Source organism: Haematobia irritans, chromosome 5 (genome assembly GCF_050003625.1).
Source record: "Haematobia irritans isolate KBUSLIRL chromosome 5, ASM5000362v1, whole genome shotgun sequence".
NCBI classification, from domain to species: Eukaryota; Metazoa; Arthropoda; class Insecta; order Diptera; family Muscidae; genus Haematobia; species Haematobia irritans.
In genome coordinates this window covers 161,272,563-161,416,741 of record NC_134401.1, presented here as the reverse complement: position 1 = coordinate 161,416,741, position 144,179 = coordinate 161,272,563, and the positions used below count along the sequence as shown (strand labels likewise).

General features: G+C 31.2%; 1 protein-coding gene across 1 annotated transcript; it reads right to left on the bottom strand.

Moving 5' to 3' along the window:
- Nucleotides 1-35,777: 35,777 nt before the first annotated feature.
- Nucleotides 35,778-117,908, bottom strand: LOC142238970 (uncharacterized). The gene is made up of 2 exons (XM_075310733.1): nt 116,893-117,908; nt 35,778-36,139 (listed from the first exon to the last, which is right to left on the bottom strand). Exon 1 carries the CDS (start codon nt 117,651-117,653, stop codon nt 117,162-117,164), a length of 492 nt encoding a protein of 163 aa, XP_075166848.1. The 5' UTR covers nt 117,654-117,908; the 3' UTR covers nt 35,778-36,139; nt 116,893-117,161.
- Nucleotides 117,909-144,179: the final 26,271 nt, after the last annotated feature.

Sequence of the window (144,179 nt, the reverse complement as noted above, 5' to 3'; positions counted from 1 at the left end):
GCATTCGTATTTTAAGGACATGAAATCTTTGTCCTAACGACATTATTTTTTAGTGTATAGAAACAAAATTAAAAAAATGCTATAGAAATAAAATTTTCTATAAAAGTCAAATGTTGACAAAATTCCTATCCAACTAAGAGGTACTTTAATTTTCTATAGAAACAAAATTAAAAAAAATCTATAGAAATAAAATTTTGAAAAAATTTTCTATAGAAATAAAATTTTGACAAGATTTCCTATAGAAATAAAATTTTGAAAAAATTTTCTATAGAAATAAAATTTTGAAAAAATTTTCTATAGAAATAAAATTTTGAAAAAATTTTCTATAGAAATAAAATTTTGAAAAAATTTTCTATAGATATAAAATTTTGAAAAAAATTTCTATAGAAATAAAATATTGACCAAATTTTCTATAGAAATAAAATTTTGACAAAATTTTCTATAGAAATAAAATTTTGAAATTTTTAAAAATTTTTGAATAAAATTTTGTCAAAATTGTCTATAGAAATATAATTTTTAACAAAAAATTCATTAGAAATAAAATTTTGACAAAATTTTCTATAGAAATAAAATTTTGTCAAAATTGTCTATAGAAATACAATTTTTTACAAAAATTTCATTAGAAATAAAATTTTGACAAAATTTCCTATAGAAATAAAATTTTGACAAAATTTTCTATAGAAATAAAATGTTGACAAAATTTTGTGTAGAAATAAAATTTTGACAAAAATGTCTATAGAAATAAAATTTTTACAAAAATGTCTATAGAAATAAAATTTTTACAATATTTTCTATAGAAATAAAATTTTTACAAAATTTTCTATAGAAATAAAATTTTGACAAAAATTTCTATAGAAATAAAATTTTTACAAAATTTTCTAGAAAAATAAAATTTTGACAAAATTTTCTATAGAAATAAAATTTTGACAAAATTTTCTATAGAAATAAAATTTTGACAAAATTTTCTATAGAAATAAAAATTTGAGAAAAATTTCAATAGAAATAAAGTTGAGACAAAATTTTCTATAGGAATAAAATTTTGACAAAATTTTCTATAGGAGATATGGCCAATTTAAGTTGTTCATATAAAAAATTTGATTTTTTTTAGGATTTTCATCAAAATTTTGATTTTTGAGGGGTGGTCACGAATTAACCTCCTTTTGGCTCTAGAACGCATATTTAAGGAGATATGGCCAATTTAAGTTTTTCATATAAAAAATTTGATTTTTTGAGGTTTTTCATCAAAATTTTGATTTTTGGGGGGTGGTCACGAATTAACCTCCTTTTGGCTCTAGGACGCATATTTAAGGAGATATGGCCAATTTAAGTTTTTCATATAAAAAATTTGATTTTTTTAGGATTTTCATCAAAATTTTGATTTTTGTGGAGTGGTCACGAATTAACCTCCTTTTGGCTCTAGGACGCATATTTATCATCAAAATGTTGATTTTTTTGGGGGGGGGGTCACGAATTAACCTCCTTTTGGCTCTAGGACGCATATTTAAGGAGATATGGCCAATTTAAGTTTTTCATATAAAAAATTTGATTTTTTTTAAGATTTTCATCAAAATTTTGATTTTTGGGGAGTGGTCTCGAATTAACCTCCTTTTGGCTCTAGGACGCATATTTAAGGAGATATGGCCAATTTAAGTTTTTCATATAAAAAATTTGATTTTTTTAGGTTTTTCATCAAAATTTTGATTTTTGGGGGAGTGGTCACGAATTCACCTCGGTTTGGCTCTAGGACGCATATTTAAGGAGATATGGCCAATTTAAGTTTTTCATATAAAAAATTTGATTTTTTTAGGATTTTCATCAAAATTTTGATTATTTGGGGGTGGTCATGAATTAACCTCCTTTTGGCATATTTAAGGAGATATGGCCAATTTAAGTTTTTCATATAAAAAATTTGATTTTTTGAGGATTTTCATCAAAATTTTGATTTTTGAGGGGTGGTCATGAATGAAGGTCCTTTTGGCTCTAGGACGCATATTTAAGGAGATATGGCCAATTTAAGTTTTTCATATAAAAAATTTGATTTTTTGAGGTATTTCATCAAAATTTTGACAAAATTATCTATAGAAATAAAATTTTGACAAAATTATGTATAGAAATAAAATTTTGACAAAAATTTCTATAGAAATAGAATTTTGGTTGTTAGAGACCATATACTAACACCATGTACCAAATTTCAGCCGGATCGGATGAAATATGCTTTTCTTAGAGGCTCAGCAAGCCAAATCTGAGGGTCCGTTTATATGGGGGCTATACGTAAAAGTTTGCTATATTATCCGACCTACATCAATAGCAACTACGTGTGCCAAGTTTCAAGTCGATAGCTTGTTTCGTTCGGAAGTTAGCGTGATTTCAACAGATGGACGGACGGACATGCTTAGATCGACTCAGAATTTCACCACGACCCAGAATAATGTTATACCCAGAATGTTATATATACTTTATGGGGTCTTAAAGCAATATTTCGATGTGTTACAAACGGAATGACAAAGTTCCTATAGTGGAGGGTATAAAAAAGTATGAGAATGAAAGATGCCCGATTCTATGTTTAGTTCACTGACAAGGGACCTCCTTGACAAACCTCCAAAAGATAGACTTGGAACTGAGATTATCTGAGACTATTAATTTGTGTTAGCAGTGCAATTACCCAGCAAAAAAATTTGGTAGTTCTTCCAAAGGCACAACTTTAAAAGCACTTCCAGAAGATGCACTTCCAATGATGTTCTTTATTTTAACTACCCAGGAAGATCTTTTAATTAAATTTTTTATAACTTGATTTTTTCATACTTTTAATGGATAATTTTAACTTTTTTGTTTCAGATAGGTTAAAAACAGAGTAAGAATTCATAAAATGGTAAAAATCATTTAAATTTTGTCGACAAAAATGCTAAATCCAATCTGAAAAAATTGTGAATTTTTGAAAATATTTGAAGTCAAACGTTTCCGACAAGCGTTAGAATCCTTTATAAATTATAAAAAATTTATAAAAATTATTTATTTGATAAAATATCACAGAATTTTTTAATTTACATCCAAAACATTGCATTCGGATCACATCTAAAGAAGTGATGCAAATTCAGTGCAACGGCTGTTGAAATGGAGGACTTCCGTCCTATGACAAGCCCATGTTAAATTCATCGCTTCTGCGTCAATTTTGCACCACTTCCGGATCCAAAAAGAACATTTTCATTACTTTTTTGGCGACGCTTTTTTTGCTGGGTAATTGTGGAGGACGTTCGTCTACGATTGATATTTCTGATTGACGTATTTTCGTCGTCCAAATGGCTGGCAAAAATTATTCGTGGTTTGGCTTTGGCAAGCGACACGAAATGTAAAATTTTAGAGGAAACAGCAGGAACAGAAAAAATAATTACGTATGCAAAAAAAAAAAACGACAGAAAATGATTTTAAACATTAAATTAATGCGCTTATCTATGGCTGCCAGTTATCATGGATGAGCAGCTATAGAGTTTGGGAAAATTTTTGCCATTTTTGTTGGCTAGATTCTTTGAGAAATATTTGCACTGTTAAGCATTTGAATTACAAACATACCAACTGGAAATGAGAAAAAAACGAAAACTCAACCCTCTCCACCCTTCAAAATCACCATAAGGTTGTAACAGTTTGAGTAGGAACTCCGGTACAACATGAATTTTAAAGCATTCATTATATTCATTTTGGAGAACTCTCAAAGGATAGTTGATTTTTCAGGCTTGAAATGAGACTGTCTGGCTGGCTATACGCGTGTGGATGACAGTAATGAAGCCAATGTTACTGATGCTAGGAGAGCAATTAAAACGCAATTAATGATATTAAATTGTTCGCAAAGAAGAAGAAGATATTCACAAGGACCAATGGAAAGGTACTCAAAGTGAAGGAGTCAGAATGCTGATGGTTGCTTCAAATTTAAACACCAAACTGTCAACACTTGGTTTGTCGTAATTCTCGTTGTTTTTTGTCTTGCTTTTTTTTCAACTAACCCCAAAGGAGTGTAAATTAAATTAAGCCTCAAAATGAAAAAGTCATAAGTTGTTATTAAATCCTCCGGAATAGGATGGGTGGTATACTAAATTTATCATTCCGTGCGGAGCACATCGAAATAGTGGTCTCAGACGCCATTTTTTAGGCGCCCTACCACAGGTGGAGTTTTTAAAGTAAATTTAAAGTAAATCGGAAAAGTTTAGGTTTTTCGTTAAACTTAAAACAAAGACGGGCGGGAGGTCCTTCTCCCCCACCATATATCGAAAAATTAAAAGGATCTTTTTCAAGAGGCTCCATTTGACCTTATCAGGAAATATCAAAGAATTTGGAGAACTTATGTCCACACGGACGAAAAGACTGTCTTTCATATGTTTGGGTGTGGGTTAGGTTAGGTGGCAGCCCGATGTATCAGTCTCACTTAGACTATTCAGTCCATTGTGATACCACATTGGTGAACTTGGGTGTAAAAATTGTATGTTTGGAGTTCAAATTTTTTAACACAATATTTTTAAGTGCAAGCATATAATCTTCATAAACTAGCCTAACATGTTTGGGACATATATGCTAATATGTTAGAACATATTATGTTTGGGACATAAAATAAATTGTAAATATAATATGCTTGGTTGCAAACATATATTAATTTAGAAATAGCCTATAAACATATATGTGTTTAGAAAGAGAGATCTAGAGAGTATGCTACAAGTAAAATAATGGAACTAACCAATTGGCGACTTAAAAATATATATACACAAACAAAATTTCATTAAATTTTTTTTCTACCAGTGTAGGTCTGAGGTGAAACATAATATGTTTTAACAATACAAATAATATTTTGTTTGGACCAATCCCGAAAATATTTATGCTTGAAGCAAAATGTGTTTGGGGCATATGTTACAGAAGCGATTTTTTTGAGGGTGTAGAAGATGCATTTCTCTGATATATTTTATACCCTCCACCATAGGATGGGGGGTATATTAAATTTGTCATTCCGTTTGTAACACATCGAAATATTGCTCTAAGACCCCATAAAGTATATATATTCTGGGTCGTGGTGAAATTCTGATCGACTAAGCATGTCCGTCCGTCCGTCCGTCTGTTGAAATCACGCTAACTTTCGAACGGAACAAGCTATCGACTTGAAACTTGGCTCAAGTAGTTGTTATTGATGTAGGTCGGATGGTATTGCAAATGGTCCATATCGGTACACTTTATTACGTATAGTCCCCATATAAACGGACCCTCAGATTTGGCTTGCGGAGCCTTAAAGAGAAGCAAATTTCATCCGATCTTGCTGAAATTTGGTACATGGTGTTGGTATATGGTATCTAACAACCACGCAAAAATTGGTCCACATCGGTCCATAATTATATATAGCCCCCATATAAACCGATCCCAAGATTTGGATTGCGGAGCCTCAAAGAGAAGTAAATTCCATCCGTTCCGTCAGAAATTTGGTACATGGTTTTGGTATATGGTCTCTAACAACCATACAAAAATTGGTCCATATCGGTATATAATTATATATAGCCCCCATATAAACCGATCTCCAGATTTGGTTTTCGGAGCCTCAAAGAGAAACAATTTTCATCCGATCCGGCTGAAATTTGGTACATGGTGTTAGTATATGGTCTCTAATAACCATGCAAAAATTGGTCCATATCGGTCCATAATTATATATAGGCCCCATATAAACCGTTCCCCCGATTTGGCTTGCGGAGCCTCTAAGAGAAGCAAATTTCATCCGTTCCGTCAGAAATTTGGCACATGGTTTTGGTATATGGTCTCTAACAACCACGCAAAAATTGGTCCACATCGGTCCATAATTATTTATAGCCCCCATATAAACCGATCCCCAGATTTGGCTTGCGGAGCCTCAAAGAGAAGCACATTTCATCCAATCTGGCTGAAATTTGGTACATGGTGTTAGTATATGATCTCTAACAACCATTCAAAAATTGGTCCACATCGGGCCATAATTATATATAGCCCCCATATAGGTTAGGTTAGGTGGCAGCACGATGTACCAGGCTCACTTAGACTATTCAGTCCATTGTGATACCACATTGGTGAACTTCTCTCTTATCACTGAGTGCTGCCCGATTCTATGTTAAGCTCAATGACAAGGGACCTTCTTTTTTATAGCCGAGTCCGAACGCCGTTCCACGTTGCAGTGAAACCACTTAGAGAAGCTTTGAACCCCTCAGAAATGTAACCAGCATTACTGAGGTGGGATAATCCACCGCTGAAAAACTTTTTGTTGTTCGTGCGAAGCAGGAATCGAACCCACGGCCTTGTGTATGCAAGGCGGGCATGCTAACCATTGCACCACGGTGGCTCCCTAGCCCCCATATAAACCGATGCCCAGATTTGACCTCCGGAGCCTCTTGGAGGAGCAAAATTCATCCGGTTCAAATTTGGAACGTGGTGTTAGTATATGGCCGCTAACAACCACACCAAAATTGGTTAAAAAAATTTTGTTAAAATTTTATTTCTATAGAAAATTTTGTCAAAATTTTATTTCTATAGAAAACTTTGTCAAACTGAATTATATACGTATTTAATAGGTATTTTTATACCCTCCACCATAGGATGGGGGGTATATTAACTTTGTCATTCCGTTTGTAACACCCCATAAAGTATATATATTCTGGGTCGTGGTGAAATTCTGAGTCGATCGGAGCATGTCCGTCCGTCCGTCCGTCCGTCTGTTGAAATCACGCTAACTTCCGAACGAAACAAGCTATCGACTTGAAACTTGGCACAAGTAGTTGTTATTGATGTAGGTCGGATGGTATTGGAAATGGGGCATATCGGTCCACTTTTACGTATAGCCCCCATATAAACGGACCCCCAAATTTGGCTTGCGAGGCCTCTAAGAGAAGCAAATTTCATCCGATCCGGCTGAAATTTGGTACATGGTGTTAGTATATGGTCTCTAACAACCATGCAAAAATTGGTCCACATCGGTCCATAATTATATATAGCCCCCATATAAACCGATCACCAGATTTGACCTTCGGAGCCTCTTGGAAGACCAAAACTCATCTGAATCAGTTGAAATTTGGTACGTGATGTTAATATATGGCCTCAAACACCCATGCAAAAATTGGTCGATATCGGTCCATAATTATATATAGGCCCCATATAAACCGATCCCCAGATTTGACCTCCGGAGCACCTTGGAAGAGCAAAATTCTTCCCATTCGGTTGAAATTTGGTACGTGATCTTAGTATAGGGTATCCAACAACCATGCAGGAATTGGTTCCTATCATTCCACAATAATATATAGCTCCCATATAAACCGACCCCCAGATTTGACCTCCGGTGCCTTTTGGAGAAGCAAAATTCATCCGATCTATTTGAAATTTGGTACGTGGTTTATTTAACAACCATGTTAGTTGAAATTTGTGGATGACAGTCTTTCGTAGAAGTTTCTACGCAATCCATGGTGGAGGGTTCATAAGATTCGGCCTGGCCGAACTTACGACCGTATATACTTGTTTGATTTAATATATACTACGTATGGACTTACTTACAATTTAGAAAACGGTGTTAGGAGGTTTTAAAAAACCTTGCCATCGGCAAGCGTTACCGCAATTCAAGTAATTCGATTGTGGATGGCAGTGTTTAGAAGAAATTTCTATGCAATCCATGGTGGAGGGTACATAAGCTTCGGCCTGGCCAAACTTGCGGCCGTCTATACTTGTTTTATTTATTTTGAATATGTCTAATTTAATTGAATTTAATTCTGTTTCAAAAATATCGCCTAAGTCTGTATCCAAACTATTTTCGCATTTGCAAATACTGTCATTCAACTCCACAGATACTTTTGAAACACACAGCATACATATAACCTCTTGGGGCAGTTGCGCGGGTCTTCTCTGCTTCATTCGACTATCTAAGCATATTGACGAAATAACTGGATCAGATATGTTCATAGCCCTGTTAAAAAATGTTAAAACCAAAGCAAATCGAAGTAATTCGAATGTGGATGCCAGTCTTTAGTAGAACTTCGTACGCAATCCATGGTGGAGGGGAACAAAAGATTCGACCTGACCAAACTCTTGGCCATATAAACTTGCTTAGGATCCTTTTCTTCCAGCATTTAATTTTCAAAAAATGTTTGTTTCAGATTTTTCCTTACTTCCAGTAGCAGATGTTTAAATACCTTTCGCTCCTCTAGTTAGTTCAAGTCTATGTGTGTGCGTGTGTCTATGTAAGTTGATCTTGGTTCGTGTCTTTTGCTGGTCCCCATCATCATTCTTTGGGTTATACTACTAATTAAAATTTTATTAACGTCAAAAGGCTAATTGCTTGAAATAGCATCAACGTCATTGTCAACGTTGGCATTGGCATTGGGCGAATAACACCGCGACACCACCGCCCTGTTTGTCATTACATTTTTACGGGTTACTTAATTAATTGTTGGTGTTGTTAAACTCTTCCAAGTGACAGAAGATGACTGAAGAAGAAAAAAAAAAACAACAACAACAAACGAAAGTATCATCTTAAGCATTCTTTGCTTCATAGGATTTTTCTTAAGATTACAACTTTCGGGGAGAATGTCCAAATAGGACAGATTTTACTTATTATACGTATTTTTAGTCATCTTAATATAAACCTTAGCAGACTTTTGATGAAGATGACATAAAATAGGTAACAAAACAAAAGATGTACAATTGACGGATTCCAAAGAAGAACTGGCTAAGTTATTTTTTTTTTCGACAAAAGCATTTGAGCTATATATCGAGCAATATCATATGCTTGGAAATAATTATATACATTCCGACACAAAAAACTCCAATTATGTCTTTGGAATTCGATGTTTGAACATATTATATTTAAGTGCAAGTATGTAATGTTTATAAACTGGAGCAAAACTGCATGCTTGAGAATCGGAATCAATTCCTATTGAATTTGGCAGAAATCGATTCAGATTTGGATGTAACTAGCATGTGTGTATAACTTTTGACCTATATCATAGGATTTACTTTAAATTCTACACAAGAAGTAGAATTAGGGTTAAGCCTATCAATTTTTGATATCTTTATTATGTCGAATTTGGGTCAAATCGGTAAATATAGCTCTCATATATATAATTCCTAAGCAGTGTTGCATTGCGTTCATACAGTGGACAAATAAACGGTAACAACACAAAATTTGATTCAAAAAGTAAACGTCAGATTCGATCGAAATCTATGCCGCAAAACTTACTTGTAAGCTGACATATCACGATGCAGCACGTATTAAAAAATTAGTTTGGACTAAAGCCATTTAAGTTCCAAAAAGTGCAGGAGCTCAAGAAAGTCAATCTGGAAAGATTCCAGGAGTTGCTTCACTTGCGCGAATGTGGCGTTTTCTTCGATCAGAAGCCATTCCGAATTGAGCAGTTTGTGGAAAAACAAAGTGATTTGGTTTAAAGACGTCATCTGAAAATGTGCATATATATTCGAATGGCCACTAGACTTGCCAGCCAAATCTGGGGATCGGTTTATATGGAGACTATATATATAATTACCGACCAATGTGGAATAATTTTTGGCTTGGTTGTTAGAGAACATATACTACCATCGCGTACCAAATTTCAACAACATCGGATGAAATTTGCTCCTCCATGGGGATCCTCAAGCCAAATCTTGGGGTCAATTTATATGGCTATATTTGAAATTAGTCCGATATGATCCATTTGCAATACAATCCGGCCTATACCAATAGCGACCCCCAGACTATGGAGAAGTGTATAAATAATGATAGAATTCTACAAAAAAAAAAAAAAATAAATTTTTTTACTGTTTGGTAGATTTCTAGATTTTTGGTAGATTTTGCCAAACATATCTCTCCAATGCTCTATAGAAATAAAATTTAAAAAAAAAAATTCTATAGAAATAAAGGGTGATTCTTTTGAGGTTAGGATTTTCATGCATTAGTATTTGACAGATCACGTGGGATTTCAGACATGGTGTCAAAGAGAAAGATGCTCAGTATGCTTTGACATTTCATCATGAATAGACTTACTAACGAGCCACAACGTCGAATTTTCAGTGAATGGGCCCTAGAAAAGTTGGCAGAAAATCCGCTTTTTTATCGACAAATTTTGTTCAGCGATGAGGCTCATTTCTGGTTGAATGGCTACGTAAATAAGCAAAATTGCCGCATTTGGAGTGAAGAGCAACCAGAAGCCGTTCAAGAACTGCCCATGCATCCCGAAAAATGCACTGTTTGGTGTGGTTTGTACGCTGGTGGAATCATTGGACCGTATTTTTTCAAAGATGCTGTTGGACGCAACGTTACGGTGAATGGCGATCGCTATCGTTCGATGCTAACAAACTTTTTGTTGCCAAAAATGGAAGAACTAAACTTGGTTGACATGTGGTTTCAACAAGATGGCGCTACATGCCACACAGCTCGCGATTCTATGGCCATTTTGAGGGAAAACTTCGGAGAACAATTCATCTCAAGAAATGGACCGGTAAGTTGGCCACCAAGATCATGCGATTTGACGCCTTTAGACTATTTTTTGTGGGGCTACGTCAAGTCTAAAGTCTACAGAAATAAGCCAGCAACTATTCCAGCTTTGGAAGACAACATTTCCGAAGAAATTCGGGCTATTCCGGCCGAAATGCTCGAAAAAGTTGCCCAAAATTGGACTTACCGAATGGACCACCTAAGACGCAGCCGCGGTCAACATTTAAATGAAATTATCTTCAAAAAGTAAATGTCATGGACCAATCTAACGTTTCAAATAAAGAACCGATGAGATTTTGCAAATTTTATGCGTTTTTTTTAAAAAAAAAAGTTATCAAGCTCTTAACAAATCACCCTTTACAATTTTGACAAAATTTTCTATAGAAATAAAATGTTAACAAAAATTCCTATAGAAATAAAATTTTGACAAAAATTTCTATAGAAATATAATATTTAGCAAATTTTTTTATAGAAATACAATTGAAAAAAATCTATAGAAATAAAATTTTACGAAATTTCCTACAGAAATAAAATGTTGACAAAATTTTCTATAGAAGTAAAATGTTGACAAAATTTTCTATAGAAATAAAATTTTGATACAATTTTCTATAGAAAGATTTTGCTAAAATTTTCTATAAAGGTAAATTTTTGAAAAAATTCTATAGAAATAAAATTTTGACAAAAATTTCTAAAGAAATGAAATTTTGACATAATTTTCTATAGAAATAAAATTTTGACAACATTTTCTATAGAAATAAAATGTTAACAAAATTTTCTATAAAAATAAAATTTTGACATAATTTTCTATAGAAATAAAATTTTGACAAAATTTTCTATAGAAATAAAATTTTGACAAAATTTTCTATAGAAATAAAATTTTAGCAAAATTTTCTATAGAAATAAAATTTTGACATAATTTTCTATAGAAATAAAATTTTGACAAAGTTTCATATAGAAATAATATTTTGACAACATTTTCTATAGAAATAAAATTTTGTTAAAATAAAATAAATAAATAAAATTTTGAAAATTTTTTCTATAGAAATAAAATTTTCTATAGATATACAATTTTAACAACATTTTATTTCTATCGAAAATTTTGTTAAAATTTTATTTCTATAGAAATAAAATTTTGACAAAATTTTCTATAGAAATAAAATGTTTACAAAGTTTCCTATAGAAATAAAATTTTGACAAAATTTTCTATAAAAAAAATTTCGACAAAATTGTCTATACAAATACAATTTTGACAAATGTTTCTATAGAAATAAAATTTTGACAAAAATTTCTATAGAAATAACATTTTGAAAACATTTTCTATAGAAATAAAATTTTGACAAAATTTTCTATAGAAATAAAATGTTTACAAAGTTTCCTATAGAAATAAAATTTTGACAAAATTTTCTATAGAAATAAAATTTTGACAAAATTCTCTATAAAAATAAAATTTTGACAAAATTTTCGATAGAAATAACATTTTGACAAAATTGTCTAAATATATAAAATTTTGACAATATTTTCTATAGAAATAAAATTTTGACAACACTTTCTTTGTGTTGGTTAAGCTTAAAACAATGCGTTGACTGAACTACAAGAGTAGCTTAGCCAATAGAGGAATATTTATTTGGGTTTTTTGAATTTGGTAGATTTGTGGTAAAATTTTCTTAAAATTTTCGTCGATTATTTTTGACACGAGTGGTAACTGTGTTCACTACATCCAAGTATTTTTTGTTTAGTTATCAGTTCAATTTTTAATGAGTTTTGGATTAAAAGAACAAAATTGATCTACAATGTGGTGCAGGGTAGAATATGGTCGACGACACCCGAATTTAGACTTTCCTCTTTTGATTTCAGTTGAGTTCTTACCAAGCGAGTTGATATTCATTGTAGGAATTTTATATTCATGTTAAGGAGAAATTTAAAAACTGCGTTATGTGCTATTATGGATTCCTTGTATACTACTGCCTTCACCTCCGCGGACAATAAAATCACGTGATGAAATACTGCAATCAATTTTTAAGGAATATTAAAGTATCCGTACGAGTATGCGGATTATTGAATTGCAGCTTATTAATGATCAATTTCACTTCAGTAAAGTAAAAATACACAAGCAGCAGGAGAGGAATACAAAAAAAAAAATGGAATATATATATATAGTTTGGAGAAAAAGAAAACCATATAGTTATACACTAAAAACAAATGTGGGCTTACAGAACTTTTCAGCAATTACAAGAAGTCTCAGAAAAATGCAGGTTCATGAATTCACAAAATAAACACCACGTTTGGAAGATTAATATAAATAATATTAACCTGCTCTTTGCATACGTAAAAATTATTCATACGCTTGTCATCATTATTTTCATTTTTTTATTTACGGTATGGTTACACTTGGCAAATATTTCACAGAAATCAAAAAGAAGTCGTCGCCACAGTCACACCACCAAACATTTTGAGGTCATATTAGCTGCATTGCATCCTCGGTTGCCACTCGAGCTCAAAAAAAGTCTACCAAACTTTGGAGTACATTTTTATCAGAAAACTACCAAACAAAAAAAAATATATATATATTTTTTGTCAAAATTTTATTTCTATAGAAAATTTTGTAAAAATTTTATATTTTTCTAACTCACTTATTTGCAATTTACTACTTGTCAAAATCTTATTTCTATAGAAAATTTTGTCAAAATTTTATTTCTATGGAAAATTTTGTCAAAATTTTATATCCATGGAAAATTTTGTCAAAATTTTATTTCCATGGAAAATTTTGTCAAAATTTTATTTCTATGGAAAATTTTGTCAAAAATTTAATTTCTATGAAAAATTTTGTCAAAATTTTATTCATATAGAAAAATGTGTCAAAACTTTATATTTATAGAACATTTTGTCAAAATTTTATATTTATAGAACATTTTGTCAAAATTTTATTTCTATAGAAAATTTTATTAAAATTTTATTTTTATAGAAAATTTTGTTAAAATTTTATTTCTATAGAAAATTTTGTCAAAATTTCATTTCTATAGCAAATTTAACCAAAATTTTATTTCTATAGAAAATTTTGTCAAAATGTTATTTATATAGAAAAATTTGTCAAAACTTTATATTTATAGAACATTTTGTCAAAATATTATTTCTATAGAAAATTTTATTAAAATTTTATTTTTATAGAAAATTTTGTTGAAATTTTTTGTCAAAATTTTATTTCTAAAAAAATTATTAAAATTTTATTTCTATAGAAAATTTTATTTCTATAGAAAATTTTATTTAAATTTTATTTCTATAGAAAATTTTGTCAAAATTTCATTTTTATAGAAAATGTTGTCAACAATTTATTTCTGTATAAAATTTTGTCAAAATTTTAGTTCTATAGAACATTTTGTCAATACTTTATTTCTGTAGAAAATTTGTCATAATTTTATTTTTATAGAAAATTCTGTCAAAATGTTATTTCTATAGAACATTTTGTCAACAATTTATTTCTATAAAAAAATTTTGTCAACATTTTATTTCTATAGAAAATTTTGTCAACATTTTATTTCTATAGAAATTTTCTCAAAATTTTATTTCTGTAGAAAATTTGGTCAAAATTTTATTTCTATAGAAAATTTTTTCAAAATTTTATTTCTGTGTATAATTTTGTCAATATTTTATTTCTATAGAAAACTTTGTAAAACTTTAATTTCTATAGAAAATTTTGTCAACAATTTATTTCTGTAGAAAATTTTGTCAAAACTTTAGTTCTATAGAAAATTTTGTCAAAACTTTATTTCTATGGGAAATTTTGTCAAAATTTTATTTTTATAGAAAATTCTGTCAAAAATGTATTCCTATAGAAAATTTTATTCCTATAGAAAATTTTGTCAGCATTTTATTTCTGTAGAAAATTTGGTAAAAATTTTAGCTCTATAGAAAATGTTGTCAACATTTTATTTCTGTAGAAAATTTGGTCAAAATTTTAGTTCCATAGAAAATTTTGTCAAAATTTTATTTCTATAGAAAATTTTCTCAAAAATTTATTTCTATAGAAAATTTTGTCAACATTTGATTTCTATTGAAAATTTTCTCAAAATTTTATTTCTATAGAAAATTTTATCAATATTTTATTTTTATAGCAAATTTTCACAAAATTTTATTTCTATAGAAAATTTTGTCAAAATTATATTTCTATAGAAAATTTTGTCAAAATTATATTTCTATAGAAAATTTTGTCAAAATTATATTTCTATAGAACATTTTGTCAAAATTATATTTCTATAGAACATTTTGTCAAAATTTTATTTCTATAGAAAAATTTGTTAAAATGTTTTTTCTATGGAAACTTTTGTCAAATTTCATTTCTATTGAAAATTTTGTAAAAATTGTATTTCTATAGAAAACTTTGTCAAAAGCTCATTTCTAAAGAAATTTTTGTCAAACGTTTATTTCTATATTGCATCACGACAAGAGTATTGTCCAAAAACTGTATCCACACCGAAAAAAAGTAAACTGTTTTATAGGAAGAATGAACTACCATTAGCGTAGCTAGACAATTTTCCTAGGGGGGGCTATAGCCCCCCTAGCTAAAAATTTATAGACTGAACTTATAGGTTCAATTATTGTTTTATTTCATAAAAAAGAATACAAAAATAGACATCAAAATAATATATAATAAAGCAACTAAAAGTAGTTCCATACTTTTCCCAGCAAAAAAATTGGGATTTGTTTTAAAGGCACAACTTTAGAAGCACTTCCAAAAATGTCCCCACAAAGAAGTTAATTATATTAACTACACAGGAAGTTTTTTACTTCAGTTTTTTTTTTCATATTTTATTTTTTTGTTTTCTTTTTTTAAATAGTTTTTAAAAAAAGAGTAAAAATAAATAAAATGGTACAAATTATTCAAATTTTGCCACAAAAATGCTAAATCCATTATAGAAAAATCGATAATTTTTGAAAATATTCAAACAAGCGTTAGAATGCATTAAAAATCATAAAAAATATAAAAATTTTTATAAATTAATGTTTCTTGAAGCTCGAGGTCTTTATAAATATTTATATAATTCTAACAAAAGTTCGACCAAAAATCAAAAAAAAAACGAATAAATAAAAATTATTTATTTGGGAAAATATCACACAACGATATGGATCACACCGCAAAAAGTGATGCAAATTTATTGCAACGGCTGTTGAAACGGCGGACATTCGTTCTATGACGAGTTCCTATTACATCGCTTTTCCGCCAATTTTGCACCACTTCCGGACCCAAAAAGAACATTTTCACTTCTTTTTTGGCGACGCTTTTTTGCAGCATTATTAAGATATTACTTTATGAAAGAAAGCTTTACAGCCTGTTTATGTATGTGGAATGAGCTCTGTGGATCGACTAAAATGGAAACAAACAGCTGAATTTATAACCTATGCATTTCAGTCGATCGATTGAACTCGTTCGACATACAGAAACAGGCTGTTAGTTATACAACTAAACCATAAGTTCAATCACAGCTCTATTTCATAAATATCAGACTTCAAACATTTCCATCGCCAACTGCTACCACAACCCAAGTAATTCGATTGTGCATGAAAGTCTTTAGCGGAACTTTGTGCGGTTGTATATACTTCTTTAATTTTTATAAAAATGTAAAATCGTAAATAGGTTTTCAAATTCTGGGGGGGGGGGCTAAATTTTTTCTGGGGGGGTCTAAGCCCCCTCCCCAGAGGCCTTCCTACGCTTATGTGAACTACCTCGCACGAAAATTGAACTAAATTTTACTCCACATTTTGAGATTTCCACAAAGCGTTATTAAAATCCGGAAAATTTAATGCCTTTTTGTACTTGTTAACTGCAGTTCACGAAATTACATCCTCTCATAGAAGAAAAAAATTACTAAAAGTAAAGAAGAAAATCATTGGCGCCAAATCATGACCATACAGTAGTTCATTCTTACTAATTTTGGGAATCGTACGAAAATCTTATTTTGCTTTAGTTCATATTCAAGTTATGTGTACGGTCATTGAACTTTATACCCGCGTTTAGATCATATAATTTTTGAGACATTCTTAAAAAAAGGAAAATTTCATTAAGTTGTGTAAAATTTCAATAAAAGTAATAAAATTTTATTTCTAGCAAATAATTTTTTTCCAATAAGAATAAGTTAAATTTAGCGTTAGTTTAATTACGGAAATTTTTCTCTGTGCAGGTATTTCGAAAGTGCTCCTGGGAAAAAGTTTGACACTCAGTTTAGGCAAATATTTGCCTAATGTGATCATACCCTTAGACGCATGATATCGGTTCAGATTTATTTTTCCATTATTGTCTAAGATATTTAAAAAGTATTTATAAATTTTGTTAATAAATAAAGTCCATTGCTCTTTTTTTCCCAGTGTATATACATTAAGTGGTGTAATGGTGAAATTAATGTTAAGCAAATAACTCTCGAATGCCTACAATGATTGCTTCTGTTGCCTTACAAATCAGTATTTTCAAGAATCTCGGTAATGAATATTTATACGAAATTAATAATTCTTGGGAAAAGTCATTTATAAAATAATGGAATACATATAGCATATATCTCTGGAATGATTTCCATTGGATGATTTTCATTTCATACAAAGGAAAAATGGAATTCCATAGCAAATTCAATATTAAAGAGAATTATTGTTAATGAAAAATAGTTTTGATGAATTTATTATTGGAATAGAATTTAAAATTGAAATTTAAAGAAGGTCTGGTAAATAATGGGTGGAATAAATAAAATATGGCGGAGTAGACTTAAGTACAATATCCACCTTTGTTTGTTTCCATATGTTAGGCTTGAATTGAATAGGACCAAGGTAGGACAGGTTTAGCAGAATAATTAATTGGTACATATCACGAAAGATGCATTGCTGTTTTCAATAATGTTAACCATAATAAATAAATGTTAATATTGATTCCGAGTCCTTCACAATTAAGATACCCTATGGAGGTATCGGGAATTGAAATCTAAAAGATAACTGACCTTTTTACACTGCAATAGAGAGAAGTTCACCAATGTGGCATCACAATGGACTGAATAGTCTAAGTGAGCCTGATACATCGGGCTGCTACCTAAACCTAACCTAACCTAGTACTCGCTAATCTGGTGAACTGTATTAGGTGACAACCCACCTTTTTAGGGTCAGATCCTCTCTTCATAGCACTCATCATCAAGCGACTTTCCCATCTTATAATCTCGAAATTCCTTACACACAAAAAAATTTTTTTCTGATTCAATCACGAAATTAATTGATCCAATTAATTTTTTAATTGAAATGTCTTCAATCACAGAAATGATAGTATCAATTAAAAAATTAATTGACAGTCAATTAAAAAATTAATTGATCCAATTAAATATTTAATTGATACTATTAATTTGTGTGATTGATTTTTATTTCAATTAAAAAATTTGTTGAATCAATTAAATTTTTAATTGAATATTTTTTAAAACTCAACTAAGATTTTAATTGGAAAAATTTTAGTGAATTTTTTTTCTGTGTAGGTGCTACTTCATAGGCTACTTCATAGGCCTACTTCATAGGCATATACTAATAAATAAGCCATAATTTCTTTACATGTACTAAGATACTTTAAATGTAGTGCATACTTCGAAACGACAAGACTGAAAAGCAACAAAACGATATAAATTATTCTGAATATCCTTAAAAGTAACACAAAAATGTCTTGCTTGCATCCGGTGACAGTTGCTATTCATGCACGACGTAATAATTAATGTATGCACAAATAACTTCAGTCATTAACACAATTGTATGTAACAAATAATTCAAGGAGATTCATATATAAATATATAATCTTCTTCCGTTAGATAATTTCCGTTTCCTTTTTGAAAGTTTTGTGCTTTACAGAGTAACTTTGCCGTAGACTGTAACATAAGTTGTGTGAACTTTAAGATGATTTGCACAAATAAAAGGCTTGCTAATGAACTACATAATAACAAGTATATACGGCCGTAAGTTAGGCTAGGCCGAAGCTTATGTACCCTCCACCATAGGTTAGGTTAGGTTATGTGGCAGCCCGATGTATCAGGCTCACTTAGACTATTCAGTCCATTGTGATACCACAGTGGTGAACTTCTCTCTTATCACTGAGTGCTGCCCGATTCCATGTTAAGCTCAATGACAAGGGACCTCCTTTTTATAGCCGAGTCCGAACGGCGTTCCACATTCCAGTGAAACCACTTAGAGAAGCTTTGAAACCCTCAGAAATGTCACCAGCATTACTGAGGTGGGATAATCCACCGCTGAAAAACTTTTTGGTGTTCGGTCGTAGCAGGAATCGAACCCACGACCTTGTGTATGCAAGGCGGGCATGCTAACCATTGCACCACGGTGGCTCCCACCCACCATGGATTGCGTAGAAACTTCTACTGAAGTGTGTTATCCACAATCTAATTACTTGGGTTGCGGTAACACTTGCTGATGGCAAGGTATCTTAAAACTTCCTAACACCATAATATATACCACATAGTCCGTGCGTGGTATATATTAAACAAAAAAGGCCGATTAAATACGTATATAATTAAGTTTAAAGTTTCTATAGAAATAAAATTTTGACAAAATAAAATTGTGACAACATTTTCTATAGAAGTAAAATTTGGAAAAAATTTTCTATAGAAATAAAATTTGGAAAAAATTGTATATAGAAATAAAATTGGAAAAAATTTTCTATAGAAATAAAATTTGGAAACAATTTTTTATAGAAATAAAATTTTGACAAAATTTTCTATAGAAATAACATTTTGACAAAATTTTCTAAAGAAATAGCATTTTGACAATGTTTTCTATAAAAATAAAATTTTGGTAGATTATTTTTGGCTCGAGTGGCAACCATGATTATGAACTGATATGGACCAATTTTTGTGTGATTGGAGATCGGCTATATATAACTATAGACCGATATGGACCACTTTTGGCATGGTTATTAGCGGCCTTATACTAACACCACGTTGCAAATTTCAACCGGATCGGATGAATTTTGCTCCTTCAAGAGGCTCCGGAGATCAAATCTGGGTATCGGTTTATATGGGGGCTATATATAATTATGGGCCGATGTGGACCAATTTTTGCATGATCATTAGAGAACATATACCAACACCATGTACCAAATTTCAGCCGGATCAGATGAAATTCTCTTAGAGGCTCCGCAAGCCAAATCGGGGGATCGGTTTATATGGGGGCTATATATAATTATGGACCGATGTGGAACAATTTTTGCACGGTTGTTAGATACCATATACCAACACCATGTACCAAATTTCAGCCGGATCGGATGAAATTTGGTTTCTTAGAGGCTCCGCAAGCCAAATCGGAGGATCGGTTTATATGGGGGCTATATGTAATTATGGACCGATATGGACCAATTTCTGCATGGTTGTTAGAGACCATATACTAACACCATGTACCAAATTTCAGCCGGATCGGATGAAATTTGCTTCTCTTAGAGCAATCGCAAGCCAAATTTTGGGGTCCGTTTATATGGGGGCTATACGTAAAAGTGGACCGATATGGCCCATTTGCAATACCATCCGACCTACATCAATAACAACTACTTGTGCCAAGTTTCAAGTCGATAGCTTGTTTCGTTCGGAAGTTAGCGTGATTTCAACAGACGGACGGACGGACGGACGGACATGCTCAGATCGACTCAGAATTTCACCACGACCCAGAATATATATACTTTATGGGGTCTTAGAGCAATATTTCGATGTGTTACAAACGCAATGACAAAGTTAATATACCCCCATCCTATGGTGGAGGGTATAAAAATAAATAAGAAAATAAGTTACTTTCGAACAAATTCATCATTATTGTATGAATAATTTTTAATTAATCTTAAAGTCTATAAAAAGAAAAATTTCTATATATTGTTAAAATTTTCGTACGAGCTTATTGGACATGAAGATTAGGGAATTGATATTACGAAGTTATTGAAAAAATTCCAGATAGCAATCTACATAACCCTGTCTGTGCATATATTTCATTGCTGAATTTCCATAGCCTTTTGTATAGATCTGGCATGGAGAAGTTGATTCATTCTGGGCCTTATATCCCGACTTCTTATAGAAATTACATACTCGAATTATTCTTCCAAAATTGAACCATTTTTCATCATCATCTGAATTATTCTTTCTATATAAATACATCATCTTAATCTTAGTTTTTTACTTCGGTTTGTTACTACACTAATCCCACAACTAAAACTCGAAATATAATTCACCTTATTCGCAAAAAAGAGAAAAAAATAATATAGAAAAAAATTTAATATAAGAATATAACATAATATACACCCAGAAAAAAGTGCCTTCGAAACTAAAGGAAAAAATGCTTATCATTTTAGTTTAGCCATTTTTCAACTCAATTCAATTCAATTCAATTCAATTCAATATTTATTCATAATTTTTTTATTTCCATTAGGTCAAATTTTTGTGTAAAATGATAAGATTTACTTGTTTCAGTAAAAAAATCCTAAATTGAAAGCAGTTAGGAATAGTTCATTAACTAGAATAAGGCATGGAATTTTACTAATACTGTTTTCTTCGCTGGGTATAAGAATTTACTACTGAACAAGAAAATTTTATTCACTGATAACAAAGCATTCGTAAAAATAAACAAAAACCGAACTACAACCAAGTTTCATCAAATTTAGTAAAATTTCTTATAAAATGATAATTCTGACTTCCTTTATTATAGAAAGCTTATCATACATACGAATAACACTTAGCATAGAAAAATATTTTAGTTCATTCGAACAAAGAAGTATTCAATCCATTAAAAACTTAAGGAACCACACTTGTTGAAATATAGGAACATTTTCCTATATTTCTTTTATCGATACCTGTCATCGATGTAATCGATATGTTTGCGCGTGGGTTGTTTTTATACCCTCCACCATAGGATGGGGGGTATATTAACTTTGTCATTCCGTTTGTAACACATCGAAATATTGTTTTAAGACCCCATAAAGTATATATATTCTGGGTCGTGGTGAAATTCTGAGTCGATCTGAGCATGTCCGTCCGTCCGTCTGTTGAAATCACGCTAACTTCCGAACGAAACAAGCTATCGGCTTGAAACTTGCCACAAGTAGTTGCTATTGATGTAGGTCGGATGGTATTGCAAATGGGCCATATCGGTCTACTTTTACGTATAGCCCCCATATAAACGGACCCCCAAATTTGGCTTGCGAGGCCTATAAGAGAAGCAAATTTCATCCGATTCGGCTGAAATTTGGTACATGGTGTTAGTATATGGTCTCTAACAACCATGCAAAAATTGGTTCACATCGGTCCATAATTATATATAGCCCCCATATAAACCGATCCCCGATTTGGCTTGCGGAGCCTCTAAAAGAAGCAAATTTCATCCGATCCGGCTGAAATTTGGTACATGATGTTAGTATATGGTCTCGAATAACCATGCAAAAATTGGTCCACATCGGTCCATAATTATATATAGCCCCCATATAAACCGATCCCCCGATTTTGCTTGCAGAGCCTCTACGAGAAACAATTTTCATCCGATCCGGCTTAAATTTGGTACATGGTGTTAGTATATGGTCTCTAACAACCATGCAAAAATTGGTCCATATCGGTCCAGAATTATATATAGCCCCCATATAAACCGATCCACCGATTTGGCTTGCGGAGCCTCTAAGAGAAGAAAATTTCATTCGATCCGGCTGAAATTTGGTACATGGTGTTAGTATATGGTCTCTAACAACCATGCAAAAATTGGTTCACATCGGTCCATAATTATATATAGCTCCCATATAAACCGATCCACCGATTTGGCTTGCGGAGCCTCTAAGAGAAGAAAATTTCATTCGATCCGGCTGAAATTTGGTACATGGTGTTAGTATATGGTCTCTAACAACCATGCAAAAATTGGTTCACATCGGTCCATAATTATATATAGCTCCCATATAAACCGATCCCCCGATTTGGCTTGCGGAGCCTCTAAGAGAAGCAAAAATCATCCGATCCAGTTGAAATTTGGTACATGGTGTTAGTATATGGTCTCTAACAACCATGCAAAAATTGGTCCATATCGGTCCATAATTATATATAGCCCCCATATAAACCGATTACCAGATTTGACCTCCGGAGCCTCTTGGAAGACCAAAATTTATCTGATTCAGTTGAAATTTGGTACGTGATGTTAATATATGGCCTCAAACACCCGTGCAAAAATTGGTCGATATCGCCCTATAATTATATATAGGTCCCATATAAACCGATCCCCAGATTTGACCTCCGGAGCACCTTGGAAGAGCAAAATTCTTCCCATTCGGTTGAAATTTGGTACGTGATGTTAGTATAGGGTATCCAACAACCATGCAGGAATTGGTTCCTATCAGTCCGTAATTATATATAGCTCCCATATAAACCGATCCCCAGATTTGACCTCCGGTGCCTTTTGGAGAAGCAAAATTCATCCGATCTGGTTGAAATTTGGTACGTGGTGGTAGTATATGATATTTAACAACCATGTGAGTTGAAATTTGTGGATGACAGTCTTTTGTAGAAGTTTCTACGCAATCCATGGTGGAGGGTACATAAGATTCGGCCTGGCCGAACTTACGGCCGTATATACTTGTTTTAGTTGGAATCGCGTTGTTATGGTATAAGGAGAGATTGTTAAAAAATTATATAGTAAAATACATCAAATAAAATATATAAAATATTTGTAATTTTAAATTAGTGAGAAAATTGTTCGTTTTTTCAAAATTATTGAACATAAATAACAAACAATAAGTCTATCAATGTTCGTGATGGTGTATAAAGAAAGAAAACAGCAACAGAATAACAACCCCTTCATTCGTCTTCATTTTGGAATCTTCAATTATCAGGTAACATTCATAAAGTGACGCAAATCTTTTGTGAAAAAATTGGTTTATGATTGTTTATATTTGTAGGTATTGAAATTGTAAAAGGAGGACAAAATCGTTACGCAGAATCTTATTAAAAGTGAAAGGAACAAGAAGAAGAAACCCATTACGTTTTACAGTTGGTAACATTACATGGAAATTGGAAATAGTGGAATAATAAACTAATATTTCAAGGACAGTCGATGCTGTTGATTCTTAATAAATATATTTAATATATTAATAAAACATGTCTTTTATTGAAAAAAAAACTGCCTATATAAATAAAAAAAAAAACTGTATTTAAAAACAAAGGTAAGCTGTTCTAATTTTGAAGTAAAAGGTTAACCACAAATATGTAAGATTTGCCAAATGAATGAAAAAGTTCAATAAAATCTTTCCATATATGAATTCAATTCAGTTAATTTTTTTCATTCTGTAGTATAGTGGTACATAAATATGGGAAAATGTTAACTAATATATGGAATGCATTCTAACTAATTTCTACGTAAATCACTTCGTTCAAACAAATAAAAATGTCTTTGGCGCTATACGAAGTTCAACTTTCTTCACAATGAGTTCAATTTAACTCAAAGAAGCGGTCACTTTTTTCTGGGTGTAGCTATTAATTTAAAATGGCATTATTGAATTTTAATGTTAATGAAGAAAATTCAATACCTTTTTACGGTGCGTTGTTATTGTACTTATTGATAAAAATCATTTTGCATAATTGTTTGGGACAGAGAAAAATGTAAAGTTGCCTACTTTTTAATTTAAATTTTCATATCAAGCTTCATTTTCATCTCTATGTTTGTATTTACATAGAAAGGGGTGCTGATATGAAATGCAACAAAGTAAAGAGCTATATTTTTATACCCTCCACCATAGGATGGGGGTATATTAACTTTGTCATTCCGTTTGTAACACATCGAAATATTGCTCTAAGACCCCATAAAGTATATATATTCTGGGTCGTGGTGAAATTCTGAGTCGATCTGAGCATGTCCGTCCGTCCGTCCTTCTGTTGAAATCACGCTAACTTCCGAACGAAACAAGCTATCGACTTGAAACTTGGCACAAATAGTTGTTATCGATGTAGGTCGGATGGTATTGCAAATGGGCCATATCGATCCACTTTTACGTATAGCCCCCACATAAACGGACCCACAAATTTGGCTTGCGGAGCCTCTAAGAGAAGCAAATTTCATCCGATCCGGCTGAAATTTGGTACATGTGTCTCTAACAACCATGCAAAAATTGGTCCACATCGGTCCATAATTATATATAGCCCCCATATAAACCGATCCCCGATTTGGCTTGCAGAGCATCTAAGAGAAGCAAATTTCATCCGATCCGGCTGATATTTGGTACATGGTGTCAGCATATGATCTCTAAAAATCGTGCAAAAATTGGTCGACATCGGAAAATAATTATATATAGCCCCCATATAAACCGATCCCCCGATTTGGCTTGCGGAACCTTTAAGAGAAGCCAATTTCATTCGATCCGACTGAAATTTGGTACATGGTGTTAGTATATGGTCTCTAATGACCATGCACAAATTGGTCCACATCGGTCCATAATTATATATAGCCTCCATATAAACCGATCACCAGATTTGACCTCCGGAGCCTCTTGGAAGACCAAAATTTATCTGATTCAGTTGAAATTTGGTACGTGGTGTTAATAAATAGCCTCAAACACCCATGCGAAAATTGGTCGAAATCGGTCCATAATTATATATAGCCCCCATAAAAACCTATCCCCACATGTGACCTCCGGAGCCCCTTGAAAGAGCAACATTTATCCGATTCGGTTGAAATTTGGTACGTGATGTTAATATATGGTATCCAACAACCATGCCAAAAGTGGTCCATATCAGTCCATAATCATATATAGCCCCCATAAAAACCGATCCCTAGATTTGGTTTTGGAGCCTCTTGGAAGAGCAAATTTCATCCGAGTCAGTTGAAATTTCGTACATTGTGCTAGTAGATGGCCGTTAATAACCAAGCCTAACTAGGTCCATATCGGTCTATAGTTATATATATCCCTCAGATAAATCGATCCTCAATCACACAAAAATTGGTCCATATCAAGTTCATAATTGTATATAACCCCAATATAAGCGACCCCCATATTTCAATTCTGGGTCTCTACATACCGTGCAAAAGTCCATATCGATTCGTAATTATTTAACTCACAATATAGAAAACGATGTTTAGATGTTTTAAGATACCACAACCCAAGTAGTTCGATTGTGGATGAAGTCTTTGGTAGAAGTTTCTACGCAATCCATGGTGGAGGGTACATAAGCTTCGGCCTGGCCGAACTTAGGGCCGTATATACTTGTTTCATTCTTATACCTTCCACCATATGATTATTATATTATATTAACTTTGCCATTCCGTTTGTTACTCATCGAAATATTGGTCTCAGACCCCATATATTCTGGATCGTGGTTAAAGTCTGAGTCGATCTAACGATCTCCGTCCGTTCGTCTGTCTGTTGAAATTACGCAAACTTCTGAACGAAACAAGCTATACACTAGGCACTAGTAGTTGTTATTTACATAGGTCGTATGGTTTACAAAAGGCGAATATCGGACCACTTTTGCGTGGATTGGTAGAATTCGTGATGTTGTGATAGATTTTTGCAAAATATTCCTCTTGAACTAAGAGGCACTTTTCAAATTTTTCTATAAAAATAAAATTTTGGAAAAATTTTCTACAGTAATAAAATAGAAATATAATTTTGACAAATTTTTCTATACAAATAAAATTTTGACAAAATTTTCTAGGGAAATAACATTTTGACAACATTTTTTATAAAAATAAAATATTTAAAAAATTTTCTATAGAAATAAAATTTTGACAAAATTTTCCATAGAAATAAAATTTTGACAAAATTTTCTATAGAAATAAACTTTTGACAAAATTTTCCATAGAAATAAAATTTTGACAAAATTTTCTATAGAAATAAACTTTTGACAAAAGTTTCTATACAAATAAAATTTTGACAAAAATTTCCATAGAAATAAAATTTTGACAAAATTTTCAATCGAAATAAAATTTTAACAAAATTTTCTATAGAAATAAAATTTTAACAAAATTTCCTATAGAAATAAAATTTTAAGAAAATTTTCTATAGAAATAAAATGTTGACAAAAATTTCTATAGAAATAAAATTTTGACACAATTTTCTAAAGAAATAAAATTTTGACAAAATTTTGTATAGGAATGAAATTTTGGCAACCGTGATCATATCCAGCGTTGTTGCCGTTTTCTTCGTCCGCACTGCCAACATTACGGTAACGAGCTATAGTGCGAGAAATAAAAGATTTACTCACATTTAAATTATGGAGGGCTCTAACGATTGTCACTTGAGTTTTTCGATAAGCAAGCAATTACACTATCACGCGTGAATTCCATCACGAATAACTTTGAAAGCATTAGATCAAAATGCTTTTGTAAGCTTGTAAAAAATAGAATGAAATGTCGAGAAATGATAACGACCTGAAGTTGGTTGCAATACATGTCAGCTACCCTGTATAAAATTTAAATGATGTCTTTAACAATAATCTCAAGGGAACATTTTCATTTTGCTTGCTTTGCGATGGTAAGAAAAACAGAATGGAAGACAATATTTACACACATGTGGCATCCTTTGTAACACTCTTCCGGAAAAAACTCCTCTACACTCCGAGCAATAAAAATTGATTATTTTTTATTATTTATTACAGAAATTCCCATATAAGCTCTTCTTCATTTTACACTAAAAAAAAAGCAAAAAAAAAAACATCCATACCATTTACAATTGAAATTTAATTTGTTTTATTGCATTTGCATTCATAACCGGCAAAATGATGTGCAAATTGAATTCAATATTTTTAATAACAATAAAATATAACACAAAATGTACAAAATATTTCCGCCCTACCCATCCTCTCTAGTACCCAGAATTATTTGCCACTTGAGGCTCTTTTTGCCAGAGATATGAGTACGAATGAGGATGGTAATAAAGGAAATTGAAATATGTTCAATTAATTTTTATGGCTCTAGGGGTGTTTCGTTTGTGTAACAAACATTTGTCCTTTTTGATGAAGGACTTTGATTTAAATTACATTTGCATTTATTTGTTTTTATGGCAAAAAATGTAAATAAAGAAATATATCTTATATATGTATGGAATACAATTTCTTTCTATGACTAAATAATAAAAAAACTGTTGTGGTTTTTATATAGACTTTAATTAGAGACATGTCTTCCTTGTCTCTAGAGGGATATGAATTTGTCTTTATATCTAAATGTTATAAAGTGAAAAAAATTGTGGTTTATATCTTGATTTTTTATTGAAAGTGATTTCATGGAGAAATTGGAACTAGAGAAATGGAGAATGGTCTTAAATGTGATATAAAAACCTACACTAGACATTTGGGTAGTTCCACGAATTGCATTATTATGTTTGGATCACCATCACACAGTGGGATGAAATAGAAAAAAAATGTTAAAAAGGTCTGCCATTTATGGTTCGATTTTGGAATTTTGAAACGTTTATTTTACTCATTCTCGAATTAATTTTTCTCTTATCAGTCTCGCGATGTCTTTTCAATGTGCGTCACCGATGACAAATAGTTTACCTCATTTGAAACGTTTAAAATCAGCATGTATTTTAGTATACGGAGCACGTAGATTTTACAAATTATTACTATTCAACTAAGAGGTGCTTCAAATTTCTATAGAAATAAAATTTTGATAAAATTTTCTATTGAAATAAAATTTTGACAATATTTTCTATAGTAATAAAATTTGGACTAAAGTTGCTATAGAAAGAAAGTTTTAAAAAAATTTCTTATAGAAATAAAATTTTGACAAAAATTTTCTATATAACTACAATTTTGACAAAAAAAGTTGCTATAGAAAATAAAGTGACAAAATTTTCTAGAGAAATAATATTTTGACAAAATTTTGCTACAGAAATAAAATTTGGAAAACATTTTGAAAAAAATTCGAAAGAAGTAGCAATGTTCACAAAATTTTCTGTAGAAATAAAATTTTGACAAAATTTTAGTTAGAAATAAAATTTTGACAAAATTTTAGCTAGAAATAAAATTTTGACAAAATTTTATGTAGAAATAAAATTTTGACAAAATTTTATGTAGAAATAAAATTTTGACAAAATTTTCTACAGAAATAAATTTTTGACAAAATTTTGTTAGAGAAATAAAATTTTGACAAAAATTTCGAAAGAAATACAATTTTTACAAAATTCTCTAAGAATTCAAATTTTGACAAAATTTTCAATAGCAAAATAATTTTGACAACATTTTCTGTAGAAATAAAATTTAGACAAAATTTTCTGTAGAAAAAAAAAAATATAAAATTTTCCATAGAAATAAAATGTTGACAAAATTTTCTACAGAAGTAAAATTTTGACAAAACTTTCTATAGAAATAAAATTATTACAAAATTTTTTCTAGAAATAAAATTTCGACAAAATTGACATAATTTTCGATAGAACTAAAATTTTTACAAAATTTTCAACAGAAATTAAATTTTGACAAAATTTTCTATTGAATTAAAATTTTGACAAAATATTGTGTAGCAAGAAATAAAGTTTTAACAAAATTTTAAGAGAAATAAAATGTTGACAACATTTTCTTTAGAAATAAAATTTTGCCAAAATTTCTATAAAAACAAATTTTAACAAATGTTCTATACAAATAAAATATTGACAACATTTTCTGTAGATATAAAATTTGCCTAAATTTTCTATAAAAATCAATGTTTTTCCAAAATTTACTAAAGAAACTAAATTTTGACAAAATTTTCTATAGAAATAAAAGTTTGACAAAATTTTCAATAGAAATAAAATTTTCTATAAAAATAAAATTTTGAAAAAATTTTCTGTAGAAATAAAATTTTGACAAAATTTTCTGTAGAAATAAAATTTTGACAAAATTTTATTTTGAAATAAAATTTTGACAAAATTTTATATATTATATTATTTTCCATAGAAATAAAATTTGCCTAAATTTTCTATATAAATCAATTTTTTTTTCCGAAATTTACTAAAGAAACTAGATTTTGACAAATTTTTCTATAGAAATAAAATTTTCTATAGAAATAAAATTTTCTATAAAAATAAAATTTTGAAAAAATTTTCTGTATGAATAAAATTTTGACAAAATGTTATGTAGAAATAAAATTTTGACAAAATTTTCTATAGAAATACAATTTTGACAAAATTTTCTATAGCAAAAAAATTTTGACAACATTTTCTGTAGAAATAAAATTTTGACAAAATTTTCTGTAGAAAAAAAATTTACAAAATTTTCCATAGAAATAAATTTTTGACAAAATTTTCTTTAGAAGTAAAATTTTGACAAAACTTTCTATAGAAATAAAAGTATTACAAAATTTTTTCTAGAACTAAAATTTCGACATAATTTTCTTTAGAAAAAAGAAAATTGACATAATTTTCGATAGAACTAAATTTTTGACAAAATTTTCTACAGAAATTAAATTTTAAACAAAACTTTCTATTGAATTAAAATTTTGACAAAATATTGTGTAGCAAGAAATAAAATTTTAACAAAATTTTAAGAGAAATAAAATGTTGATAACATTTTCTTTAGAAATAAAATTTTGCCAAAATTTTCTATAAAAAACAAATTTTAACAAATGTTCTATACAAATAAAATGTTGACAACATTTTCTATAGAAATAAAATTTGCCTAAATTTTCTACAGTAATCAATTTTTTTTTTCCAAAATTTACTAAATTTTTCTATAGAAATTAAATTTTGACAAAATTTTCTATAGAAAAACAATTTTGACAAAATTTTCTATAGAAATAAAAGTTTGACAAAATTTTCTACAGAAATAACATTTTCTATAAAAATAAAATTTTGAAAAAATTTTCTGTATGCATAAAATTTTCTGTAGAAATAAAATTTTGACAAAATTTTCTGTAGAAATAAAATGTTGACAACATTTTATTTTGAAATAAAATTTTGACAAAATTTTATATAGAAATAAAATTTTGACAAAATTTTATGTAGAAATAAAATTTTGACAAAATTTTCTATAGAACTAAACTTTCCTACAGAAACTACATTTTGACAAAACTTTCTATTGAATTAAAATTTTGACAAAATATTGTGTAGCAAGAAATAAAATTTTAACAAAATTTTAAGAGAAATAAAATGTTGACAACATTTTAAGAGAAATAAAATGTTGACAACATTTAAAATTTTGCCAAAATTTTCTATAAAAACAAATTTTAATAATTGTTCTATACAAATAAAATGTTGACAACATTTTCTATAGAAATAAAATTTGCCTAAATTTTTTATATGAATCAAATTTTTTTTTACAAAATTTAGTAAAACTAAACTAAATTTTTCTACAGATATTAAATTTTGACAAAATTTTCTATAGAAATACAATTTTGACATAATTTTCTATAGAAATAAAAGCCTAAATTTTCTATAGTAATCAATTTTTTTTCCAAAATTTACGAAATTTTTCTATAGAAATTAAATTTTGACAAAATTTTCTATAGAAAAACAATTTTGACAAAATTTTCTATAGAAATAAAAGTTTGACAAAATTTTCTACAGAAATAACATTTTCTATAAAAATAAAATTTTGAAAAAATTTTCTGTATGCATAAAATTTTCTGTAGAAATAAAATTTTGACAAAATTTTCTGTAGAAATAAAATGTTGACAACATTTTATTTTGAAATAAAATTTTGACAAAATTTTATATAGAAATAAAATTTTGACAAAATTTTATGTAGAAATAAAATTTTGACAAAATTTTCTATAGAACTAAACTTTCCTACAGAAACTACATTTTGACAAAACTTTCTATTGAATTAAAATTTTGACAAAATATTGTGTAGCAAGAAATAAAATTTTAACAAAATTTTAAGAGAAATAAAATGTTGACAACATTTTAAGAGAAATAAAATGTTGACAACATTTAAAATTTTGCCAAAATTTTCTATAAAAACAAATTTTAATAATTGTTCTATACAAATAAAATGTTGACAACATTTTCTATAGAAATAAAATTTGCCTAAATTTTTTATATGAATCAAATTTTTTTTTACAAAATTTAGTAAAACTAAACTAAATTTTTCTACAGATATTAAATTTTGACAAAATTTTCTATAGAAATACAATTTTGACATAATTTTCTATAGAAATAAAAGCCTAAATTTTCTATAGTAATCAATTTTTTTTCCAAAATTTACTAAATTTTTCTATAGAAATTAAATTTTGACAAAATTTTCTATAGAAAAACAATTTTGACAAAATTTTCTATAGAAATAAAAGTTTGACAAAATTTTCTACAGAAATAACATTTTCTATAAAAATAAAATTTTGAAAAAATTTTCTGTATGCATAAAATTTTCTGTAGAAATAAAATTTTGACAAAATTTTCTGTAGAAATAAAATGTTGACAACATTTTATTTTGAAATAAAATTTTGACAAAATTTTATATAGAAATAAAATTTTGACAAAATTTTATGTAGAAATAAAATTTTGACAAAATTTTCTATAGAACTAAACTTTCCTACAGAAACTACATTTTGACAAAACTTTCTATTGAATTAAAATTTTGACAAAATATTGTGTAGCAAGAAATAAAATTTTAACAAAATTTTAAGAGAAATAAAATGTTGACAGCATTTTAAGAGAAATAAAATGTTGACAACATTTAAAATTTTGCCAAAATTTTCTATAAAAACAAATTTTAATAATTGTTCTATACAAATAAAATGTTGACAACATTTTCTATAGAAATAAAATTTGCCTAAATTTTTTATATGAATCAAATTTTTTTTACAAAATTTAGTAAAACTAAACTAAATTTTTCTACAGATATTAAATTTTGACAAAATTTTCTATAGAAATACAATTTTGACATAATTTTCTATAGAAATAAAAGTTTGACAAAATTTTTTATAGAAATAAAATTTTGAAAAAAATTTCTGTATGAATAAAATTTTCTGTAGAAATAAAATTTTGACAAAATTTTCTGTAGAAATAAAATTTTGACAAAATTTTATATAGAAATACAATTTTGACAAAATTTTCTATAGAAACAAAATATTGACAAAATTTTCAATAGAAATAAAATTTTGACAAAATTTTCTATAAAAATAAAATTTGGACAAAATTTTCTATAGAAATAAAAGTTTTACAAAATTTTGCATAGAAATAAAACTTTTACAAAAGTTTCTATTGAAATAAACTAAATTGTCTATAGCAATAAAATATTGACAAAAATTTCCATAGAAATAACATTTCGACAAAATTTTCTATACAAATAAAATTTTGACAAACTTTTCTATAGAAATAAAAATTTGACAAAATTTTCTATAGAAATACAATTTTGACAAACTTTTCAATAGAAATAAAATTTTGACAAAATTTTATTTCTATAGAAATAAATTGCCAACACACCACCGCCCTGACGGTGTAGTTCAGACAACATAGCATGTAGACACAGCCCTGTTTTCAGACTATTTCCCGATCATGGTAATAATTGATAGATTTATAAATTCCTGAGCAAATAACTCAAACTGGGTCTGTAAACATGCCAACAGAGAATGTGTGCGTGTTCGAGCAACCCATTGCCAACGTGGCGGGAGATAACGGGGCGAGATTTTCCAAAAAATGCATTCCAGCACCTTTGGGGTATATAATCTAGGTGGTAAAGGATGTGTCTCAACCGTAATAACCCAGTTTCCTTCGGAGATAGTGAAGCACAAAGGGAAAAAACGAATAATATTTTCTTTTTTCCGGATAATATTTTTAATATTTGGTTAGAAATTTCGAATGTTTGATTATATAGAATATATAATAAATTGTCCAGGAAATGTAGATTGTTAAACCATTTCCGGTGGTAAAAAATATTACTTCAGACCTAGTCACAATGACTGAATGTCAACACAGTTTTGAATAGGACAGGAAGACTACATATCTTAAATTTAATGTCGAATATCAAATGGAAGCGGAATGGTACAACTCGGTCTTGTCAAGTAAAGGCGAGTTGTACCACTCTCTAATTAGGTATTTTGGATACTTACCCCCAATTATCTTAAGAAATGAAATTACTACCATTACTACTACATTCTCCAAAATATTTTGGAATCCATGGACAAGTTTTCTCGGACAACCTAAGTCAACAGTCAATTTACACTGAGGCTTTGCACGAAGCAAAGTCCTGTCTACATTCCTCAATTCTGCCATTTAATTGAAGGATTTTTCTCGCATCAAAAATGATTGTGTTTTCACTTCAAATTGCTTGGAGTGGCAAGCGAATTTTTTTTTATTCTGTAATTAATGTGCTAACAATCTTCTCATGCGTCATTAAGAACAGAATGGTCGTGATTAAAACGACAACAGATATGGCCACATTAATTCCTAGAAAAAAAAAACAATATTTACCAGCAAATATGTGAGAAAGCTTTATTCCCTCTTCATTACTCCCACTCGCTTCAAGCATTCTTCACTTTAAGAGTGAATGGGTTTGCAGAGTCATTAAACAATAGAGACTCCTTTTGATGTTGCCTGGCAACTGATTTCTCCAATATCTCCCTACCTATCGATTATTTTATCTTTTCAAAAGGTTTGCTAAGAGAGAGAGGAGAGTGTGTTCTATATGGTTTGAGTATGGTTCTGTATCACAATCAGTGTTGCCAATTTGGTGCTTTTAGCACCAAATTTAGTGCTTTTTGATTTCTAAAAAGCACCAAATTGCCTTTTTGGTGCCAACTTGGTGCTTTCTGGCACCAACTTGGTGCTTTCTGGCATTTTCTGGCATTTTCTGGCATGAAGTTGGTATTGATTATTTTTTAATTAATATTGTTATTTAGGGTATTCTGTAGAAAAGTCGAGCGATGAGTGTCGAATTTTTGAATCTGGTAGAGATGTCATTAAAAACGTTTGTATTAAATTCACAAAAGCACGCACAACTGAAATAAGCAACAGACTCCTTCCATATATTAATATTTTGAAAGTTGAAAAACATCACTGATCAAAATGTTCGAGTTTTGCCGCTAAAGTGAAAACTATATCAGTAAAAAAGGCATAAAATTATGCATATTTGCTGCAAATTGTATTATAACTTAATGGGGATTAGCCAAAAGCAAATTTTCACAAAGTTTGTATTCCTTAAAATGAATTATTAAAGAAAAGTAATTGTGAAAATATGACTATTTTAGCAGCTAAACTCGATCTTAATACCCACCTAAACTTCTTACAATTCAATTCCCAAAAGTTGTATAATACACCTTCGGAAGTTTTTTTTTTTTTTTTTTTTAGTAGAGCATTTAATTTTCGATTTTGTGGAGGAAGGTGGTAGAATTTATAATATATGGAATTTATAATATATTTTTGGTGTTTTTGGCCTTGGGCAGTTGGCAACACTGATCACAATGGCCTTGATAGCATTGTAATGTATGGGCGACTATACTTGTATGAGTGTTTGCCTCTGCTTAAATGAAATGATTGAGTGAACAAATGCCTTTGTATTTAACATTGTCGGATTAATTGCTGTGGTATTATTATTTTGTTGTTGTTGTCCTTCCCCTCTATCCGGGAGAGTTGAATGTCAAGTCACTTATCTTAAACGACCATTTGAGAAATCAGAAAATGTATTGTATGCTTTAGAAATAAAAAAACAATCTTCGATAAATTTTCTTTTATAGATGCCTTTAATGAGCCTTGATTGAAATTAATGATGCTAAACATCAGGGATATCGATGAGATGGATTTTTCCCCAAAAGTGTCTTAATATACCCACAATATTTTGCAATTTATTGAATCATTAATGTTTGTCAATCATTTATTTTACAATATAAATAGCGACTACTGGTGCAAAGTGTTACCCATATATGTACTAACTTAAAATACCCTCCTTCACAGTGTGGCGTAGGGTATAAAAATCCCTTGTTCCTATTTTAGGTGAAAATTCACAATTTTGCAATAGTTCTAGAAACAAATTTTGCATAAATTTGAGGAGCCACCATGATGCAGTTGTTAACATGCCCTCATTGCCAACAAAGTATTACGAGTTCTATTCCAGTTTGACAAAACATCAGCAGGTGTTTCAGTGGTAGATTTTCACCTATCAGTAATACTGGTGACATATCTGAGTGTTTCACACGCCACACTCGACTCTAGAACTGACCACTATACCTAAGCCAACTTACCAACCAAAGGTGGTAATGACTTGGAAAAAGGTCATGTTTGTCAATAATGGTAGAATCGATCAATGTTATTATGCCTTGACCCTAAAATGGCATATATAACTAAAGCATAGATTTTGATTTTTCGAATACAATTTAATATATGTACATACAAAAAATTTCTTACCATTTCATTGTTGACAATAAATTAAAAACAAATACCAAGAAATGCTTTCAAAAATTCCATTGATTTACATTCGATTTTATTTTAATCAGCTTATAATATTTACTTATTTACCTTAAGCATTAATCTATAGACATTTTTCGGTATACTCTCCAATATGGGATGACATTAAATATTTACATAATTTTATCCTTTTGTTTTGTATTTCATATTTACAAATGTTTTTTTTTTTTTTTTTTGAGATGTTACAACATACAAATAAGAAGGCAATATGCAAAAAAAAAAAAATAAAAATAATAATAAAATATTGTAAGCAACAAAGACCGGGGCTGAGAATGACTGGTTGTATGCTTCTCTGCTATCGAAGTTGTATGGAAAATCAATTCCTTGAAATGCTATGAAATATCCTGAAACGAAAAAAAAAAAACAATATAGATTTAAAATTTTATAGAACTTCTAAGGTACATGGAAATAATTGTAGAAAATTGAATTTATATATTTATAAGAGTATTATGTACTTTTTTTTGTTTTAGATTTTGTTTCATGGGCTTGGCTTTGTATGGCATATAATAAATTGCTACCATTTTTATACCCTCCACCATAGGATGGGGGTATATTAACTTTGTCATTTCGTTTGTAACACATCGAAATATTGCTCTAAGACCCCATAAATAATGTATATATTTTGGGTCGTGGTGAAATTCTGAGTCCATCTAAGCATGTCCGTCCATCCGTCTGTTGAAATCACGCTAACTTGCGAACGAAACAAGCTATCGACTTGAAACTTGGCACAAGTAGTAGTTACCCAGCAAAAAAAGCGTCGCCAAAAAGTAGTGAAAATGTTCTTTTTGGATCCAGAAGTGGTGCAAAATTGACGCAGAAGGCTTGATTTTAACATGGGCTTGTCATAGGACGGATGACCACCATTTCAACAGCCGTTGCACTGAATTTGCATCACTTCTTAAGGTGTGATGCGAATCCAGTGATTTGGATGTTAATAAAGAAATTTTGTGATATTTTGACGAATAAATAATTTTTAAAATTTTTTATGATTTTTAATGCATAATAACGCTTGTCTGGAACGTTTGAAATCAAGAAAGAAGTTCACCAATGTGGAATCACAATGAACTGAATAGTCTAAGTGACCCTGATACATCGGGCTGCCACCTAACCTAACCTAACCTTTTTCAAAAATTCGCTATTTTTCTACACGGATGAAAAAGACTGTTTTTCATATGTTTGGCTATAAACATTATATGTTTGGAACACATATTTTTAAACACAATATTTTTGAGTGCAAGCATATAATGTTCATAAACTAGCATAACATGTTTGGGACATAGATGTTAATATGTTAGAACATATTATGTTTGGGACATAAAATGTTTGTAAATATAATATGCTTGGATGCAAACATATATTAATTTAGAAATAGCCTATAAACATATATGTGTTTAGTAGCTTGGAGCGCTATTTAACAGGGAGCGATATTGAATTAAGTTGGTGGTTGTTGCTTGTTATTACAAAATTAACATTTTATTTTTCTTTGGGCAATTGATCAGCTACTTCTTTGATCCTTACAAACTGTGTGGTCCGCTGTTCGAATCCCCGTCCGGCAAAAGGTAAAATTAAAATAAAAGAGATCAAACATATAAATGTTTGGGCAATACCCAAAAATATATATGCTTGAAGCAAAATATGTTTGGTAGTATATGTTACAGAAGCGATATTTTGTGAGCGTGTAGAAAGTATTTAGCATATTTAAATAATTTGCACTATTTTATTAATTTTTAATCTGTTTTTAACCCATTTGAAACAATAAAATTTTAAATTTCCCATTAAATATATGAAAAAAGCGAGTTATAAAAAATTGACTCAAATGAACTTCCTCTGCAGTTAAAATAAAGAACATCTTTGGGAGGACATTTTTGGAAGCGCTTTTAAAGTTGTGCATTAAGAAGAACCTCCAATTTTTTTTCTGGGTACTGATGTAGATCGAAGGGTATTGCAAATGGACCATATCGGACCACTTTTACGTATAGCCCCCATATAAACCGACCCCTAGATTTGGCGTGCTAAGCCTCTTGGAGAAGCAAAATTCATCCAATCCGGTTGAAATTCGGTACGTGGTGTTAGTATATTGTCCCTAGGTTAGCTTAGGTTAGGTGGCAGCCCGATGTATCAGGCTCACTTAGACTATTCTGTCCATTGTGATACCACATTGGTGAACTTCTCTCTTATCACAGAGTGCTGCCCGATTCCATGTTAAGCTCAATGACAAGGGACCTCCTTTTTATTGCCGAGTACGAACGGCGTTCCACATTGCAGTGAAACCTCTTAGAGAAGTTTTGAAACCCTCAGAAATGTCAGCAGCATTACTGAGGTGGGATAATCCCCCGCTGAAAAACTTGTTGGTGTTCGGTCGAAGCAGGTATCGACCGCCTTGTGTATGCAAGGCGGGTATGCTAACCATTGCAACACGGTGGTCCCTAACAACCATGCACAAATTTGTCCATATCGGTCCATAATTATATATAGCCCCTATATAATCCGATCCCCAGATTTGATCTCCGAAGCCTCTTGGAGGAGCAAAATTCATCCGATCCGGTTGAAATTTAGTACAATGTGTAACTACATGGTCTCTAAAAACCATGGAAAAATTGGTCCATATTGGTTCATAATTTTATATAGCCCCCATACAAAGCGATCTCCAGATTTGACCTCCGGAGCCTCAAAGGAAAGCAAAACTCATCGAATCCGGTTGAAATTTAGAACGTGGTGACCAGTAAAAACCATGCAAAAATTGGTCCATATCGGTCTATAGTTATATATAGCCGATCCCCAATCACACAAAAATTGGTCCACATCGGTTCATAATCATGGTTGCCACTCGAGCCAAAAATAATCTACCAAAATTTTATTTCTATAGAAAATTTTGTCAAAATTTTATTTCTATAGGAAATTTTGTCAAAATTTTATTTCTGTAGAAAATTTTGTCAAAATTTTATTTCTATAGAAAAATTTTTCAAGATTTTATTTCTATAGAAAATTTTGTCAAAATTTTATTTCTATAGGAAATTTTGTCAAAATTTTATTTCTAGAAACTTTTATCAAAATTTTATTTCTGTAGAAAATTTTGTCAAAATTTTATTTCTATAGAAAATTTTGTCAAAATTTTATTTCTATAGAAAATTTTGTCAAAATTTTATTTCTATAGAAAATTTTATTTTTATAGAAACTTTTGTCAAAATTTTATGTTTGTAGAAAATTTTGTCAAAATTTTATTTCTATAGAAAATGTTGTCAAAATTTTATTTCTATAGAAAAATTTGTCAAAATTTTATTTCTATAAAAATTTTTTGTGAGAATTTTATTTCTGTAGAAAGTTTTGTCAAAATTTTATTTCTATCGAAATTTTTATCAAAATTTTATTTCTATAGAATATTTTATTTTCATAGAAACTTTTGTCAAAATTTTATGTCGGTAGTAAATTTTGTCAACATTTTATTTCTATAGAAAATGTTGTCAAAATTTTATTTCTGTAGAAAATTTTGTCAAAATTTTATTTCTATAGAAAAATTTGTCAAGATTTTATTTCTGTGGAAAATTTTGTCAAATTTTTATTTCTATAGAAAATGTTGGCAAAATTGTATGTCTATAGAAAATTTTGTCAAAATTTTATTTCTATAGAAAATTTTGTCAAAATTTTATTTCTATAGAAAATTTTGTCAAAATTTTATTTCTATAAAAATTTGTGTGAAAATGTGATTTCTGTAGAAAATTTTGTCAAAATTTTATTTCTATTTGTCTAAATTTTATTTCTATAGAAAAAAATTGCCAAAATTTTATTTCTATAGAAAATGTTGTCAAAATTTTATTTCTCTAGAAAATTTTGTTAAAATTTTATTTCTATAAAAAAATTTGTGAAAATTTTATTTCTGTAGAAAATGTTGTCAAAATTTTATTTCTCTAGAAAATTTTGTCTAAATTCTATTTCCATATAAAAAATTGTCAAAATTTTATTTCTACAGAAAATGTTGTCAAAAATTCCATATAAAAAATTGTCAAAATTTTATTTCTATAGAAAATGTTGTCAAAATTTTATTTCTCTAGAAAATTTTGTCAAAATTTTATTTCTATAGAAAATTTTGTCAAAATTGTATTTCAATAGAAAATTTTGTCAAAATTTTACTTTTATAGAAAATTTTGTCAAAATTGTATTTCTATAGAAAATTTTGTGAAAATTTTATTTCTATAGAAAATTTTGTCAAAATTTTATGTCTATAGAAAATTTTGTCAATATTTTGTTTCCAAAGAAAATGTTGTCAAAATTTTGTTTCTATAGAAAATTTTGTCAAAATTTTATTTCTGTAGAAAATTTTGTCAACATTTTATTTCTATAGAAAAATTTGTCAAAATTTTATTTCTATAGAAAATTTTGTCGATATTTTATTTCTGTAGAAAATTTTGTCATAATTTTATGTCTATAGAAAATTTTTTCAAAAATGTATTTCTATAGAAAAATTTGTCAAAATTTTATTTCTATAGAAAATGTTGTCAAAATTTTATTTCTATAGAAAATGTTGTCAAAATTTTATTTCTATAGAAAATTTTGTCTAAATTTTATTTCTATAGAAAATTTTGTCAAAATTTTATTTGTGTAGAAAATATTGTCAAAATTTTATTTCTATAGAAAATTTTTTCTGTATATTATACACTGCACACAGATAAGGAATATAGGAATACACTATTATAAAGAGATTCATACTCAGTAACACATATTTAACTGTTTTATTAAAACATCATATTTTCGTTTTCATCAGTTATGGTTCATTTACCGTAATTTTATTTTGGTGTCGACTTTCATGCCTCAATTACATTTTGTTGGGGGTCATATTTATTATATATCATATTTATCATATTAAATATCGCCCTACATCCTTCTAAAGAATCTATATTTGACTCTGTCCAAAATGATCTAATCGTCTTGGTTGGTTCCATTTTAGTAATGCTAAGTGAATACAAAATGCAACACCAATTTAGTGGCGCATCAAATATTAATATTTTTTCGTATTCTGTAACACATATTTGATTTTCCTTCAGTTGGGGTTCATTTTACCACAATCGTTGAAATGTAAACTAAAAATGAGCCAAAATTTTGGTTTAGTTTTTCATGCTTCAATTACATTTTGTTGGGGCTCATATTCATTATAAAGCGCCTCCCCAATTTTGGAGTCTTATTCCATTTGAGTTTTAGGGATCATTTTGTTATAGCCCATTTTTATACCGCCCATATATGTGATTCGATGGGGTCCATTTGAAATACCATCCAACCTAAATCAGCTATTTGTTGCAAGTTTCACGCCGATAGCTTGTTTTGTTCGGAAGTATACGTGACGGATGGACGGACGGTTATTGCTAGATCGATTAAAAATTTTATATACGTTCATACTTGTTGTAGGCTCAGTTCTTGGCCAACTTTGTGAATTTGCTGTAATAACGTCTGCTCTCTATCAGTTTAAAAATTATTTGAATTTATATGCATCCTTGTGGAAAACCCGCATCAATTAATTTTATGAGTTTTCAAAGTTATGAAACAACAAGAATGGAATTGTTTGCAATTACTTTGATACATTCTCATATCTAGACAATTTGTAAAGGAAATATATATATATATATATATATATATATATATATATATATATATATATATATATATATATATATATATATATATATATATATATATATATATATATATATATATATATATATATATATATATATATATATATATATATATATATATATATATATATATATATATATATATATATATATATATATATATATATATATATATATATATATATATATATATATATATATATATATATATATATATATATATATATATATATATATATATATATATATATATATTATATATGTTATATGTGGATAAATGATATTGTAGGCAGAACTGGAGCGTAAATACTGAAACTAGTATCTGAATAAATACTCTTAAGAATTAATAAATCCACATGTACAGGAATAAAATGTCTAGTTTAGTTTAACTGGTTGTTTGTTGCTACAAACTCAATTGTCACCATGGTCAATTGTTCATTGGAAGGTTAAGGCTAAGAACTGTAGGATCACCCCCGTAGTTGGCCCAGCCCCATTTTAGAACTTTAATAATTACTTTATAATTATTTTAAAGCTGAAAAATATTTAAAAATATAAAATATAAAATATTTTAAAAAATAGCGTCTATTTTTTTTCTTAAAATTTCCCACTATACCCATATTTTCCCACAAGACAAAAGGTTCATACCAGAAAAATGATGAAAATCTCAAGGTTTAACAAAAAAAAATGAAAGACTTGTTTCCACACGAATTCAACCACATATTTTGACATAAAATACACATACACATTTTTCTGTTTCAGTGAAATTAATGACAATTTCAGTATGAATTCGTATACCGCAGATGTATACACAGCAGTCATATTTCAATTCCGGAACTTAAGTAGACTAAGAAGGCCAAGGTGCCTTTTCATTTACAAGGATAATTGGGAGGAATTCAAGAGTGGAAAATTGCCGTGAGTCATACTACGTGGCAATATGTGTCGTCGTCGTTATCGTGTGTGTGGAAATATTCTTCATAATTCATACAAAATGTCTGAGTGTTTACATGTGTGAGTGTGGGAATGTTTATACGGTTCTACGGTATGACAGAGTGTAATAAGAACACCCCATATTGGCTATGTTCAGTTTGCTCGATCTAAGCCAGAGGCTTAAAATACCATACAATGACTTAAAGGTGTACGAATATGAGTTTACCTACACTTTTCAATACAATCGCACATCCACAGTCTCACACAATACACATACGCAAAAGATTTAATGGCTGACGGCTGTTCATGCAATGCCACCCTCATCAATGTCACTGCATTGAGGTTGTCCATGTGCTGGAGTGTGAAAAAGCTAACAAATAAGTGTGAGAGTATGGTTGAATGCAAAATAGGATTTACTCTCTCTCTCTCTCTCTCTTTCTTTTTCTCAGGCTCTGCTGAGGAGAAAAGCTGTTGGAAACGAGCAACAAAAAAAAAAAAACAACAACAAGCTTAAGATGAAATAACTGTGTAAAAGCAAAGATTGTTCTTTCCGTTTGAATAAAACTTGAAACGAGAATAAATTTCATAGAACACATCTGCGTGCATAGCAATTTAAACTACAAACCCACATATGACACGTTCGTATACAATCACCATTTAAAATATATACTGGGTAATACCACTACAGTATTGGGGCGCTAGATGTTAATGGTGTGAATAATATTTTTCTAAGACTAAATTAAAACAAGTAAGAACATCTTAAATATCAAGCATGAGCCATAAATTTAATGAACATAATCTTGTAAGGATTCGACAAAAAATAATCCTTTAAGCAAATCTTTCAATATAGGTACTTATGTAGGCTGTGTGACATTTCTAGAAACATCCCGTTACACTTAAAAAAAAAGTGAACCCTCCAGGGCACTAAAACCAAGATAACTGTACATTAGTGCATGAAGATTATTTTATTTTAGTTAACTTAGTAAATTTGCCTTTTATAGATTATTGTGTGCAACGAATCGATTTTTGTTGAAAATAATTCTGCATCTTTTGAATGGATAAAGATATGAAATTTTTTCTCTGCGTGAATGCTGCGGTGTTTTCCTCAAAGTTTGCAAGTTTATGGGTCCTAAAAAATATTGACCCCACAATTTGGAATTTCAATACTTTACGAAATTGTAACCAATTTTGTCGTGAAAAGTTCCTGCATTATTTCTGTAGTAAATTTTCTTTTGTAGACTTTTCCCAATAGTTTTTGCCTACACTAAATAAAAATATGTTTTACGTTATATTTCGGCCATTTTAGTCACGTAATATATGAGCTCTTCTCATCCCAAAATCGGCAATTTTGGAAAGAAAAGATTTTTATTTTACAATATTCGCAAATGACAAAGCACCGATTACTAAGTCAATCGCTTCTTCAAAACACCTCAGATTTCCAGTAACTAACTGCAAAATGGTAAAAAGCTGAGAGATATGTACATTAAACAAGTATATACAGAACTAAGTTCGGCCGGGCCGAATCTTAAATACCCACCACCATGAACCAAATATTAGGATTTCCTTTGAAATTTCAGGAGGGCTTGAGGACACTTCCCGAAGATAAATTTAAAGATTTCACCTATGAGGACTATATCAGATTCTGGATTTATAAGAACCATTTTTGTTTTGAGTTTTAGAGGAATCATTAACATCTCTTGTAAGTGTGCAAGAAAATTATAAAATAACGTCTTAATTTGAAATCTTAAATCTGTAGAAGTAAAATCTGGAAATTTTACATTGAGTTTCAAGCAATTTTCATGATCAGTGCGCCTTTTACACCCTCAAGAAGTGAAGTCGGTCTATATGGAGACATTACCAAATGGACCGATAAAAACTTAATCCGATACACGTTTTTGTGAGCCTAAAATACCAGAATATTTGCAATTCAGGCAAATCAGATAAAAACTACGGTTTCTAGAAACCCAAGGAGTTAAATCGAGAGATCGTTCTAATGGGGGCTATACTAAAATATGGACCGATACTCACCGTTTTCGGCACACCTCTTTATGACTCGAAAATACCTCTAGATTTCCAATTTCAGGCAAATAAGATAAAATCGGGAAATCGGTCTATATGAGGGCTATACCAAAATATGGACCGATACTCACCATTTTCGGCACACGTATTTGTGGTCCTACAATACCTCTAGATTTCAAATTGGATAAAAACTACGATTTCTATAAGCCCAAGACCCCAAATCGGGAGGTCGGTTTATATGGGGACTATATCAAAACCTGGACCGATATAGCCCATCTTCGAACTAGACCTGCCTGCAGACAAAAGACGAGTTTGTGCAAAATTTCAGCACGATTGCTTCATTATTGAAGACTGTAGCGTGATTACAATAGACAGACATACAGACGGATATCGTTATATCGTCTTAGAATTTCTCCCTGATCAAGAATATATATACTTTATATGATCGGAAATCGATATTTCGATGTGTTACAAACGGAATGACAAACTTATTATACCCCCGTCACCATTCTATGGTGGTGGGTATAAAAAGATCGATCAAATACGTATATAATTCAGTTTGACAACATTTTCTATAGACAAAAAATTTTGACAAAATTTTCTATAGAAATAAAATTTTAACAAAATTTTCTATGGAAATAAAATTTAAAAAAAGTGTTTATAGAAATAAAATTTTGACAAAATTTTCTTTAGAAATAAAATTTTAACAAAATTTTCTATAGAAATAAAATTTTAACAAAATTTTCTATAAAAATAAAATTTTGAAAAAATCTTCTATAGACATAAAATTTTGACAAAATTTTCTATAGAAATAAAATTTTAACAAAAATTTTCTATATAAAGAAAATATTAACAAAATTTTCTATAGAAATAAAATTTTGGTAGATTATTTTGGGCTCGAGTGGCGACCATGATTATGAACCGATATGGACCAATTTTTGTGTGATTGGAGATCGCCTATATATAACTATAGACCGATAAGGACCAATTTTGGTATGGTTGTTAGCGGCCATATACTAACACGAAGTTCCAAATTTGAATCGGATTGGATGAATTTTGCTCTTCCAAGACGCTCCGGAGGTCAAATCTGGAGAACGGTTTATATGGGGGCTATTTATAATTATGGACCGATGTGGACCAATTTTTGCATGAATGTTAGAGACCATATACCAACACCATGTACCAAATTTCAGCAAGATCGGGTGAAATTTGCTTCTCTTTGAGGCTCCGCAAGCCAAATCTGGAGATCGGTTTATATGGGGGCTATATATAATTATGGACCGATATGGACTAATTTTTGCATGGTTGTTAGAGACGATATACCAACACCATGAAATAAATTTCAGCCGGATCGGATGAAATTTGCTTCTCTTTGAGGCTCCGCAAGCTAAATCTGAGGATCGGTTTATATGGGGGCTATACGTAAAAGTGGACCGATATTGCCCATTTGCAATACCATCCGACCTACATCAATAACAACTACTTGTGCCAAGTTTCAAGTCGATAGCTTGTTTCGTTCGGAAGTTAGCGTGATTTCAACAGACTCAGAATTTCACCACGACCCAGAATATATATACTTTATGGGGTCTTAGAGCAATATTTCGATGTATTACAAACGGAATGACAAAGTTAATATACCCCCATCCTATGGTGGAGGATATAAAAAATGTTGTCAAAATTTTATTTCTATAGAAAATTTTATCAAAATTTGATTTCCATAGAAAATTTTGTCAACATTTTCTTTCTACAGAAAATTTTGTTAAAATTTTATTTCTATAGAAAATTTTGTCAAAATTTTATTTTGATAGAAAATTTGTCACAAATTTATTTCTATAGAAAATTTGGTCAAAATTTTATTTGGATAGAAAATGTTGTCAAAATTTTATTTGGATAGAAATTTTTGTCAAAATTTTATTTTTATAAAAAATTTGACAAAATTTTATTTCTATAGAAAATTTTGTCAAAATTTTATTTCTATAGAAAATTTTGTCAAATTTTTATTTCTATAGAAAATTTTGTCAAAATTTTATTTCTATAGAAAATTGTGTCAAACATTTTTTTCTATAGAAAATTTTGTCAAAATTTTATTTCTATTGAAAAAATTTTCGAATTTTTATTTCTATAAAAAAATTTCTCAAAATTGTATTTCTATAGAAAATTTTCTAAAAATTTTATTTCTATAGAAAAATTTGTGAGAATTTTATTTCTATTTAAAATTGAAGGAGGAATATTTTGCAAAAGCTACCAAAACGAATTTGTTTCATTGTTTATTAATGCACAAGATTCACACATCTTGTGCTAAAGACATTTTTGAAATTTGACGGACATACGCAAATTTCATTCATAAGCATTGTAAATTAAATGAGTCCAATTTTTAAAATAATGACTATGAGCTTATTTTAAAACTTTAATTTGTTTGTTTGAAGAAAAAAAAAAAACGCGGTGCCTTAATATTGTGTCCAAAAATTTAAACTACTTAATTATATTAGGTTAATGTTTTATTCAGTGCACCTTCTAATTTAGTTTGCCTGTAAACAAAAGAAATACGAATAAGTACAAAATTTCTACACCATGACTTAATTTTTTTAACGGATGCATATTAATTATAAGAAACAGATGATTTGATGAAAGTCGCTATATCTCCTCAAAAAATTATCCCCAACAAAAATTTTGAAGTTCTTCTAAAGGCACAACTTTAGAAGCATTTCAAAAAATTTCCTCCCAAAGATGTTCTTTATTTTAACGCGGCACATGAAGTTCATGTGGGTCAATTTTTTATAACTCGCTTTTATCATATTTTTAATGGGAAATTTAAAATTTAATTATTATATAGGTAAAAACAGATTAAGAATAAAATGGTACAAATAAATTAAATTTTGCCGAAAAAAATGCTAAATCCGTTCAAGAAAACTTGCGAGTTTTTGGTAATATTTGATATCAAACGTTCCAGAAAAGCGTTAGAATGGATTAAAAATCATAAAAAAATTTTAAAAATTTTAAATTGTCAAAATATCACACAATTTCTTAATTAATATCCAAAACACTGAATTTGCATCAAACCTTAAGAAGTTATGCAAATTCAGTACAATGGCTGTTGAAATGGAGGACATCCGTCCTATGACAAGGCCATGTCAAATTCATCGCTTCTGCGTCAATTTTACACCACTTTCGGATCCAAAAAGTACATTTTCACTACTTTTTTGGTGGGAGCTTATTATTCGCCCTGATTTAGTGTTACTACCTATACCCTATATAATAATTAGTCTGATGCTGTATTGATTCACTGCCACAACAACGATAGTCTGTTAACACAAATTCACAGTCCAACCTAGTCGTACATCTATGTCAATATGTCTGAACATTAAATGAGCTAACATCTGTTCACTCTAAACACAATCACATTAAATAGATGAAGATGAAGGATACGCAGAAAAAACGGAGATGGCAAAAAATATAAAATTCCATCAGAGAAATATGTATGGTGAAGAGGGGGAGGGGGCGGCAAAATTTTACCACGACATCATTTATGCGAATATTCATAAAATCTGTGATTTTCCAGTGAATATCACACGTCTCATATTTTTGCTCAATGAACCTAAGCAAATGGAAAAATATTGGAATCCCACAATTTTTTTCGTTTTATTCTAAACCCATCCAAAGATATTCTCTACCCCCCAACTCAATGGTAACTTAAGGCAAACTCATAATTTTCTTCTTCTTCCTCTTCCAAATATCACTTTGACTTTTATCTGGCATCGCAAGTACATTCATATGTAAATTGTAATATATGCTAAACATCTAAATCCAATTGAGTTCTATACCAACCACCCAAGACCCTAATATCATTACATCTAAAGGTGGGCAAAAAACGGTTAGGGGAGGGGGGAGCAAAAGGCGAAGTATGATAACAAATGGGGCTAAGTGCACACAATAATAATTTCTACTCTACGTCTGTCACCCAAATCACAAATCTTTTGTGTTATTTAAGATCTTATATGCGTGTGAGGGAATGACATAAGTGTCGGGGTGTGTGTGTGCCTGTCTATGTGTATGGGTGTGTGCCTGTCTGTGTGAAGTCCTTTGTGTATATTCTACATCAAGGTGTTGTAGAAAAGAAAATTTCATTTGGTTTTCCATTCATATTTAAATACTCCGGAAATCCTCTATAACATTTTAATCGTCTGGGATAAAATTCTTTTCATTGTTACGACAATAAAATTGCCAAGAACTTCCTTGGTTTCGAAGCCAAACCAAGAATTGACTTTACAATACAGACTGTGTGTATATCCAGCAAAGGGATAAGAAATTTTGTGACATATGCTAATCTCTGGGGATATAAAATGTTGAACTTATTGATAAATATTTTATGAAATAAATTAAAAAAATAGAAAAAAGTATTAAACATACCAAAATACTACCATTTCTCCTCCTTAGTAAAAATCTATGATTTATATCATAAGTATGCTGGCATAAATAATTTTGCAATAAGAAAATTTGAAGAAAATATTATTAGTGCATATTTCTCCAGAAATATGCAGGAACTAGCACACCAAGATTTATATCTTATAAGTGTCAGTGCTAGTTTCAAAGTTGTGGTACAGAATAATGAGAAATAATATCACAAAAAACAAGTATATATGGCCGTAGGTTCGGCCAGGCCGAATCTTATGTACCCTCCACCATGGATTGCGTAGAAACTTCTACAACAGACTGTCATCCACAATCGAATTACTTGGGTTGTGGTATCTTAAATCGCTTTCTAAATTGTGAGTTAGTCCATACGTGGTATATATTAGACAAAAAAGGTATGTGTAGGTAAGTCTACAAATAATTAAGAATCGATATGGACTTTTGCACGGTACGTAGGGAGCCAGAATTGAAATATGGGGGTCGCTTATATGGGGGCTATATACAGTTATGAACTTGATATGGACCAATTTTTGTGTGATTGGGGATCGATTTATCTGAGAGCTATATATAACTATATACCGATATGGACCTAATTAGACATGGTTGTTAACGGCCATATACTACCACAATGTACTAAATTTCAACTGACTCGGATGAAATTTGCTCCTCCAAAAGGCTTCAAAACCAAATCTCGGGATCGGTTTATATGGGGGCTGTATATGATTATGGACTGATATGGACCACTTTTGACATGTTTGTTAAATATCATATACTACCACCACGTATCAAATTTCAACCAGATCGGATGAATTTTGCTTCTCCAAAAGGCACCGGAGGTCAAATCTGGGGATCGGTTTATATGGGGGCTATATATAATTATGGACCGATTTCGACCAATTTTTGCATGGGTGTTTGAGGCCATGTATTAACACCACGTACCAAATATCAACTGAATCAAATGAATTTTGGTCTTCCAAGAGGCTCCAGAGGTCAAATTTGTTGATGGGTTTATATGGGGGCTATATATAATTATGCACCGATGTAGACCAATTTTTGCATAGTTGTTATATACCATATACTTACACCATGTACCAAATTTCAGCCGTATCGGATGAAACTTTCTTCTCTTAGAGGGTCCGCAAGCCAAATCGGTTTATATGGGCGCTATATATAATTATGGACCGATTCTCTTAGAGGGTCTGCAAGCCAAATTTGGGGTTCCTTTTTAATGGGAGCTATACGTAAAAGTGGACCGATATGGCCCATTTGCAATAGCGTCCGATCTACATCAATAACAACTACTTGTGCCAAGTTTCAAGTCGATAGCTTGTTTCGTTCGGAAGTTAGCGTGATTTCAACAGGCGGAAGGGCGGACATGCTCAGATCGACTAAGAATTTCACCACGACCAAGAATATATATACTTTATGGGGTCTTAGAGCAATATTTCGATGTGTTACAAACGGAATGACAAAGTTAATATACCCCCATCCTATGGTGGAGGGTATAATAATGAAAACAAGTGAGTAAAGTAGAAAGTCGGGCGGGTCCGACTGTATAATACCACAAAATTACCCCTATTGAATAAGTAAAGATAAGCATTTCTGGGGTATCAGTAAAATACACAGAAAAAAATATCATCAAAATATTTCCAATTAAAAAGTTAATTGAAGTTGAAAAAATTTTCAATTAATAAATTAATTGATACAATTAACTTTTTAATCAAACTCAAAAGACAAAATCAGTTAAAAAATTTGATGTTTTTTTTTGTAAATTTTTAAATAAAAATTTATTTCAAACAATCAATTTTTTAATCAAACACAAAGTCAGATAATAAAGTAATTGAAAATAGTTACGTTTTAAATTCAAAACATTAATTGAGTTTTGCGATCAACATCAATTAATTTTTTAATTGAATCAATTAAAAATATATTTGAAATTTTCAAATCAAATCAATTAATTTTTTAATCAAAAATTCTTTTTATGCCCAATTAAAACTGTGATTGAAGACATTTCAATAAAAAAAAATATGTTGGATCAATTAATTTCGTGTAGGTCGATAAACCGTATTTCCATATTTATATAAATTTGAACCGACTTGGATTTCGCAGGTTTTTATACCCTGCTCCACACTGTGGAACAGGGTATTATAAGTTAGTGCATATGTTTGCAACACCCAGAAGGAGACGAGATAGACACATGGTGTCTTTGGCAAAAATGCTGAGGGTGGGCTCCTGAGTCGATATAGCCATGTCCGTGAACACATTTTTGTAATCAAAGTCTAGGTCGCAGTTTTAGTCCAATCGAATTCAAATTTGGCACAAGTATGTGTTTTGGCTCAGAATAGAACCCTATTGATTTTGGAAGAAATCGGTTCAGATTTAGATATAGCTCCCATATATATCTTTCGCCTGATTTGGACTTATATGGCCCCAGAAGCCAGAGTTTTACCCTAATTTGCTTAAAATTTTGCACAAGAAGAACAATTAGTACTATAGTCAAGTGTGCCAAATTTGGTTGAAATCGGATCAGATTTAGATATAGCTCCCATATATAGCTTTCGCCCGATTTACACTCATATGTCCACAGAGGCCAATTTTTTACTCCCATTTAGTTGAAATTTTGCACAGGGAGTAGAATAAGCATTGTAACTTCGCGTGCCAAATTTGGTTGAAATCGATTCAGATTTAGATATAGCTCCAATATATAGCTTTCGGCCGATTTACACTCATATGACCACAGAGGCCAATTGTTTGCTCCGATTTAGTTGAAATTTTGCACAGGGAGTAGAATTAGCATTGTTGCTATGCGTGCCAAATTTGGTTGATATCGGTTCAGATTTAGATATAGCTCCCATATATATGTTTTTATGATTTCGACAAAAAAATACCAACATTTTCCTTGTAAAATCGCCACTGCTTAGTCGAAAAGTTGTAAAAATGACTCTAATTTTCCTAAACTTCTAATACATATATATCGAGCGATAAATCATAAATACACTTTTTCGAAGTTTCCTTAAAATTGCTTCAGATTTAAACGTTTCCCATATTTTTTTTACTAACATTGTGTTCCACCCTAGTGTATTAGCCGACTTAAATTTTGAGTCTATAGATTTTGTAGAAGTCACCATACAAAAATAATATTATGCTCTTAAAACATGTTTGAGGTGATCATATTCCTTCTCTGCGTGTATGCAAGGCGGTCATGCTAATCAGCTTCTCCAAGAGGTTCCGGTGGTCAAATCTGGGGTTCGATTTATATGGGGGCTATATATAATTATGGACCGATGAGGACCGATTTTTGCATGGTTGTTAGAGACCATATACCAACACCATGTACCGGTAGATTGGTACAATTCTTGATATTTTGGGAGATTTTGCAAAATGTTCCTCTCCACCTATGAAATGTTTCATAAATTTTCTATAGAAATAACATTCTGACAAAATTTTCTATAGAAATAAATTTTTGACAAAATTTCGTATAGAAATTTTATTTTGACAAAATTTCCTAAAGACATAAAATGTTGACAAATTTTGTATAGAAATAAAATTTTGACAAAATTTTCTACAGAAATATAAAGTTTTGACAACATTTTCTATGGCAATAAGCCGCAAGCCAAATCTGGGGATTGGTTTATATGGGGCTATATATAACTATGGACCGATATGGACCAATTTTTGCATGGTTATTAGATGCCATACAGTTACACTTCGTACCGAATTTCGACCGGCTCTTATCAATTTTGGTACTCCAAGAGGCTCCGGAGATCAAATCTGGAGATCGATTTATGTGGGGGCTATATATAATTATGAACCGATGTGGACCAATTTTTGCTTGGCTGTTAGAGACCATATACGAACATCATGTACCAAATTTCAGACGGATCAAATGAAATTTGCTTCTGTTTGAGGCTCCGCAAGCCAAATCTGGGAATCTGTTTATATGGGGGCTATATATAATTATGAACCGATGTGGACCAATTTTTGCATAGTTGTAAGAGACCATATACCAACACCGGTAGAATGGTAGAATTCTTGGTGTTTTGGAAGATTTTGCAAAATATTCCTCTTCAACTATGAAATGTTTCATAAATTTTCTATAGAAACAAAATACCGACAAAATTTTCTATAGAAATAAAATTTTGACAAAATTTTCTATAGAAATAAAATTTTAACAAAATTTTCTATAGAAATACAAAATTTTATATGGCAATATGCCGCAAGCTAAATCTTGGATCGGTTTATAGGGGGCTCTATATAATTATGGACCGATATGGACCAATTTTTGCATGGTTGTTAGATGCCATATAGTTACACTTCGTAACGAATGTCAACCGGATCGGATAAATTTTGGTACTCCAAGAAGCTCCGGAGTTCAAATCTGGGGATCGGTTTATATGGGGGCTCTATATAATTGTGGACCGATAAGGACCAATTTTTGCATGGTTATTAGAGACCATATACTAACACGACGTACATAATTTCAACCGGATTGGATGAATTTTGCTCTTTCAACCGGATCGGATGAGTTTTGCTTTTCCGGAGTTCAAATCTGGGGATGGGTTTAAATGGGGGCTATATGTAAAAGTGGTCCAATATGGGACATTTGCAATACCATCCGACATACATCAATAACAACTACATATGCCAAGTTTCAAGTCGATAGCTTGTTTCGTTCGGAAGTTAGCGTAATTTCAACAGACGGATGGACGGACGAACGGACATGCTTAGATCGACTCAGAATTTCACCACGACCCAGAGTATATATACTTTATGGGGTCTGTGAGCAATATTTCGATGTGTCACAAACGGAATGACAAAGTTAATATACCCCCCATCCTATAGTGGAGGGTATAAAAATATGGAAAAAACGAGTTATAAACAACTATATATGGCCGTAAGTTCGGCCAGGCCAAAGCTTATGTACCCCCCACCATGGATTGCGTAGAAACTTCTTCTAAACACTGCCATCCACAATCGAATTACTTGAGTTGCGGTAACGCTTGCCGATGGCAATGTATCTTAAAACCTCCTAACACGGTCTTCTAAATTGTAAGTAAGTCCATACGTGGTATATGTTAAATCAAAAAAGACCGATTAAATACGTATATAATTCAGTTTGACAAAATTTTCTATAAAAAACAAAATTTTGACAAAAATTTGTATAGAAATAAAATTTTAACAAAATTTTCTATAGAAACAACAATTTCACAAAATTTTCTATAGAAATAACATTTCCACAAAATTTTTCTATAGAAATAAAATTTGGTAGATCATTTTTGGCTCGAGTGGCAACCATGATTATGAACCGATATGGATAAATGTTTGTGTGATTGGAGATCGGCTATATATAACTATAGACCGATATGGACCAATTTTGGTATGGTTGTTAGCAGCCATATACTAACACCACGTTCCAAATTTGAACCGGGCCGGATGAATTTTGCTCCTCCAAGAGGCTCCGGAGGTCAAATCTGGAGAACGGTTTATATGGGGGCTATATATAATTATGGACCGATATGGACAAATTCTGGTACGGTTCTTAGAGACCATATACTAACACCATGTACCAAATTTCAGCCGGATCGGATGAAATTTGCTTCTCTTAGAGGCCTCGCAAGCCAAATCTGGGGATCGGTTTATATGGGGGCTATATATAATTATGGACATATGTGGACCAATTTTTGCATGGTTGTTAGTGACCATATACTAACTCCATGTACCAAATTTCAGCCGGATCGGACCTATGTGGACCAATTTTTGCATAGTTGTTAGTGACCATATACTAACTCCATGTACCAAATTTCAGCCGGATCGGATGAAATATGCTTCTCTTAGAGCAATCGCAAGCCAAATTTGGGGGTCCGTTTATATGGGGGCTATACGTAAAAGTGGACCGATATGGCCCATTTGCAATACCATCCGACCTACGTCAATAACAACTACTTGTGCCAAGTTTCAAGTCGTTAGCTTGTTTCGTTCGGAAGTTAGCGTGATTTCAACAGATGGACGGACATGCTCAGATCGACTCAGAATTACACCACGACCCAGAATATATATACTTTATGGGGTCTTAGAGCAATATTTCGATGTGTTACAAACGGAATGACAAAATTAATATACCCCCCATCCTATGGTGGAGGGTATAAAAACGAGGTTTAAAAAATTGATTTAAAATAACTTCCTGTGTAGTTAAAATAAACAATATCTTGGAGAGGACATTTTGGTAAGAGCTTCTAAAGTTGTGCCTTTAGAAGAACTTTCAAATTTTTTTGTTGGGTATTTTTTTTTTAATTGATGTTATACCATTTATGGCATCTATTGAATTTACCACTATGTTTTATAGAAACATTAGCAATGCTAATCACAATGCGATTATTGTATTTTAAAAAATCACAGTTCTTTCAATACGATTTATTGAATTTAATTAATTAATTTGTAATATTCATAAATCCTTTTTATGCTTTACACATTCCTCGAATTTTTATTAACTACCACACAAAAAAAAAAACTCAAAATTCGTCCTTATTTGTTAACACCTTTATGCACATGTATACGTTTTAATAACACATAGTCATTGGAGGAGATGACTATGCGGAATGTGTTTAGTAGCATATAAATATAAAACTATTGTCTATTTTCATAAAGGATATTAAAGGATATTCTACATAAATTGCTAATGACATGTTTTGTTGTACACGCTTTGTCATGTTATCCCAGAGGCTAGACAAAATAGAATAATGTAACAAAAAATCCATTTCATAAATTATTTATGAGATCATTGAATAATATCTGGATTTTTTTTTCATACAAACCAAGGCAATTGATTCAAAGCAAAGGCGTTAATCGGCCAAAACAAAGCGTTATCTGAACTGTTCTGGTAGAAAGAAATAAAAATCCTACATTTGCAATATCTCTTGGTCGGATTTTTGGAAAATTATCCTAATTTTCTCAATTTTGCATGTAATTAAAATTTATTTATTTTAGAGAAAAATTTTCATTGTCCTTATGGTATGATCATATTGGGCAATATGTTGACCAAAATGTTTCCAAGAGTTTTTTCCAATTTCAGGTGCTTTTTCTTAATAACTGAATAGGGTTTTCTGAAAATTCTGTAACCATGACGTTTATCCTATATGAACTAACAACGTTAGTCGGTTTGAATGTGGCGACCAATCCTTTGTTTATTCCTGACAAATACTGGTCCAGTGTGACTCTACCATAAGATTGTGAGATCCACCATACCTCACCCAGCAATTTACTGCAAAATTTACTACAACTTGTTTTTAAACTCCTTAATCTGAACCTGTAGAATATAATCAGTTATGGAAAGGTGAATGAATTCACTTGAACCTGCAAGTGTTATTGTGTAGATGATATTTACGCTGAATAAATACCTTAAGTAGAAGATTCCTTGAAGATTGTTGCCTAATCGTTTAGACAAATCCATAACATATGTTTATTTTATCATAAAGGGTGATTCTTTTGAGGTTAGGATTTTCATGCATTAGCATTTGACAGATCACGTGGGATTTCAGACATGGTGTCAAAGAGAAAGATGCTCAGTATGCTTTGACATTTCATCATGAATAGACTTACTAACGAGCAACGCTTGCAAATCATTGAATTTTATTACCAAAATCAGTGGCAGAAAATCCGCTTTTTTATCGACAAATTTTGTTCAGCGATGAGACTCATTTCTGGTTGAATGGCTACGTAAATAAGCAAAATTGCCGCATTTGGAGTGAAGAGCAACCAGAAGCCGTTCAAGAACTGCCCATGCATCCCGAAAAATGCACTGTTTGGTGTGGTTTGTACGCTGGTGGAATCATTGGACCGTATTTTTTCAAAGATGCTGTTGGACGCAACGTTACGGTGAATGGCGATCGCTATCGTTCGATGCTAACAAACTTTTTGTTGCCAAAAATGGAAGAACTGAACTTGGCTGACATGTGGTTTCAACAAGATGGCGCTACATGCCACACAGCTCGCGATTCTATGGCCATTTTGAGGGAAAACTTCGGAGAACAATTCATCTCAAGAAATGGACCGGTAAGTTGGCCACCAAGATCATGCGATTTGACGCCTTTAGACTATTTTTTGTGGGGCTACGTCAAGTCTAAAGTCTACAGAAATAAGCCAGCAACTATTCCAGCTTTGGAAGACAACATTTCCGAAGAAATTCGGGCTATTCCGGCCGAAATGCTCGAAAAAGTTGCCCAAAATTGGACTTTCCGAATGGACCACCTAAGACGCAGCCGCGGTCAACATTTAAATGAAATTATCTTCAAAAAGTAAATGTCATGGACCAATCTAACGTTTCAAATAAAGAACCGATGAGATTTTGCAAATTTTATGCGTTTTTTTTTTTTTAAAGTTATCAAGCTCTTAACAAATCACCCTTTACAATATACTTCGATACAACCCCAATGGATGTACTCATAGAAATACTCATATACGAGTATGTACGATTATATGGGATATATTACGATAAATCAGCCCATCAAATCCTAAAATTGAATAACAATTTCTGCCAAGAAAATTGCCTTGAAAATTATGCTGGAGCCTAGAATAAAAGGCTTTTGTGTCCTAAAAATGATCTTCATCTAAACAGCCAACAAGTTTAGATAAAGTTCAGCGTATGGCGTGCTTGTGTATTTCAGGCGCATTCAGTAAGACAGGAACAGATCCCCTTAATGTCATTGCCATTAGACATTTTGGTCAAACAGCTGACTGTTTGACCAGCTGTGCGGTTGCGTGAGCTATCGCTGTGGTCGGAAAAAATGTACGGCCACAGTTCGGTCCTCAAAACAATGCCAGATGTGGCAAACGTAGTGGACTACACTCTGGCGAACCCACTTTTCGGCAAAAAGTTTGAGACAATAATTCCCACCAGTGAGGCGTGTTGCACACAGACCCCAGGGAATAAACGTTATATAGATTTCTGATGGCTCCAAATTGTATGGACAAGTGGGTTTCGGAGAATATTCTAAAGATCTGGAATTTCGAATAGCGAAAAGATTATCTAATAATTGCAGTGTTTTTCTGGCTGAAATATTAGCAATAAGAGAGGTGGCGAATTGGTTGAGAAGTAATGTTCCAACAAATGTTGGCATTACTATATAACATACTCAGACAGTCAAGCTGCAATAAAATCCTTGAATTCTCTGTTCCTTAACTCGAAAACGGCCATCGACAGCCGCAAATCTTTCAACGAAATGGCTGAACAGTACAATATTCACTTGATATGGGTGCCTGGCCATATGAACGTATCGGTGAACTGCGAAGCGGATGAATTAGCAAGGCTAGGAACTACCTTATATATTGCAGGGGAACTAGAATCTGTTGGTATGCCTCTGGCTACCTGCAAGCTCTTACTGTGCGACAAGGCTGATATCATGGCAAATGTTCGATGGGAGAATTGCAAGGGTTGTAATGACACCAAGCAAATATGGCCCCATTTAAACATAAACCGCACACTAGATATGCTAGTGTTCTCAAGACGTCAGATATCACTCCTGATATCTGCTATAACGGGTCGCTGCCTGATAGGCGATTACTATTGGCGCCAAGTATAATGACCACAGCTGTCATGATGCGGAGGAAAAGGAATCAATTAAACACCTTTTGCGTGAGTGTCCTGCATTTTGTTGAAAGCGTAAGTGAATTGTAGGGGCATATAGCTTTAGATTATCGGCGCACCTGGAAAACGTTAACTTAAGCAATCTGGTAATGTTTTTAGAACAATCTGGTTGGTTCAACAAAAGAAAATAATCGAGAAGGTTCAGCGGTTAAAACTAACATAGAAGTGCCCATATGTAATAGGACCTTTTAGTTAATGTGGTATCACAATGGACTGAAGTGAGCCTGAAACATAATCGGGCTGCCATTTTAACCTAACCTAACCGTCACCTTAGGATACACAGAAAAAAAATGTACGAAAACTTTTTCAATTAAAATATTAATTGAGTTTTAAAAAATATTCAATTAAAAATTTAATTGATTCAACAATTGTTTTAATTGAAACAAAAATCAATCACAAAAATTAGTAGTATCAATTAATTTTTTAATTGACTATCAATTAATTTTTTAATTGACTATTAATTAATTTTTTAATTGGTCTATGATTGAAGACATCAGAAAAATGTTTTTGTTTGTAGACTAGGCTAGATATAGTGGCAGACGAATATTTCAGGCTCACTTAAACTATTCAGTTCATTGTGACCACAAGTGGAAAACTGCTCTCTTATCAGGTGCTGCATGATTCTACACTCAAAAAAAAAAAAGCTTACTTGGATCTAAAGATTTTGACCTTTCCTTAAAATAAAGACATTTTTAGTGTCCTATCTTTAAATCTAGGATCAATATTAAAATTAGGATACAGATTTCATTTATGGAATTTTCGCTTTTTTTTTGCAATATATTAATAAAGCTATTCATATACAAACAACTACCAGTTTAAAATCCAAATTATAGCAGATACTTCAAAGTAAAAGATGTTTTCTTAATTCCAGAAGAAACTTTAAACCAAAGATACAAATCCTCAAAATAAGTCTTGGCCTATAGTTGAAGAGTTTTTATCTTAAATCTTAAGATTCAATATTTCAGATTATTTAAGGACGATTTCTTTAAATCAGTTAACGAAGAGAGGCAAATTTCCAAAATAATTGCCCTACATTTAATAAAAACAAGTATATATGCACGCTCACAAAAAATCGCTTCTGTAACATATACTCCCAAACATATTTTGCTTCAAGCATATATATTTTTGGGTATTGCCCAAACATTTATATGTTTGATCTCTTCCAATATATAATATGTTTGAAAGCATATTGGTCTAAACAATATATGTTTGGGTAGTCTAAGTTCCAAACATTTTGTATTTTTGCATCCAAATTCAATAATGTTGTCTTCCAAAAAACAATGTGTTATTATGTGAACATATAATATGTTTGGAAGCATTTTGCACCCAAAAATATTATATGCTTAAAAAAAATTCTCCCAAACAATATTGTGCTCAAAATTTTATTTATTTATTTATATATTTACAATCATAATGAATTATGAAAATAAACAGGTAATATAGGTGCTAACAACATAGGTTTTCGGCCTGAATGCTCAAAATTTTGTTTCTGCCCAATTGTATATTCCCCCACATCTTTCTCACTTCCACGAGATTTTTTAGTTCTTAGCACCTTTTTCTGTAATACAAACATTGTAGAAGAAATTATTCAATTGTATGATTTTTTTTACTTTAATTTTACCTTTTGCCGGACGGGGATTCGAACAGCGGACCACACAGTTTGTAAGGATCAAAGAAGTAGCTGATCAATTGCCCAAGGAAAAATAAAATGTTAATTTTGTAATAACAAGCAACAACCACCAACTTAATTCAATATCGCTCCCTGTTAAATAGCGCTCCAAGCTACTAAACACATATATGTTTATAGGCTATTTCTAAATTAATATATGTTTGCATCCAAGCATATTATATTTACAAACATTTTATGTCCCAAACATAATATGTTCTAACATATTAACATATATGTCCCAAACATGTTATGCTAGTTTATGAACATTATATGCTTGCACTCAAAAATATTGTGTTTAAAAATTTGTGTTCCAAACATATAATGTTTATAGCCAAACATATGAAAAACAGTCTTTTTCATCCGTGTGGCCGTAAGTTCGGCCAGGCCGAATCTTATATACCCTCCACCATTGATAGCGTACAAACTTCTACGAAAGACTGTCATCCACAATCGAATTACTTGGGTTGTGGTAGTACTTACCGATGGTAAGGTATCTTAAAACTTCTTAACATCGTCTTCTATATTGTAAGTTAGTCCATACGTGGTATATATTAGATGAAAAAGGTATTTGTAGGTAAGTCTACAAATAATTACGAATCGATATGGACTTTTGCACGGTACGTAGAGAGCCAGAATTGAAATATGGGGGTCGCTTATATGGGGGCTATATACAATTATGAACTTGATATGGACCAATTTTTGTGTGATTGGGGATCGATTTATCTGAGGGCTATATATAACTATAGCCCGATATGGACCTAGTTAGGCATGGTTGTTAACGGCCATATACTACCACAATGTACCAAATTTCAGCTGACTCGGATGAAATTTGCTCCTCCAAGAGGCTCCAAAACCAAATCTCGGGATCGGTTTATATGGGGGCTATATATAATTATGGACCGATGTGGACCAATTTTTGCATGGTTGTTAAAGACCATATACTAACACCATGTACCAAATTTCAGACGGATCGGATGAAATTTGTTTCTATTAGAGGCTCCGAAAGCCAAATCGGGGGATCGGTTTATATGGGGGCTATATATAATTATGGACCGATATGGACCAATTTTTGCATGGTTGTTAGAGACCATATACCAACACCATGTACCAAATTTCAGCCGGTTCGGATGAAATTTGCTTCTCTTAGAGAGTCTGCAAGGCAAATTTGGGGGTCCGTTTATATGGGGGCTATACGTAAAAGTGGATTGATATGGCCCGTTGGCAATACCGTCCGACCTACATCAATAACAACTACTTGTGCCAAGTTTCAAGTGGATAGCTTGTTTCGTTCGGAAGTTAGCGTGATTTCAACAGACGGACGGACATGCTCAGATCGACTCAAAATTTCACCACGACCCAGGGTATAAAAATTTAAGGAAAGGCTATAAACTTTATTTTAATTAAAATTTAATTATTTTAGAGAAATCTTAATATTTTGTAAATTGCCCATAAAATGTGTGTCCTAAATTGATTAAAAAATTTAAAAGATTGTAGACTTTATTTTAATTAAAATTTTATTATTTTAAAGAAATTTGTTGTTAATATATTGTAAATTGCGCATCCTAAAATTTAGGTTGCGTAATCTTTAATACTAGCTAAAATATTTTTTTCAGTGTATATTTAGCTCAATAACAGGGGACCTCGTTCGTAAAACCTAGTACGAATGGCGTTTCACATTGCGGTGAAATAACTTAAGGAAGCTTTGAAACTCTCAAAAATGTCCGCTGAGGGGTGATAATCCACCGTGGAAAAACTTTTTGGTATTTGGTCGAAACTGGGCTTAAACCCACGACCCTTTGTATGCAACATACTAACCATTGTATCACGGAGGCTCCCTGCTACCTTTGTTGCTTTCCATAAAAGTAATCCGATAAATTAATTTTTTGTTTAAGATGAAGTCCGATTTCTATTGAAATACCCCATATATACATATTTATATATATACACATGAATATGTATGTGTACATAGCAATGTTATACGCATTTAATCTCGTATTAAATGCTTAAACTATGTGTCACAATTTATTATTTATTTTGTATATTTTTGTGTCCATACATAAACATATGCTATATGCACACACATACCCACACACAAAAACATGGGCATACTTGAATGAATATATATTCAGAACAGTTTAAGCTATTTAACCTGTCTACTATCTTTTATTCAGACTAGTATTTTTTGTTGGTCACAAAGTCTGGCAAAAGTTTTTTTGGTGAAAAATATTATCCTTTATTGCCTTGGCTTCTAAAATTCTTTCATTGGTCTAGGGATACTTTTACAAAAGATAAGAAGATAAGGGTGAAGAATAATGTTTGGCTAAGTAGGATTTGAGAACTCATAAGAGAGAAATTATTAATACACCTAGACCTCGCTTTGCGTCGCAGATATGTTCCAAAAAATACGACGCAAAGTGGATTATGGGGCAAACTATGCAAAGATTGGAGACAGATAACAACGATAACAACGCAACTTCGAAAATCTAACGACGCAAAATGAAGACTAGTACTAATTCAGCAGCGACGCAACTTCGAAACAACGCAAAACGAAACGATGCAAAGCGAGGTCTAGGTGTATATTTTATTTAAGCTTTAGAAGATGTGTTCTCTGATTTTAAATTTCCTATTCATGAAATCCGTTTTCAATAATAATCCGAGTTCAATAATAAAATCACAATCTTCAACTAACTGTGTTGTTAATTTTCATAGAATTTAAAGAAATGTTTATTCAACTTTTGGAAGATATGTCTAAGTCTGCACCGACTGGCACATAGAAAATACATAAATTCATGTCATTGTTAACTCTATATAACTCACGAAAGGTATTTTCCTAATATATCTAAAGGCAATCAATTCAATAAGAAATCTCCAATTGTCTTACTAAATGCGCCTGAAATACACCATTACGCGATAGTTGTGACCAGTAAGTTACTGAATTGCTATCGGCTGAATTATGTATCCAATGGTAACTGCCCACATTTTATACCTTCCACCATAGTCATTCCGTTTGTAATGCATCGAAATATTAGGGCTGTTTTCTTTTAGTACTGGATGCAACATTTGTATGAGCTATCCAGAACATCGTTGCACTGGTCTCCAGAATATCTCATCAGTGCAAATCGAATCGATTTTCCCGGATTGGATTTTGATAAAATGACACTTACTCTATCCACAGTATCAATTTATTGTGATTAATTTGTTGAATAACATGCAATTAAAAGTGTTAAAGTGTTATAAATAATCAGATCACTAAATATTTATTACTATTTGAACACTTCTTATATTAAAACCAGTAAGGAAAGTCTAAAGTCGGGCGGGGCCGACTATATTATACCCTGCACCACTTTGTAGATCTAAATTTTTGATACCATATCACATCCGTCAAATGTGTTGGGGGCTATATATAAAGGTTTGTCCCAAATACATAAATTTAAATATCACTCGATCTGGAAGAATTTGATAGACTTCTACAAAATCTATAGACTCAAAATTTAAGTCGGCTAATGCACTAGGGTGGAACACAATGTTAGTAAAAAATATGGGAAACGTTTAAATCTGAAGCAATTTTAAGGAAACTTCGAAAAAGTTTATTTATGATTTATCGCTCGATATATATGTATTAGAAGTTTAGGCAAATTAGAGTCATTTTTACAACTTTTCGACTAAGCAGTGGCGATTTAACAAGGAAAATGTTGGTATTTTGACCATTTTTGTCGAAATCAGAAAAACATATATATGGGAGCTATATCTAAATCTGAACCGATTTCAACCAAATTTGGCACGCATAGCTACAATGCTAATTCTACTCCCTGTGCAAAATTTCATCTAAATCGGAGTTAAAAATTGGCCTCTGTGGTCATATGAGTGTAAATCGGGCGAAAGCTTTATATGGGAGATATATCCAAATGTGAACCGATTTCAAGCAAATTTGGCACGCATAGTTACAACGCTAATTCTACTCCCTATGCAAAATTTCAACTAAATCGGAGCAAAAAAATGGCCTTTGTGGACAAATGAGTGTAAATCGGGCGAAAGCTATATATGGGAGCTATATCTAAATCTGAACCGATTTTGCTGATATTTTGCAAGTTCTTCGAGACTCATAAAATATTCGGATGTACGGAATTTGAGGAAGATCGGTAGATATACACGCCAATTAGGACCAGATCGGTGAAAAATATATATGGCAGCTATATCTAAATCTGAACCGATTTTTTCCAAAATCAATAGGGATCGTCTTTGAGCCGAAACAGGACCCTATACCAAATTTTAGGACAATCGGACTAAAACTGCGAGCTGTACTTTGCACACAAAAATACATCGACAGACAGACAGACAGACGGACATCGCTAAATCGACTCAGAATTTAATTCTAAGCCGATCCGTATACTAAAAGTTTGGTCTATGATTACTCCTTCTTGGCGTTACACACAAATGCACAAACTTATTATACCCTGTACCACAGTAGTGGTGAAGGGTATAAATACAAGATTTTACTTGATGCCAGTGGTGCACAGTTTTGTACATGTCCTGAATAAAGGAGTAGTCTGTTTTCGATTAGTCAATCACGGCTAGGGTATCCAGACCTCATAAAGTATATACATATATTTTTGTTCAAGGTGAAATTCTAAGTCTCTGTGAATCACGCTTGAGAGTGGTACTTGCTGTTAGGTTAGATATAGAGTGACATCCCCTTATTATACCCTCCACCAATGGATGCGGGTATGTTAACTTCGTTATTCCATTGGTAACATATCGAAATATTAGTTTCAGACCCCATAAAGTATGTATATTCTGGGTGGTAGTAACATTTTGAGTCGATCTGTCGATGTCCGTCCTTCCGTAGTTTGAAACAAACTATCTATTTGAAACATGTCATGGTTGTTGTTAATTTTGGTGGGATGGTATTGCAAATGGACCATATCGAATCACTTTTAAGTATAGACCCCGAACTCCAGCCTAGATTTCCAGAGCCTTCTGGTGGTGCAAATTTCATCCGATCCGGTTGCTCTTACAGCCTTAAATACCTTGTAACGTGACAAAAATTAATTTGGATAGTATTACATCGAGTTCATGCGAAAGAACCCAGCAAAAAATAGCGTCGCCAAAAAAGTAATGAAAATGTTCTTTTTGGATCCGGAAGTGGTGCAAAATTTACGCAGAAGCGATGAATTTAACATGGATTTGTCATAGGACGGAAGTCCTCCATTTCAACAGCTGTTGCACAGAATTTGCATCACTTCTTTAGGTGTGATCCGAATTCAATGTTTTGGATGTAAATTAACAACTTCTGTGATATTTTGTCAAATAAATAATTTTTATAAGGTTTTATAATTTTTAATGGATTCTAACGCTTGTCGGAAACGTTTAACCTCAAATATTTTCAAAAATTCACAATTTTTTCAGATTGGATTTTGCATTTTTTCGACAAAATTTAAATAATTTGTACCTTTTTATGAATTCTTAATCTGTTTTTAACCTATTTGAAACAAAACAAATATAAACGGCCGTAAGTTCGGCCAGGCCGAGTCTCATGTACCCACCACCATGGATTGCGTAGAAACTTCTACGAAAGACTGTTATACACAATCGAATTACTTGGGTTTTGATATCTTAAATCGTTTTCTAAATTGTGAGTTAGTCCACACGTGATATATATTAGACAAAAAGGTATGTATGTCTACAAATAATTACGAATCGATATGGACTTTTGCACGGTATGTAGGGAGCCAGAATTGAAATATGGGGATCGCTTATATGGGGGCTATATACAATTATGAACTTGATATGGACCAATTTTTGTGTGATTGGGGATCGATTTATCTGAGGGCTATATATATAACTATAGACCGATATGGACCTAGTTAGGCATGGTTGTTAACGGCCATATACTAGCACAATGTACCAAATTTCAACTGACTCGGAGGAAATTTACTCCTCCAAGAGGCTCCAAAACCAAATCTCGGGATCGGTTTATATGGGGGCTATATGATTATGGACTGATATGGACCACTTTTGGCATGGTTGTTAAATATCATATACTACCACCACGTACCAAATTTCAACCAGATCGGATGAATTTTGCTTTTCCACAAGGCACCGGAGGTCAAATCTGGGGATCGGTTTATATGGGGGCTATATATAATTATGGACTGATATGAACCAATTCCTGAATTGTTGTTGGATACCATATACTAACATCACGTACCAAATTTCAACCGAACCCGATGAATTTTGCTCTTCCAAGGGGCTCCGGAGGTCAAATCTAGGGATCGGTTTATATGGGGGCTATACATAATTATGGACGGATTTCGACCAATTTTTGCATGGGTGTTTGAGGCCATATATTAACACCACGTACCAAATATCAATTGAATCAGATGAATTTTGGTCCTCCAAGAGGTTCCGGAGGTCAAATCTGGCAATCGGTTTATATGGAGCTATATATAATTATGCACCGATGTGGACCAATTTTTGCATGGTCATTATACTAACACCATGTACCAAATATCAGCCGGATAGGATGAAATTTGCTTCTCTTAGAGGCTCTTCAAACCAAATCTGGGGATCGGTTTATATGGGGGCTATATATAATTATGGACCGATATGGACCAATTTTTGCATGGTTGTTAAAGACGATATATTAACATAATGCACCAAATTTCAGCCGGATCGGATGAAATTTGCTTCTCTTAGAGGCTCTTCAAACCAAATCTGGGGATCGGTTTATATGGGGCCTATATATAATTATGGACCGATATGGACCAATTTTTGCATGGTTGTTAAAGACGATATACTAACACAATGCACCAAATTTCAGCCGGATCGGATGAAATTTGCTTCTCTTAGAGGCTCTGAAAGCCAAATCGGACGATCGGTTTATATGGGGGCTATATATAATTATGGACCGATATGGACCAATTTTTGCATGGTTGTTAAAGACTATATACTAACACAATGCACCAAATTTCAACCGGATCGGATGAAATTTGCTTCTCTTAGAGGCTCTGAAAGCCAAATCGGGGGATCGGTTTATATGGGGGCTATATATAATTACTGACCGATGTAGACCAATTTTTGCATAGTTGTTAGAGACCATATACTAACACCATGTACCAAATTTCAGCCGGATCGGATGAAATTTTCTTCCCTTAGAGGCTCCGCAAGCCAAATCTGGGGATCGGTTTATATGAGGGCTATATATAATTATGGACCGATGTGGACCAATTTTTGCGTGTTTGTTAAAGACCATATACTAACACAATGTACCAAATTTCAGCCGGATCGAATGAAATTTGATTCTCTTAGAGGGTCTGCAAGCCAAATATGGGGGTCCGTTTATATGGGGGCTATACGTAAAAGTGGACCGATATGGCCCATTTACAATACCATCCGACATACATCAATAAAAACTACTTTCGTTTCGTTCGGAAGTTAGCGTGATTTCAACAGACGGACGGACGGACGGACATGCTCAGATCGATTCAGAATTTCACCACGACCCAGAATATATATACTTTATGGGGTCTTAGAGCAATATTTCGATGTGTTACAAACGGAATGACAAAGTTAATATACCCCCCATCCTATGGTGGAGGGTATAAAAAGATAAAATTACCCATTAAAAGTATGAAAAAAAAACAAGTTATAAAAAATTGAATTAAAATAACTTCCTGGGTAGTTAAAATAAAGAACATCATTGGGAGTGCATCTTCAGGAAGTGCTTTTAACACACACGCAAAGAAAATAAAGCGTTTGGAAAGCGTGTACAGAAAACATTTTTCTTTTGTTAGATTTTTTTGAGTTGCTTCGAAAAGTATACACTTTTATCACCAAAAAAATTCGTTCGTTACAAAATGTTTATTTTTTTAATAAAAAAAAGTTATTTTTGAACCAACAACACAGTCCATTTCGTTTATATCAAACACTGTTCTTTTCTGACTTTAGGTTTTTAAAAAGACACATTTTACAGTTTATAGTAAAAATTTAATATAGCAGAATGTAATGTTGAACATTTTTTCGGAATCTTCCGACCATATCTGGAATATAGGTAAAAAAAAACTTTGGTCGAAGCAGGGATCGAACCCACGACCCTTGGCATGCAAGTCGGACATAGCAACCACTGCTCCACGGTGCCCAACTAAATGTATTTTTCTGTTAAATAAACTTTGTTTAATCGGCTCATGGGCGCCGCAAGCTATGCTATATAAATATAACTTATATGGGTAATTGTCTATTGATGACAATAACGGCTACATAGCTCAGTGGATAGTGTGTTTGCTTACAAATTGCAAGGTCCCCGGTTCGATTCTCCGTCCAGGCGAAATGTAAAAAAAAAAATAAAATTTATAAAATCGTATAATTTCTTCTACATTGTTTGTATTACAGAAAAAGGTGCAAAGAACTAAAAAATTTCGTGGAAGTGAGAAAGATGTAAGGGAAAATGCAGCCACAAAAATTTTTTTTGAGTTAGTCTTTATGAAATTGTTTTTACATCCTGGAAAAGAAGAAACGTTTATCACAAAAAGTATATACTTTTCTTCCAAATACACTTTCTTTCAACGAATAGTAAATGAGAAATGAACTTTGTTTGTCTAAAATTTCGTTTGGGAGGAAAGAATTATTTTTTCAATCAATCAATCAATAAAACCTAATTAACCCTTTCGACCCTGAATTTTTATAGGTATCGCTAAAATTTTTTTTTACTTTTAATCATGTTGAAGTCATTTAAGAAGCGTCTAGCCAAAATTTCGGGTCGCCACGCCCATTCGTTTAGGCGGTAGAGAATGTTGCCTGTGGGCAACTTTGGGCAATTGTGACTACAAAATAGTTTGTTTTGCATTGATAGACGTATTACGTTTTATTGGATTTTTGTTAAGTTTTTTGTTATTTTACAGTAAATATATACTTAGATGCGCGCGTGAGTGGAATTTCAATCACGCTCAAACACATTCACGAAGAAATATTTGTACTCACGCACGTCATGTGGGTAGGAATTCACGGTCACGAAATTAATTCACGAAATGAAAAGTCATACTAGCGCACGATCACACATGAACAACGTTTATGTCTCACGCTTTCGCACGATTCACGACAATTTTCGTAATTCACGACAAATCTCGTGAGTCACGAATATTTTCGCAACACGACAATTTTCGTGGCTCAATAAAATTCTGGTAATTAACGAAATTTCTCGTGATTCACGATATTGAGTTGGATCGTGAGGGTGGGTTGGATCGTGAAACTAAATTTTTATCGGGAGCGTGTTTTCGGAGAAAGTTTACTGACTCACAATCACGAACACAATTTGATTTCAACTCAAGCTCACGCGCCACACATTTTTCTTTAATCCCGTTCACGCATATTCACGAGATTTCGTTTAAATTTCATTCACGGCTTCGCGTGAATCACGCGTGACTCACGAAGATGTTTTGTTTTTTTTTGTTTGTTTTTAACCCATGTCAATTTAACTGGCGGTGTAAAAAACCAAAGTATTATAAAGCGTCAATATTCGTGCTAATCCACTAGTATGTTGCCAAGAAGTGGCTTCCTCCCTTTTTACGATTCCTTCCAAATTCCCCACTGCACTGCAGATATGTTTTCCACATCATCGCCACATTTCTCGTCACTGGGACATCCCAATTGAAGTTCAAAATTTTTTCAAAATCATTGTTTTTCAAACCTTTATTCTCCAGGCCTTATGTTCAAAAATATGTAATTTTACTACCACAATTGCCTAAAGTTGCCCACAGGCAACTTTTCAATTTTAAAAATTTCTCATCTGTTGTTTTTTCGCAATTCTAAGATTTGACTTCCAGAAATATTTTATTTGACATGTACTACAATAGATTTAATAAAAACTTTCAACATTTTAGTTGTAATTTTTGAAAAAAGTCACATGTATAAAAACCTCTTTTTAAATTCGCAAATATTTTTTTCTTGAGGTACGTGCGTATTAATGAATTTTTTTTTGCTAATTGACAACCAAATTAGCTGATTTTTCATTCAACTAGAAGGAAACACTTGTAGCTTTCGATACCGTTACAGATTTATGAACAAAAACAAAAACAACACTGACAGTGAGTCTCAAAACACAAAATGTTGCCCACAGGCAACTTTAGGGTCGAAAGGGTTAATTAATATTTTACTCGAGAGAGAGAGAGATAAATACATTTGATCTTATTCCGAAAGGTTAATGGGTCCTTTTGGAGACCCTGGATGCGACTGAGTCTACCTTCGCGAGAAAACCACGTTGTTCAATTTATTCAATATTTAGAAAATAACAAAGTCCAAAATATCCAAAAATTTCGATGATTACTGCGTATCTGATTATCATTAGAATGTTTATATGTTCTGTTTAACGGTTGCAACCGTCCAATAGAAAATATTTGCAAATCTTATATGACTTGAAATTGTTTGGAGGATTTTCACCCATTGTGCAATATTATGTTTGAACAATATTTATGAATGTGCATAAATGCATGAACTGTGAGAGATAGGTAGGGTGTGTGTGTGTGTATCTCCTTTTGTGTTGGGAGAGAATATGAGCACATATGCATTTAATATCATCTTACAGTCTATTAACTGGCAACATTATGCAAAATCGAATAAGCATAGAATTAGCCCCCTAAGGGGGTGTAACTATACAAAAGAAACACGATATCGTAAGTCTTGCAAAGACACTGTGTGTCCACTAATACATCTACCGCATCTTTGCTCTTGTGTCTTTTATTTAATAAAGCTCGGTAACATGAATACATTATCCTAATCATCATCATAAACAGGAGGATGATCACTAGAGTAAAGGAATTGAAAAGAATGTACATAAATGAAAATGCCATCTTCCGTATATATACATACATACATACATAAGTGAATGTGAAAAATGTCTTCTTTGTCTTGTGGAGGCCAAATAGCTTTTAGAATTTTAGGGAATTTAATCTTTAGGAAATATTTTCACTTGAGTGCAATTGTTTTGACTGTAGATATAATTAAATTTATTACAATTGTCCTATAATTGGGGAAAGGTAAGAGGATTAGGAAATTTATATAGTTACAAATATAATAAAGATATTTAGAGTATAATAATCATATTAAAAATATTTTAATTGAATTTCTGGGAAATTCCAAGATGATAAATAGAGGCAAATTTATATTTTTACATACTGGAAAAATTTCTTAATGACATTTTTGTGTGGTTTAAAGCTTTCACATAGTATTAATATAAGACATTTAGGTTAGGTTAGGTTGCAGCCCGATGTATCAGGCTCACTTAGACTATTCAGTCCATTGTGATACCACATTGGAGAACTTCTCTCTTAACACTGAGTGCTGCCCGATTCTATGTTAAGCTCAATGACAAGGGACCTCCTTTTTATAGCCGAATCCTAACGGCGTTCCATATTGCAGTGAAACCACTTAGAGAAGCTTGTAACCCTCAGAAATGTCACCAGCATTAATGAGGTAGGATAATCCACCGCTGAAAAACTTTAGGTGTTCGGTCGAAGCAGGAATCAAACCCACGACCTTGTGTATGCAAGGTGGACATGCTATCCATTGCACCACGGTGGCTCCCAAAAGTTCTACTAACGACGGTCATCCACACGGTTTGCGGCCGATGGCAAGGCATTTTAAAACTTCTTAACATCATCTTCCAAATTGTAAGTTAGTCCATGCGGGATATTTAGTAGACAAAAGAAAGGTAATTATAGAGACCGAATTGGAATATGGGGGTCGCTTCATATGGGGGCTATATACAATTATAAACACGAGTCTACCAAAAATGGCAGATTTTTTACTGTTTGGTAGATTGGTAGAATTCTTGATGTTTTGGAAGATTTTGCAAAATATTCCTCTCCAACTATGAAATGTTTCATAAATTTTCTATAGAAATAACATACAGACAAAAGTTTCTACAGAAATAAAATTCTGCCAAAATTTTCTATAGAAATAAAATTTTGACAAAATTTTCTATAGAAATAAATTTTTGACAAAATTTTCTATAGAAATTTTATTTTGACAAAAGTTTCTAAAGACATAAAACTTGACAAATTTTCTATAATAAAATTTTGACAAAATTTTCTGCAGAAATATAAAATTTTTACAAAATTTTCTATGGCAGTAAGCCGCAAGCCAAATCTGGGGATGGGTTTATATGGGGGCTATATATAATTATGAACCGATGTGGACCAATTTTTGCATGGTTGTTAGAGACTATATACCAACGACATGTTCCAAATTTCAGCCGGATGGGATAAAATTTGCTTCTCTTAGAGGTCGGCAAGCCAAATTTGGGTATCGGTTTATATGGGAGCTATATATAATTATTGTTCGAGATCATATGATGACACCATGTACAAAATTTCAGCCGGATCGGATGAAATTTGCTTCTCTTAGAGGCTCCGCAAGCCAAATCGGGGGATCGGTTTATATGGGGGCTATATATAATTATGGACCGAAGTGAACCAATTTTTGCATGGTTGTTAAAGACAATATACTAACACCATGTACCAAATTTCAGCCGGATCGGATTAAATTTGTTTCTCTTAGAGGCCTCGAAAGCCAAATTTGGGGGTCAGTTTATATGGGGGCTATACGCAAAAGTGGACCGATATGGCCCATTTGCAATACCATCCGACCTACATCAATAACAACTACTTGTGCCAAGTTTCAAGTCGATAGCTTGTTTCGTTCGGAAGTTAGCGTGATTTCAACAGACGGACAGACGGACAGACGGACGAACATGCTCAGATCGACTCAGAATTTCACCACGACCCAGAATATATATACTTTATGGGGTCTTAGAGCAATATTTCGATGTGTTACAAACGAAATGACAAAGTTAATATACCCCTCATCCTAACATATGGTGGAGGGTATAAAAAGTGTTGTACCACGAAGACAACGCACCGTGCCACAAGTCATTGAGAACGATGGCAAAAATTCATGAATTGGGCTTCGAATTGCTTCCCCACCCACCGTATTCTCCAGATCTGGCCCCCAGCGACTTTCTCTTGCTCTCAGACCTCAAAAGGATGCTCGCAGGGAAAAAGTTTGGCTGCAATGAAGAGGTGATCGCCGAAACTGAGGCCTATTTTGAGGCAAAACCCAAGGAGTACTACCAAAATGGTATCAAAAAATTGGAAGGTCGTTATAATCGTTGTATCGCTCTTGAAAGGAACTATGTTGAATAATAAAAACGAATTTTGACAAAAAAAATGTGTTTTTCTTTGTTAGAGCGGGGACTTATCAGCCCACATGTTAGAATTTAATCAAAATTTCCCCACAAATGTGCTGAATTGTTATCGATGCACTAATTTCTACACCCTCAAAATAAATACCGAAAAGGACTTTAATTCGTGACCACTCCCAAAAATCCAAATTTCGATGTAACTCCAAAAAAAAATTAATTTATATATAAAAAACTTATTTTCGCCATATCTCCTTAAATATGCGTCCAAGAGCGAAAAAGACTTTAGTTAACTCGTGATCACCCTCAAAAAATGAAACAATTCGATGAATATTTTCAAAAAATTGATTCAAATTTAAAACTAAAATTAATTTAAAGGTTTCATGAGCATTGCAGGTCCGAATTCAATATTTGACTCTCACGTTTTTACCTACCTTTGTGTCTTGAAGTCTTGTAAAACAATATAGGGTGGACAAAAAAGGCCATCCCTTATCATTAAATTCCCCTTAATTTCTCATGGAATTTTGTTCATTTATGCATGTAATTCCCAATTGTTTGTGTTTATTATTCAATTGACCACAAAATAATAAAACTATCAAAACTATATCCTAGGTTTTTGTCCTTGAATAAACACCAATAAAGGATTTGCATAAGAATTTAGTAAATTAATTAAAAATGGATAGGAATTTTATCCCTGTTCTCATCTCTATCGCGTTCTCTCTCTCTCTCTCTCTCTCTCTCTCTCTCTCTTGTCACAAAATCTATTTAATATAGACATGTAATCCCTTTTTTCTGGTTTTCCGATAATTGCTTTAGGATTTTTAGTTGTACATTAAAATTCCGCATATTAATTATCTCGTTCATAATAAATAATTTGTTTGTTGGATTATTTTAAATGGAATTTATAATTGCTGTGTGTTTTTGTTCGTATATAAAAGCAATATTAGTTTTTAGGCATTTTAAGTGCATCTCGATAACAGTGGCTATGCGTATAAATGTTTTCTAGTTAATGTTTGAAACTATGAGTGTATGTGCGTGTGCGTGTGTGTGTGTGTTTGTTGGTGTTATTGAAGGGGGATTTGTAATGTTTTTAGAACCACAAATATGCGTTTAACCACCAAAACAACTTCCTAATGAATTGAAATATACACAATCGAGTGTCGTTATTGCTAATAAAATTAATATATGCATACATGTATGTTTTAAATGTGTGTGTGTGTGTTTATGTTTTTCTTCCGTGTTTAACATTTTTAAAATATTTGTAAATATTTATTTTAATCGATATCAAAACAATGGGATTGTTTTAAAAAGCTAATTTAAATTTTAAATTTTGTGGTAACAACGGAAATGTAAATTCAAATATAAGTGAATGTTTGTGGATTTAGGTGTAAATGTGTGTGAGTGTAGTTATTCACATAACAAAAGGAGAAAATATAATAACATCGTCTCCATTGTATTAGTACTGTCTGGTATATTTTAGAAGTTAAATACTCAAATACATTGGAACCATTTTTTTAATTTAACAAAATATTCACAGAAAAGAAGTAAACTGTTTTATGGGGGAAATAAACTACTTTTTGCGATCAGATTTTATAACAGAAGATTTTAGATTTGCAAGAAAATTATTTGTTAAATTTCTACACAGAAAAAATTAAAAAAAAATGAGATTTACACTGAGATGCGTTGTTAAAATTAGAAAAGTTTAATGCTCTGTTGCCCTTCTTAATTCACGAAATTACAGCCTCTCATAGAAGAAAAAATTAACTAAAAATAAAGAAAACAAGTATATACGGCCGTAAGTTCGGCCAGGCCGAAGCTTATGTACCCTCCATCATGGATTGCGTAGAAACTTCTTCTATACACTGCCATCCACAATCGAATTACTTAAGTTGCGGTAACGCTTGCCGATGGCAAGGTATCTTAAAACCTCCTAACACCATCTTCTAAATTGTATGTAAGTCCATACGTGGTATATATTAAATCAAAAAAGATCGATCCAATACGTATATAATTCAGTTTGACAAACTAGACATAAAATTTTGACAAAATTTTCTACAGAAATAAAATTTTAACAAAATTTTCTATAGAAATAAAAATTTTGACAAAATTTTCTATGGAAAGAAAATGTTGACAAACATTTCTACCGAACTAAAATTTTAACAAAATTTTCTATAGAAATAAACTTTTGACAAAATATTCTATAGAAATAAAATCTTGGTAGATTATTTTTGGCTCGAGTGGCAACCATGATTATGAACCGAATAAAATTTGAACAAAATTTTCTATAGAAATAAAATTTTGACAAAATTTTCTATAGAAATAAAATTTTGACAATGATGAAAATTTTTTGATGAACCGAATAAAATGTTAACAAAATTTTCTCTAGAAATAAAATTTTGACAAAATTTTCTGTAGAAATAAAATTTTTGACAAAATTTTCTATACAAATAAAATTTTGGTAGATTATTTTTGGCTCTAGTGGCAACCATTTTGGTATGGTTGTTAGCAACCATATACTAACACCACGTTCCTAATTTGAATCGGATCGGATGAATTTTGCTCCTCCAAGAGGCTCCGGAGGTCAAATCTGGAGAACGTTTTATATGGGGGCTATATATAATTATGGACCGATATGGACCAATTCTGGCACGGTTGTTAAAGATCATATACTAACACCATGTTCCAAATTACAACCGGATTGGATGAAATTTGCTTCTCTTGGAGACTTCGCAAGCCAAATCTGGGGATCGGTTTATATGGGGGCTATATATAATTATGAACCGATGTGGACCAATTTTTGCATGGTTGTTAGAGACCATATACCAATATCATGTACCAAATTTCAGGCGGATCGGATGAAATTTGCTTCTTTTTGAGGCTTCGCAAGCCAAATCTGGAGATCGGTTTATATGGGGTCTATATATAATTATGGACCGATGTGGACCAATTTTTGCATGGTTGTTAGATACCATATACCAACATCATGTACCAAATTTCAGCCGGATCGGATGAAATTTACCTCCCTTTTAGGCTCCGCAAGCCAAATCTGGGGATCGGTTTATATGGGGGCTATATATAATTAGGGACCGATGTGGACCAATTTTTGCTTGATTGTTAGAGGCCATATACCGACACCATGTACCAAATTTCAGCCGGATCGGATGAAATATGCTTCTCTTAGAGGCTCCACAAGCCAAATCTGGGGATCGGTTTATATGGGGGCTATATATAATTAAGGACCGATATGGACCAATTTTTGCATGGTTGTTAGAGACCATATACCAACATCATGTACCAAATTTCAGCCGGATCGGATGAAATTTTCTTCTCTTTGAGGCTCCGCAAGCCAAATCTGGGGATCGGTTTATATGGGGGCTATATATAATTATGGACCGATGTGGACCAATTTTTGCATGGTTGTTAGAGACCATATACCAACACCATGTACCAAATTTCAGCCGGATCGGATGAAATTTACCTCCCTTTTAGGCTCCGCAAGCCAAATCTAGGGATCGGTTTATATGGGGGCTATATATAATTATGGACCGATTGTGGACCAATTTTTGCATGATTGTTAGAGACCATATACCAACACCATATACCAAATTTCAGCCGGATCGGATGAAATATGCTTCTGTTAGAGGCTCCACAAGCCAAATCTGAGGGTCCCTATATATGGGGGCTATACGTAAAAGTGGACCGATATGTCAATACCATCCGACCTACATCGATAACAACTACTTGTGCCAAGTTTCAAGTCGATAGCTTGTTTCGTTCGGAAGTTAGCGTGATTTCAACAGACGGACGGGCGGACGGACATGCTTAGATCGACTCAGAATTTCACCACGACCCAGAATATATATACTTTATGGGGTCTTAGAGCAATATTTCGATGTGTTACAAACGGAATGACAAAGTTAATATACCCCCATCCTATGATGGAGGGTATAAAAATCATTTAGAAAATTTTGTCAAAATGTTATTTCTATAGAAAATTTTTTCAATATATTTTTTCTATAGAAAATTTTGCCAAAGTTTTATTTATATAGAAAATCTTGTCAAAGTTTTATTTGTTTCGAAAATTTTGTCAAATTTTGTCAAAATTTTATTTTATAGAAAATTTTGTCAAAATTTTATTTCTACAGAAAATGTTTTCCAAATTTTATTTCTATAGAATATTTTGCCAAATTTTACTTTTATAGCAACTTTACCAAATTTTTATTTCTATAGAAAATTTTCTGTAAACCTCATTTCTTTTTTTTTATTACAATATGACCTCAAGCCTTACGAACTCTAAAAATAATTATAATTAAAGGTCAACTATACAACAACTACAACAAAATTTTATTTCTATAGATAATTTTCTGCACACTTTATGTCTATAGAAAATTTTGTCAAAATTTTATTTCTATAGAAAATGGCAAAATTTTAGTTCTATACAAAATTTTGTCGAAATTTTATTCCTAGAGAAAATATTATAAAAATTTTATTTGTATAGAAAATTTTGCCAAAATTTTATTTTTGTAGAACATTTTGTCAAAATTTTATTTCTCTAGAAGATTTTGTAAAAATTTTATTTCTATAGAAAATTTTGTCAAAATTTTATTTTTCTATAGAAAATTTTGTCAAAATTTTACGTCTATAGAAAACATTGTCAAAATTTTATTTTTATAGATTTTTTTTGTCATTTTTTTCTATAGAAAACGTTGTCAAATTTTTATTTCTATAAAAAAAAATTCAAAATTTTATTTCTATAGACAACTTTATCAAAATTTTATTTCTATAGAAAATTTTGTCAAAATCGTTTTGCTACCGAACGTTTATTCAAACTTTTATTACTATAGAAAATTTTGTCAAAAATTTATTTCTATAGAAAATTTTGTCAAAATTTTATTTCCATAGAAACCATTTCTATAGAAAATTTTGTTAACATTTTATTTCTATAGAAAATTTTGTCATAATGTTATTTCTATAGAAAATTTTGTCAACATTTTAGTTCTATAGAAAATTTTGTAAAACGTTTTATTTCATTCGTTTTGTTTTGTTATAGTTGGTTTTTTCCTTTAATCATTGTTGTTGTTTTTGATTTCAGCTTGAAACCATGCATTGACTAAACTACAAGTGTAGCTTAACCAACAGAGGAAAATAATGTTTGTCAAATTTTTTTGGGCAAAGTCCTATAAACTGCAAGATGGTTGGCTGGACGCACGTTTCGGAATTACCACATTCCTCATCAGCATCCTCTACTTGCAGCAAAACTATCAACCAATTATCAGAATAAATTCAGGCAGTTCACTAAACCCAAAAGTGAGCCACACTTGAACCTTCCGAAAAAAAGGTTTAAACGATAGCCGGATTATGCCGAATTTATTCTGATAATTGGTTGATAGTTTTGCTTCAAGTAGAGGATGCTGATGAGGAATGTGGTAATTCCGAAACGTGCGTCCATCCAACCATCTTGCAGTCTATAGGGCTTTGCCCAAATAAATTTGACAAACATTATTTTCCTCTGTTGGTTAAGCTACACTTATAGTTTAGTCCATGCATGGTTTCAAGCCAAAATTTTATTTCTATAGAAAATTTTGGCAAAAATTTTATTTTACTATAGAAAATTTTATTTTTCTATAGAAAATTTTGTCAAAAATTTATGTCTATAGAACATTTTGTAAAAATGTTATTTCTATAGAAATTTTTGTCAATTTTTTTTGAAAAATTTTTAAAATTTTTATTTCTATGAAAAAAATTCAAAATTTTTTTTCTATAGACAATTTTATCAAAATTTTTTTTATACAAAATGTTGTCAAAATGTTATTTCTATAGAAAATTTTGTCAAAATCGTTTTGCTACCGAACATTTATTCAAACTTTTATTACTATAGAAAATTTTGTCAAAATTTTATTTCTATAGAAAATTTTGTCAAAATTTTATTTCCATAGAAAATTTTGTCAAAATTTTATTTCCATAGAAAAGTTTGTCAAAATTTTATTTCATTCGTTTTGTTTTGTTATTGTTGGTTTTTTCCTTTAATCATTGTTGTTGTTTTTGATTTCAGCTTGAAACCATGCATTGACTAAACTGCAAGTGTAGCTTAACCAACAGAAGAAAAGAATATTTGTCAAATTTATGTGGGCAAAGCCCTATAGACTGAAAGATGGTTGGATGGAAGCACAGTTCGGAATTACCACATTCCTTATCAGCATCAACCAATTATCAGAATAAATTGAGGCAGTTCACTAAACCCAAAAGTGAACCACACTTGAACCTTTCGAAAAAAGGTTTAAACGATAGCCGGCTTATGCCGAATTTATTCTGATAATTGATTGATAGTTTTGCTGCAAGAAGAGGATGCTGATGAGGAATGTGGTAATTCCGAAAAGTGCGTCCATCCAACCATCTTGCAGTCTATAGGGCTTTGCCGAAATAAATTTGACAAACATTATTTTCCTCTGTTGGTTAAGCTTGAAACCATGAATGGTTTCAAGCCAAAATTTTATTTCGATAGAAAATTTTGGCAAAATTTTATTTTTCTATATCTATTTTCTATCAAAAAACGAAATTTTGACAAAATTTTATGTCTATAGAACATTTTGTCAAAATGTTATTTCTTTACAAATTTTTGTCAATTATTTTTCTATAGAAGATTTTGTAAAATTTTTATTTCTATAAAAAAATTCAAAATTTTATTTCTATAGAAAATTTTGTTAAAATCGTTTTGCTACCGAACATTTATTCAAACTTTTATTACTATAGAAAATTTTGTCAAAATTTTATTTCTATAGAAATTTTTGTCATAATTTTATTTAAGCATTGTTGTTGTTTTTTATTTCAGCTTAAAACCATACATTGACTAAACTACAAGAGTAGCTTAACCAACAGAGGAAAAGAATGTTTGTCAAATTTATTTGGGCAAAGCCCTATAGACTGCAAGATGGTTGGATGGACGCACGTTTCGGAATTACCACATTCCTCATCAGCATCCTCTACTTGCAGCAAAACTATCAACCAATTATCAGAGTAAATTCAGGCAGTTTATTAAACCCAACAAAAACCACACTTGAACCCTCCGAACCCTCCGAATGGGTTTAATAAACTGCCTGAATTTACTCTGATAATTGGTTGATAGTTTTGCTGCAAGTAGAGGATGCTGATGAGGAATGTGGTAATTCCGAAACGTGCGTCCATCCAACCATCTTGCAGTCTATAGGGCTTTGCCCAAATAAATTTGACAAACATTCTTTTCCTCTGTTGGTTAAGCTACTCTTGTAGTTTAGTCAATGTATGGTTTTAAGCTGAAATAAAAAACAACAACAATGCTTAAAGAACAAAACCAACAATAACAAAACAAAACAAATGGATAATTTTATTTCTATAGAAAATTTTGTCAAAAATTTTAGTTCTATACAAAATTTTGTCGAAGTTTTATTCCTATTTTGTCAAAATTTTATTTCTATAGACAATTTTTTGTGTCAAGATTTTATTTCTGTAGAAAATTTTGTCAAAATTTTATTTCTATAGAATGTTTTGTCAAAATTTTATTTTTATAGAAAATTTTGTCGAAAATTTATTCCTATAGAAAATTTTGTCAAAATTTTATTTCTATAGAAAATTTTATATTAATTTGATTTCTATAGAAAATTTTGTCAAATTTTTTTTTCTATAGAAAATTTTGCCAAATTTTTATTTTTGTAGAAAATTTTGTCAAAATTTTATTTGTAAAGAAATTTGTGTCAAAATTTTATATTTATAGAAAATTTTGTCAAAATTTTATTTCTATAGAAATTTGTGTCAAAATTTTATTTCTATAGAAAATTTTGTCAAAATTTTATTTCTATAGAATGTTTTGTCAAAATGTTATTTTTATAGAAAATTTTGTCAAAAATTTATTTCTATAGGAAATTTTGTCAAAATTTTTTTTCTATAGAAAATTTTGTCAAAATCGTTTTTCTACCGAACATTTATTCAAACTTTTATTACTATAGAAAATTTTGTCAAAATTTTATTACTATAGAAAATTTTGTCAAAATTTTATTTCTATAGAAATTTTTGTCATAATTTTATTTCTATAGAAAATTTTGTCTAAAATTTTAGTTCTATACAAAATTTTGTCGAAGTTTTATTCCTATAGAAAATTTTGTCAAACTTTTATTTCTATGGACAATTTTTTGTGTCAAGATTTCATTTCTATAGAAAATTTTGTCAAAATTTTATTTCTATAGAATGTTTTGTCAAAATTTTATTTTTATAGAAAATTTTGTCGAAAATTTATTCCTATAGAAAATTTTGTCAAAATTTTATTTCTATAGAAAATTTTGTCAAATTTTTATTATTGTAGAAAATTTTGTCAAAATTTTATTTCTATAGAAAATTTTGTCAAATTTTTATTTCTATAGAAAATTTTGCCAAATTTTTATTTTTGTAGAAAATTTTGTCAAAATTTTATTTCTATAGAAATTTGTGTCAAAATTTTATTTCTATAGAAAATTTTGTCAAAATTTTATTTCTATAGAATGTTTTGTCAAAATGTTATTTTTATAGAAAATTTTGTCAAAAATTTATTTCTATAGAAAATTTTGTCCAAATTTTACTTCTATTGAAATTTTTGTCCAAATTTTATTTCTATAGAAAATTTTTGCCAAAATTTTATTTCTTTGCTTTGCAAACTCGATCAGAACATAAATAAATAAATAGTAAAAAAATCTACCATGTTTGGTAGAATTATTCCATTTGCAGAATCCGTGCTTCCATGCTCTCAAGAAGTATCGATCGATCGATCGATCTATATGTAGGCTATATTAGAACATGGACCGATAGATGCCAAATTTTGCACAGCTGTTTGCTGAGCTAAAATATCTCCAGATTTCCAGTTTTGTTAAAATCGGTTGAAAATTGACGCTTTCATGGCATCAAGAAGTCAAATCTGGAGATCGGTCTATACAGGAGCTATAGCAAGATATGGGCCGACATAGCCCATCTTCCAGTTTGTGAAAAATTTCAGCATAATAGCTTTATTACAACAAAAAAATCAAATCAAAAATGATTTTAAACTAAAGTCATTGAAGCTTCAAAAAGTACAAGAGCCAAGTAGATGCTTCCAATATTTTTGTTTGTTTCAGCAATAAAATTTAATTGCTGTTTGAGCATTTAAAATTAAAAAAAAAAAACAGTTCTTTGTTTCATTACATAATTTGCTTTTTGAGCATTTAAAATTAAAAAAAGCATAGCTCTTTGATGCATTACATATCACCTACTCTGTAGCTAATGGACCATCTTTGTAATATCTTGAGCCTCTTCGATATGGAATTTTCATACAAATTGATTGAAATTCGTGTGTGTGCAGTTAATATCCATGAAGTCATATTAGAATTGTTTCATAATTTATATCATTCTACGAAATTCAAATTAAAAAAAATCCGAATGAATTCAGATATATCTTTGACTATTTTCCCACTTTGAATAAATATCTTATTGGCAACAAATTTATAGTCCTTCTTTAATTGAATATCTTACAAATTTAACTACTGGCCCTCGTACAACTTTTATTGCCCAAATTGTCGATGTCAGGTGTTGTGTGCATACAATCTTGAGTACCAAATAAGTAAATACATTTCTGCCTTAAGTGTGCAAAAAAAAAAAATAATAATAAAAATAGGTAGTTTCCAAAAAACAAGGACCTCAACCAGAATCCAATGATGCCCCTTTTCTATGTTCATAATAAAATGCGATTATAGCAAATACAAGAAGAATGAGAGAAAGAGTATGCACGAATGCATTTTTGTTTTTTTTTATGCTATACGAAAAATAGAATAGGAAGCAACATCACTTGAGGACCAATATAAACTATAAACCAACCAATGGTGTCTGAAAAATCTCATGCTAAAAAAATAAGAAAAGCAAGAAGATGTGGCAAGTGGCAGTGCATGTGTGACAAAAAATATGTTGTAACACTTTGTATTACATTTTATATGATTGCCCATAGCTCAAGAGGTATCATAAGTAAGCACTACTCCTTGCTGATGTCCCGAGGTGGTAGTATTGGTGGCCGTGGAAAGCTTAAGCATAGACAATGACAAGGACGATAACCAGAAGGAGGACAAGTACGAAGCACACCACTTTGCATTTAAAGCATTCATTTTCGATTTCCGTATCTTTCAAATAAGTGGAGCAGAACATATAAAACACACTACCACACTTGTGAACATACACATACGCACCCACACAGTCATTTATTTGTTCATCTCCAATGAGATATGAGTCATTTTGTGTGAAAATACCTTAGGGTTAACTGGCCGCCTTGCATACACAGAAAAAAATACAGGAAAAATTTTCCAATCAAAATCTTAATTGAGTTTTAAAAAATATTCAATTAAAAATTTAATTGAATCAACAAAATTTTTAATTGAAATAAAAATCAATCACACAAATTAATAGTATCAATTAATTTTTTAATTGGATCAATTAATTTTTTAATTGATTCTATCATTTCTGTGATTGAAGACATTTCAATTAAAAAATTAATTGGAACAATTAATTTCGTGATTGAATCAGAAAAAAATTGTTTGTGTGTACAAATGGTCATGGGTTCAATACCAGTTTCGACCAAACACCAAAAAGTTTTTCAGCGGTGGATTATCCCCTCTCAGTTTTGTTGGTGAAGAAGTGTCTTAAGGGCTCCTCTAAGTGGTTTCTCCGTAATGTGAAACGCCTTTCCGACTCGGCTATAAAAAGAGGTCCCTTGTCATTGAAGAGAGAAGTTCACCAACTGTGGTATCACAATGGTAAGTCTAAGTGAGCCTAAAGTAACAAGGAGCAACTAAACCTAACCTAATTTAACAAAACGTATGTGGAATTGTTTTTAATGGTGATTTTTCGATATTAAAAAAATTTTATAGCAATTTGCCATACTAGTGAAAATTGTGATATTTGAGTTCAGTGAATCGCCTCAATAAATCGCTATAAGTAAAATACCATGCAAATGTTATTATTACAGTTTGGCCATATTCCAAATTTGTTCGAATTCGGGTTACTACTTTCATTTCGAATGGGTTTTCGCCACGGTTCCTACAGTTGGTGGTTATTTTTTACTGTTTGTTAGATTGCTAGAATTATTGATGTTTTGGTAGTTTAGCAAAATAATTTTCTCCAACTTAAAATTTTGACAAAATTTTCTGTAAAATAAAATTTTGACTAAATTTTCCAAAGAAATAAAATTTTGACAAAAATTTCTATAGAAATAAAATTTTGACAAAATTTTCTATGGAAATGAAATTTTGACAAAATTTTCTATGGAAATAAAATGTTGACAAAATTTTTCTATAGAAATTTTCAACATTTTCTATTGAAATAAAATTTTGTATTGAAATACAATTTTGATAAAAATTTCTATAGAAATAAATTTTAGCAAAATTTTTTGTGAAAATAAAATTTTGAAAAATTTTCTACAGAATTAAAATGTTCACCAAATTTTCTTATAAATAACAATTTGACAAAATTGTCTTATATATAAAATTTTCACAAAATTTTCTTATTAATAATGTTTTGACAAAATTGTTTATAAATAAGATTTTGACTAAATTTTCTACAGAAGTAAAATGTTCACCAAATTCTCTTATAAATAAAATTTTGACAAAATTTTCGTATAAATAAAAATTTGAAAACATTTTCTTATATATAACATTTTCACAAAATTTTCTTAACAAATTAAATTTTGAAGAAATTTTCTATAGAAATAACATTTTCACAAAATTTTCTTTAGAATTTAATTTTGAAGAAATTTTTTATAGAAATAAAATTTTGACAAAATTTGTTACTGAAATAAAATTCTGACAAGATTTTCTACAGAAATACAATTTTGACAAAATTTTCTATAGAAATAAAATTTCTACAAAATTTTCTATAGAAATGAAATCTTCCATAGAAATAAAATTTTAACAAAATTTTCTATAGAATTAACATTTTGACGAAATTTTCTTTAGAAATTAAATTTTGAAGAAATTTTCTATAGAAATAAAATTTTTACAAAATTTTCTTTAGAAATTTAATTTTGACGAAATTTTCTATAGAAATAAAATTTTGACGAAATTTTCTATAGAAATAAATGTTTGACAAAATTTTCTATAGAAATAAAATTATCACAAATTTATCAATAAAATAAAATTTTCACAAATTTATCAATAGAAATTAAAGTTTGAAAAAATTGTCTATAGAAATAACATTTTCACAAATATATCAATAAAAATTAAAGTTAGACGAAATTTTCTTTAGAAACTAAATTTTGAAGAAATTTCCTAAAATAAAATTTTTACAAAATTTTCTTTAGAAATTTAATTTTGACGAAATTTTCTATAGAAATAAAATTTTGACGAAATTTTCTTTAGAAATTTAATTTAGACGAAATTTTCTTTAGAAATTTAATTTTGAGGAAATTTTCTATAGAAATAAAATCTTGACAAAATTTTCTATAGAAATAAAATCTTGACAAAATTTTCTATAGAAATAAAATTTTTACAAAATTTTCTATAGAAATAAAATTTTGATAAAATTTTCTTTAGAAATTTAATTTTGGCGAAATTTTCTATAGAAATAAAATTTTGACAAAATTTTCTATAGAAATAAAATTTTCAGAAATTTATCAAGAGAAATTAAAGTTTGACCAAATTTTCTTTAGAGATTTTCTTATAAATAAAAATTTGACAAAATTTTCTTATATATAAAATTTTCACAAAATTTTCTTATTAATAAAATTTTGACTAAATTTTCAACAGAATTAAAATATTCACCATATTCTCTTATAAATAAAAATTTGAAAAAATTTTCTTATAAATAAAATGTTGTCAAAATTTTCCACAGAAATAAAATTTTAACAACATTTTCCATAGAAATAAGATTTTGACGAAATTTTCTATAGAAATAAAATTTCTACAAAATTTTCTACAGAAATAAAATTTGCACAAATCTGTCAATAGAAATTAAAGTTTGACAAAATTTTCTGTGCAAATAAAATTTTGACAAAATTTTCTACAGAAATAACATTTTTCTTTTTGTTTGTTATTGTTGGCTTCTCTTCAATCGTTATTGTTGTTTTTGATCTCAGCTTAAAGCCATGCATTGACTAAACTACAAGTGTAGCTTAACCAACAGAGGAAAAGTATGCTTGTCAAATTTATTTGGGCAAAGCCCTATAGACTGCAAGATGGTTGGATGTACAGCTGTTTCGGAATTACCACATTCCTCATCAGCATCCTCTACTTGCAGCAAAACTATCAACCAATTATCAGAATAAATTCGGGTAATTCACTCAACCCAAAGTGAACTACACTTGAGCCTCCCGAAAAAGGGCCAAAAAAGCCAACAATAACAAACAAAACGAATGAAGATAGAGGAAGCACGCTCAAAAACAAAACCAGCCACATACATTCAAATCGATGATTTAGTTTGGCAAAGGAAAAGAGATATGCTGGCAAATTTGTTTAGGCAGTAGCCGACTATCAAACCCTTTTTCGGGAGGTTCAAGTGTAGTTCACTTTGGGTTGAGTGAATTACCCGAATTTATTCTGATAATTGGTTGATAGTTTTGCTGCAAGTAGAGGATGCTGATAAGGAATGTGGTAATTCCGAAACGTGCGTCCATCCAACCATCTTGCAGTCTATAGGGCTTTGCCCAAATAAATTTGACAAGCATACTTTTCCTCTGTCGGTTAAGCTACACTTGTAGTTTAGTCAATACATGGCTTTCAGCTGAGATCAAAAATAACAATAACGAAATAAAATTTTGACAAAATTTTTATAGAAATAAAATTTTGATAAATTTTCTATAGAAATAAAGTTTGTCAAAATTTTCTATAGAAATAAAATTTCTTCAAAATATTCTATAGAAATAAAATTTTCACAAATTTATCAATAGAAATTAAAGTTTGACAAAATTTGCTATAGAAATAAAATTTTCAGAAATTTATCAATAGAAATTAAAGTTTGACGAAATTTTCTTTAGAAATTAAATTTTGAAGAAATTAAAAAAAAATATTCACAAAATTTTCTTTAGAAATTTAATTTTGACGAAATTTTCTATAGAAATAAAATTTTGTCAAAATTTTCTATAGAAATAAAATGTTGACAAAATTTTCTATAGAAATATAATGCGATCCTGAAATTGGTTACAATACATATCAGATCCACTGTATATATAAGTTAATAATATATAAGAATTACAAATTGCGATAAACTGGAGCATTGGTGCCAGTGCCGTGATATACCCGTCTGTGGTCATTTTCCCATAGGGTACTTCAAGTCTGTAAATTAATCAATCCATATCTTTATGGGGTATTAGGCTAATGCACTTGAGCCCAAAGTGAATTTAATAAATTTCTTTTTGCCACTTTTCAATATAATCTTATGATTTTGACAATTATATTTCATATAAAATCCATTTTCCGAAACCCTATGAAATGTCTCACACCTCTCTATATATTTTCGCTTATAAATATAAGAGTAAAATACTATGTTGTGGCTGAATGTTCTCCTCCCAAATCCCTAAAGCCTCTTTGCCTATACTAAATGCAAACACTTTGCTTTTGCTATCACACTGACAAGTGAGTATCCTGAGGTCCTTTTCACGAAATCGATAGGAGTGTGGTACAAAGAAAAAAAAAATATATCGTTGCCATCGTTGGTTGTTCTACAGTCGCAGAACTTCTTCTTCATCTTCTGTTGTCTCTTTTGGGTCTCAAGTACCTTTATTTTCTTACATTACATTGACAACTTTATTGATCCTCTTTTGGAGTGTTTTTCATTTCCTTTTTATACCCACCACCATAAAATGGTGATGGGGGTATAATAAGTTTGTCATTCCGTTTGTAACGCATCGAAATATCGATTTCCGACTATATAAAGTATATATATTCTTGATCAGGGAGAAATTCTAAGACGATATAACGATGTCCGTCTGTCCGTCTGTCTGTCTGTCTGTCTGTCTGTCTGTCTGTCTGTTGTAATCACGCTACAGACTTCAATAATGAAGCAATCGTGCTGAAATTTTGCACAAGCTCGTCTTTTGTCTGCAGGCAGGTCAAGTTCGAAGATGGGCTATATCGGTCCAGGTTTTGATATAGTCCCCATATAAACCGACCTCCCGATTTGGGGTCTTGGGCTTATAGAAATCGTAGTTTTTATCCAATTTGCCTGAAATTTGAAATCTAGAGGTATTTTATGACCATAAAGAGGTGTGCCAAAAATGGTGAGTATCGGTCCATGTTTTGGTATAGCCCCCATATAGACCGATCTCCCGATTTTACTTCTTGGGCTTATAGAAACCGCAGTTTTTATTCAATTTACCTGAAATTGGAAATCTAGAGGTATTATAAGACCACAAATACGTGCGCCAAAAATTGTGAGTATCGGTCCATGTTTTGGTATAGCCCCCATATAGACCGATCTCCCGATTTTACTTCTTGGGCTTATAGAAAACGCAGTTTTTATTCAATTTACCTGAAATTGGAAATCTAGAGGTATTGTAGGACCACAAATACGTGTGCCAAAAATTGTGAGTATCGGTCCATATTATGGTATAGCCCCCATATAGACCGATCTCCCGATTTGGGGTCTTGGGCTTATAGAAACCGTAGTTTTTATCCAAATTGTCTGAAATTGGAAATCTAGAGGTATTTTAGGACTATAAAGAGGTGTGCCGAAAATGGTGAGTATCGATCCATATTTTGGTATAGCCCCCATATAGACCGATTCCCCAATTTTACTTCTTGGGCTTCTAGAATCCGAAGTTTTATCCTATTTGCCTGAAATTGGAAATCTAGAGGTATTTTCGGGTCACAAAGAGGTGTGCCGAAAATGGTGAGTATCGGTCCATATTTTAGTATAGCCCCCATAAGAACGATCTCCCGATTTAACTCCTTGGGTTTCTAGAAACCGTAGTTTTTATCTGATATGCCTGAAATTGTAAATATTCTGGTATTTTAGGCTCAAAAAACGTGTATCGGATTAAGTTTTTATCGGTCCACTTGGTAATGCCTCCATATAGACCGACTTCACTTCTTGAGGGTGTAGAAGGCGCACTGATCATGAAAATTGCTTGAAACTCAATGTAAAATTTCCAGATTTTACTTCTACAGATTTAAGATTTAAAATCAAGACGTTATTTTATAATTTTCTTGCACACTTACAAGAGATGTTAATGATTCCTCTAAACCTCAAACAAAAATGGTTCTTATAAATCCAGAATCTGATATAGTCCTCATAGGTGAAATCTTTAAATTTATCTTCGGGTTGTGTCCTCAAGTCCTCAAGCCCTCCTGAAATTTCAAAGGAAACCCTAATATTTGGTTCATGGTGGTGGGTATTTAAGATTCGGCCCGGCCGAACTTACTGCTGTATATACTTGTTTTTGTTCTTGTTTTTGTGTTCCATCCTTTGGCATTTGTTGTGATTTTCAAAGTGTGCATTGTGTTGTTATGTACACGATTGTGAGTGAATTGCAAAATCTGTGAAATGAAACAGTGTCGGTCTTCAGCGTTCACTCTTTTTCTCAATTCCTCTGTTCACCCTCTCCAACTTCATTGCATTGCACACTAATACATTTACCTTGACAAGATGTTTAACGAAAGCTTATATTTGCTCTATAAAAATAAGTTTATTTTGTTCTTGGGAAGGTTGAAGGTACGAGAGGTGTTAAGAAAGTTTTCACATTGTCTACGAATGTCTTGTGAAATCTAATTTCAATGAGTATGCAATATCTGCCGAATACTATAAATGATTTGTAAACCCATATATTCCAACACGTATTTCAGCAAACAATGAAGAAATATTGGCTTATTTTGAAAGACTATGCAACCTAAATTTTAGAATTAGCATTTTAAACAATATTAGGGACATTTTTTTTTTTAAATTAAGAAATTCTAATTAAACGAGAGTTCATATAAGAATCAGGACACGAATCTTTAAAATTTGTGTTAGTAATGACCCCATCATTCACCGGGCCATAAACTGCTCAAACAGTTAATATTAACTGTTGTGATTTTTTTCTATTAGTCTATATCCGTAGCCTTATCTTAAAAAGCGTTGAAAGCCCTTTGGGGGAAGAACTTAGTCCTCTTCAAAATTTGAAAGCATACACGCACAGAAAAAAAAAAAACATATGGAAAACGTGTACCAATAACGTTTTTCTTTTGTTAGAGTTTTTTGAATTTCGTCAAAAATTTTTTAACTTTTATCATTTTTTTCGTTTGTTACAAAATTTGTAGTTTTTCAATCAAAAAAAAAAATATATTTTTGAACCAACGAAACAGTCCATTTCGTTTCTGAATTTAAGTCTTTAATAAGACACATTTTACAGTTTCATAGTAATATCTGGAATATAAAAAAAAAAAAAAAAACAAGTATATACGGCCGTAAGTTCGGCCAGGCCGAATCTTATGTACCTTTCACCATGGATTGCGTAGAGACTTCTACGAAAGACTGTCATCCACAATCGAATTACTTGGGTTGTGTTACCTTAAAACTTCTTAACATCGTTTATTAAATTGTGAGGTAGTCCATACGTGGTATATATTAGACAAAAAAGATATGTATAGGTAAGTCTACAAATAATTACGAATCGATATGGACTTTTGCACGGTACGTAGAGAGCCAGAATTGAAATGTGGGGGTCGCTTATATGGGGGCTATATACAATTATGAACTTGATATGGACCAATTTTGGTGTGATTGGGGATCGATTTATCTGAGGGCTATATATAACTATAGACCGATATGGACCTAGTTAGGCATGGTTGTTAACGGCCATATACTAGCACAATGTACCAAATTTCAACTGACTCGGATGAAATTTGCTCCCCAACCAAAACCAAATCTCGGGATCGGTTTATATGGAGGCTATATATGATTATGGCCTGATATGGATCACTTTTGGCATGGTTGTTAAATATCATATACTACCACCACGTACCAAATTTCAACTATATGGGATGAATTTTGCTTCTCCAAAAGGCACCGGAGGTCAAATCTGGGGATTGGTTTATATGTGGGGGCTATACATACCCAGCAAAAAAAGCGTCGCTAAAAAAGTAATGAAAATGTTCTTTTTGCATCCGGAAGTGGTGCAAAATTGACGCAGAAGCGATGAATTTAACATGGTCTTGTCATAGGACGGAAGTCCTCCATTTCAACAGCCGTTGCACTGAATTTGCATTACTTCTTTAGATGTGATCCGAATTCAATGTTTTGGATGTAAATTAAAAAATTCGGTGATATTTTGTCAAATAAATAATTTTTATAAATTTTAATGGATTCTAAACGTTTGACCTCAGATATTTTCAAAAATTCACAATTTTTTCAGATTAGATTTAACAAAATTTAAATGATTTGTACCATTTTATGAATTCTTACTCTGTTTTTAAACTATTTGAAACAAAAAAAGTTAAAATTATCCATTAAAAGTATGAAAAAACCAAGTTATAAAAAATTGAATTAAAAGAACTTCCTGGGTAGTTAAAATAAAGAACATCATTGGGAGTACATCTTCTAGAAGTGCTTTTAAAGTTGTGCCTTTGGAAGAACTTCCAAATTTTTTTGCTGGGTAATTATGGGCTGATATGAACCACTTCCTGCATGGTTGTTGGATACCATATACTAACATCATGTACCAAATTTCAACCGAATCGGTTGAATTTTGCTCTTCCAAGGGCTCCGGAGGTCAAATCTGGGGATCGGTTTATATGGGGGCTATATATAATTATGCACCGATTTCGACCAATTTTTGCATTGGTGCCAAATTTCAACTGAATCAGATGAATTTTGGTCTTCCAAGGGGTTCCGGAGGTTAAATCTGGTGATCGGTTTATATTGGGGCTATATATAATTATGGACCGATGTGGACCAATTTTTGCATGATTGTTAGAGACCATATACTAACACCATGTACCAAATTTCAGCCGGATCGGATGAAATTTGCTTCTCTTAGAGGCTCCGCAAACCAAATCGGGTGATCGGTTTATATGGGGGCTATATATAATTTTTGACCGATGTAGACCAATTTTCGCATGGTTGTGAGAGACCATATATTAATACCATGTACCAAATTTCAGCCGGATCGGACCGACCTACATCAATAACAACTACTTGTGCCAAGTTTCAAGTCGATAGCCTGTTACGTTCGGAAGTTAGAGTGATTTCAACAGACGGACGGACGGACATGTTCAGATCGACTCGGAACTTCACCATGACCCAGAATATATATACTTTATGGGGTCTTAGAGCAATATATCGATGTACCAACCAGTGCTCCACGGGGCCTAACTAAATATATACTTCTGTTGAATAAAATTTGTTTAATCGGCACGTGGGCGCCGCAAACTACGCTATATAAATATAACTTATAACGATGTCTATTGGTGGCAAAAACAGCTACGTAGCCCAGTGGGTAGTGTGTTGGCTTACATATTGCATGGTCCGCGGTTCGATCCTCCGTCCAGGCGAAAGGTAAAATTTAAAAAATTTATAAAATCGAAAAATTTCTTCTACATTGTTTGTAAAGGGTGATTTGTTAAGAGCTTGATAACTTTAAAAAAAAAAAAAACGCATAACATTTGCAAAATCTCATCGGTTCTTTATTTGAAACGTTAGATTGGTCCATGACATTTACTTTTTGAAGATAATTTCATTTAAATGTTGACCGCGGCTGCGTCTTAGGTGGTCCATTCGGAAAGTCCAATTTTGGGCAACTTTTTCGAGCATTTCGGCCGGAATAGCCCGAATTTCTTCGGAAATGTTGTCTTCCAAAGCTGGAATAGTTGCTGGCTTATTTCTGTAGACTTTAGACTTGACGTAGCCCCACAAAAAATAGTCTAAAGGCGTCAAATCGCATGATCTTGGTGGCCAACTTACCGGTCCATTTCTTGAGATGAATTGTTCTCCGAAGTTTTCCCTCAAAATGGCCATAGAATCGCGAGCTGTGTGGCATGTAGCGCCATCTTGTTGAAACCACATGTCAACCAAGTTCAGTTCTTCCATTTTTGGCAACAAAAAGTTTGTTAGCATCGAACGATAGCGATCGCCATTCACCGTAACGTTGCGTCCAACAGCATCTTTGAAAAAATACGGTCCAATGATTCCACCAGCGTACAAACCACACCAAACAGTGCATTTTTCGGGATGCATGGGCAGTTCTTGAACGGCTTCTGGTTGCTCTTCACTCCAAATGCGGCAATTTTGCTTATTTACGTAGCCATTCAACCAGAAATGAGCCTCATCGCTGAACAAAATTTGTCGATAAAAAAGCGGATTTTCTGCCAACTTTTCTAGGGCCCATTCACTGAAAATTCGACGTTGTGGCTCGTTAGTAAGTCTATTCATGATGAAATGTCAAAGCATACTGAGCATCTTTCTCTTTGACACCATGTCTGAAATCCCACGTGATCTGTCAAATACTAATGCATGAAAATCCTAACCTCAAAAGAATCACCCTTTATTACAGAAAAAGGTGCTAAGAACTAAAAAACCTCGTGGATTTGAGAAAAATATGAGGGAAAATGCAATTAGCCAGAAAAGATTGTATTTTGAGTTAGCATTTCTGAAATTGTTTTTACATCTTGGAAAAGAATAAACGTTTATCACCAAAAGTATATACTTTTCTTCCAAATAAACTTTCTTACAGCGAAAAGCAAATGAGAAGCGATGTTTGTTTGTCTAAAATTTCGTTTGGGAGGAGGGGATTTTTTTTGCGTGTATTTACTGATTCCCTAGCCTTTTTGCTTATTTTTCTTTGCTCATATCTCTTCCATGCTTACAATTAAGTTCTTGATAAATCATATATATCATTCATTCTCTCTGCAAGGAATTTTTTAATTAAATAAATATCATCAAAAATATCTGTGATTTTTCAAAGCCACATAAATGTATGGAATTTTATTAAGCTTTAAAAATAATTTAGTATTATGCCAAGATTTTTAAATTCTTTATGTTTCGGTAGCCTAATATCAAAATTTTTGATTCTGAGTATTGGTCCTGAGTATATCTGGCTGCATATATTCCGTTCATATGGTCTTCAATCATTTATATTTAATTTAATAAATAAAAATTCTTTATGCTTCACAATAACCTGCTGTGGGTCCTTTTAAAAAGCCATTCATTTAAACATTAAAGTTGGAAATTTAAAAGACCAAAATTTTGTGTCCTTGGTTATATATAGCCCAAGCAAGCAAATATACAATGGCTTTCATATAAATGTCATAATCTGTCCAAATGAATTTCATATCCTTTTTGTATTTGGTTCTTTATATTTATGTGTGTTATCGATGTCGTTCGTCTTGTATTTATTTATTTCGTTCTTTGTGGGGTAGGTAATATTTTAATATCGACATTATACAAAAGAAGCCGCCTATCCTCGAAATTTAAACATTTCTCAGACATGCCAAAAATTAATGGAATTCCTTAATGCTTAAATTAATAAAAACGAGAAGAAGAAGCAGAAAAAAATATTTGTAGTCCACAAAGGACAATATGTCTGTCAAAGCATGAATGAATATAATTTTTGCTTTGTTGTTTTGTGGGCTTTATTTTTCTATAAAAGGGAAACCTCTACAAAGTTGCATAAACATGTATTTATTTCAAAAGGAAATGAGAAGTTTGATATTATGTCTGTATGAATATCATACTAAAAAAAAGAGAATAAATAAAAATGAGAAAAAGAAACCAAATGATAAAAAAATTTCCCGACAAAGGCAGAAGAGGGTATGAGACACTAGAATAGAGCAGTTGTCAAACAGTGTTTGGAATTCTAATTATACTTATTGAATTATTTTTCTGAATTATCTTCACTATGAACATTTTAAATCCTCGGGACCTGATGGAATTACACTCGAACAAATTAATGCAGAGAACGGCAGAATTATCTCGAAAATGTTGTCAGTCAAAAGTTATTTTCCTCCCAAAAGCGGGAAAATCTCAATTTGCTCAATGATATCAATTGTTGGTCCCGTATTCGTTCAAGTTTAATGTCTATAAAAACAAAAATATGTATATACGGCCAGGCCGAAACTTATATACCCTGTACCTTGGGTTGCGTAGAAGTTTCTACTAAATCGAATTCCTTCGTTTGCGGTAACACTTGTCGACGGCAAGTTATCTTAAAACTTCTTAACGTTGTTTTCTTAATTGTAAGATAGTTCATATGGAAAAAAGGGGCAGATTAAATACCTACATAAGCCAATTCAGGTCTTGATCGGTTTATATAGAAGAAGGTATAAATAATTATGAACCGATATGAACTTATTTTCGCAAGGTAATTAGGGAGCCAAACACTAAACGGATCGGATGAAATTTGTTTCTCAATGAGGCTCCAAAAATTAAATTTAGAAGTCACAGAAGTAAAATCTGGAGATCGGTTTATACGGGGTAATATATACACGAATTTGTGCATGGTTGCTAGAGTCTATATATTAACGCAATGCATATAATGGCATCACGTACCCAATTTCAAACAGACCGGGTAAAATTTTCTCAAGAAGTTAAATATGGGGATCGGTTTATATGGAGGCTATATATAATATGTGGACCGATATGGACCAAGTTTTGCATGTTTGTTGGAAGCCGTATCCTACGAATTAACTTTCAATAAATTTCAACCGAATCGGATGAAATTTGCTCCTCCAACATGATCTGCAAACCAAATCTGGGGATTAGTTTATATGGGGGCTATATAATTATGAAGCGATTTGGACCAATTTCGTGTCCAGTCCTTAGAGTCCATAGCCTAACACCAAAACAGAAGCGGATGGGAAGAAATTTGCTCCTCAAAGAGGACCCTCAAGCTCTGTTGCCACTCTTGCCAAATAATTTACCAAAATTGTAAGAAAATTTTACCACAAAACTAATTAATTAAAAAAATATTTCTTTGAAGTTTTTGATTACAGTTTTGTCAAAATTTTATTTCTATTGAAAATTTCGTCAAAATTTCTATTTCTATAGAAAATTTTGTCAAAATTTTATTTGTATAGAAGATTTTGTCAAAATTTATTTTCTATAGAATATTTTTGAACATTTAATTTCTATAGAAATTTTTATCAAAATTTTATTTCTATAGAAAATTTTGTCATAATTTCATTTCCATAGAAAATGTTGTCATAATTTTATTTCTATAGAAACTTTTGTCAAAATTTTTTTTCTATAGACAACTTTTGTCAAAATTTTATTTCTATTGAAAATTTTGTCAACAGTTTATTTCTATATATGTTTTTTCAAAGTTTTTGTTTGCTATAGAAAATTTAGTCAAAATTTTATTTCTATCAAAAATTTTGTTGAAATTTTATTTCTTTAGAAGATTTTGTCAAAATTTTATTACTATGGAAATTGTTGTCAAAATTTTATTTCTGTAGAAAATTTTGCCAAAAAAAATTTCTATAGAAGATTTTGTTAATATTTTATTTCTATAGAAAATGTTGTCAAAATTTTATTTCTACAGAAGATGTTGCCAAAAAAATTCATTAGAAGATTTTGTCAAAATTTTATTTCTATAGGAAATTTTGTCAAATTTTATTTCTATAGAAAATTTTGTCAGAAATTTATTGATATATTTACGGGAAAAATGTTATATTTCCTATTATACCATATACTTTTAGAGTAGATACGTATCCCTCCTGAAAGTATGGAAATGTTATTTCTATGGAAAATTTTGTCAAAATTTTATTTCTATTGAACATTTTTTCAAAATTTTATTTCAATATAAAATTTTGTCAAAATTTTATTTCTGTTATTTCTATCAAAAATTTTGTCAAAATTTTGTTTCTATAGAAAAGTTTGTCGCAATTTTATTTTTATAGAAAATTTTGTCAGAATGTTATTTCTATAGAAAATTTTGTCAAAATTTTATTTCTATAGAAAAAGTTGTCTACATTTTATTTCCGTATATAATTTTGTCAAAATTTTATTCCTATAGAAAATTTAGTCAAAAGTTTACTTCTATACAAAATTTTGTCTTTTATTTCTATAGAAAATTTTGTCGAAATTTTATTTCTATGGAAAATTTTGTCAACATTTTTTTTCTATAGAAAAAGGTGCAAAATTTTATTTTTATAGAAAATTTTGTCAAAATTTTATTTCTACAGAAAGTTTTATTTCAATATTAAATTTTGTCAAAATTTTGTTTCTATAGAAAATTTAGTCAAATTATATTCCTATAGAAAATTTAGCCTAAATTTTATTTCTATAGAAATTTTTGTCAAAATTGTATTTCTATAGAAAATTTTGTCAAAATTTTATTTGTATATAAAATTTTGTCAAAATTTTCTTACAGTATACAATTTTATCAAAATTTTCTTTCTGTATAAAATTTTATGAACATTTATTTCTATAGATAATTTAGTCTAAATTTTATTTTTATAGAATATTTTGTGAACATTTGATTTCTATAGGAAATTTTATTTCTATAGAAAAAGGTGCAAAATTTTATTTTGATAGAAAATTTTGTGAAAATTTTATTTCTCCAGAAAATTTTATTTCAATATAAAATTTTGTCAAAATTTAGTTTCTATAGAAAATTTAGTCTAAATTTTATTTCTATAGAAAAATTTGTGAACATTTTATTTTTATAGGAAAAAATTTTATTTTTATAGAAAATTTTGTCACAATTTTATTTTTATAGAAAATTTTATTTCAATATAGAATTTTGTCAAAATTTTGTTTCTATAGCAAATTTAGTCTAAATTTTAGTTCTATAGAAAATTTTGTGAACAATTTATTTCTATAGGAAATTTTGTCAAAATTTTATTTCTATAGAAAATTTTGCCAAAAATATATTCCTATAGAAAATTTAGTCTAAATTTTATTTCTATAGAAATTTTTGTCCAAATTTTATTTCTACAGCAAATTTTGTGAACATTTTATTTCTATAGAAAATTTGGTCAAAATTTTATTTCTATAGAAAATTTGGTAAAAATTTTATTTCTGGAGAAAATTTTGGCAAAATTTTATTTCTATATAAAATTTTGTCAAAATTTTATTACTTATTACATTACATGTTAGCCTGATACCGAAACAGGCAATTGACGTCCAAATGCATTATATCTAATTCTACAATTATTATTCGAGCTTTATGGACAGATATAGATTAAGGAACATGGTTAATAGAGCCATTGAAAAGAAAACGCCAGATCTGTCCATAAAGCTCGAATAATAATTGTAGAATTAGATATAATGCATTTGGACGTCAATTGCCTGTTTCGGTATCAGGCTAACATGTAATGTAATAAGCAACGATGAGCCCGTCGTAAAACTAGGAAAAACACGACTAATGTGCGCGTTAGAATTGTTGTTGTATCCTGGAAACCAGTTTCTGTTAATTGTCATATGTTGTAGTTGACTGTAGAAACAATAAGCATTGTTCGACTGTTCACCACTTAGGTGAATTCTAACAAATTAGCTTTCTAAAAATAAATTTCGTGTTGTTGCATTACTATGTAACAAAACGAAATAAAAATAAGATTAAGGGACTTGTAAGTTATATGAAAAGATGATGTACAGTGGGAGAAAAGATGATTCAATTTGTAAGAGGAAATTTCCCAAATGTTTTCTCCATAAGGAGTTAGCATAAAGGGCCCAAAATTGAGTTATCTCTCCCAGCCAGATCTATACTAAAGGCTGTGGAAAGGTTCATTCGCCCGAACCGAAACATGTACAGTCTAGGCGTGTATAGATTTGTATCTGGCGTTTTCTTTTCAATGGCTCTATTAACCATGTTCCTTAATCTATATCTGTCCATAAAGCTCGAATAATAATTGTAGAATTAGAAAATTTTATTACTGTATAAAATTTCTTAAAATTTTTATTCTATAGAAAATTTTGTCAAAATTTTATTTTTATAGAAATTTTTGTCAACATTTTATTTTTATAGAAAATTTTGTCAAAATTATATTCCTATAGAAAATTTTGTCAAATTTATATTCCTATAGAAATTTTTGTCTAAATTTTATTTCTGGAGAAAATTTTGTCAAAATTTTATTTCTATGGAAAATTTTGTCAAAATTTTATTTCTATAGAAAATTTTGTCAAAATTTTATTTATATAGAAAATTTTGTCAAAGTTGTATTTCTATGGAAAATTTTGTCAAAATTTTATTTCCATAGAATATTTTGTCAAAATTTTATGTCTATTGAAAATTTTTTCAAAATTTTATTTCTATAGAAAATTTTGTTAAAATTTTATTTCTATAGAAAATTTTGTCAACATTTTATTTCTATAGAAAATTTTGTCAAAATTTTATTTCTAAGGAAATTTTGTCAAAACTTTATTTCTATAGAAAATTTTGTCAAAATTTTATTTTTATAGAAAATTTTGTCTAAATTTTATTTCTATAGAAAATTCTGTCAACATTTGATTTCTATAGAAAATTTTGTAAAAATTTTATTTTTATAGAAAATTTTGTCAAAATTTTATTTTTATAGAAAATTTAGTCTAAATTTTATTTCTATCAAGATTTTTTTCAAAATTTTATTTCTATAAACGGTTTTATCAAAACAAAACGTTACTTTGATTTTTGAAATTTTTCAACCAAAACATTACGAAACAGTCATCTACGAAACAGTAAAAAATCTACCATTATTGGTATAATTCTATCAACTGTGGCATCCGTGTCCGCAAGCCAAATCTGGGTGTCGGTTTATAAGGGGGTATCTAAACATGCTTGTTTAGACTTAAGATTTGTTATTTTCTAAGAAATTTATTCGAATTGAATTTAACTAAAAAAAAATTAAATTTTATTTATTTTAAATTTTTTCACTATACAACGTCATTCTTTCTGTCAATTCCGAATACTGTAAACTATTTCCCCCAAGCCCTTTGAAAAGGACCTTTTGTTATTCGAATTTCCTATTCAAACAAATATGAAAGGAAACATTCTCATTTTCCTTTTTCCGTCCAATGAAACAAAGGCCATTCATTGGTTTGTTCACTATGAAAACATATTTTTGAAAATAACCACATAAAGCTAAAAAATCATAAAAAAGACTTAATAATAATGAAATTATACTTAGAGCCAGAAAGCGAATGGGGTAATACAATGAAAAGAAACAAAAACAAAAAAATCGATATCTGACTACAGCAGTTGTTGCTGATGGTAAATTGAATACGAAAAAAAAAAATATTTACAACATTTTCTGAAAACGAAAAACATAATATTGTTGCAAGACAAAACATTCATCCTTCCATGTTCTGCAGATTGAACCCTTAAAAGGGTTCAATCTGCAACCTAGTAGAAAAGGTTGGGCAAATATTTACATCCAAAGGTGAGCCTGAATAAAATCGCATTGAACATAAACATAAATGCTGGTTTTATGTTTATGTGTCAGTTAAATCCTTTTATTTTATGGACGAATTTCTTTAGGTCTTTTACCATTACAATGTTTCGTGTTTGTTCTCTCTTCCTTAAATGATATTAATGTTGTGATGCTAAAGCGAAACATATTTTTCTCAAGAAAATGGGCAACAAAGTAAAAAACGAATGGAGGACAATTCAATTTCTTTTTTGTCGGTGGTAATTTATGGGTATTTACTGTTGCCTATTTTGATAAAAATCGATAAAAGATTATATAAATCTTCGTAGGAGATCAGCTATAAACGAAAGGTAAACAAGTATATACTACCAAAAGTTCGATTGAGCCGAATTTTAAATACCCAGCACCATGGAATGTATAATATATATTTTTGATAATATCTCCTTGTAATATATAGACATATTATATATACATATATAATATATCGACTTTTCTGGGGATAAAAAATGGTGCAAATTCGGATAATATGGGTCTGTAATTGGAAGATAGAAACCTTGCTAAGGAAATTTAAAGAGTGCTTTAAACTAAAAAAATAGCGATTAACTCCTAAGTGACGATTACGAGTATAAATAATCTTCGAATAGCCATGATTTTTCCACAAAGTAGAACCGTGAATTCTTCATAGTTCGAAGAATTGGGGATTTCGAAAATAATTGGGACTGTCTCAGTACCTTAATTTGCTTAAATGTCTGGGGAATGAAAGGAGAGTCGAACATTCATTTAACACTAACTCTAGTCCTTTATTTCAATTTGGGTAAGAGGACAATTTACGCTAAAACATGGACTGATATATAACCAAGTTTACCATAACTCTTTACGAACTTAAAATGCCGTTATATTTCAAATTTCAAGCAACTCGGGTGATTATTATAGCCCATACTCGACGGATCGGTCTATATGGGGGCTTTTTTAAAACATGGACCAATATGTACCAAATGTAACATGTCTCTTTACGAATTTAAAATAAATCTGGATTTTTAGCCGGTTAGTTCATCTTCGAACTTAACCTGCGGACAAAAGAAGCAAAATAGAGTGAAAAGAATTTGCGTAAAATTTAAGTACAATATTTTAAATATTGAAGGCTGTGGTGTACGTCTGCATTTACTACAGATGCCCAGACATGCAAACGGGCTTCGTTAATTACAAAAAAATTCATTTTGAAAATGTTGATCTAATTTTGACATGAAAAACATTTTCTTTCTTTTCAAAAGTCTGACTATATAATATTATGGATATATTTATGGAAATTGACTTAAAGGTTCAAAATTTTATTTTTATATTTTTTTATTTTTATTTTATATTAACTTTGTCATTCCGTTTGTAACACATCGCAATATTGCTCTAAGACCCCATAAAGTATATATATTCTGGGTCGTGGTGAAATTCTGAGTCGATCTGAACATGTCCGTCCGTCCGTCTGTTGAAATCACGCTAACTTCCGAACGAAACAAGCTATCGACTTGAAACTTGGCACAAGTAGTTGTTAAAGGGTGCTACGGTCAAAATTTGGTCAATATAAACTTGACGTATTTCTTTCAATTTTGCATTTAAAAAACCTGAAAACCCCCATTTTGAAGGTGTGTGTGTGTGTAGAATGTTGCTCCTATTTCGATTTTGGAATTCACTTTTCAGTTGTCAAAATGCCGTCCAAGCAAAAAGAGCAGCGTATCAAAATTTTGCTCGCGCATCGCGAAAATCCGAGCTACTCGCACGCAAAGCTGGCAAAATCGCTAAAAGTTGCCAAATCAACCGTTACAAATGTAATTAAAGTGTTTGGGGAACGTTTGTCGACAGCCAGGACGTCTGGATCTGGGGGAAATCGAAAACCGGAAGCAGCTGAGACGACAAAGAGAGTTGTCGGTAGTTTCAAGCGAAACCCTAACCTCTCTCTCCGAGATGCCGCAAATAAGCTGGGTGTATCGTCTACAACCGTGCATCGAGCCAAAAAACGAGCCGGACTATCGACTTACAAGAAGGTAGTGACTCCAAATCGCGATGATAAACAAAATACGACGGCCAAAGCGCGATCCCGGAGGCTGTACACGACGATGCTGACGAAGTTTGACTGCGTGGTAATGGACGACGAAACCTACGTCAAAGCCGACTACAAGCAGCTTCCGGGACAGGAGTTTTATACGGCAAAAGGAAGGGGAAAGGTAGCAGATATTTTCAAGCACATAAAACTGTCAAAGTTCGCAAAGAAATATCTGGTTTGGCAAGCCATCTGTACCTGTGGCTTGAAAAGCAGCATTTTCATAGCTTCCGGGACTGTCAACCAAGAAATTTACGTGAAAGAATGTTTGAATAAACGTCTGCTGCCTTTCCTGAAGAAACACGGTTGTTCCGTACTGTTTTGGCCGGATTTGGCATCTTGCCGTTACGCCGCCAACAACGTACAGTTGGTTCCCAAGGACAAGAACCCTCCCAACACGCCAGAGCTCCGCCCAATTGCGAAATACTGGGCTATTGTCAAGCGGAACATAAAGAAGACAGAAAAAACTGCTAAGGACGAGCCGCAGTTCAAGGCAAACTGGCTTTCTGCGGCGAAGACGGTGGACAAGGTGGCTGTACAAAATCTGATGGCAGGTGTCAAGCGTGAGGCCCGGCAATTCGGATTTGGAAAAGCGAAAGCCTAACTGAATATTTTTCCTGAATTTTAAACTAATTGAACTTGAAAAAGAAATTTAATTTGATTTTTTAAATAAACGATTTCACCGATTTACACGCGTTTTCCCTTGACCAAATTTTGACCGTATCACCCTTTATTGATGTAGGTCGGATGGTATTGGAAATGGGCCATATCGGTCACTTTTATTATTATTTTATTCGATAGGGCTGAAATTTGGTACATGATGTTGGTATATGGTCTCTAACAACCATCAAAAATTGGTCCACATCGGTCCATAATTATATGTAGCCCCCATATAAACCGATCCCCAGATTTGGCTTGCGGAGCCTCAAAGAGATGCAAATTTCACCCGATCTTGCTGAAATTTGGTACATGGTGTTGGTATATGGTCTCTAACAACCATGCAAAAATTGGTCCACATCGATCCATAATTATATATATAGCCCCCATATAAACCGATCCCCAAATTTGGCTTGCGGAGCCTCAAAGAGAAGCAAATTTCATCCGATCCGGCTGAAATTTGGTACATGGTGTTGGTATATGGTCTCTAACAACCATTCAAAAATTGGTACATATCGGTCCCATATAAACCGATCCCTAGATTTGGCTTGCGGAGCCTCAAAGAGAAGCAAATTTCATCCGATCCGGCTGAAATTTGGTACATGGTGTTAGTATATAGTCTCTAACGATCATGCAAAAATTGGTTCACATCGGTCCATAATTATATATAGCCCCCATATAAACCGATCCACCGATTTGGCTTGCGGAGCCTCTAAAAGAAGAAAGTTTCATCCGATACGGCTGAAATTTGGTACATGGTGTGAGTATATTGTCTTTAACAACCATGCAAAAATTGGTCCATAGCTGTATATAGCCCCCATATAAACCGATCCCCAGATTTGGCTTGCGGAGCCTCTAAGAGAAGAAAATTTCATCCAATCAGGCTGAAATCTCTAACAACTGTGCAAAAATTGGTTCACATCAGTCCATAATTATATATAGCCCCCATATAAATCGATGCCCCGATTTGGCTTGCGGAGCCTCTAAAACAAGCAAGTTTCATCCGATACGGCTGAAATTTGGTACATGGTATTAGTATGTGGTCTCTAATGACCATGCGAAACCGATCACCAGATTTGACCTCTGGAGCCTCTTGGAAGACAAAAATTCATCTGATTCAGTTGAAATTTGGTACGTGATGTTAGTATATGGTATCCAACAACCATGCAGGAATTGGTTCATACCAGTCCATAATTCTATATAACCCCCACATATAAACCGATCCCCAGATTTGACCTCCGGTGACTTTTAGTGAAGCAAAATTCATCCGATCTGGTTGAAATTTGGTACGTGGTGGTAGTTTATGAAATTTTAACAACCATGCCAAAAGTGGTCCATATCAGTCCATAATCATATATAGCCCCCATGTAAACCGATCCCGAGATTTGGTTTTGGAGCCTCTTGGAGGAGCAAATTTCATCCGAGTCAGTTGAAATTTGGAACAATGTGTTAGTATATGGCCGTTAACAACCATGCCTAACTAGGTCCATATCGGTCTATAGTTATATATAGCCCTCAGATAAATCGATCCCCAATCACACAAAAATTGGTCCATATCAAGTTCATAATTGTATATAGCCCCCATATAAGCGACCCCCATATTTCAATTCTGGCTCCCTACGTACCGTGCAAAAGTCCATATCGATTCGTAATTATTTGTAGACTTACCTACACATATCTTTTTTTGTCAAGTATATACCACGTATGGACTAACTCAAAATTTAGAAAACGATTTAAGATATAACAACCCAAGTAATTCGATTGTGGATGACAGTCTTTCGTAGAAGTTTCTACGTTATCCATAGTGGAGGGTACATAAGATTCGGCCTGGCCGAACTTACGGCCATATATACTTGTTTTTCTATATTTTTAAATATGCTAAAAAACTAAATTTATACAAAATCTTCATTGGATTTCTTTTCCAGTTTCGGCATCCATTACTTTTAGTGATTAGTAAATCTCCAAGAATTTCTACTTTTTTCAACTTTATGAAAACACAAGATTTGCATTTTCCAAATAAATAGAAGCAAGTTTTTTTTTTAATTAATTGAAATTGAGAAAATACATAAATACTTCGATTTATATTCAAAAAGAGGTCGCAGGGGTGAAATAGAAATAAATTCAATACGAGAACATAAGGTCAATTGATAAAGAAAAAATTGAAGAATAGAAAAATCACAATTCTCAATAAAAATTTGCTTATAGTCCTACAAAGGCTGTAATTCATTACAAGCAAAATGAAAACAAAAGTTTTTGATTTTTATCCTATGGCTTATTATCATAGTTTTTTTACATATCTCTTGAATTTCTTGGATAAAACTGTAACATAATATTCAATATTTTACAAGTCATTGAGTTCAATATAGTAAACCACACTAACTAAATAAGAACAGCAGCAAAAAATGTATCTATTCATTTAACAAATAGCCATCAACAACAAAACATAAATTCTATTTTTTTCACTCTCTCTCAACAAATTGAAACATTGGAAGGACAATAGTAACACATCAATGAATCTATTGAACAAAGACAACTAGGAGACAAAAAACGAATGATTTGTTTTCTATTGTTCTACATTATTTTTCACAATATTTTTATAAAACTGGTAGTTTTTTTTTTTTTGCTATTCCCCATTCATGGATAATGGAAGCGCAAACACTGACTGCTGAGTGATTTACTGGATGTGATAGAAAAATGTAGCCTCAGGTTAGGTAGTTGGGTTGAACACAGGACATTCACCGCTACATTCCGTAGGAGAAATAGTAACTTCAGTATCCAGTATGGAGTTCATTGTCCTATGTCAGTAAATAATGTCATCTAGAAAATTTGTCTTTTTTTGCGTGTGACACAAAAACTCGCATCCATTAAACTCAATGGAAATGTTTTGGCATTCACAAAAAAAAAACCTGAGGTTTCAATCATCATCAGACAAATTTCAATTTGGTTAATGCAATGGCATCATTAATGAGAACCCTGAAGAACACCAAGAAACCTTAAGATAAACAAATCTTGGAAATTATTTTTGCCAAGAAAATGATATTTTTCTGGTACAATGACTTTTGCAAAACGAGTCATAACGAGACATTTGTTTGTAATGTCATGCAAATATTAGAATGAAATTTAAATTTGTGAATATGTGAATAGGTGGAATTTGGGGATATCCAAACCTACATTTATGTTATTCATAAAGCATAGTGGGATGGATTTGTTAAATTGAATTTTAAATTGGTTTAGGTAATTATTTAATTTTAAATGTTAGGGCTAAAATGCTAACCAAATTATGCGTAAAATGTTAAGGCCCTACAGGCTCCAGGTTAACGGTTGCCACCCGAGCCAAAAATAATCTACCAAAATTTTGATAAAATTTTACCAAAAACCTGCCAAAAAAAAATCTTATTAAACGTTTTTTTTTCTTATTAGCAAATTTTGTCAAAATTTTATTTCTACAGAAAATTTTGTCAAAATTTTTTTTAGAAAATTTTGTCAAAATATTATATTGTTTCGAAAATTTTGTCAACATTTTATTTCTATAGAAAATTTTGTCAAAATTTTATTTCTACAGAAAATTTTATTTCTATAGAAAATTGTGTCAAAATTTTATTTCTATAGAAAATTTTTTCAAAATTTTATTTCTATAGAAAATTATATCAAAATTTTATTTCTATAGAAAATTTTGTACAAATTTTATTACTATAGACAATTTTGTCAAAATTTTATTTCTATAGAAAATTTTGTCAAAATTTTACTTCTATAGAAAAGTTTGCCAAAATTTTATTTCTATAACAAATTTTTTCAAAATTTTATTTCTAGAGAAAATTTTTAAAAAATTTTATTTCTATAGAAAATATTGTTAAAATTTGATTTTTATAGAAAATTTTTTCAACATTTTATTTCTATAGTAAATTTTGTCAAAATTTTATTTCTATAGAAAATTTTGTCAAAATTTGATTTTTTAGACAATTTTGCCAAATTCAAATCACCGATTTGAATGTAGTTGACTGGGAAAAGAGATATGCTTGCAAATTTGTTTAGGCAGTAGCCGACGGAAGGTTCAAGTGTGGTTCACTTTGGGTTGAGTGAATTATCCGAATTTATTCTGATAATGGGTTGATAGTTTTGCTGCAAGTAGAGGATGCTGATGAGGAATGTGGTAATTCCGAAACAGCTGTACATCCATCCATCTTGCACTCTATACGGCTTTGCCCAAATAAATTTGACAAGTATACTTTTCCTCTACTGGTTAAGCTACGCTTGTATTAGTCAGTGCATGGTTTTAAGCTGATATCAAAAACAACAACAAAAATTTTATTTCTATAGAAAATTGGGCCAAAATTTTATCTCTATAGAAAACTTCGACAATTTTTTAGTCCTATAAAAAATGTTGTCAACATTTTATTTGTATAGAAGTTTCTCAAGATTTTATATTGTATTTCAATAGAAATACAATCTTAACAAAATTTTCTATAGAAGAAAATTTTGTAAATTTTTTATTTGTATAGAAAATTTTGACAAAATTTTATTTCTACAGATAATTTTGTCAAAATTTTACTTCTATAGTACATTTTATCAAAATTTTATTTCTGTAGAAAATTTTGTCAAAATTTTATTTCTATATGAAATTTTGTCAAAATTTTATTTCTATATAAAATTTTGTCAAAATTTTATTTCTATATAAAATTTTGTCAAAATTTTATTTCTATAGAAAATTTTATCAAAATTTTTTTTCTATTGAAAATTTTGTCAAAATTTTATTTCTATTGAAAATTTTGTCAAACTTTTATTTCTATAGAAAATTTTGAAAAATTTTATGTCTATAGAAAATTTTGTGAAAATTTTATATCTGTAGAAAATTTTGAAAAATTTTATTTGTATAGAAATTTATCTCAAAATTTTATATCTATAGAAAATTTTGTCAAAATTTTATATCTATAGAAAATTTTGTGAAAATTTTATTGCTATAGTAAGTTTTGTCAAAATTTTATTTCTATAGACAATTTTGTCAAAATTTTATTTCTATGGAAAATTTTGTCAAAATTTTATTTCTATAGAAAATTTTGTCAAATTTTATTTCTATAGTAAATTTTATCAAAATTTTATTGCTACAGTAAATTTTGTCAAAATTTTATTTCTATATACAATTTTGTCAAAATTTTATGTCTATAGAAAATTTTGTGAAAATTTTATTTCTATAGAAAATTTTTAAAAATTTTATTTCTATAGAAAATTTTGTAAAAAATTTTATTGCTATAGAAAAATTTTGTTTTTGTAGAAAATTTTGTCAAAATTTTATTTCTATAGAAAATGTTGACAAAATTTTATTTCTGTAGAAAATTTTGTCAAAATTTTATTTCTATAGTAAATTCTGTCAAAATTTTATTTCTACAGAAAATTTTGTCAAAATGTTATTTATTTATTTAATAGAGTGACCGGTTTATTGTCTTATAGCGGTTTGCCGGGTTTTTTAATACTCACTTTCAGTAAACCTGTAGAACCGTATTTTCTAGGCCTCAACAACCGGCTTTCGATTCTTTGAATTTTTAATGTAAAATTGCCATTTTAATGTCAATTATTACATACTTTTATAAACTCCAACAAAAATCCTTGCAAATAGATGTGACGTACATATTAATTATAGAGAATTGTGTTTATTCATTAAACAATTATGGACTATTTTTTTTTGATAGATTGCTTAAGACAAAAAACTGCTAATGATACAGTTTACCGGATTTAGTAAAATGATGTTTAAAAAAACACCAAAAGTCGATCCCCTTTTTTTATCACTCTAATGTCTAAGCTTCGAACCTAAGCGAACATAGATCTACTGCTTTTATTTATGATGTTTTTAGAAATTCCTTTTGGCTTTATCTTGAATGAAACCTCGATTACACTTTCATCATATAATAGAATTGTCATTAAGTTAAATATCTTATTTCATAAAAGATAACATATAACTTCTCTAATGAATATTATCAAATTAGGAATGGCAAAGAAACTTCCTCATAGTTGCAATCCCCATTCTTTCGTTTCTTTTCTGTAACTAAAATCAACTCAAAACTATTCCAATACATTTTATTTATTTTTAGTATTTTACCTTTTTTTTTGGGGGGGGGGGGATTAATCACAAAGCCAAAAAAATCTTTTAAAAACTTTCCTAAAAAATCAGAGAATACTTTGCTTTAGTCAAAAAAGAAAAAAATCTGTCTGCATAACTTGGACCTCAAAGACAATTGTCTGCTAATGACTATGAACTAAAGTCAGTATGAGTTTGTTGATCATTTTCTTTGCCTTCTGGGAATTCCGGCTGAAGTTTATCCTTCTTACCCCCTCCCCATATATATATAAAGAGGTGTAAGTATAGTGGAGCAACAACCGAAAGTTAGACAAAATTCTTCACAAAATTTTTGAATGAAAAGTTATAATGACCTCTTCACTCAAGATTTACCGCACAAACACTTCATAGGAGGCGCCAAAGTGTTATACAAAGAGGTCAAGAGAATTTCACAGGAGAAGTTTGTTGCTGCAGTGCTTTCAACCACAATATTTAGAACTTGGCCAATGTGTTAATATTTGCTCCCTCACTCTTTATGTAATTTATATAACTTTTTGAAATATTTCATTGTTAGAAAGTAAATTTAAATTAAAGGAATCATCAAAAGTTTATGTTTTATGGTTGAATTTAATTTATGGAAAATTACAATTTTTTGTTGCAGTTTTTATGGAGCTTTTAATGCGTTCGCATAGAAGTGTAAAATAAATATTAAATATACAAAGTTTTTCTTTCAATTATAAACTTTAATAATTTGTTAAGGGCTAATTGGCACTTATAATATTAATTGATGAAAATCAGAAATTCATTCCTAAGTAAAAATCATTTGCATAAGCTAGGGAAGAGCTATCTCTCTAGCACCACGTTTTCTCCATCTACTCTTGCAACGTATCCCTTAGCCCGCCGTTCGTCCACCAGATGTGTGCTATATCCCTAGTCACCTGTTCACCCATTTCTCACACCGTCAAACATCCACTAGTGGTGAGTGATCTTTCTACTCAGCTTCCAGTCCGTCCTTCTTTAGCAGGAAGCGTGAGAATTTCCAGGACACGTAAAATTCTGCTATTCATCACTCAGGCCTTCAATCAGAGAGTCCCGTCTCTCTACCTACGTGGCCTTTAGTTTTAGTTTTTAGTAGTCTCTGTGTAACCTATCGACTGGCGTTATGAAAATAAAACACGATATTTTTCGTGAGTCACGGTGTTTTTCGTGAGTCGCGACGTTTTCGTGCGTGAGTGTGCGTGAGTCCTACCAAAAAATATCGTGCGTGAGTGTGCGTGAGTATCATTTTTCAGTCGTGAGTGTGAGTAAAATATTACTCACGTGCACGCCTCTAGTCGAAATGAGTCGACATATTTCGCGGCGGCATAGACTGGCAAAAACTGATCTGCGGCGGCAAAAATCATTGTGCAACTCGGCGGCTTCATTCCCTGCACAAACCCCGTAAACATGACCCCAATTCTATGAGTGATAGAAATGAAAATGGACCCCAAAAAAAAAAAAAAAAAAAATTTGGGGCCCATTATCATAAAATAATTTTGACTGTAAGAAAATTGGCCCCAAAATTATGAATGTGTGCTACAAAATTAAAAACGCATTAAAATAATTATTAAAGATTTTATACATATTTTCATTAGACAAAGTGGGGCTGATTTTTATGGGGCTCATATTCATGGCGCCTTAATATGGGCTACAGGAAAATTATCCCCAAAACCCAAATGAAACAGGAACCCAAAAGTTGGGCAACGCTTCATAATGAATATGAGTCCCTGTGGCGCCTTAAAATGGGCTACAGGAATATTATCCCCAAAACCCCAATGAAACAGGAACCCAAAAATTGGGCAACGCTTCCTAATGAATATGAGTCCCAAAAAAATTTTACTGAAGCATGACAATTGACCCCAAATTAAAGTTGGGGTCCAGGGAGCCACCGTGGTGCAATAGTTAGCATGCCCGCCTTGCATACACAAGGTCGTCGGTTCGATTCCTGCTTCGACCGAACACCAAAAAAGCTTTTCAACGGTGGATTATCCCACCTCAGTAATGCTGGTGACATTTCTGAGGGTTTCAAAGCTTCTCTAAGTGGTTTCACTGCAATGTGGAACGCCGTTCGGACTCGGCTATAAAAAGGAGGCCCCTTGTCATTGAGCTTAACATGGAATCGGGCAGCACTCAGTGATAAGGGAGAAGTTCACCAATGAGGTATCACAATGGACTGAATAGTCTAAGTGAGCTTGATAAATCGGGCTGCCACCTAACCTAACCTAACCTAGGGCCCATTGCCACTATTGATTTGAAATAAACATGGTCACAGGACGATGAGCCCAAAACTCAACAGGCTCCCAAATGTGAGGCTATGCTTCATGAATATGAGCTCGATGAAAATGAGTGGTCTTTATAACTACATGGTCTTTAGTCTTATCACTGTCATTAACACAAGTATTAAAACTTGTGACAAGAGTGGACCAATTGTGGCAATAATGGACTACAGAGTCGTCACATCCACTACGCTACTTCCCCACATCCCACGATAGTCAAATCCTATAATGTCAAAAAAGGCCTAACTTAAAAACGAAACTCAGCCACAAAAATGCAATTGGGTTTAATTTTCATTTAAAATATTGGGGTTTATTTTCACTATGTAAATGGGTAAAAAAACAAGTATATACGGCCGTAAGTTCGGTCAGGCCGAAGCTTATGTACCCTCCACCATGGATTGCGTAGAAACTTCTTCTAAACACTGCCATCCATAAGTGAAAATGTTATTTTTGGATCCGGAAGTGGTGCCAAATGGACGCAGAAGCGGTGAATTTAACATGGGCTTGTCATAGGATGGATGTCCACCATTTCAACAGCCGCCGCACTGAATTTGCATGACCTCTTAAGGTGTGAGCCGAATTTAATGTTGTGGATGCGAATTAAGAAATTTTGTGATATTTTGACAAATAAATAATTTTCAAACATTTTTATGATTTTTAATGTATTATAACGCTTGTCTGGAGATTTTGTTCAAATTCGAAATTTTTCTGCAATGACAAAATTTTCTATAGAAATAAAATTTTGACAAAATTTTCTATAGAAATTAAATTTTAAAAAATTTTCTATAGAAATAAAATTTTAACAAAATTTTCGATAGAAATAAAATTTTGACAAAATTTTCTATAGAAATAAAATTTTAACAAAATTTTCTATAGAAATAAAATATTGGCAAAATTTTCTATAGAAAAAAATTTTGGTAGATTATTTTTGGCTCGAGTGGCAACCATGATTATGAACCGATATGGACCAATTTTTGTGTGTTTGGGGATCGGCTATATATAACTATAGACCGATATGGACCAATTTTGGTATGGTTGTTAGCGGCCATATACTAACACCACGTTCCAAATTTGAACCTGATCGGATGTAAGAGACCATATAATAACACCATGTTCCAAATTTCAACCGTATCGGATGAAATTTGCTTCTCTTAGAGGCTCCGCAAGCCAAACCTGGGGATCGGTTTGTATGGGGGCTATATATAATTATGAACCGATGAGAACTAATTTTTGCATGGTTGTTAGAGACCGTATACCAACATCATGCACCAAATTTCAGTCGGATCGGATGAAATTTGTTTCTCTTTGAGCCTTCGCAAGCCAAACCTGGGGATCGGTTTATATGGGTGCTACATATATAACTATGAACCGACGTGGACCAGTTTTCTCATGGTTGTCAGAGACCATATACCAACGTCATGCACCAAATTTCAACCGTATCGGATGAAATTTGCTTCTCTTAGAGGCTCCGCAAGCCAAATCTGGGGATCGGTTTATATGGGGGCTATATATAATTATGAACCGATGTGAACCACTTTTTGCATGGTTGTTAGGGACCATATACCAACATCATGCACCAAATTTCAGCCGGATCGGATGAAATTTGCTTCTCCTAGAGGCTCCGCAAGCCAAACCTGGGGATCGGTTTATATGGGGGCTATATATAATTATGAACCGATGTGACCAATTTTTGCATGGTTGTCAGAGACCATATACAAACATCATGCACCAAATTTTAGGCGGATTGTATGAAATTTGCTTCTCTTTGAGGCTCCGCAACCCAGCAAAAAAGAGCTTCCAAAAAAGTAGTTTGGATCCCCAATCTGTGATCCGAAAGTAGTATAAACTTGGATCATCTCCAATGAATTTTACATGGGCTTGTCATAGGACGGAAGTACTCCCTTTTTGGATCCTTTGTATTGCTTTAGAAGTTGTGTCCTGGAAGTTAATTTGAATGAAGGAATTTAAAACGAAAAAAATTTTTTTTCAAACAATTTCACTTTTTTTTTTCATCAATATATTTTATTACACAATTATTTTCCTATTATCTAATTTTTACAATTTGAAAAACTTTTTCGTTCCGAACAGGGGTTGAACCTGGGTTTGCTGGCACCATAACAGAACGCCTTAGCACACTCAGCCACATACGCCATTGAACACAAAGCGTCGAAAGGCCAATGCAAATGTTTGTGATATCATCGTAATACGACACCAAGGAATAACATTCTAATTGCTTCTCGAGATGTTCGTTATTAGTATGAACGAAAAAATAAGAAGCGCAGGTCCAAATCTCACCAGCGGCAATTTTTTATCAAATATTTTTCTAAAAAATATTTTTTTATATCATGCATCGTTTTTATACCCTGCGCCACACTGTGGAACAGGGTATTATAAGTTAGTGCATATGTTTGTAACACCCAGAAGGAGACGAGATAGACACATAATGCTCAGGGTGGGTCCCTGAGTCGATATAACCATGTCCGTCTGTCCGTCCGTCCGTCCGTCCGTCCGTCTGTCAGTGAACACATTTTTGTGATCAAAGTCTCGCAATTTAAGTCCAATCGCCTTCAAATTTGGCACATGTTCCTAATTTGGGTCAGAATATGGATATGGACTAATATGGTCCTACAAGCTAGAGTTTTCGCCCAATTTGGTTGAAATTTTGCACAGGGAGTAGATTTAGAATTGTAGCTATGCGTGTCAAATTTGGTTGAAATCGATTCAGATTTAGATATAGCACCCATATATATCTTTCGCCCGATATGCACTTATATGGACCAGAGTTTTATCCCGATTATCTTGAAATTTTGCACAAGGAGTACAATTGGTAGTATAGTCATGTGTGCCAAATTTGATTGAAATCGGTTCAGATTTAGATATAGCTTCCATATATATTTTTCGCCCGATATGGACTTATATGGCCCCAGAAGCCAGAGTTTTGGCCCAATTTGATTGAAAGTTTGCACTGGGAGTACAATTAGTAATATAGTCATGTGTGCCAAATTTGACTGAAATCGGTTCAGATTTAGACATAGCTCCCATATATATGTTTTTCTGATTTCGACAAAAATGGTCAAAATACCAACATTTTCCTTGTAAAATCGCCACTGCTTAGTCGAAAGGTTGTAAAAATGACTCTAATTTTTTTAACTTCTAATACATATATATCGAGCAATAAATCATAAATAAACTTTTGCGAAGGTTCCTTAAAATTGCTTCAGATTTAAATTTTTCAAATTTTTTTTGGTTTACTAACATTGTGTTCCACCCTAGTGCATTAGCCGACTTAAATTTTGAGTCTATAGATTTTGTAGAAGTCTATCAATTTCTGTCCAGATCGAGTGATATTTAAATGTATGTATTTGGGACAAATACACATTTGACGGATGTGATATGGTATCGAAAATTTAGGTCTACAAAGTGGTGCAGGGTATAATATAGTCGGCCCGCCCGACTTTAGATTTTCCTTACTTGTTATTTTTTATTTTCGGCATATATTTTCGTATAAATATATTTTTTCCATTAAAAATCAACAAAAAAATTCAAAATTATCGTAATTTGCAAAACCTTCTCAAAGGAACTTCCATGGAAGCGAAAAAGTCAAATGGCACAGGCTCAAAGCCTAGCGGGGATGAAATTTTTTTTTTATTTTTTTACTTTTTTTAATAATTTCTATTTTTTTAGTTTTTTATTAGTTTTCTATTTTTATGTAAAATTTAATTATACAAAACTTGCACTTAAAATAGCCTTATTGCGTTCTTTCTAATACTTGTCCACAAGGACTGCATCGGAAGTAGAAAAAAATCATTGGGGGATCCCAAGATGCGCTTTAGATGAAATGTTTGTGCACTTGTCCAAAAGAATTGCATCGGAAGTGGAATAAAATTATTGGGGGATCCCACGATGCGCTTTAGAAGAAATGTTTGTGGACTTTTCCAAAAGGACTGCATCGGAAGTTGAAAAAACTCGATGGGGGATTCTGGGATGGGCTTTAAAAGAAATGTTTGTGGAACAACTTCCAATTTTTTTTTTTTTGCTGGGAAGCTATATCTGAGGGTCCGTTTATATGGGCGCTATATGTAAAAGTGGACCGACATGGCCCATTTGCAATACCATTCGACCTACTTCAATAACAACTACTTGTGCCAAGTTTCAAGTCGATAATTTGTTTCGTTCGGAAGTTAGCGTGATTTCAACGAACGGACGGACGGACATGCTCAGAATTTAACCACGACCCAGAATATATATACTGGGTCAATCCTATAATGTGTCAAATCCTTTAATGTGAAAATAGGCCTAACTTAAAAATGAAACACAGCCCCAAAAATGCAATTGGGTTTAATTTTCATTTAAAATATCGGGGTTTATTTTCACTATGTAAATGGGTTCCCAAAAAAAAAATGAAAGCCATCACAATTTGGTGTTATTGTTTTCCATATACATTTTTTTGGGGTCTTAATTCAGTTAGGTTCTGGGCTCATTTTCATTGTAGCGCATTGTGCACTCAATTAATAAAACGGCGGTATGAAAATGAGCCCCAGGAAAATGAGCCAAAAAACGCAATTGAAACAGTGGGCCAACGTTTCATAATGGATATGAACTGTAACCCAAAAAAAATGTAACTGAAGCATACAAAACGACAAACCTTGACTCGTGAGACCTACCCCAGCCAGAAGTTGGCCGTTTTTGCACGATGGCGAATATCGGACTATACCATAAAGCGCACCAAGACGGCACTCTTTGTGAGTATATTGATTTCCGACCATCACTGAAGTATTATCATTTGACCAAGTGCGGTAATTCTGCTTATTGACGATTTAATTTATTTTCATAAAATCTATCAACTAACCACAAAATGCAATTATATTAAGTCACAAGCCACATCCTTCTTCAATATAAAATTTCAATATGCCTGGCCGTTGATATATTCATAATTATAGCTCATGATTAACCAATTGAATATAATCACTCATGTAGATAAATTGATTTAATTAGTAAAAGCTTTCACTTATGCACGATGACATTTTAATGGACCAATCCCCTTTTAATATAAAATAACATTTCAATGGTTTTTTCATTTTCAATACAAATTTCATTAAATAACAATAATATCAATTTACCATTTATATTTGTGGTTTAACATTGCAACACAAATGCCTTGACGATTAACGTTTAAAAAGTTTATAAAAAAGAAATTATATAGGAGCAATAACCATATGTTAATATTTTTAAATAATTACCTTTGGTTTTACAGCAGTTGGTCAATTTAAAAAATTGTAGTTAAAATAAAACTGACACGGAAACTGAAGTGACGTTTATAACAACACAAATGTAGGTTTTTTTTCGAAAATTTCTGCAATTAATTGTACACTGGCTTTTTTGTTTTGTTGGCCATTTACCCCTGCAGGTCATTGTATGATAATGGTTGGCTGTAGAAAGATTTATTTACACAAAACATTATTGGTTAACCGGATGTTGTTTGCTTTTATGGCATTCGTATTGGTGAGGTCTATGTATTTTTTACTCTCACATCCGGCTGTAGTAATTGTTCATTATTACACATTTGTTGTTGTTGTTGTTGGTATTGGTTTTGCTGATGATGATGATGATGATAATGGTATTGCTGCTGATGTTGCTGCTGTTGACAAAGAATCGAAGTCTGTAGAGATTCGTCATTTTTAAATGGCAGGTTATAATTGAAATTTATTACATTTTCCTTATTAAAATTTTCATTTGTGTTATCTTTACCATGGCTTACTAGGGCTGAGGGTATTGGCATTGCATTGAATTTATTACCATTTTTCGTAATCACTTCAAAATAGTTTTCCATATTTTTTGTATCGCCATTAGATATTTCAAGGTCTTTGGGGGGAGGTTTATTGAAACATTTAAAATAAATTAGCATAAATGTCACATCGATTGTGTGATTAATACTCGCATTGACAGCCTTTAGGAAATTTTGTAAATTTAGCCATTGCGGCACACTCATGTACAAACACATTTTTCACTTTTTGGTTATTATTTATTTTTTTTGTTTCTTTCTTTATTCAGTATTGCCTTTCAAGGTTATTTTATTCCCAAAGAAATGCTAGCCAATTTTCAACACAATTTTTCTATGTCAAGTTCAAGGTTGCATTTTACTACTGGCAATTGCTGTTACATGTACTTGGACTTTGGAATTTTTTCTCGTAAAATTTTTGTTAAACTGATTTCATTTCAAATAATTCTTAAACGTTTAGAGACCGTTACAACACGTTTTGTTGAAATTCAGAGACACACTGATTGCTTGTGCCTTTAAAAGTTCATAATATTTAAGGAATTTCTGTTTATTTGGGGTACTCTCTTCGTTCTGCTACTCTCTTTTACATTTAGCAAAGGAGAGAAGAATTCCTATGTATGGTAACCATAGTGTTAATGATTTGTTTACATCTCTATGTAATGAAGAAATAAAGAGAGTAACAGAGAGTGTACAACAAGAGGCTATACTAACAGGTGTTTGTTTATGAGTTAGCATGATGAGTGATGGCTCCACACTTACTTGTGTGTGTGTGTGTGGAGCCATCAAGCAATGTCTCTTGAACAAAGATATTTCTAGCTCTCTTAATAAGGTTATACAGTACACCGTAGCGTATGGTTTATGGGATAAGTAGAGAACACATACGCCCCAATGGCTCTTTAGGAAACAGTAGAAATATTAAAGAGGCACTTGGAATTTCTCTTAGGTTTTCTTTTTAAGATGAAATCTCTTTTTTTAATAAAATCTCGTTTAAAAGCCTCTAATAATGACTTAGGCAACCTAACATGCCTCTACATTCATACGTTTTAATGACTCTTTGGGAAGCATTAAGAAAAAATCTCTTTTTCTTATGAAATACGTAAAGAACTAATATGCCCCAATGGCTCTTAGGGGAAGCATTAGAAGAGTTAAAAGAGACATTGAAAGCTACTGGTAAAATTATAAAAAATGGGATTTCTCTTAGCTTACATTAAAAAAGAAAATATCTCTTTTTTAATAGAGTCTCTTTCAAAATTCTCTATAGCTGACCATAACAATGACTTAGGCTACCTACACTGAAAAAAAGCATGCCCGGTTCCAAAGATTTTGTCTTTACTTTAAAAATTTTGGTATTGATTCCGAGCCAAAGAAGCGGAGAATACAAGTAAGGATACCTTTAAGACACAATTCTCTTTTAAATTTGGGTTTTGTGTATTTGCTTGTAGGAAGCAAATTTTAATTTTTCGCTTTTTCAGCGTTTTTTTCTTCATATGCTATCAAAGTCCTATAAAAAGAGTTAACGACAACCTTTTTTTCTAAATTAAGACTCGGCTTCCAGTAGAAATTATGAAATGTTTCAAGTAAAAACGTCTTTAAAATAAAGTGTTGAAAAACATGTCCTATATTTAAACGACTTTTTGCTTTGTAGTCAAGATGCAAAAAGACAACAAATTTAAAGACAATTTCATTAAATTTAAAGAATTTTTCTGAATTATTAAAGTCAAGTTGGCCGAAACATTTTTTCTTTAATTATACCCTTCACCACTACTGTGGTACAGGGTATAATAAGTTTGTGCATTTGTATGTAACGCCAAGAAAGAAAAGTCTGAGATCCATCGTTTAGTATACCGATCGTCTTAGAATTAAATTCTGAGTCGATTTAGCGATGTCCGTCTGTCTGTCTGTCTGTCTGTTGATGTATTATTGTGTGCAAAGTACAGCTCGCAGTTTTAGTCCGATTGTCCTCAAATTTGGTATAGGGTCCTGTTTCGGCTCAAAGACGATCCCTATTGATTTTGGAAAAAATCGGTTCAGATTTAGATATAGCTGCCATATATATTTTTCACCGATCTGGTCATAATTGGCGTGTATATCAACCGATCTTCCTCAAATTCCGTACATCCGAATATTTTATGAGTCTCGAAAAACTTGCAAAATATCAGCCAAATCGGTTCAGATTTAGATATAGCTCCCATATATCGTTTTCGCCCGATTTACACTCATTTGCCCACAGAGGCCAATTTTTTGATCCGTTTTAGTTGAAATTTTGCATAGGGAGTAGAATTAGCATTGTAGCTATGCGTGTCAAATTTGGTTGAAATCGGTTCAGATTTAGATATAGTTCCCATATATAGCTTTCGCCCGATTTACACTCATATGACCACAGAGGCCAATTTTTAACTCCGATTAAGTTGAAATTTTGCACAGGAAGTAGAATTAGCATTGTAGCTATACGTGCCAAATTTGGTTGAAATCGGTTCAGATTTAGATATAGCTCCCATATACAGATTTCGCCCGATTTACACTCATATGTCCACAGAGGCCAATTTTTATCTCCGATTTAGTTGAAATTTTGCACAGGGAGTAGAATTAGCATTGTAGCTATGCGTGCCAAATTTAGTTGAAATCGGTTCAGATTTAGATTTAGCTCCCATATATATGTTTTTCTGATTTCGACAAAAAAGGTTAAAATACCAACATTTTCCTTGTAAAATCGCCACTGCTTAGTCGAAAAGTTGTAAAAATGACTCTAATTTTCCTAAACTTCTAATACATATATATCGAGCGATAAATCATAAATAAACTTTTTCGAAGTTTCCTTAAAATTGCTTCAGATTTAAATATTTCCTATATTTTTCCTATATTTTTTTACTAACATTGTGTTCCACCCTAGTGCATTCGCCGACTTAAATTTTGAGTCTAAAGATTTTGTAGAAGTCTATCAAATTCTTCCAAATCTAGTGATATTTAAATGTATGTATGTGGGACAAACCTTTATATATAGCCCCCAATATATTTGACGGATGTGATATGGTATCGAAAATTTAGATCTACAAAGTGGTGCAGGGTATAATATAGTCGGCACCGCCCGACTTTAGACTTTCCTTACTTGTTTCAGTTAAAGTTAACCGGAGAGAAGATATTTTCAATTTACTTCCTGGTTACTGGGAGTTAATGCCTAACAGAGGTACATGAAAATGGTCGTAAGTGTTTTTAGTTTAGTGATTAAAAAATTGATTGTTTGAAATAAATTTTCAGTTAAAACAAAAAAACAAAAAACTTTCTTTTAAGTGACTTCCGAGTCTTCCGAATTTGCTTAAGAAGTTATTTGTATCAATAAATTTTTAAATAAAAATTTTAACATTTGCAATCAATGACTTAATTAACGTATTTTTTCTATCTTGAATGGCATCAATTATATAATAAAATAAAGTTTTTAGAAAAAATTCTATAGAAATAAAATTTTGAGAAAAAAATTCCATACAAATAAAATTTAAAACAAACAAATTTTTTTAATTTTCTATAGGAATAAAATAGTCTACAGAAATAGAAATAAAATTAAAAAAAATCTATAGGAATAAAATTTTGACAAATTTTTCTATAGAAATAAAATTTTGACATAATTTTCTATAGAAATAAAATTTGGAAAAATGTTCTATAGAAATAAAATTAAAAAAAAAAAAATCTATAGAAATAACATTTTGACAAAATTTTCTATAGAAATAAAATTTTTCTATAGTAATAACAATTTGAGAAAAAATTCTATAGAAATAAAATTTTGACAAAATTTTCTATAGTAATAAAATTTTAACAAAATTTCTGTAGAAATAAAATTTTGACAAAATTTTCTATAGAATAAAATTGTGACAAAATTTTTTATAGAAATAAAATTTTGTGAAAAAATTCTATAGAAATAAAAACTTGACAAAATTTTCTATAGAAATAAAATTAAAAAAAATCTAAAGTAATAAAATTTTGAAAAACATTTTCTATAGAAATAAAATTTTGACAAAAGTTTCTATAGAAATAAAATGTTGACATAATTTTCTATAGAAATAAAATTTGGTAAAAATTTTCTATAGAAATAAAATTTTGGCAACATTTTCTATAGAAAAAAAATTTGAAAAAATTTTCTATAGTAATAAATAGAAATAAAATTTTGAACAAAAGTTCTATAGAAATAAAATTGTGAAAAACATTTTTTATAGAAATAAAATTTTGACAAAATTTTCTATCGAAATAAAATTTTGACAAAATTTTCTATAGAATAAAATTTTGACAAAATTTTTTATAGAAATAAAATTTTGTGAAAAAAAATTATAGAAATAAAAATTTGACAAAATTTTCTATAGAAATAAAATTTTGACAAAATTTTCTATAGAAATAAAATTTTGACAAAATTTTCTATAGTAATGAAATTTTTGAGAAAATGTTCTATAGAAATAAAAATTTGACAAAATTTTCTATAGAAATAAAATTTTGACAAAATTTTCTATAGAAATAAAATTTTAAGAAAATTTTCTATAGTAATACAATTTAGAGAAAATATTCGATAGAAATAAAATTTTGAAAAACAATTTCTATTAAAATAAAATTTTGACAAAATTTTCTATTAAAATAAAATTTTAACAAAATTTCTGTAGAAATAAAATTTTGACAAAATTTTCTATTAAAATAAAATTTTAACAAAATTTCTGTAGAAATAAAATTTTGACAAAATTTTCTTTAGAATAAAATTTTGACAAATTTTTTTATAGAAATAAAATTTTATGAAAAGTTTTACAAAATTTTCTATAGAAATAAAATTTTGAGAAAATATTCTATAGAAATAAAATTTTGACTTAATTTTCTATAGAAATAAAATGTTGACTAAATTTTCTATAGTAATAAAATTTTGAGTAAATATTCTATAGAAATAAAATTTTGGCTAAATTTTCTATAGAAATAAAATTTTGACAAAATTTTTTATAGAAATAAAATTTTGAAAAATTTTCTATAGAAATAAAATTTTGTGAAAAAATTCTATAGAAATAAAATTTTTTGAAATAAAATGTTGTTAAAATATTGTGTAGAAATAAAATTTTGGGAAAAAGATTCCACAGAAATAAAACTTGTGTTGAGTGAAAACGTCCCAACAGTGTGCCCCTACGTCCCTACAAGACCCTAAATATTAGAAAAACCCTGCATGTAGGGAATTTTCCCTACTTCTTGCAACACTGAGGCCAAGAAATCTTTATCCTCATGATAATATATTTTACAGTGTAAATCTCTTTTAAAAACCTCTTAAGATGGCCATAACAATGACTTAGGTCACCTAAAATCCTACTTTCCCCCTATTTTAAAGCACCCAATCGATTTTATTTTGCTCACTATCATTATATAAAATTAATTTTTCATTAATCATTTTTTCTGGTCTTTTCATTTTCTTGACATAATAAAATTTTTTGCTTTAGAAAATTTCTTTTCTTTCAAATTTCTTTAAACAAATATTTATTGCAAGATTTATACAATAGCATGGTGTGACCATGATGTTGGCCATTGTTGTAGACTTTTTTATTTTGTAGTTTTTGTTTTACTTCATAAATTTGTAATGTAAATGAACCACCATCATAAATTAAAAGTTTTTCAATTAAATGCAAGTTGTTACAAGACTAGTCTATGCAAAGAAGAAAAATTCCCAGAATCTGTTAATTGTAGTTGTTAGGTTAGGTTACTATGGTACTAGTGGAAATTGTTTTCATCTCGAGAAGAAAATCAGCAATAGAAAAAGAATAACTGCATATAGTTACATGGTTTCTGATTTCAGCTTCTGTTGATGGAAGATTGAAAAATGATTCATAAAGTAGCCATAAAATAATTAATTACACTGAGAGCATCCAAGGACATTTAATTAGGTGCAAATCCACAATAAGTTTGATGGACTTAAAAGACTAAATTTTAGATTTTTAGAATTCCTATAAACATTGTGAAGTTTATACTTTATGATAATATTCCTATACAGAAAACAAGTCAATTTTTAATGGGAAACATTAACGAAGTCGTGCGAAAATTGAATTACATGCTTTCAATACGTTTTTGAAACAAGGAACATAGCGAAACTACATCATCTCATAAAAGAGAACATGAACTAAAAGTAAAAAATCAAAATTAGCTTACTATGATCTTGATCGGTTATCTACCGATATGTACAACTTTTAAATGGTTATTAAAGAGCAGACACCAAATTTGGATCGGGTCGTATGCACTTTACTCCTGTAGGAGGCTCCAGAAATAAATCTGGGCGTTAGTTTATATGGGGCCAATAACGCTCACATAGAAATAAAATTTTGACAAAATTTTCTATAGAAATAAAATTTTGACAAAATTTTCTACAGAAATAAAATATAGACAAAATTTTTTATTACAATAAAATTTTGGCAAAATTTTCTATGGATATAAATTTTTGACTAAATTTTCTATAGAAATAACATTTTGACAAAATTTTCTATACAAAATAATATGTTGGTAAAATTTTCCATAAAAATAAAATTTTCCACAGAAATAACATTTTGACAAAATTTTCTATAGAAATAAAATTTTGAAAAAATTTTTTATAGAACTAAATTTTGACAAAATTTTCTGAAGAAATAAAATGTTGACAAAATTTTCTATATAAATAACATTTTGACAAAATTTTCTATAGAACTAACATTTTGAAAAAATTTTCTCTACAAAATAAAATGTTGGTACAATTTTCAACAGAAATAAAATTTTGACAAAATTTTCCATAGAAATAAAGTTTTGACGATATGTTCTAAAAAAAATAAAATGTTGGTAAAATTTTCCACCGAAATAAAATGTTGATAAAATTTTCTATACAAAATAAAATGATGGTAAAACCATAGAAATAAAATTTTTAAAAAATTTTCTATAGAAAAAAAATTTGAAAAATTTTCCACAGAAATAAAATTTTGATAAATTTTTTTATAGAAATAAAATTTTGACAAAATTTTCTATAGAAATAAAATAATGACAAAATTTTTTTATTGGAAATAAAATTTTGACAATATTTTCTATAGAAATAACATTTTGAAAAAATTTTCTATACAAAATAAAACGTATATAAAACTTTCCATAGAAATAACATTTTGACAAAAGGTTCCATAGAAATAAAATTTAGACAAAATTTTCTATAGAAACAAAATTTTGACAAAATTTTCTAAAAAAATAAAATTTTGACAACATTTTCTGTAGAAATAAAATTTTGACAAAATTTCCTATATTAATAAAATTTTGACAAAATTTCCTATAAGAATAAAATTTTGACAAAATTTTCTATAGAAATAAAATTTTGACAAAATTTTCTGAAGAAATAAAATTTTGACAAAATTTTCTATAGAAATAACATTTTGAAAAAAATTTTCTATACAAATTTTCAATAGAAATAAAATTTTGACAAAATTTTCTATAGAAAAAAAAATTGACAAAATTTTCCACAGAAGCAAAATCTTGACAAAATTTTCTATAGAAATTAAATTTTGATAAATTTTGTCAAAATAAAATTTTGACAAAATTTTCTATAGAAATATAATGTTGACAAAAATTTTTATCACAATAAAATTTTGACAATTTTTTTATAGAAATAAAATTTTAACAAAATTTTTTATACAAATAAAATTTTGAAAAAATTTTTATACAAACAAAATTTTGACAAGATTTTCTATAGAAATAACATTTTGACAAAATTTTCTATAGAAATAACATTTTGAAAAAATTTTCTATACAAATAACATTTTGAAAAAATTTTCTATACAAAATAAAATGTTGGTAAAATTTTCAATAGAAATAAAATTTTGACAAAATTTTCCATAGAAATAAAATTTTGACAAAATTTTCCATAGAAAAAAATTTTGAAAAAATATTTTATTAAAAAAAAAATTGACAAAATTTTCCACAGAAACAAAATCTTGACAAAATTTTCTATAGAAATTAAATTTTGATAAATTTATTTATAGAAATAAAATGTTGACAAAATTTTCTATATAAATATAATGTTGACAAAATTTTTTATCACAATAAAATTTTGACAAATTTTTTATAGAAATAAAATTTTAACAAAATTTTTATACAAATAAAATTTTGAAAAAATTTTTTTACAAACAAAATTTTGACAAAATTTTCCATAGAAATAAAATTTTGACAAAATTTTCCATAGAAATAAAATTTTGATAAATTTTTTTATTGAAATAAAATTTTGACAAAATTTTCTATAGAAATAAAATGTTGACAAAATTTTCTATAGAAATAAATTTTTTGACAAAATTTTTTATGTAAATAAAATTGCGGCAAATTTTTCTGTACAAATAACATTTTGACAAAATTTTCCACTGAAATAAAATTTTGATAAAATTTCTATAGAAATAAAATTTTGACAAAATTTTCTATAGAAATAAAATGTTGGCAAAATTTTCTGTAGAAATAAAATTATGACAAAATTTTCTACAGAAATAAAATTATTGTTGTTTTTGATCTCAGCTTAAAGCCATGCATTGACTAAACTACAAGTGTAGCTTAACCAACTGAGGAAAAGTATGCTTGTCAAATTTATTTGGGCAAAGCCCTACAGACTTCAAGATGGTTGGATGTACAGCTGTTTCGGAATTGCCACATTCCTCATCAGCATCCTCTACTTGCAGCAAAACTATCAACCAATTATCAGAATAAATTCGGGTAATTCACTCAACCCAAAGTGAACTACACTTGAACCTCCCGAAAAAGGGTTTGATAGTCGGCTACTGCCTAAACAAATTTGCCAGCATATCTCTTTTCCTTTGCCAAACTCAAATCATCGATTTATGATCCCACATACTGTATAGCACCCAACAATGGGTGTAGTGGGATCCGTCCGAATTTCCTTTCCTTACTTGTTTTCATTTTGTAATAATCCAATTTAAATTGAATTGAATCAATTCGGATATGATTAAAAATTTATTTTTTTAAATTTTTAATTAAAAAATTATTTCTTAATTCTTTTTATCACGTAAAATGTTAATCTTATAGTTTTTTGTAATTTGTAAAAATGTATAATAAAAAAAATATTTCTGATCTGTTTCTCTGTGTGCTAAAAGATAAAATCCAGGGTAAGTACTTATCGAATTACTCTTCCTCCTTATAATCCTTATAATCTTCTGTTTTCCTACAACGTTTATGTCAGGTATAACAATCCCATTACAACTGTTTTTGTGATATCTAAGCCCTCAATAAAATTTATTTAATAAGAAACTTTCTCATTCTAATATGTCGAAAACATTAAAACACAGAAACGTAAATTAAGTATATCACCCCCAATATAAATACATAAAATTTAATTAATGGCATTTATATAAAGCCATGCAATTTACTCCCTCCAATTTTGCAACTCATTAAAGATAAGCACATTAGCTCTCCTTATCATTATGGTCAATCAGTAATCAAGTTATTCGCATTATAATTGTTTCTACTTTAGAAAGTATACTAAAGGCTACTTTACGAAATTATGAAAAAAACATTAAAAACAAAAAACTTTTTATGGAAAGATACATTCGTTTTTCCACTCTCTCATTGGTGTAATGAAAACAAAAAAAAAAAACCCTTAAATCCCATTTTAAATCTGCTCTATCGAAAGATAATACCTCCAATATAATCTTCTTTTAATGGGTCGTAAAAAATATACGAACAAAAAAAAAAAAAAAAAATAACAAATAGCAACTCTTGTTATGCTCATAAAAAATTTAATTGAAAATTATCCATCTTATCTCACTTTTAATGCGCTGAAATTTTTATTGCATAGCTACCTTGGTCCTTACAAAATTATATGGTCATTGGCGAATAAGGCTAATCGAAACGGTTTAATACATTTCGAAGGATTAATGATGATGATGAAAATGAATGAGGGGGGGGGGGGGGAGGATGTAAGAGCAGAATGATTTTGATTCGATCGTTAAATGTTATTACATTTGAAGCGCATTTATCGTTAATCGTTATTTAGTACAGGCATTATATTAATTATCCATAATATCCTGTACTACTACGACATCAAAGTCAATCTAAGTGGGAGGGCTACAATTTTCTGGGCTAGAGCCATTACAAACACCATTGATAGAGACCAACAAAACGGAAACAATAAATAGCATGGGATACTTTATGGTCTTATGTAGCTTCTAACGTTGCACAGTGGGATGAAATTAAAAATGTATATAAAAAATTTTGTGATAATGAAAATTTGTTGTTTAATAATAAAACGAAACTCTTACAAGAAAATAAATCAAATTTAGAATGTAGATGGTCCGGTGGCTTTTAGCTGTGTCTTAAATTTGGCCACCACGGTCTCGCCAAGAGCTTTTCTGGCTTCTAAATGATCTTAGTGTGTGATCCCATGAATAGGAGATGGATTCAGTCAGCTATTACTACACAGAAAACAATTTCACACGAAATTTTTTCCAATTAAATTCTTAATTGAATTTTAAAAAATATTCAATTAAAATTTTAATTGATTCAACAAACTTTTGACCATAAATAAATCACAAAAATTAATAGTATCAATTATTGTTTAATTAACTTTAAATTAATTTTTTAATTGAATTTCAATTAATTTTTTAATTGATACTATCATTTCTGTGATTGAAGACATTTCAATTAAAAAATTAATTGGATCAATTAACAGGTTGGCTTGGTTGTTCCACCAAGACAACGCACCGTGTCACAAGTCATTGAGAACGATGGCAAAAATTCATGAATTTGGCTTCGAATTGCTTCCCCACCCACCGTATTCTCCAGATCTGGCTCCCAGCGACTTTTTCTTGTTCTCAGACCTCAAAAGGATGCTCGCAGGGAAAAAATTTGGCTACAATGAAGAGGTGATCGCCGAAACTGAGGACTATTTTGAGGCAAAACCGAAGGAGTACTACCAAACTGGTATCCAAAAATTGGAAGGTCGTTATAATCGTTGTATCGCTCTTGAAGGGAACTATATTGAATAATAAAAACGAATTTTGACAAAAAATGTGGTTTTCTTTGTTAGACCGGGGACTTATCAGCCAACCTGTTATGTAAAGAAATAAAGAGAAGCGCCATATTTTTTCTTGTTTGTTCTTTTAATGTTATTGTTCAAAAGCAAAACATGTAGGAAATAACATCAAAATTTAGAATAAGTTTATATTTGTTCGAATTGGCTACATTTGGTGCGAATTACTATGGCCATCAAAGCCATCACATACCGTACAAAATTGGACCTATGGCACTTTGGTCCAATTGCGGTGAAGCGCAATTCGTGATTGAATTAGATTTTTTTATACCCTCCACCATAGGATGGGGGTATATTAACTTTGTCATTCCGTTTGTAACACATCGAAATATTGCTCTAAGACCCCATAAAGTATATATACTCTGGGTCGTGCTGAAATTCTGAGTCGATCTGAACATGTCCGTCCGTCCGTTCGTCTGTTGAAATCACGCTAACTTCCGAACGAAACAAGCTTTCGACTTGAAACTTGGCACAAGTAGTTGTTATTGATATAGGTAAGATGGTATTGCAAATGGGCCATATCGGTCCACTTTTACGTTTAGCTCCCATATAAACGGACCCCCAAATTTGGTTTGCCTCTCTCTAAAGGAAGCAAATTTCATCCGATCCGTCTGAAATTTGGTACATGGTGTTTGTATATGGTCTCTAACAACCGTGCAAAAATTGGTCCACATCGGTCCATAATTATATATAGCCCCCATATAAACCGATCCCCAGATTTGGCTTGTGGAGCCTCTAAGAGAAGCATATTTCATCCGATCTGGCTAAAATTTGGTGTTAGTATGTAGTCTTTAACAACCGTGCAAAAATTGGTCCACATCGGTCCATAATTATATATAGCCCCCATATAAACCGATCCCCAGATTTGGCTTGCGGAGCCTCTAAGAGAAGAAAATTTCATCCGATCCGGCTGAAATTGGGTACATGGTGTTAGTATATGATCTCTAACATCTATGCAAAAATTGGTCCACATCGGTCAATAATTATATATAGCCCCCATATAAACCGATCCCCTGATTTGGCTAGCGGAGCCTTTAAGAGAAGCAAATGGCGTCCGATCAGCCTGAAATTTGGTACATGGTGTTAGTATATGGTCTCTAATAACTATGCAAAAATTGGTCCACATCGGTCCATAATTATATATAGCCCCCATATAAACCGATCCCCAGATTTGACCTCCGAAGCCTCTTGGAAGACGAAAATTCATCTGATTCAGTTGAAATTTGGTACGTGGTGTTCATATAAGGCCTCAAACACCCATGCAAAAATTGGTCGAAATCGGTCCATAATTATATATAGCCCCCATATAAACCGATCCCTAGATTTGACCTCCGGAGCCCCTTGGAAGAGCAAAATTCATCCGATTCGGTTGAAAATTGGTACGTGATGTTTGTATATGGTATCCAACAACCATGCAGTTGAAATTTGGTACATTGTGCTAGTATATGGCCGTTAACAACCATGCCTAACCTTGTCCATACCGGTCTATAGTTATATATAGCCCTCAGATAAATCGATGCCAATCACCCATAAATTGGTTCATATAAAGTTCATAATTGTAGCCCCCATATAAGCGACCCCCATATTTCAATTCTGGCTTTCCACGTACTGCGCAAAAGTCCATATCGATTCGTAATTATTTGTAGACTTCCCTATACATAACTTTTTTGTCTAATATATACCACGTATGGACTAACTCACAAGTTAGAAAATGATGTTAAGAAGTGTTAAGATACCTTGCCATCGGTAAGTATTACCACAACGCAAGTAATTCGATTGTGGGTGACAGCCTTTCGCAGAAGTTTCTCGGCAATCGATGGTGGAGGGTACATGAGATTCGGCCCGGCCGAACTTACGACCGTATAAACTTGTTGTAAAATTTAATTGTCCAAAATTTGCACTTAAAAGAGCCTGATTGCGTTCTTTCTAATACTTGTCCACAAGGATTGCATCGGAAGTAGAAAAAAAATATTATAAAATAATCCCAAGATGCGCTTTAGAAGAACTGTTTGTGGACTTGTCCAAAAGGACTGCATCGGAAGTTGAAAAAACTCGAAGGGGGATTCTGGGATGGGCTTTAAAAGAAATGTTTGTGGAACAACTTCCATTTTTTTTGCTGGGGATTTAAATCTATATAGCCCCCTAAAAATGTGTTTATTTTAAAGAAGTAGCATCTTTGGCTAGGAAACAATACCAAAATCCGAAGGGGAAGGTCAAAATATTTGAATTCAAGTAAGTTTTTTGTTTTTTTTTTTTTTTTTTTAATTGAGTGTATATAATTGTCATGTCTGTCAATTAGATCCTGGACTATCCATACAATTCACGGAAGTATAAATAGCCGATGATATGGTTTTTATACCATATCATTCCACTGTTCCTCGCTATAGGCCGACAATAAAGCTCATTTAAAATGTTAACCATAGTCCATTTCCCGGTATTTAAAGGATCAATAAACTTTTCAACGAATGACTTTGTTTTTGCCTACCGAAAATCATTGCCTCACTCCCCCTCACATTTTTTGTTATGTTGTTAGTGCTACTTGCGATGATACAGATCCGGATGTTTACCATGATAATGAAGTTCTTGCTGCTATTTTCTTAATTTAATTGGTAAAATTTTGTCAAAACTGGAATTCGGGTAAGAATAACATCATTGACAGCAGTTTGGAATCAATGAATTTAGGTGATAAAATATGCTCTTTGCATATTAATGAAGAAAATCTCTGGCAAATGCGTAAAAATCTCTTAACGTTGAATAATCAAAGTATCGAAAATAGCAAAACATGTGCAAGAACTTCTAAGTAAAAACTTTGAAACTTTGTTAAATACACGAACTCATATAAATTACACAATTAAAAGATGGTAGAAAGAGAAACGGTGGGTTTCATATAAGATCCAATAAAGTGCAAACTCATTATGGTTTATATGGTGCTATATTCAAGAGTGCTACATTTCCAAAATTTGGAATCTATTAATTTAATGAAGATGCCTTGCTTTCATCATACAATGGGGGGTATTCTTCATTATTCAGTTTGTCCTTTAACAAGGCATTCGATTTGGAGCCCTTAGGAAAAATAAATACACCAATATAGTTTATATCGTTTCGTTTTAGTCATAATCCCATTAGGTTAGGTTAGATATAATGGCAGACCGACATTTCATGGCTGACTTGGACTAATCAGTCCATTAGTTCAGATCAGTTCAATTACGGTAAAACTACATTTAGGGAAATTTGATGCACTCACAAATATCAGCAGAATTACTGAGAGGGGATAAACGACCGCTGAAAAACATTTTGGTGTTGGTTGGTCAAAACTGGGATTGAATTCACGGTAGGCATGCTAACCAAGGCCGGAATGCTAAGCATTGCACTACGATGGCTCTAAAATGCCTTTATACACCGGTCTTCAGATTTCGTCAGTGTTATATTAGGCCGTCAGTCTGATTGATCTATATCGGTCCATAATTTAACATAATTCGATGTCGAAATTTTGTAACATTTTGCAGACTCAGAATACCACACATACCGATAGACATACATCACAATGTAGCGATGTATGTCTATCGGTATAACTGTCTGTTACGGTCACGTTCTTGGAAATATCATCATGAGATTTGTAAAAGGTTTGTTTTTTGTCTGAAGGAAGGCTGGGTTCTACACCAGTTCACTTTCTGCCTAATTTCTCACTATTAAGCTCATTAGGAAAAACTGGGTACCTGGAAAATGCCACTCGACCAATTTATTTATAAAAAATACATTTTTATACCCTCCACCATAGGATGGGAGGTATATTAACTTTGTCATTCGGTTTGTAACACATCGAAATATAGCGCTCAGAACCCATAAAGTATATATTCTGGGTCGTGGTAAAATTCTGAGTCTATCTTAGCATGTCCATCCGTCCGTCCGTCTGTTGAAATCATGCTAACTTCCGAACGAAACAAGCTATCGACTTGAAACTTGGCACAAGTAGTTGCTATTGGTGTAGGTCGGATGGTATTGCAAATGGTCCATATCGGTCCACTTTTACGTATAGCCCCCATATAAACGAATCCTGTAAGAGAAGCAAATTTCTTCCGATCCGGCTGAAATTTGGTACACGGTGTTAGTATATGCTTTCTAACAACCATGCAAAAATTGGTCCACATCGGTCCATAATTATATATAGCCCCCATATAACCTGATCCCCCGATTTTGCGTGCGGAGCCTCTAAGAGAAACAAATTTCATCCGATCCGGCTGAAATTTGGTACATGGTATTAGTATATGGTCTCTAACAACCACGCAAAAATTGGTCCACATCGGTCCATAATTATATATAGCCCCCATAAAAACCGATAACAAGATTTGACCTCCGGAGCCTTTTGGAAGACCAAAATTCATCTGATTCAGTTGAAATTTGGTACGTGGTGAAATTTGGTACATTGCGCTAGTATATAGCCGCTAACAACCATGCCAAAATTGATCCATTTATAGCCGATCCCCAAAAATAATCTACTAAAATTGTATTTCTATAGAAAATTTTGTCAACATTTTATTTCTATAGAAAATGTTGTCAATATTTTATTTCTATAGAAATTTTTTTCAAGATTTTATTTCTATGGAAAATTTTGTCAAAATTTTATTTCTATAGTAAATTTTGTCAAAACTTTATTTCTATAGAGAATTTTGTCGAAATGTTATTATTATAAAGAATTTTGTCAAAATTTTATTACTACACAAAATTTTGTCAAGATTTGATTTCTATAGAAAATTTTGTCAACATTTTATTACTATCCAAATTTTGGAAAAATTTTATTTCTATAGAAAATTTTGTAAAAATTTTATTTCTATAGAAAATTTTTTAAAAATTTTATTACTATACAAAATATTGTCAAAATTTTATTTCTATAAAAAAATTTGTCAAAATTTTATTTTTATACAAAATTTTGTCAAAATTTTATTTCTATAGAAAATTTTGTCAAACTGAATTATATACGTATTTAATCGACCTTTTTATACCCTCCACCATAGGATGGGGGGTATATTAACTTTGTCATTCCGTTTGTGACACATCAAAATATTGCTCTAAGACCCCATAAAATACATATATTCTAGGTCGTGGTGTAATTCTGAGTCGATCTAAGCATGTCCATCCGTCCGTCTGTTGAAATCACGCTAACTTTTGAACGAAAGAAGCTATCGACTTGAAACTTGGCACAAGTAGTTGCTATTGATGTAGGTCGGATGGTATTGCAAATGGTCCATATCGGTCCACTTTTACGTATAGCCCCCATATAAACGGACCCCCAAATTTGGCTTGCGGATCCTCTAAGAAAAGCAAATTTCATCCGATCCGGCTGAAATTTTGTACACGGTGTTAGTATATGGTCTCTAACAACCATGCAAAAATTGGTCCATATCGGCCCATAATTATATATAGCCCCCATATAACCCGATCCCCTATTTTGCATGCGGAGCCTCTAAGAGAAACAAATTTCATCCGATCCGGCTTAAATTTGGTATGTGGTGTTAATATATGGCATCAAACACCCATCCAAAAATTGGTCGAAATACGTCCATAATTATATATAGGCCCCATATAAACCGATCCCCAGATTTGACCTCCGGATCCCCTTGGAAGAGCAAAATTCACCCGATCCGGTTGAAATTTGGTACGTGGTGAAATTTGGTACATTTCGCTAGTATATAACCGCTAACAACCATGCCAAAATGGGTCCATATATAGCCGATCCCCAAAAATAATCTACTAAAATTGTATTTCTATAGAAAATTTTGTCAAGATTTTATTTCTATAGAAAATTTTGTCAAAATTTTATTTCTATAGAAAATGTTGTCAACATTTTATTACTATACAAAATTTTGTCAAGATTTTATTTCTATAGAAAATTTTGTCAAAATTTTATTACTACACAAAATTTTGTCAAGATTTGATTTCTATAGAAAATTTTGTCAAAATTTTATTACTATACAAATTGTGTAAAAATTTTATAACTATACCAAATTTTGTCAAAATTTTATTTCTATAAAAAATTTTGTCAAAATTTTATTAAATATTTTAAAAATTTTATTTATATACAAAATTTTGTCAAAATTTTATTTCTATAGAAAATTTTGTCAAAATTTTATTTCTATAGAAAATTTTGTCAAAATTTTATTTCTGTAGAAAATTTTGTCAAATTTTTATTTCTATAGAAAATTTTGTCGAAATGTTATTACTATAAAGAATTTTGTCAACATTTAATTACTACACAAAATTTTGTCAAGATTTGATTTCTACAGAAAATTTTGTCAAAATTTTATTACTATCCAAATTTTGTAAAAATTTTATTACTATACCAAATTTTGTCAAAATTTTATTTCTATAAAAAATTTTGTCAAAATTTTATTTATATACAAAATTTTGTCAAAATTTTATTTATATACAAAATTTTGTCAAAATTTTATTTATATACAAAATTTTGTCAACATTTTATTTCTATAGAAAATTGTGTCAAAATTTTATTTCTATAGAAAATTTTTTCAAAATTTTATTTTTATAGAAAATTTTGTCAAAATTTTATTTTTATAGAAAATTTTTGTCAAAATTTTATTTCGATAGAAAATTTTGTCAAAATTTTATTTCTATAGAAAATTTTGTCAAGATTTTATTTCTATAGAAAATTTTGTCAAAACTTTATTTCTATAGAGAATTTTGTCAAAATTTTATTTCTATAGAAAATTTAGTCGAAATGTTGTTACTATAAAGAATTTTGTCAAAATTTTATTACTACACAAAATTTTGTCAAGATTTGATTTCTATAGAAAATTTTGTCAAAATTTTGTTACTACACAAAATTTTGTCAAGATTTGATTTCTATAGAAAATTTTGTCAAAATTTTATTACTATCCAAATTTTGTAAAAATTTTATTGCTATGCAAAATTTTATTTTCATAAAAATTTTGTCAAAATTTTATTTCTATAAATAATTTTTTCAAAATTTTATTTCTGTAGAAAATTTTGTCAAATTTTTTTTTCTATAGAAAATTTTGTCAAAATTTTATTTCTATAGAAAATTTTGTCAAAATTTTATTTCTATACAAAATTTTGTCAAAATTTTATTTCTATAGAAAATTTTGTTAAGATTTTATTTCTACAGAAAATTTTGTCAAGATTTTATTTCTATGGAAAATTTTGTCAAGATTTTATTTCTATAGAAAATTTTGTCAAGATTTTATTTCTATAGAAAATTTTGTCGAAATGTTATTACTATAAAGAATTTTGTCAAAATTTTATTACTACACAAAATTTTGTAAAAATTTTATTACTATACAAAATTTTGTAAAAATTTTATTTCTATAAAAAATTTTGTCAAAATTTTATTTCTATACAAAATTTTGTCAAAATTTTATTTCTATAAAAAATTTTGTCAAAATTTTATTACTATACAAAATTTTGTCAAAATTTTATTTCTATAGAAAATTTTGTCAAAATTTTAGTTCTATGGAAAATTTTGTCAAACTGAATTATATACGTATTTAATCGGCCTTTTTTTGTTTAATATAAATATACCCCGTATGGACTAACTTACAATTGAGAAGACGGTGTTAAGAAGTTGTAAGATACCTTTCCATCGGCAAGTTTTATCGCAACCCAAGTAATTCAATTGTGGATGACAGTCTTTAGTTGAAATTTGGTACATTTTGCTAGTATATGGCCGTTAACAACCATGCCTAACTAGGTCCATATCGGTCTATAGTTGTATATAGCCCTCAGATAAATCGATCCCCAATCACACAAAAATTGGTCCATACCAAGTTCATAATTTTATATAGCGCCCATATAACCGAACCTCATATTTTAATTCTGGCTCTCTACGTATCGTGCAAAAAGTCCATATCGATTCGTAATTATTTGTAGACTTACCTATATATAACCTTTTTGGTCTAATATATACCACGTATGGACTAACTCACAATTTAGAAAGCGATGTTAAGAAGTTTTAAGATACCACAACCCAAGTAATTCGATTGTTGGTGACAGTCTTTCGTAGAAGTTTCTACTCAATCCATGGTGGGGGGTACATAAGATTCGGCCTGACTGAACTTAGGCCCGTATATACTTGTTGTTTATTATGAACGATTTCTTGAAAATATTTTATTAACCATCAATGCTAATAATTTCTTTGAAAATATCGAATTTTCATATATTCGGAAAAATTTGCCGCAAAACAGTAATGACTTCGACAATGTTTACATATTCTAATGACGTTCATGGAAAGCATCACCCAAAGGTATTGATATTTCCAGGAACAATGTGGAATACTAACATGCATGGCGACCAAACCGCCAGGCAACAAAACATAACAGCCTCAAATGTGGCTACGAGGGATTATGGATGTCTTTATTAGAGCAATCGCTAATGGCTCAATTCGCATGAAAGAAACCTCAGGTGGGTTTTCCGTAAAGAAAAATAAAGCGAAAAAAATTACATCAAGGTAAACAAAGCGTAGGGAAAAAATGCTGACAACCCCAAAAAATGCTTGTTAAAATTATGCTTTTTGCGTCTTAACATTTCCTCGACAAATGTTAGGAATAAGAAAAATCTTTAGCAGAAAAAAAAAACACAAACTTTGGTATGTTTCCACAAACAAACCAAAACCCCAGGAAAATTGTGTGTGTGCAATCTAAGACTCAGGGGAATAAAAATGTATAGGAATCATTAATCAAGACTAAGAAAATGAAAGTGGCAAGGATCTGCAAGACTTTGAATGGATTGGAAAGTTTTTTTCTTTTCTCCATTTTATTGAAACTTTTCTTGTTGGGGGATTATGGCCAGGGCTTGTGAACATCAAAGCTCAATCCACCAGAAGACCCTCTATTCGTTTGTATGGATTTTTCATTTTCCGATCGCTATTTTTTTATGTAAATTAATTGTAAAACTTTTTTCCTCTATTTTGGTGAATAACAATATAAACATGAAGCAATGCAAAATAAAACTGCCAGTCACAATACCCATTTTTATTCTATACACTTTTCTATGAATTTTTTTAGGAGTAGTAGTAGTTTTTTTTCTACCCCTCTATTTGTGTAAATTCTATTAAAAACCCGGAAGTTAACAAAAAATAATTGTCCACCATCATCATGGAAAATCATTTAAAAGGCCATAGTAGAGCAAGCAAAAAAAAAAAAAAAACGAAATTCAATTAAAAACCTGTAATTGCAACGAGGTGAATGAAATAGGGTATGAAATAAAAAAAATGGTTAGAACTGGAGCACTAAAGCAAGAAAACGGGAGCTTGATAAAATAAATTTATTTAGGATTTTCTAATATTTGTAAAGTTTATAAAACACACACACAGAAAAAAAATGTCACCAAAATAATTCCAATTAAAAAGTTAATTGAAGTTGAAAGGTTTTCATTTAAGAAATTAATGGACACAACAAACATTTTAATACATATAGAAACATTAAGTTAATTAAGTCAATGATTGGAAATTTTAAAATTTCAATCCATTTTTTAATCAAACTAAACACACTAAGCCAGTTCAGAAAGTAATTAATGATAATTACAACAATTAATTGATTTTTGCAATAAACATCAGTCAAATTTTTAATTGAATCAATTAAAAACAAGCATGTATGGCCGTAAGTTCGGCCAGGCCGAATCTTATGTACCCTCCACCATGGATAGCGTAGAAACTTCTACGAAAGACTGTCATCCACAATCGAATTACTTGGGTTGTGATATCTTAAATAGTTTTCTAAATTGTCAGTTAGTCCATACGTGGTATATATTAGACAAAAAAGGTATGTGTAGGTAAGTCTACAAATAATTACGAATCGATATGGACTTTTGCACGGTACGTAGGGAGCCAGAAATGAAATGTGGGCGTCGCTTATATTGGGGCTATATACAATTATGAACTTGATATGAACCAATTTTTGTGTGATTGGGGATCGATTTATCTGAGAGCTATATATAATTATAGACCGATATGGTCCTAGTTAGGCATGGTTGTTAACGGCCATATACTAGCACAATGTACCAAATTTCAACTGACTCGGATGAAATTTGCTCCTCCAAAAGGCTACAAAACCAAATCTCGGGATCGCTATATATGATTATGGAGTGATATGGACCACTTTTGGCATGGTTGTTAAATAACATATACTACCAACACGTACCAAATTTGAACCATATCGGATGAGTTTTGCTTCTCCAAAAGGCACCGGAGGTCAAATCTGGGGATCGGTTTATATGGGGGTTATATATAATTATGGACTGATATGAACCAATTCCTGCATGGTTGTTGGATACCATATACTAACATCACGTACCAAATTTCAACCGAATCGGATGAATTTTGCTCTTCCAAGGGGCTCCGGAGGTCTAATCTGGGGATCGCTTTATATGGGGGCTATATAATTATGGACCGATTTCAACCAATTTTTGCATGGGTGTTTGAGGCCATATATTAACACCACGTACCACATATCAACTGAATCAGATACATTTTGGTCTTCCAAGAGGCTCCGGAGGTCAAATCTGGTGATCGGTTTATATGGGGGCTATATATAATTATGCACCGATGTGGACCAATTTTTGCATGGTCATTAGAGACCATATACTAACACCATGTACCAAATTTCAGCCGGATCGAATGAATTCTGCTTCTCCTAGAAGCTTCGCAATCCAAATCGGGGGATCGGTTTATATGGGGGCTATATATAATTATTGACCGATGTGGACCAATTTTTGCATAGTTGTTAGAGGCCGTATACTAACACCATGTACCAAAATTTCAGCCGGATCGGATGAAATTTCCTTCTCTTAGAGTCTCTGCAAGCCAAATCTGGGGATCGGATTATATGGGGGCTATACATAATTATGGACCGACGTGGACCAATTTTTGCATGGTTGTTAGATACCATATACTAACACCATGTCCCGAATTTCAGCCGGATCGGGTGAAATTTGCTTCTCTTAGAGCCTCCGAAAACCAAATCTGGAGATCGGTTTATATGGGGGCTATAAATGATTATGGACTGATATGGACCACTTTTGGCATGGTTGTTAAATATCACATTCTACCACCACGTACCAAATTTCAACCAGATCGGATGAATTTTGCTTTTCCAAAGGCACCGGAGGTCAAATGTGGGGATCGGTTTATACGGGGCTATATATAATTATGGGCTGATATGAACCAATTCCTACATGTTTGTTGGATCCCACATACTAACATCACGTACCAAATTTCAACCGAATCGGATGAATTTTGCTCTTCCAAGGGGCTCCGGGGGTCAAATCTGAGGATCGGTTTATATGGGCCTATATATAATTATGGACCGATTTCGACCAATTTGTGCATGGTAGTTAGAGACCATATACTAACACCATGTAACAAATTTCATCCGGATCGGATGAAATTTGCTTCTCTTAGAGGCTCCGCAAGCCAAATCGGGGGAACGGTTTATATAGGGGCTTTATATAATTATTGACCGATGTGGACCAATTTCTACATTGTTGTTAGAGACCATATACTAACACAATGTACAAAAGTTTAGTCGGATCGGATGAAATTTGCTTCTCTTAGAGGATCGGCAAGCCAAATTTGGGGGTCCGTTTATATGGGGGCTATACGTAAAAGTGGACCGATATGGCCCATTTGCAATACCATCCGACCTACATCAATAACAACTACTTGTGCCAAGTTTCAAGTCGATAGCTTGTTTCGTTCGGAAGTTAGCGTGACTTCAACGGCCGGACGGACGGACGGACATGCTCACATCGACTCAGAATTTCACCACGACCCAGAATATATATACTTTATGGGGTCTTAGAGCAATATTTCGATGTGTTACAAACGGAATGACAAAGTTAATATACTCCCATCGTATGGTGGAGGGTATAAAAATGGAATTTGCTAATGAGTGAGATCAATTAATTATTTAATCAAATATTTTTTAACTTCCAATTAAAATTGTGATTGACACTATCATTTTCGTGATTGAAGACATTTCAATTAAACAATTAATTGGATCAATTTAATTTTTAGCTTGTACCAGCAAAGTGGCTACATCTACAAAAAAGGAGAACTTACCCCAAATGAATCGAATGAACTAACACGATAGTTAAAATTGTTAAAGAAATAGAATTTTGTAAAAATTTTATTTTTATCGGAAATTTTTTTAACTATTATTTTTATTGGAAATGGTGTCAAAATTTCATTTCCATAGAAAATTTTCTCAAAATTTTATTTTTACAAAATTTTACTTCATTAGCAAATGTAGTTAAAAATTTTTCCCATAGAAAATTTCTAAAATTTTATTTCTACAGAAATTTTGTCAATTTGTATACCCACCACCATAGAATGGTGACGGGGGTATAATAAGTTTGTCATTCCGTTTGTAACACATCGAAATACAAACTCGTCTTTTGTCTGCAGGTAGGTCGAGTGCGAAAATGGGCTATATCGGTCCAGGTTTTGATATAGCCCCCATATTGTGGTCTTGGGCTTATAGAAACCGTAGTTTTTATCCAATTCGGCTGAAATTGGAAATCTGGAGGTATTTTAAGACCATAAAGGGGTGATCCAAAAATGGTGAGTATCGGTACATGTTTTGGTATAGCACCCATATGGACTGATCTCCCGATATTACTTCTTGGGTTTCTAGAAACTGTATTTACTATCCAATTTGTCTGAAATTGGAAATCTAGAGGTATTTTAGGACCATGAAGAGGTGTGCCAAAAATGGTGAGTATCGGTCCATGTTTTGGTATAGCCCCCATATAGACCGATCTCCCGATTATACTTCTTGGGCCTATACAAATCGTAGTATTTTTCCCCAATTTGCCTCAAATTGAAAATCTTGACGTAACATATTTTAGGACCATAAGAAGGTGTGCCGAAAATGGGGAATATAGGTCCATGTTTTGATATAGCCCCCATATAGACCGATCTCTAGATTTTATTTCTTGGGCTTATAGAAACCGTAGCTTTTATCCAATTTGCATGAAATTGAAAATCTAGATGTATTATAGGTGCGCCGAAACTGGTAAGAATCGGTCAAAGTTTTAGTATAGCCCGATCTCCCGATTTTACTTTTTGGGCTTATAGAAACCGTAGTTTTTATCAGATTTGCCTGAAATGGTAAATATACTGGAATTTTAGAATTAAAAAAAAACGTGCATCGGATTTAGTTTTTATCGGTCTATTTCGGTCCATTTGGGAGGCGCACTCATCAAGAAAATTGCTTGAAACTGTATGTAAAATTTCCAGATTTTACTTCTCATAATCATTTAAATAATGGGGATGAAAATCTACAGATTTTAGATTTCAAATCAATGCCTAATTTCATCATTATCTTGCACACTTATAATATATGTTAATGATTTTTCTAAAACTGAAAGAAAAATTGTTCTTATAAATCCAGAATCTTGTATAGTCTTCATAGGTAAAATCTTTCAAATTATCTTCGGGATGTGTACTAGTTGAACCGCTCAGCTTGGGAGAATATCTCTCATCAAACACCCCCTGAAATTTCAAAGGAAACTATAAAATTTGATTCATGTTGGTGTGTATTTAAGTTCGTCCGAACTTACTGCTTTATATCGACCTGGGAGCCACCGTGGTGCAATGGTTAGCATGCCCGCCTTGCATACACAAGGTCGTGGGTTCGATTCCTGCTACGACCGAACACCAAACAGTTTTTCAGCGGTGGATTATCCCACCTCAGTAATGCTGGTGACATTTCCGAGGGTTTCAAAGCTTCTCTAAGTGGTTTCACTGGAATGTGGAACGCCGTTCGGACTCGGCTATAAAAAGGAGGTCCCTTGTCATTGAGCTTAACATGGAATCGGGCAGCACTCAGTGATAAGAGAGAAGTTCACCACTGTGGTATCACAATGGACTGAATAGTCTAAGTGAGCCTGATACATCGGGCTGCCACATAACCTAACCTAACCTACTGCTTTATATACTTGTTATACCCTCCACCATAGGATGGGGGTATATTAACTTTGTCATTCCGTTTGTAACAAATCGAAATATTGCTCTAAGACCCCATAAAGTATATATATTCTGGGTCGTGGTGAAATCTGAAGTCTATCTGAGCATGTCCGTCCGTCCGTCTGTTGAAATCACGCTAACTTCCGAACGAAACAAGCTATCGACTTGAAACTTGGCACAAGTAGTTGTTATTGATGTAGGTCGATCCGGCTGAAATTTGGTACATGGTGTTAGTATATGGTCTCTAACAACCATGCAAAAATTGGTCCATATCGGTCCACTTTTACGTATAGCCCCCATATAAACGGACCCCCAAATTTGGCTTGCGATTGCTCTAAGAGAAGCAAATTTTATCCGATCCGGCTGAAATTTTGTACATGGTGTTAGTATATGGTCTTTAACAACCATGCAAAAATTGGTCCACATCGGTCCATAATTATATATAGCCCCCATATAAACCGATCCCGAGATTTGGCTTGCGGAGGCCCAAAGAGAAGCAAATTTCATCCGATACGGCTGAAATTTGGTACATGGTATTACTATATTGTCTCTAACAACCATGCAAAAATTGGTCCATATCGGTCCATAATTATATATAGCCCCTATATAAACCGATCCCCAGATTTGAACTCCGGAGCCACTTGGACGTGCAAAATTCATCCGATCCGGTTGAAATTTGCAACGTGGTGTTAATATATGGCCGCTAATAACCATGCCAAAATTGTTCCTAATCGGTCCATAGTTATATATAGGCGATCCCCAATCACACAAAAATTGGTCCATATCGGTTCATAATTATGCTTGCCACTCGAGCAAAAATAATCTAGCAAAATTTTATTTCTATAGAAAATTTTGTCAAAATTTTATTTCTATAGAAAATTTTGTCGAAATTTTATTCCTATAGAAAATTTTGTCAAATTTTATTTCTATAGAAAATTTTGGCAAACTTTTATATCTATAGAAAATGTTGTCAAAATTTTAATTCTATAGAGAATGTTGTCAAAATTTTAAATCTTTTGAAAATTTTGTAAAAATTTTATTTCTATAGAAAATTTTGTTAAAATCGTATTTGTATAGAAAATTTTGTCAAAATTTTACTTCTATAGAAAATGTTGTCAAAATTTTATTTCTATAGAAAATTTTGTCAAATTTATTTCAATTTTAAATACGTATATATTTAATGGGCCATTTTAAGTTTAATATATACCACGTATGGACTACGTGGTATATATTACGGTATTAGGAAGTTTCAAGATACCTTTTCATCGGCAAAAGTTACCGCAACCCAAGTAATTCGTTTGTGGAAGACAGTCTTCAGTAGAAGTTTCTACGCAATCCATGGTGGAGGGTACATAATCTTCGGCCTGGCCGAAATTACGGCCGTATATACTTGTTTTTTTTTTTTTTTTTGAAAATCTTCCAAAAATTTTATTTCTGTAGAAAATTTTATTAAAAAAAAATTGTCAAAATTTAATTTTATAGAACATTTTGTCAAAATTTTATTTCTATTGAAAATTTTCTCGAATCTTATTTATTTAACAAATGTTGTCAAATTTTTATTTCTATTGAAAATTTACTCAAAATTGTATTCCTATAAAATATATTCCGAAAATTTTATTTCTATAGAAAATTTTTTAAAATTTTATTTCTTAAGAAAAATTTTTTAAATTTTATTTTTGTAGAAAATTGTATCAAAATTTTATTTCTATACAGAAAT

Excerpts from the sequence above, each read along its gene's own strand:
- LOC142238970 (XM_075310733.1), bottom strand. The coding sequence starts at position 117,653 with ATGTGTTTGTACATGAGTGTGCCGCAATGGCTAAATTTACAAAATTTC.